The sequence below is a fragment of the Rhipicephalus microplus genome, chromosome 2, assembly GCF_043290135.1.
Source record: "Rhipicephalus microplus isolate Deutch F79 chromosome 2, USDA_Rmic, whole genome shotgun sequence".
Taxonomy (NCBI): Eukaryota; Metazoa; Arthropoda; class Arachnida; order Ixodida; family Ixodidae; genus Rhipicephalus; species Rhipicephalus microplus.
The window spans coordinates 194,529,419-194,673,597 of record NC_134701.1 but is presented as its reverse complement, the minus strand read 5'-3'; the positions used below and the strand labels follow the sequence as shown (position 1 = coordinate 194,673,597).

The window sequence follows — 144,179 nt, the reverse complement described above, 5'->3', positions numbered from 1 at the left end:
GTAGCTACATAGTTTCAATTAAGTACTTCTATGTTAATTTCTTCCCAGCTTTCTAACATTGTACAAATGCAGAGAGTGTGCAGCGAATTGCCCTGACTATTTCACTGTATAGTTTGCTGTCCTCTACACTTATTTTACTGGCGTTAACAACTGCCCTTCAAAGCTATGTTACATAACTTCCAGTCATCGTTCTTTCTATTTCTTGCTAGAGAGAAAGATAATCTGAAAGGACACTTGAAACAACCTTAGTGTTCATACTGCAGAGAAAGGAAGACTGTGTTCTATACGTACAAGGCATCACCCCCTTAAGCACCGTATCTCGCTCAAGTTTCAGCGATGCACGCATTTGTGTACTCTACGAGGCACAGTTGTCAAGAGTCGGATAAAGGTGCTTCCTGGTAAAAACAATGGAAGAATCAAGTGACCTCGACTGTCCCTCCGACTGCAACATTGCGGGTTCATTTGGCTGTCCAGTATCGTTGCAGGAGCGTTATGATAAAGAAAAAAGTACCACAAGTTGGCGCGGTCGTGTTCACCCGTCCGAGCATCCGCACGGCAAGGCCGGTCGTATAGTCAGTGTGACCTCGAGTCCACTATCGTACTTTTCATAAAATGCATGTGATCCCCGCTATAGTTCTTCTTTAATAAAATAGCTGATTAAACATGAAGTTAGTACTGAAGATCATGGCAATTGGGTATCCATGCATTTCCTGCCGCTCATGTTTATTGTGGCTTGGTTTGTTCACCTATTTTCACTGATATTAGTTTTTCGTTTTTGTTTGCTTAATTTGTTATCGTTACTCGTTTTGTCTTTTCTCGGTGTCCACGTTTGCTTAAAATTCCGACATCACCCATAATTACGGTCTATTACAGAAAGGTGTCTAGAAGGCGTTGAAAAACACTGCTCCCAAAAAGTAATCGGTTAAATACCAAGCAGTAAAAAAATAACTTCAATACATTTGGTTAAGTTTAAGCGAAAACCGACCGCCTGTGGTTTCCCGCGATTCCTACAATTTCGCGTCATATCTATAAGCTCGCTCACTTGGATGAAAAACAGCATGAGCACCCAAGAACCTCGCAACAGTTAAATACATTCGTTCGGGCGTTGAACGTGCATCGTCGGCTTTGTCGCAGCTGTGGCTGCGAATCGAAGTAGAACTCGTGATCTGCTCTTATTGCTTTGTTTGTTCACAGCCCTGCGGCTGCCCGTAAAACGTATACACGTGCATTGCTCGTGTCATAGAGGGTTTTCGGATGCACGATACGCGAAGGAGAAGCTTTTTTACCACTGGCGCCGGATAAGCAGCTGGCTCGTAATTAACCTTTACTAGCTGAGTAACAGACATCTGGCTCTCTTTTTCTCTCTTCTCCCTCTCTCTCACACATCTCCACTCTATCTCTGCTACTCTATATACCTCTCGCCTTTACCAATTCTTTCATATATCTCTCCCGTCGTCTTTACATCTTTGTTCTCTTTCATCATCTTACTCCTATATTTCACTCTCACTGCGTGATAACAATAGAGTGCTTTAAACGCCCAACGTTGAAACACGCGCTCAGACTAGTACGAGCTGATCGCCGGAGGTGGTTCGCACGTCGTCAGCGAAGACTGTACGATTCCAGATCCCACGTACGGAAACTTTGGGAAGTTCTTTCGAGGACTATTCGGCCCTTGACAGCCACGATTCTTCAACGGGCCTACAGCAAAACAAAACAGTCACGCTACGGTGAGTTTTCTTCCAGCGTATCTGTTACTGGAATAATGCATTCAAGTGCACCTCAACGGGCATCCTATTGCAGACAACATATTGTCCGTAAAAGTGTAATACTTTTTTTTAAAGCGACACGTCTTTCATTCAGAGCGTGGACAGGCGAAGGGGGTACGAAAAGCCGCGTGGTTAAACAACGGGTAACTCTACCTTGGCATCCATCATTGGTGGAGCCAAAGTGTGTGTTGGGATGTACACCCTCACTGTCCCCTAAATTCTTACAAATAGAATGCGTGCATATATACCCGATAATACTCAAACATACCACGCACCTTAAAAGTGGTATAAGACTATATAAAAGCAAGTCATACACACTGCCCCTCCCCCCGCCACCCGCCCCCAGCCGAAGAAAGTTTTTGTAGACTCCAACATTGCATCCAGCTCTTGGTTTTGGTAAGAAAAAAATAGTAGACCTTCCTCGATAGGAAGGTGTATAAGAACTGCATATTACTGGTACTTGCGTGTACGGAGCAGAGACCATGAAGCTTACAAAGAGCTCGGTTTAATTTAAATTGAAAACCACGCAGCGAGCAATGTAAAGTAAGGCGATAGGTGTAACCATACGGAACAATTAAAGCACATACGTTCAGTGAACAAACGGGTGTTAGGAGCATCTTAATCGAAATAAAAAAGAAATTCGCATGGGTAGAGCATGTCGCCCATAGGCAGGATAACCTCTGGTCATTAGGAGTAACAGGATGAACTTCAAGAGAGTTCATTAGCGCAAGGGGGAGAAAGAATAACGAGTGGGCAGATGAGATAACAAGTTTGCAGGTATGACGTGGCCGCACAAAGCACTGGACCGGGTTGATTGGCTGAACATGATAGAAGTCTTGGTTATGCAGTGGGTGCAGTCAGAATGATCATGATGATGACAATGACTACGATGATGATGATGATGATGGTGGTGGTGGTGGTGGTGGTTTATCATGACGATGATGAAATAAGTAGAGCGAGAAAGCAGAAAGAGAGGCAAGACATGCACGCTACCGCGGTCAGCGCATCTGTGAAAGCTGTTTATGTAGCATGCTGTTTATGCAACATTGGACAATACACTTCCAAAAGGGAATCTATATAGCACAAGCCCCCTCTCCGCCTTGCTACATATATATATATATATATATATATATATATATATATATATGAAAAAAAAAGGAGACACATGTCGAAAAACGGAAAGGTTTCTTTACGTTTCGGCCGTGGGACCGGCCTTCGTCAGAATAACGGTTAGAATAACCGGCCTTCGTCAGAATAATGGTTATTCTGACGAAGGCCGGTCCCACGGCCGAAACGTAAAGAAACCTTTCCGTTTTTCGACGTGTGTCTCCTTTTTTTTTTCATACTATTTACCGGCGTCCAAGAATTTATTCCCTGCAATTATATATATATATATATATATATATATATATATATATATATATATTACTATATATATATTATATATATATTATATATACTATATATATACTATATATACTATATATATATTATATATATTATATATATATATATATTACTTTTTACTCATTTCACTGAGTCAGTACTGATATTCTCTGGCTTCAAACTTTTTGTACGACAACGGCACCACGTACAGCGTACAACACAGTACTTTAGTTGTTCTCCATATCGGTTCTATTTCTTGTCTGACCCGCTAACGAACGGTTTACCCTGCACAGATGACGCACTGCGTGTTCGTCTACGGAACTCTCAAAAGTGGAGAGACGAACCACAGGATCTTGACCGACCCAGCCAACGGCCACTCCACGTTCCTCGGTGAGGCGAAGACACTCAAGAAGTGGCCGCTGGTTCTCGTGTCCCCTTACGAGATACCGTGTCTACTGCCCTGCGAGGGCTTGGGCCACGTAAGTGTCAAGTGCAACATAAACGCTCCTTCAAAGAAAAAGAAAAAAAAAGGACAGCGCTGAGATGCTTGAAAAAAAAAACGAAAAAGATCAACGATTACGATATATAATCCCCAATGTGAATTCTCTGCGCAGCTTCATATTGCGAAATGCTAGTTGTGTTTGCAGATTCGGCTATACCCAGTCGTAGATCTGCAACGTTCGGTACATTGCCACAGAAACTACCAGCGCTCGAGTGCTACGCACACTGCTCTGTGCATTTTAGGCGTCGCGAACCAAGCAAAATGTCGACAGCCCCCGTTGAAGCAAGCAAATCCAGGCGCATTGCGCGAGGCTCACATTGTTTCCAGGTTGCTTTTGGGTCGTTGCTAGGCTTTACCTTTCCACATTGATTCTCAGCACATGTCCTAAATCCAGAGACAGGAAGCTCGCGCTGAAGCCAAGTGTTCACACCAATCATAAATGTGCGCGCACGTAAACCTATACGGCGTAAATCAATACCTTTGCATGGGGGTCTTCTCGCAACGGCCGTTGTGTTCCTCGTTTCCTGCACCATCGTGTATACTCTATGGGTCTTTGGCTCGCCGCCGTTACTTCGCAGCCATTTCTTGGGCTAAACCTTGCCTTCTTAATTTTCAAGGGGCCCTGCAACACTTTTTGAGCGTGGTCAGAAAACGTTGCTGATTGGTAGTATATGGCTCCCGACAACACGCGAGCCAAATAATATAGCGAAACACGTGACCTGGAATTCACAAGAAATTATCAAAGTCAGCTGAAAATTGCTTTCTCTTCTCTGGGCAAACGACAGAAGACGCTCAAAAAAGCCCATCTACCAGTCATTGGCTGATTTGAATATGGCGCGCTCGGTCGTTACAGAAATCGCCGCGGGAGGCCGCAACTTGCTCACGCGTGCCTGCGTGATTTTACACTGAAAAGCCGCACATTCGAAACAAAAAAGAAAAAAGCGCTCAAAGTCACGAGGCATGGGTGACGTAATTTCTATGCCCCTTCCATTCCTCCCTGCTTAGCCTCTAGCACTTTCGTCGGGACGAGAGAAGAGAGAATGCGATTGCACCATGCGGCAAATCTTTGTAACTCCACTCGCACTGGACGGATTCCTAAAAATTTTGCGACGTTGAATTCGTAAGGCAATAAGCTCTTCCACTTAATTCATTCCATTGTTACTTGAAAAAGTGTTTCAGGGCCCCTTCAAGTAGAGCAGGGCGGGGGGGGGGGGGGTGGAATTACCCGATATATGTGGCACGAACACCCGTTTGTGGGGATGATAGTTCTATGACGGGCCGCACGCACCTATTACGGCAAGCCTAAACAACTTCGCTGCAAAAGAAGGCAAACTTGAGCCACGCGACTGTACAAAGTATTTAACGCACATTCTCGCACTGTAGCGTGCACTTAACGGAGATAACACTGACGTCTCTGTTCTGACGTGGGTGTCGACGTTATGCCCATAAGCTACCCATTAGTCATTACACGACAGTGTAGCCGTCGTGCCGAGCAAGCCAACGATTTGCGCCCAATTTACACAAGGGCATTGATCCAACTCGTAGCGCTTGGCTCTAAACAATGAAATGAATGAAGGCAATTCCCGAAATGCGTAGGAACTGATTTTAGGTGCGAAACACTTTAAGAACCAGGGCTTTTATCCATCCAGTCCAATCATGCAGCGTGACCACGATCCCCGCAAACGCTCGATACAGGCCATAAAGCAGCTGTCAACCCTGAAAAAAGGTGTCAAAATGACCAAATAAGGAAATCGCAGCGCCGCGCCTTCCCCTGGTGGATCGGCGCTGGGGCATTATGGGAGAGCGGAGTGCCGGCAGTCAGAGCAGACGACGCTTTCCCTCTTTCGCCTGCTTCCATCGCGCGCCGTGAGTAGTTTTGGCTGGTGTAAGGAGCTGCTATTATGAAAACACGCGTCTTCTGATCACTCTGACTTTCATTCGCGCATACTAGACTGTGTTGTTCGTCGCAAATAACCGTAATCATCTCTGAAGATGCGGAATAAAGAAAGCGGCGGACACACTTGCTCGGTTCTGGAATGTGATAATACGCGAAAGTCACTGGACGATTCATTCATTGCTTACCCGCCACGGTGGTCTAATGGCTAAGGCACTCGGCTGCTGGCCCGCAGGTCGCGGGGTTGAATCCCTGCCGCGGTGGCCGCAATTTCGATTGCGCCAAAAATGCTTTAGGCCCGTGTGCTTAAATTTCTGGAGCCATTCACTACGGCGTCTCTCATAATCGCATGTGGTTTTGGGACGTTAAACCCCAACACTTATTCGTTCATTGCTTGGTGCTACTTTTTCATGGCTTCGATATTTGTGGTGCTGCAGACAAGTTGGACCTTTGTTATCTATGCCCTCACTGTGACTACGGGGCTGAGATTTTACACTTGTGGTTTACCCTGTAATTAACTACGCATATTTATTAAGACAAGAGGCTTAGATACCTCATTATAAACTCACAGGGCCCCCTATTCATCCGCCTAAGATGATTTGATGGAGAAGACCATCTTCTTTTATCTTTTCAGTCGATGTACTGATCTTTCCCCGCCAGTCTTCGACTGTCAGCAGGGTACGTTTTGCTTTGGGTGTGAACCCATGTTGCGTCGCAGCCGGGGGAGAGCACTGGTGTAGCTTGGGCATAGGCAGGTGCCGCTGTGGCTTGAAGGAGGCCAGTGCCCCTATCGCACCCCCGGCCGACGCCCCAGCCTGCCACCATTCACACCACCCTTTGAAAACTTCCAGTATACCTAACAAAGTTTGCACCGCCTCCAAAGTCGGAGGCACTGCAAAACTGATTTTGCATTGCCTCCATGATCAGACCACACTGCACCAAGCTCGGATGTCATGCGATGACGTGATCACGTGAAGTCACGTGATGTTTTGATGACATCACAATTTCAGCGATGCCTGACGTCATATATGTTGTCATCACGTGGTGTTCTTTTTTTCGTTCATTCGACATCGCCGACGCGGGACGCAAACGGTCGAGTTTCACGTTTGATGAGGCATCCAAGGTTTTCGCCTAAATTGACTATTGGTGGCTTTGGCGTCCCGCGGCGTCGACGTTAACAGGAGTGGTGCAAAAATCATTGCGTGATGGCGTCACCACACGTAGTCATCATGGCATCACGGATCACCAGAATATGTAAGCTCGTCATGAGGGTTCCATGATCACGTCATGAGACGACATCGTCGCTTTGCACTGCTTTGTTATCGTATGATCGACCCACCAATCACGGAGGCCGAGCAGAACCACGTGAGGTGCTGAAAGTTTGGAATGCCTCCAGTCATAAATCAGTGCAAAGCCACTTTAGGTGCAGAAAACATTCGCGAGGGGGGGGGGGGGGGGTAACCAATAAATTGACTGAGCAAAGAAAAACAAACGGCTGTCGCCTTCAGGTCGCCTTGGCTGAATGCATAATAAACCATGCTAGTTTTTTTTTTTCGCTGTTACGTAGTGTTTATTTTGCTGTTTACTGCATGGTTATGATGAATCACATTCGATTTTTATTAACCATAAACCTAGAGGCTTCACCTATTTTCGCTTCGCGCATCTTTTCTCTTTCTTTTTTCCTGTGCCATGACAACGAGCGCTAGTTGTAGTTTCATGATTATCGATACAAAAGCTACACTCACCATCAGTTTCTTTCCCATTGTCAGCTTGTGTAGGCGCTGTTGTGGCCGTCTATACCTTTCCCACACAGAATGAGGCTTTCACCATTGCTTTTAAAGTCATTCTCACCATTAACAGCCTTCCACAGCAACGTTTTCTGGCTTAAACCATCTGTGTCCAGATATTGAGTGCATATTATCACCGTAAGAATGTTCATGCTGCGTAATTTTTTTCTTCTGAATACGGCTGAGGCGAGTTCTTCAAATGTTTTGTCCTTGCCGTTTTGGCAAAGGTGACAGAAACGGTTGTATGTTTTGGGCAGCTTGGAGAGGCAGATTTATACAAATGACAAATTACCAAATTAACATAATCATAAACTGTAATGAAACAAGAGATCATGGGAGCTGAAACAGTAAATTAGAATAATGTGTGAATTATGCACACTGACATTCATTCCGTTGTATATTTTTTTCCAATTGTTAACTAGTCATGACCTTTTGCGCAGTCAGGTCCAAAATTCATAATTAGCTTAAGTTCCAACTCACAGTCATGGAAACGGGAACTCCTAAGAGACAGCGGGTTTTACGCTATTAGAAATCGAATATTGCATGCGAAGTATCCGCTCTATGGACGTGCTGTTAGCTGGTTTTTACTACTCTCAGCGTCCAAAGTGCAAACTTTCTCACACGCAGCATTTGAAACAGGCAATTAGTCTTCAAATATGCACAGCATAGTGGGTCTCGAACTCATTGATAAGGGTGGAATTTCGACATTATCATTCGCGAAGTGCATGGTCTTGTATTGCGTATCGCGTATCACGAGTGACAGTCCCCGACATAATTAATGAAACAGTATGGTCATACTGACAATAAAACAAATAACAAAAGCTTCCGCTACGCGGAAATACGATCAACGAAGCACAAGCGACTCGCCGCGAAAGTCGAGAAAAAATTGCAATTGAATGGGCCTTTCCACGGGTACGTGAGCAATTTCCCAACTTGTTAATAAGTCAAGGATACTAGTGTTTCCTGAATGCATGTTCCTCTGGGTGGTGCCTCTTCCGTGAGCGCAGATTCAAGAAGGGTTATGACGCGCGAAATTCCCGCAACGATGCCTTCGTACGCCCACTCGCTGTGGGAAACGGGGTGAGCCAATGCTTCCGCGAGCAGACGACACTCCGCCGGCGCTCCGCTTTCCCGTGATGCTTTGCAGCCACCGTAGGAGGGCGCGCGTCAATTTCCGGAAAGGTCCATTGCTTTCGCGACGGGTGAGAAAAGAAAGTGCGTGCAGGCGCAGTGCCCCTGCTGCCACCTGTTAGCCGCTCCGGCCATGACGAACACGCCTCGACTTTCTACACGTATACAAACCTATATCACCCTATATCCTCTTTCCCCTTCCCCTACAAGGCACTGCGCCGTGTCGCCCAAGAGGCAGACAGAGATTGGGTGTGTTTTTCCCTCCTTTCTAGAATCACTCAATAAATCAATCAAAGCTCTATGGTATGATAGGGGAAACAATTGGCGCAGTACGTTGTTCCATACTGCGAAATAAAACAGCCGTTATCAAAGAGAGACCAACGAGTTAAAATACAAATACTGTGTTCTTTTCAGGCTTCCTCGCGTCTCCGTTATTTATTTATTTATTTATTTATTTATTTATTTATTTATTTATTTATTTATTTATTTATTTATTTATTTATTTATTCCTTTGCGCGATCGAGTAGACATGTTCAGTGCGGTGTGTCCGATATCATCTCTATCTTACGCGATGCAGGAGGTGCGTGGCGAGGTTTACCAAGTGGACGACCGAATGTTGGAGGTCCTCGACCGGCTCGAGTCGCACCCCGACTACTACGTCCGGTCGCAGGAAGACATCCTCATGCTGTCGCAGCCGAAGTCCCCGACGGAGGCGTGCGTGGAAGGTACAGCACCAACACCACCGACGGAGGCCGGAGACAGGCGAAGAGCGTGGATCTACTTCGTGCGCAAGTTCGAGCGGCAACTGCTGTCGCTTCCGACCGTGGCACAGTACACCGGAAAGCCGGAAATCAAATGGCCGGAGCTCAAGGGCGATGAGACCGCACGAACATTTCTGGACAACGAGTTTCAACACATAGCAGCAAGAGCGCTAGGCGGGTGTGGGAATTAGCGTTTGCCAAACAAGAATGAGAAAGGAAAATTAAATGGGTGTTTTATGAAATGTCTGCGGGTAGCTTCCTCACTATATTAGATGCCCTGCGAGGCGAATCTTATGAGAATTAGAGCTAAACGAAACATGTTTTTGTTGTTATTGTTTTATGGATCACCATTCATGTTCTGTGCTGCTCAATTCAACGATGTTCAGTTAGAAAGCTTTTCGCAAAGCCTTCAATATTGCTGTACCGTTGTTATTATTGTGATATCGATTATAAATGAACAGTATCCACATGTTTTCGCCGTCACCATCCCCGTAATGTTTTCTATATAAAGGTCAAACTGATAAAATCCCGCCACACAACATATGTCCTAGCTTTTAACCACCAGTATAATCTCGTGAGCGGGGGCGACGGACGCGGCTGCAGCAAAGGTCAAACGAGAGGCTACTCAAGCAGAGAGGAAACTATAGCATAAAAAACAGCAGAGGGGTAAATCAGCTGAGCAGCAAGTGTGAAATTTGATTGTAAGGGCACGGCCATGATCGCTGACGCGCGCGTTATCTCGACGTAGGCATCATCATCATCAGCAGGAGCTACAGCTAGCCTGACTACACCCATGCACTGCAGGATAAATGCCTCTCCCATGAACACTGTGAAGACATTATTCTCTGTAAAAGCACCCAGAAATGATATTGTGTTATAGCAGCACCACTTAGTTTCTAAATCATCTCAGGGCGAAGCGACGATGAAAAGGGGGAGGTGGAGGGAGAGGGGGGTTGAACCCCCCTTCGGCTACGCCACTGCCTATATGATGCGTCAATCAACGACCTGGTATTGTGCTTTCTGCTGCCACGTTATACCTGCGAACTCTTTAATTTCATCGGCCCCCCTAACTTTCTGTCTCCCCCTCGTGCGTTTGCCTTCTCTGGGAATCCAGTCAGGTAGCCTTAATTGCCAGCACTTATCATGCCTACGTGCTGCGTCCCCGGCCCATGTCCATTTATTCTTCTTGATTTCAACTATGAGATCCTTAACTCCGGTTTGTTCCCTGACTCATTTTTCTCTCTTCCTGTCTTTTGAGGTTACACCTAACATTTTCCTTTCCATCGCTCGCTGCATCATCCCCAATACAAGCTGAAGTCTCCTTGTAAGCCTCCAGGCTTCTGCTCCGTAGAGGGTTAGTGGCAGATTACCATTCATGATTTGAGAATGCTTGTCAAATGTGATCCACGCCATCCTCATTCTTCTAGTCCTTTCACTCTCATGGTTCAGCTCCACGGTTACGACCAGTCCTGACCTGTCCTAAGTAGACATATTCCTTTACAAGTTCCAACGTCTTTCCACCTATCGCAACGTGCTGTTTTTTGCGGACACTGTTGCGCATTACTTTATTTTGGTGCATAGTAATTTTCAGACCCACTTTTCTGCTTTCCGTGTCCAGTTCCATAATCATTAGCTGTAATTGGTTCCTTGAGTTACTCATCAAGGCAATGTGATCAGCAAATCGCAGCTTACCAAGATACTGTCTATTACCTCTTACCCCTAACTCTTCCCAATCTAGAGCCCTGAAAACCCCCTGTACACACGCGGTGAACAGCATTGCAGAGATAATGTGTCCCTACCTTACACATTTCTTTATTGGTATTCTGTCTATTTCTTTACGGAAAACTATGGTGGCTGTGGATACGCTGTAGATTTCTTCCCGAATGTTTACGTAGGGCTCTTCAATGCCCTGATTCTGTAGTGCCTGCATCACAGCAAACGCCTTCTCGTATATGAAGGCTACGTAAAGGGGTTGGTTGTACTCCACGCATTTCACTATCCCCTGATTGATAGTATGAATATGATATATTGTGGAGTAGCCTGTATGAAATCCTGCTTGGTCCTTTAGTTCATTGAACTCTGATGTCGCTCTAGTTCTATAGGCTAATATTTTTGTAAATAGCTTGGAGAGAACGTACAGTACACTGATCGACGAGTAATTTTGACCTTGATTTCTTCTTTCTTATAGATTAAGATCATGTTGGCATTCTTCCAAGATTCTGGTACTTTTCCCGACAAGAGACTTTGCGTATTAAGGTGGCCAGTTTTTCTAACACAATTTCTCCGCCATCTTTCAGCAGGTGCGTTGTTGCCTTATTCTCACCAATGGCTTTACCTCTTCGCATACCTTCTAGGGCGTTCATTATTCCTCCTATCGCTACTGGTATGATGTAGAGTCCTTCTGGGCTATTATTTCTTCTCACTATATCACTTCCCACTATATCACTCTGGTTGTGTCGGCTTCTGTCCTCCTATCCCATTTACATATTGGTTATGACATCACCTTCCTTGTCCCTGCAACACCTTTTTAACATAGTGAGAAAATGCTGCCGATCGGTTGTGGAGCCTCCCGAGAACACGCGAGCCAAATAATATAGCGCAGCACGTTGCCTGGAATTCACGATAAATTATCAAAGTCAGCTAACAATTGCTTTTTTTTTCTCTCGACAAATGACGGACGAAGCTCAACGATCACTTGTTGAAGGCCATCTATCAGCCATTGGCTGATTTGAATATGGCGCGCTCGGTAGTTACAGAGATCGCCGCGGGAGGCCGCGGCTTATCCACGCGTCGAACTATCGGTTAAGAAGAAAGTGAAGGAAACGGAGACTGACATGTGGAAAATGGGCATGATTAAGAAGTCCGCACTAGAGATCTATCGAACTTTTAAGCAGGAAATTGCCAAGGAAAGGATCTATGATAATACTCGGGGTAGTTCTCTACTGTTTGAGGCCAGGACGGGAGTACTGCGAACCAAGACATATCGGGCCAAATACGAAGCGGTAGACACAGTATGCAGTGCGTGTGGAGAGGAAGAAGAAACTGCCGAACACTTGATAATGTTCTGTAAAGGGCTTCACCCTATAGTTCAGGATGATGGCGCAGAGTTTTTCAAAGCACTGGGGTTTAGGGACCGGGAGGACAAAATAGACTTTAAGCAAGTAGACTTAACTAGAAGGAGGTTATCTGATTGGTGGCTAAAGTCAAGGCACGAGTGAAAATTAAACTCTTCACTGCAAAATACGAATCCTCAAACTCACTTTTTAAGGAAAAAATGAATAAATATAGTTTTGAGTTCATTAAGTCTTACGGCTTGGTGGCGCTAGCCACCGCCCGATCTAAAGGGTACAGCCATATCCATCCATCCATCCATCCATGCACGCGGGATTACACTGAGAAGCCGCGCATTCGAAAAAAAAAAACAAATAAAGTGCTCAAGGTCACGAGGCGCAGGTGACGTAGTTTCTTTGCCCCTGCCATTCCTCCCTGCTTAGCTTCTAGCGCTATCATCGGGACGAGAGAAGAGAAAATGCAATTTCAGCGTGCGAAAAATATTTGTAGCTGCACTCGCACCACACCAATTCTTAAAATTTTTGCAGCGTCGAGTTCGTAAGGCAATAAGCTCTTCCAGTGAATTCATTTCATGGTTACTTAAAAAAGTGTTTAGGGCGCCTCTGATGATGATGATTATGACATGGTGTTTATTGGCGCAAGGGCCAAAAAGCGCCATGAACTACGATGACTGAAAAGCAATGGTACGCTAATGAAGTGATATGAACAGGATACGAACAATGATAGCGTTGCGCGGCTGTAAAGGGGCCTGAAATTGCGCGCCCGAGGGCGGGTTGATACTCAAAAACATTAAAATCATGGCGGTGACGTGAAACGTGTGGCGCTGGAATAAATGGTGGGGTTGGTTGTGAGGGGCGCCGCAGCCGCGACTTCTGTACAAAGGACGAGCTACGGATCATCTCGTTGTATGGGGGTGAAAACTATGCACATCTTTTAAAAACGTAAAAAGTGACTGAAGTTTAGAAAGCGGATCCCTACCGATGAGCATGACAGGATGTCTACTGGTATAGCTGCTGTCGGTAGGGCAATCAAAGTGTGTTTTTTTTTACCTTAAATAATCTTAACCACTACACTGAACCAGGATGCGGAGTACCGTAAGCGGATCTCCACACCTCTCACAGATGAGTTGGTCACCGCCAGACAAAAGCTATGAATGTGTAGAATGTGTGGGTCCTCTCTGCAGCCTCGTAAGTGTAACTTGTGGGTAGCGTGATCTCGACACTGATGGCCAATTTCCAAGTATCGGTTTAATAACATGTAATTTGTTGTTAACATGTTCGGGTTAACTGGCGGAACATGGGAAAGGCCTTGGTCCTGCAGTGGACGTAGTCAGGCTGATGATGATGATGATGATGATGATGACGACGATGAACTTATTGTCTGTTTGCCTATCCCATAGGCACTGCCAGCACGCCCTGAGATCTAGTCGTAAGAAAGGTTTCATGTCAAGTGAAGGGACGGCCATGGGTGTATTGGCGGGTGCGTGGTCATGCGCAGACGCAGACAGCTGGTCTTCTGCCACGTTTCAAGCGATCTCACTGTGCCCTGGCACCCAGCACACAAAAACATGTCGTTTGAGTGCGTAGATACAGCATAAAAGATAGAAACACACGTAATGGACTTTTATGCTTTTTTTGTGTGTGTTTTCAAAGCTCTCACGACGCTCAGCAAATTCGTGTATACAATCATTTCAGGGCCCCTTTAAGAAGTAAGTGACGCATTCTGGTTCTCACTTGTATTGGCAGCTGGAGGTTCCCGAGTATGTACAGACATATCCAGGCTTCAAAGCAGCTGTAATGAAGCCCATCCTGAGAAAGACCGAGCAAGAGTTCAAGGACAAGTGTGTATGTGTGTGTGTTTGTGTGTATATGTATGACGTGCTTCTTGCCATTCGCCACCGTCGAGCCCTGCACTGTATGATGTTCTACGATAAGACGTTCTCAAAATGATAAAAGCGTGGCGGTCACATTGACGCACTTGAAGCAACTACTAATGTGGAATAAAAACGAATTTTCGTACCCAGGGGCGACCGTTGTTTTATTTGGAGAAAACGACAAACAAATAATCATGCACATGTAAAATCTAGTTAATTAGAGGTCACTGGGATTGTGAAAGATCAATAAAACATACAAAAAGCTGGATGTAGGGAACTTGGAATTACTGAAAGTAATGAAAGGTAGTCGTTTGCTGTACCTGCTACAGTTAGATGCTCTAAGGGGTACTTAGCCAGAAATAACCGTTCCCAACTCTGCCGTGAACCCCGGAAAGCGGTGGGTCTCCCTGCTTTTGGCGAAAAAAAAAAAAAAATCCGGCATCGTGGTCAATTAGGGTTGTGCTTCACTGCAGCACAGTGGTGACATGCGGGCAGCGAGTCTCTTGCTTCTCGCAGCGTGCCGTGGTCCCATCGTTCGCTCATTCTTTATGGTAAAACAAAGAATTTATTTACCAATAAGAGGCCAGTGCGACGGAATTCTCGCAGTATTCTAGCCCGAAAAACATGATCATTGAAGTTTTCGAAGTAGGCGTTGAAGGCAAGAACTCCGCCAGCAATACAAACCTGCGGTTTGCCGGAGCAACTGCCTGTCACAGGTTCGCATTCTTCGCGAATTCCTTCAGAGCGTCTTTTATTATACTTTTCTTTTTCCAGAAATAATGGGCAAATTATGACGCGCTGACGGTGCGAGAAGCATGCGACATGCTGCCCACGTGTCACTGCTGTATTGCAGTGAAGCACGTTTTTTTTTTTTTGATCACGCACAACATGGTAGCTTTTACTTTTTCTTTCTTTTTTTTCTCTATATCTGCCAGCAGCGAGGCTGGGGTGCTTCAAGTGTCACTCATTAGTATGGCTAAACTGCATTGTCTTGCAGCTCTTAAATTCTATATTTTCCATGGATTTGTGGTGAAACAAATTGGGATCGGGAATCGCCACATTACTCCCGATGTTTTAAATTCGAAGCATTTCTCAGCGTACTTCGGCGACTTTGAGCGTATCTATCTATCTCTCTATCTATCTAGCCTCTTACATTTGGGTGCTCTCGTGGTCACCCCCTAACTTGGCGTGAACCAAAATTAGCATGGGAGGGTAAGATGGTTTGGCGAATATGACGCGTTGGCCCAGACCTGAATAATGTCACAATCCCGTCGTGTACGTCGTCAAACACTTCCCGCCAGACAGTAACTTATACCCACGGGCGGGTAAGGGCCACTGGTATGCGGGTATGTGCCACAGGTGATTGTCACTTAATATCGACTCAGAAACGACAACAACACACATGGCCAATTTTAACGCGTGAGCGTTAAGCAATACCCGACATCGGTAGCGTCGACCCAACGAAGGCATAGAATAAATGTCAGTGTTAAGAGAAACCTGACACAGGCAGCGTTGACCCCCCGGCGAATGCAAATAATAAATTTCAGGGTCCCAGCAGGAATCGAACTCAAGCATCCTGCGTGGCAGTCAAGCATTTTACCAGAGAGCTATGCCAGGTCTCGGAACTACTTTTCAAATAGATGCTAATCTTCGTTAAACGTCAATAGTGGTTGCAGTGCTGCCTATAGCCAATTTTATAAACGTTACATGTGCACTCCCTTGACACAGCCGTTACATTGCGTTAATCTTAATTGTGGTTAGGTGTCATGCGTCGTAGCAGTGATTTATGTAGCAGCGTTAGGGCCAGCATGTTCGCAAGCATCAGCACTTCATATCGGCTTCTGGTGTTGCTAATACGCATGTTCCAGTTGACATCGTTGCGCAAGTGCGCACAACTGGTTATATAAACATCTGAAACTCTTCAACATATGTTTGTGCATGCAACATTTGTATATATGTAGCGTCATTTCATGACGTGTCGCTCAGTTAAAAAAAATGCAAAACGATCCCCTTCCCTCCGCATGCTTCGAATAACGTCGATTCCCAGGTACGCGGGATCTGCCGAATTTTTTAACTAGGGTACATCCTCGAACAACTAGGCATAGGTTATCAAACGCAACACGGAGAAAAGGCAGACGTGCCTGCGAGGGCGAGGGACAGAATAGCGGTCCCTCCGTTACCGAGAAATATGCACCCCGTGTATCACGCTGGTAGGAGAAAACAGACGGGCGCGGGATTTGCAGAGGAAATTCGGCAAGTGCAAAGAAGCGGTCTTCGTTGACGCGGCTCGCTACGCGCGCAAGCGCGGCTTCGTGGCTGCGGTGGTCGATCACGAAGGCGAATGCAAGACGTGCGTTACGGTTCAAGCCCAGCACGCAGAGACGGCCGAGGAGGTGGTAATCGCCCCTGCGGTGGCCATCACTGAGGCCGAAGTAGTGATCAGCGACCCGCAGGTGGCGATACAAAACTATGCTAACGGCCGGGTGTCCCGGGAGGCGCTGCGAATATTGACGATCAACGCGGAAAGAATACGAAACGAAAATGATACATTTGTGATATGGACACCTGCCCACACGCACTGCCCTCTGGCCGGCAACGAGGCTGCAGACGCGGCGGCTCGAGAGCTCACGAACCGAGCAGCTGCGCATGCCGACGCCGCCTCTACCGAGGCCACACGCGGAAAAGTGTGAAAGTGGGAGGAATGTATGACCAGCTAAAGTGCGATTACGCAGCACTACAAGCTCGGTAGGCGTAAATTCCCACCACCACATAGCAAATTAACTAAGAAGCAGTCAGTTGAATGGGGAAAACTCCAAACAAACACTTTTTCCAAATCCAGTGATCTTCCGCCTCTGTTACCCTGACCTGTATTCGACAGATAAATGCAAAGCATACGAATCCCGGGCAACGCTGGGGCATATGTTATGGGAGTGCTCGAGTCTCAATGACGCAGTCAGCAGTACAAACCAGGAGGCAGTCTCGAACCGCAGGGCGCGCTGGGAGGCGGCTCTGCTCAGCTCCGCATTAGAACAACTATGGGCCGTCCAGCGAGCCGAGGAAGCCGCCCGAGCCCAAGGGCTCGCAGCCGATGCCTACGCCGGGGTTTAAGTCCGCCCCGATTTATCATCACCGGACTCTTAATAAATGTTGTTTCTCTTTCTCTCATCACATGAAAATCATGACATGTATGTCATGAATGTCATGATTTACATGTCATGGCCCTGCCACTCTCGCGGTGGTTTCGTTCACATGGCATGTTGCAAAACTGGTATGGTATGACATGATTGCATGGCGAACACAAGTGACAGACGCTAACATAAAAATCATGACATGCGTGTCATGTAACAACATGACTACATGCCATGCTCATGATGCGCTCGAGGCCGTTTCGCTAGCGTCACGTATACCATATTTGGTATTACGGTACGTGAATGGTTGAGGAAGGTATGTGGCTGGTGCAAACATGATAATCATTAAATGCGTGTCATGTAACAACATGACTACATGCCACTCTTATGATACGCTGGTGGCCGTTTCACTAGCTTCACTTATAACGAATTTAGTATTAAGGGACGTGAATGGATGACGAAGGTATGATACTAGTGCGAACATGATAAACATGAGATGCGTGTGTTGTAACAATATGATTACATGCTACGCTCATGAAGCGCTCGCGGCCGTTTTGCTATAGCTTCACATGTACCAAACTCGGTATTACGCGACGCGAACGAACGACATACTTAATTGGCACATCGAAACATGATAATCACGACATGCGTGTAAGGTAACAACATGACTACATACCACACTCACGATGCGCTCGCGGCCATTTTGCTAGCTTCACATTTGCCAAATTTGGTATGACGTGACGTCAATGGATGCCGAAAGTATGTGACTGGTGCAAACATGATAATCATGAGGTGCGTGTCATGTGAGAACATGACACAGTCAAGGCGCCAATACATTTCGACGTGACGTGGTGTGCGTGCTCGCCGGCGTTGCCACGCCATGCGCCGGTCCTTCCATATACTCGCAGGCACGCGCCGCGCTGCGTTGCTTTGACGCCTGCGTGTTTCAGCGCGTCCGACGTCCCTCCGTCACAAAAAGAGGGAGACGCAGTGTTGTCTGGGTAACACTTCAGCGCGAATTTCGCGCCGGTTGCCGTCGGGCCGCGCAGACGCACGCTGGTCGCGCTTAGCGTCAGACTATAGAGTGCTCGCGTTTTGCTAATGTAGCGTCGCTGTGCCCAGCGTGCGCGTGCGTCAACCCTACATTGGAGTATTTATTCGGGCCCTTCATGATGCGCTCGCGGCCGTTTTGCTAGCTGCACATATATCAAAATTGGTGTTACGTTACGCCAATTGATGGTGAAATATATGACTGGTGCAAACATGATAATCCTGACACGCGTGTCATGTAAGAACAAGACAACATACGACGCTAATAGCGTGCTCACGGCCGTTTCGCTAGCTCCACATATACTAAATTTGGTATCAGGTGACGTGAATAGTTGACGAAGGTAAGCGACACATCCAAACATGATAATCATGACACGGAAGTCATGTACGGCATCATTTAGCTCCACCTCGTAACTTTGTGACGATTTTAAAGTGACATATCGACCTTTCATATTCGTGCTTCGCATATAATCGGTTCCCACTGTACGTGGGACCTGCCAATTTTTTTTGAACTAATTAACCAGGCCGGGGCTGACCACCGATTCAAATACGGTATCGCAGAAAATTTTCGAATGAATCTTTTCTGGTAAACTGGCGGCTTTCGGCTTCGTGTGTTGTCCGCCACACGCAGATAGTAAATATCAGAAACCTGCACTTGCATCTTTTTTTTTTTCAGGGGTGTTGCAACTTTGTCACACCAGATGTCGCTTGGTTCACACCTGTCCTTACAATGGTTCACACCTGTCGTTACAATGTAATGGTTAGTTCACTAAGTATTACGGCTAGGTGGCGTTAGCCGCCGCCCGATCTAAAGGGTACAGCCACATCCATCCATCGTTACAGGGAATGCAGTGTACTAGAATGAGGCAGTGTGCTCACAGAAGGGCGGAGAGTGACGCACTTCATGTCGTCGCCGACAGGCAGCGCGGCTCTCAGCGTCACCTGACGCTTTCCGGCGGGCTGAAAAGCGCGGCTCTTGCGCGTTGCTGTTTTGCGCGTAATAAAAGTCAAAGTTACGACGTGTGTGCTGATTTTCTGTGTGTTGTGAAATGAATTACTGTCATTATGACTGATTTACGGAGGGTGGGTGATGTTTTAAGCGGCTATTGTAACAGGGCGTGCACTTGAAAGCATTCAAGCTTTTTTTTTATTTACCTGCTTATCGATACGATTTTATATGCTATTTCACCACTGTAGCGATAACAGTGGCTTCACTCTCGTCATTCAAGCCCAACTGTGCATATACAAACAACACCTCATAATGCAATTCTTTTTTCTTTTTGCATATGAGCGGGTCTAATTGTAACTTTCCTGCTTAATGCGCTTTTTTTTTTTGCGAATCATGGATGGTTGGGATAACTTGGATTTATGATAAATGTACACGCATCGTAATCTTAACATACTTTTTAATTACAGACGTAGATAATACAAAGTCATCAAGGCCGGTTGGCTCTTAGGCGAATGTGGTACTAACGAACTTAATGAAAGAAGTATCTATGCATGGTTACTTCATTGATTGATATGTATAGGGTTTAATGGCCCAAAACTACCACGTGACTATGAGAGACGTCGTAGTGGAAGGCTCCGAAAATTTCGACCACTTGGGGTTCTTTACCGTGCACCCAAATCTGAGCACACGGGCCTACACTATTTCCACCTCCATCGGAAATGCAGCCGCCGCAGCCTAGATTCGATCCCGCGACCTGCGAGTTAGCAGCCGAGTACCTTAGCCACTAGACCACCACGGCGAGGCTATGCAAGGTTACAATGAGTGCATAAGAAACAATATGCATCACTTGCGCAGACATATATTTACTACACCAGAATTGAATTTCACCAGTTCTTCCACAGCGTGAATAAAACAGGACTCGACAGCATCACGTGCTGACAAATTTATTTTATTTGCACAACACCGTGTCTGTCATGCGGGACTATGCGAAAACGATTGCTATATATCAATATATAGATTAAAAAAATGCAGAAATTTCCTGTCGTGGTCAAAGAATAAACAGATAGAACAAGCCCGAATAAAATCAGCTAATCAACCACAAAAATAAAAAAAGAAATATGGAAGGAATATTGAATGCAATTCCAAAGCCTATCAGTAGGCATCTAAAGGCCGAATACAGAAACACTGTTACTATGCAACTCCGATGCAAAGAACTATCAATGCGCGCGCAATAAAAGAATCTACGCATATAAGGTTAAAGGCTAGCGATAAATGTAAAAACAAATAATGAAAAGATAAAAATAGGGCTAAACAATGAAATAAACCACACAAAACCATCCAGAAAAGCAAATTATACGTCATTATATAGGTGACTGGTTGGCGTAGTTGTCCTCAGCTAGAAGTTGAAATTTGATAAGGCTGATCTCGTAATGTTTCACTGATTGATTTCTCCGGCTTCACCAAAGCACGATTATGGGTTTGAGGTGTTTTCTTGTTTTTTTTTAATTTTTTTAATCGCGCTTGGCGTTGCTGTCACTTCTAAATGAGTCCAGCTCTTCCTGTCGTCAAGCACTGCCCCGAAATTTTCTGTGCACGTACGCAACATGCTTTGTGTACGTGACCACCGGAGGTTGGAAAAAGTGTGTCCTTCCCGTCCAGATGCAGCGTGTTACGAGCCGCGTCGGTGGCCGCAGCGGACCCAGTAGGTAGCGTGGAGCTGGGCGGTAGTCGTCATTCCGCAGGCAACGGGTACGATCAGAACTCCAGAGAGCTGAGGCAGAGGGACCGGCGTAGAGGAAAACTGAACAAGACGTTTATTCGCAACATGTCGAACAGTAACGTCCTAACGACGACACTTCTCACGACACTCTCCTGTTTCTTTCTGCCGGGCTGCTCCCGCTGCCTCGCCGGGCAGTTCCGAAGATAGGGGTGGAAAAATCACTTCGGGGAACCAACCACTCATAGAGAGCACAACACAAGTATCCCTTCACACACGTGGCAGATGAAACGTGGCACACACGCGGGGACTAGGAAGCGACCACGCAGGAGAAATTCGTGGCAGTCGCTCCTGTAGCATACAACCGGCCTTCCGCACATTCCAGAGGGGCCCGCCCGTAGCCACTGCCCCGCAGGCGAAGCGCTGCCGAGACAAATACAGCCGGTGCAGGTGACAACTTGTACCCCACAAAAGAATGTCCGAGATGATGGGAAGGCACGCTTGGGGGCAGCCGGCCCAAGGACTTCTTTACCGCTTTGTAACAAGCGACAGGCCGTTTTCGAGACAGCTGTCATTGACGGATACACACAGGTGCCGATCCTTCAGAAAAACCAGCATTCACAAGTGCAGCAAGGCGGCACGTGTGATACCAACAAAGGTCCTTCAAATGAATCAATGGTGTGAACAAGAAGCTTCAAATACTTGGGCAAGCTAAAAACTACAAAAAAATAACGTACAAGATATCTGGCCCACTCTATATATGTGTACATTATTTATTTATCTGTTGCGTCAATGTGAAGGGCTTCTCCGTGCATCCATCCCTGTGTTTAATATCCCCCAAACTGCAGCGCAACCAACGAAACGCCAGGAACACGAGTACGCGCTTCACACACAGCAAGAGAAGTTTTCAGGATGGATGGATGGATTGATATGGCTGTATCCTTTAGATCGGGCTGTGGCTAACGTCACCAAGCCGTAATACTTCGTGAACCAAAAACTAGATTTATTTATTTTTTCCTTTAAATAGTGAGGTTGAGGACCTGTACTTTGCAGTGAAGGGTTTAATTTTCACCCGTGCCTTGACTTCAGCCACCAGTCAAATAACCTCCTTCTAGTTAGTTCTACCCGCTTAGTCTATTTTGCCCTCCCTGTCCCTAAACCCCACTGCTTTGAGAAACTCTGCGCCATCATCCTGAACTACCGGGTGAAGCCCTTTACAGAACATTACCAAGTGTTCGGCAGTTTCTTCCTCTCCACAACGCTGCATACCGTGTCTACCCCTTGTTGGGACTCCGGGTCCCGCGGTTCTCAGTTTGGGAGCGGGCCCCCGTCCAAGAGCCCATCGTCGAACAAGTGAGATGAGGCGCTCGTAAAAATGACAATTTATTTACATGGTTAGTAACTGAGAATTAGAAAGGAGGTGATCAAGTGATCAGGACTGTACATGAGAGCTGTTGAACTGTAGAACTTCAAATATACGAAAATCTTCGCCTTATATAGCGCCTCGTTGCCAACCCTGGGCGCATTGTCCGCGGCTCCCGCCATAGGGCGCTCCATGGTCTAGGTGCTCCACCCACGAAAGAGAGGAAAGGCACCACACAATGCATGAGGAGAGGGCACAGTCTACACGCTGCCCAAATATGGTCGCAAATGCACTGCACCGACGTTTTCGCACCCGTCACCAAGTTTCGCGCACGTCCGATGATATTGGCTTCGAAGATTCTTCTGGCAGCTGGGTGAGGTTCGAAAAACCAGCTGCAAGTACACGTGTCAAACTTGCCTGACTGCTTGGGTAGGACAATGTAGTGGTGGGCCAGCATATCTTCAAAATATGCCACCCCATTCAGCCGATCCTATGGAGAAAGGGGAAAAGGAATAGTCAACTAATCCCTCGTCACTGAGGCGGGCTCCCGCAAGGGCTGCAGCACATAGTACATTATCCTTTTCTTCACCCCCACATTCCACTCCTGGTTGTTTGCTAGAAGCTGTGGCGTAGCAGCACATATCCCGGGGCACTGCGCTGTGCTCCCGACCGGGTTGCAGAAATTAGGTGCCTTTTCTCATCTTCTAACCACTACCACCATATCCCGGGGCTCTGCTTGTCCTCGCAAGATGCAGCCACAACCAATTTGGCTTTAGCTTGCAGCCTTACCTGCAAATACCATGCTGGTTCCGAGATTTCCAAATCCTCGGTGACCTTGAAAATGGCCCAGCTGCCTCCTTGTCTGCCTCGAAAGCTTTGCTTGCAGCAAACACAATGGCCTTTCTTGAGTCGAGCTCACAATGGCCTCTCTTGGCTGGTGCCTTTTCTCTGTGCGAACCAGTCCCGAACCCCTCCTTCAGGTTTTGCCGAGAGGAAATTAATCCGTCTTGACGGCACACCCTCGCTTGGAATGCGTCGAAATATTTTCGCTCCTTTTCACAAAGGCCGAAAAACGTCAATATTGATGACGGTCGTAACACCCTTCGTATTAGGCCCGATATGTCTTGGTTCGCAATACTCCTGTCCTGGCCTCAAACAATAGAGAACTACCCCGAGTATTATCATATATCCTTTCCTTGGCAATTTCCTGCTTAAAAGTCCGATAGATCTCTAGCGCGGACTTCTTAATCATGCCAATTCTCCGCATATCGGTCAGGATGGATGGATGGATGGATATGGCTGTACCCTGTAGATCGGGCGGTGGCTAGCGCCACCAAGCCGTAATACTTAATGAACCAAAAACTAGATTTTTTTCTTTAAAAGGTGAGTTTGAGGATTCGTACTTTGCAGTGAAGGGTTTAATTTTCACTCGTGCCTTGACTTTAGCCACCAATCAGATAACCTCCTTCTAGTTAAGTCTACCCGCTTAAAGTCTATTTTGCCCTCCCTGTCCCTAAACCCCAGTGCTTTGAAAAACTCTGCGCCATCATCCTGAACTATAGGGTGAAGCCCTTTACAGAACATTATCAAGTGTTCGGCAATTTCTTATTCCTCTCCACACGCACTGGATACTGGGTCTACCCCTTCGTATTTGGCCCGATATGTCTTGGTTCGCAGTAGTCCCGTCCTGGCCTCAAACAGTAGAGAACTACCCCGAGTATTATCATAGATCCTTTCCTTGGCAATTTCCTGGTTAAAAGTTCGATAGATCTCTAGTGCGGACTTCTTAATCATGTCCATTCTCCACATGTCAGTCTCCGTTTCCTTCACTTTCTTCTTAACCGATAGTTCTTTTTGGTTTGGCCACCTGCTGTTTTCTAAGTATTTACCAGTCAATTTCCTGGTTCGCTTCATCCATTTTGTATCGACATTCTTCATGTACAAGTAGCTGAAAACCTTCCTAGCCCAACGCTCCTCCCCCATTTCTCTCAATCGCTTCTCAAATTTTATCTTGCTGCTAGCTTCCCTGCCCTCAAATGATGTCCATCCCATATCACCTTGTACTCCCTGATTTGGTGTATTCCCGTGGAATAGCTAGGTAAGCAAGCCTACCTATTCCACGTTGCTTAATTTCTAATCTTGCTTGAACTTCTGATCTCATGCACAAGACCGCATTGCCGAACGTCAGCCCAGGAACCATGACCCATTTCCATATTCCTCTCACAACATCATACCTATTGTAATTCCACAGTGCCCTATTTTTCATGACTGCTGCATTCCTGTTACCTTTAGTCGTCACGTATATTTCGTGTTCCCTCAGATACTCGGTCCCATTGCTTATGCATACGCCCAGATATTTGTATTTATCTGTTATCTCTAGCGTGACCTCCTGTATTCTAAGCTCACTACCTTCGTTATCATTGAAAATCATGACTGCTGATTTTTCCTTACTGAATCTGAAATCTAACCTATCTCCCTCATTGCCGCAGATGTCCATCATTCTGTGCAAATCTTCCTTGTTGTTGGCCATTAGCACTATATCATCTGCGTACATTAATGCACTATATCATATGCGTACAGGAGAAACTTGTGGCAGCGCCCCTGGCGGGTGCCCAATCTGTCGACGCGGGGAGGGCCATGGCGGCGCAGCGCAGGGATAGGGCAGTGAGTACACTGCCCCCTTGTATTACACTGTATGTGGAAGCACTGGGGTTTAGGAACAGGGACATAGGCATATCAGCCGGGAGGAGGGCAAGGGGGGCGCGAGCCCCCCACTGAGAAAAGTTGGGGGGGGGGAGTTGAGCCCCCCAACTCTCGACAGTGGTCACTCTTGGCTGCACGCTGGGGAAACCAACGAGTAATGCGTAGTTTTCCATTACAACACTGTTTTCCATCTCTTCACTCAATTATGTTCTTATGGAAGAATGAAATTGTTACGAAGATAAATGACAACATATAGCAAAAATTTGCCAACAATACCACTGTGATAATTTTTCTTGTAGGATCTTACACACACACAAACACACACATAGGCAGGCTTGTCCCCCCCCCCCCCTCTCTCTCGAAAAGTTGGTACGCCACTGGCCAGGGAAAGCAAAATAAGACCTTAAGCGAGTAGAAATAATTAGGAGGTTATCTGACTAGGGACTACAATCAAGGCACGAGTAATAATTAAATCTTTCACTGCAAAGTACCAGTACCTAACTTCACTTCTCAAAGGGAAAAAAAAAAACAAGAGATATATCTAGTTTTGGGTTCACTAAGTATTACGGCTAGGAGGCGCTAGCCGCCGCGCGATCTAAAGGGTACAGCCATATCAATCCATCCATTCATCCATCGTAGAGTAACTGTGTATGCTCCCAACTAAAGGTAGCATTACTCTAACCTATCGTCGCGTTTTCGTCTCCGAAAAGCACGGCGCATGTCTCGTCGACCCCGGTGCGTATGTGCAGACGACCTACCCAAGAAAGAGTCCCATTAGGCAGGATTTCGAAATAACCTAGCTTTTCTAAATAACCGAGTTTGAATTCATTGCATGTTTGACCCCCCCCCCCCCCCATCTGCGGCAGAGGAAGAGTGGGAAGTTTTTTTTAAGACGATCTGTTGACAAATTAAAGCATGTATTCGATACTTCTGGGCCTACATAGTACACGGTTGTTGAGAATTGCCATACGTCACGCGGATGAAGACACAAAGTCGATATGGAGAAATGTCCGCGAATCTCTATTAGCCGAATGATTGGAGAAAACCGGAATCTGACTGACCCGAGTTCTGATTGCTTCTCTTGGCAACATACAATTGGTTAGTGCGCTGGTGTCTTATGTATTTGTTTGAATTGAATCAAGACTGTAACAAATAAAAAATATGTGTCGCTGGGGCCAAACAGGTGACTGCCACGCGAACTACCTTGGTGCGACTTTAACTCAAACCCCGTCTTCTAGTGGTATACGTTTAATTATGACGTCCTCCATGAAAAAAAATATAAAAATAATATGTATGTGCTGCATTAGTAAACATTCATTGCATTTTATAAGTATATCATTTATCTCCCTTTCCGTATTCCTTAAAGGGGCCCTGCGACACTTTTTGAACAGCCCTATTTAGCACCGGCACACGTGTAGCGATGATTACTGAGACGAATTCAGCAAGAATGATAGAAACTGGTGCACGAACAGTGAAGTTATGAGTCCTCAAATTTCAAAACTCGAGCAGACGACGAGGAGAAACGTTCTCTTTCGTATTTCGCTCGCCTGCTGACGTCAACGACCACTTCCAATCACAGCACGCGTCCCATAAAGACATTCCGGCATTGTCACCTCATGGTGGTCTTCACACAGTTCACTACCGCTCTTTTTAACAGCGTCGTTAGCATGGTTACTATGAACCACGTGCGTCGAGTAGAACCTTAGAAGACGCTCCCACGGTCACACTGTGTAAAATGCACACATACACTTTGGGCAGGGTTACTTCTCAGCTTGCATGCAAGACTAGTTATACGTCAACGCCGGCGCCCACCGCCCGTCGCATATTGTTAGCTCGCTAAAAACGCGGCATGCCTTTCCATGTTTAGTTGCTTGCTGGCGTATACATATCCTCGTTCGCAGGCTGTGTTGTGTTCGTTCTTTTCAAAATGCATTTTCGTACCACACGTTTAGAGTTACTGTAAAGGTAGCATATCAAGTAACTCTACACATGTTGGTACTGTGGCGCCATCTAGAGCGTGTAATCCGATTCATTTTCTAATCTCGGTGATGCTTATTCTGCAGCCCCCCAAGACTGGATTCGCACTAACGGTGGCGTTTGTGCACGCCAACCTAGCCTAACAATCGTTATTTTGTTTTATAGAGCCTACAATAAAGTATCCACTACTAGTACCCAACGTTGTGAAAGGATGCGGCGCGACGAGTGGTTACTACACAACAGAACGCTCGTGCCACCAGGAGGCAGCCCTCGAATAAACATAAATTTATTTTTATTTTTGTTCGCGTTTTCATTCTTCTACTCACATGCGGTGGCTCTCTTGTCGAAAGTATTTTGCCAACGGTTTCGCCTGGTAACAAAAAAAAAAAATCATGCTTTCTATGAAAAATCTACTGTTGATTTAGCTCCATAACCTGACTTCCTGGAAAGTTCAGTTTTGTTGTATGTGCGGCAGTACTTTTTAAGAACGATCAGGGGGACATCACGTGACGCCAATACAATCCCCAAACCTCTCCTAACCATTATCTATCCGCTAATGTCAATCTACTGCTGTGATGACATGGAAAATTGAACACACCACTCAAACCTTTTCTGTCAGCACAGCTCATAAACCTTCCGAAATGATTTGAGGCCCAGCTAAATCAAAACAGAAGATTATGGAAAGATACAAAAAAGTATACGGGCATAATCACCGATTTGTTGCAAACTGAATGTGCAAATCACAACGCAGTTTTGCAAAGCGGAGTTCATACAACTATAAAAATGCGTGCAGTTGAAAATACTGCTACTCTTGAAAACACATTTTTGCTTGCTCTTTAAATAAATATTCTTGTCAATTAAACTTGCACTGCCCGGAGGTCGCTTAAACTTGCTTAGCTAAATAGCATCCTCTAAAAATTTAATGTATATAGGGTGCAGATAGAAAATGCTTATGACACAATATTTTAGTACTGTCTTTGTAGTAACCAGCGCTTTATGCTCACTAAACCTTTTCCTCATGCAACTGTAGTTCGCCAGTCTACATTGCAAGTATATGTGTTAGCATTAGGACTTTAATCTGACTGCAGCTCCTTGCAATGCCATTTATTCTGGGCTTGCATCTGTCTTGATCATATGGCCGTTGTGGGACATAATACTTATTATTATGTTCGACTTCATAATGACTCACTCAATTATTTTACTTCATGCATGCTTGCATCAAAATTCATGAAAAGGTGTTATTCAACTATAATACAACAGATTAGAAACTCAACAATCACGTTTTACAAATTTTTTGCTAACCATTTTTTTGAATATGTTATCACATTGAAAATAAAAAATTATGCATGCTCAAAAATAAGCAACATGGGCCTGCACATGCATACATTTCACACTACTATGTAAAAGACTTGGTTATAGTGAACTAGAATATGATATTCTAGTTCACTATAACCTTGGTATTGTAGACCTGTCCATGTTCTAAAAATAAAAAAAAATACAAGTGCTAAAAGAAATGTCTTTCTAACATTAGAAAATGTCTGGAAACTCGCCAATCTTTCACTCGGGCAAAAGGAGCAGGAAAGAGACGTTGCCACTCGCTCAAGAAATGTACATTGAAGGTTTCATGAAAGAAAATCTATCACTTGCAATAGGAGCATCTGTTGAGCTGGTGGGTGTAGCAACATGTTTAATGCAGCACAAAATGACGAGTAAGGAAACCATAAGCACAAGGATAAGTGCTGACTCAAAACTAAAAATATTGTTGCAGAAATTAGGCGTGTGAAAGTAAAAGAAGTGATGAACATGAAAAGAGAGCAGAACTGATAAAAGTAAATAGCTAACATTGCATATCGCTTCAGTGGCACACATGTTGAGCAGATAAGCAGTTTTGCTCCTTGTTCTAGACGACACTTGACAAATGCACGTGTCTCCTATGCAGCCCCCTGATAGGGAAAGCTTCAATAACTTTTCTAGTTGTTTGGCATGAACGTCTTGATTGATTTGTGAAGTTTAACGTCCCAAAACCACTATATAATTATGAGACGCCGTAGTGGAGGGCTCCGGAAATTTTGACCACCTGGGGTTCTTTAACGTGCACCCAAATCTGAGTACACGGGCCTACAACATTTTCACCTCCATCGGAAATGCAGCCGCCACAGCCGGGATTTGATCCCGCGACCTGCGGGTCCGCAGCCGAGTACCTCAGCCACAAGACCACCGTGGCAGGGCATCAACGTCTTGACGGAATATTGAATGAACAAAAATGGCTGAGCAACCACACGTTACAATGCGACACAAGATGCAACGAACTAGGTTTCTTGAGTGATTAATCAAACTCCCTTAAACACACATTAATGCAGCTGCCAGAAAATCCCACATATAACTTAACACATTTATGTAGAGTACGCTACACAGTACAGCATTTGCAAGGTATGAAAATTGACATCTATGCTTATTTCCTCGGACACGAGCTCTTTCATTGTCATGTCACTATTTTTTCCTCCTAATGAGTGGGTGAATTCTGTAAAGCTTTCGGTGGAGCAGACAATACTTGTTTAACATCGTATCTTAACAAAATTGCTCACGTCATGTGAAAGTTCACACACATTTGGTAGTACTGTGAATAATTTGTACATGTCTTTAATGCTTTTTTTTTTCTCAAATAATCCAGATTTCTCACTCATTTCTTTAGCTTCTCAGTCTACAAGTAGACTGAGAAGCTACAAGTAGACTTGTGCGGGGTAACCGCCATTTTCAAGCGCATCTAAGCAGAGAAGCTGTTCTCTGTACTATGGGCCCAAAAGTTTGTCGCAGTTGGTCCAAGGGCTGAATCACCAATGCCTCTTTTAACAACCTTTGAGTGTTTCAAAAGGCATGGCCCGAGTTCAATAGTTTTTAGATGATCCGACACCTTCCTTCGAAGCTAATCATGTCTGCTGGCACTGTGTGTCAAGATTTTAAAAACCATCCCTTCCTTTCTTTTTCCAAAACAACCTATTTCAGGGAACACTTACTCCCCTTTACGACAACCACATAAGTCTTAATACTTACCTCTTAGTGTATTTTACAGATCCTAGTCTGGCCAGCTCATAAAGGTAAAGTTACAGTAGAGCCAAGCCATATGCTTTATCTCAGATATAGCACCCACAGATAGTCTTTAATTTGTAAACATGCAAATTGTTCATTTGGCTGGCCACAAATGAAATACACTTTCCATAAATGATGCCCTCACTAACAACACATGATCTCTCAACTCCTTTTAAGTTGATGTTATTCATTTTATTTACCAAGAGTATGATACTAACATAAATTCTTATATTACTCGCACCAAATTTTTGTCCTTCTCTTGCTTAAAGACAGCTATAGTCCTTCTTAGCCTGCTTGAAAAATGTCTTGCAGTGAATGCGCGACCACACTCCAACTTTCCAGGCCCTTTTGCACATCAGTTATAATCACTGTAGCTTCAAACACTGTTCAAACACATTTTTACATTTACCATGTTCGAGACAGTGGTAAAAAATTTCATTTCAGAACAGCCATGTAAAGCTTGATCCAGACCTAATAACCCTAATAATGCTTAGTGCTTGTTTTATGTTATTTCTTCTAGCATACAGTGCCTTTACAGAATTATTAGAGGGGTGCTTACAAGTGCCCGACTTTACCCCTTTCCAAATAAAATGCGAAAATGAGTGTCAGCGCATGTCAGAGTGAAATACCTCACCATGTCCTAGAGCAAAGAATAAATGTTTGCAGCTGTTAGCCAATTTTTTTTTTCATATAAAACTGTGATGGTAGGCAAACAAATTTTGTGTCATTGCAGCTATGGGCCATAACAAATATTTCGTTTCTGTGTAGAAAAAGCACATTCAAGCTAATATGTCACAAACACAAAGAACCCGTAAAAACCAAACAGCCCCACAACAAACCTGGACATTTCATTCGAGGGCATTTCACCACTGTATATCATGTGTCCTGCAGGCACCACCCAACCTGCAATGCTCCTCGTGAGCTGATGAATGAGCACGAACAAAATATGCCAAAAAAATATAGTCCATATGCCAAACATCCGACAGAAGTGTGTAGGGTTTGTTATCTTCACTGTTAAAAAAGTGCGCGAGCTTTCCGCAAAGTGATTGCCGAAACTTTCGAACAGTGGTCGAAAAAAAAAACAACTAGATGCAGTCAAATCTTGTTTCGTCGATGTTAGAGACTGACGGTGAAAACTTGTTTCATGTACATTGTTCTAAAATCAAAGAATTATAAACAGTCAGGGAATTCACTATGGCAATCCCCATGACAGTAGATGCAGTCAAATCTCATTTCGTGTATCTTAGAGACTGACGGTGAAAACTTGCTTCATGTACATTGTTCTAAAATCAAAGGATTATAAACAGTCAGGGAATTCACTATGGCAATCCCCATGACAGTATGTTATTCAACAAGAAATCGACCAGAAAAGAATGAATGAATTTCGCGTCACATGTCAGGCCTCTAGTACCACCACCCAATGCAGAAAGTAAACCAAATTAGTTTTTTTTAATCACAATGAATAGGTTCGCTAATCCAACAATGCGGCTTTCAAATTAAATACCCCGAGTTTCTAGTTATTCCCCCACTTCTCATGTGGCCTGTCCCTTCAGCCTATCAACTGCCCCGATCTTGAAGAAACACTTGAAGTATTCTCAGTACACTTCTGTTGTCAAGACAGGCTACTGAGAAATTATAGGTTGGCCAGCAAAACAACTATTTAAATAAATTACCTAGAAAAGCAGCATACTGTGCTTTTCTAGCCACACGCATCTAGATGGTGCATTGAATAACTGTAATAGTATAATTTCATAACTCTGTCTTTCAACTGCCTATTAACAGCAAAGCTGTTAAAGCTGGAGGTAAAACGTATGAAGGGGAAAACTATCATCATTATGAACAAGTACCTGCCACAGAAATTGGTGAAATCCCACAACTCAACACAGGTTCCCTAAAAATGAACAAGGTAACAGTTAGCCCAAGAAATGGCTGCAAAGCAACATGGGAAAGTCAAATACCATAAGTACATACGAGGGAATACTAGCGAATGGAAAGGGCAATGGCAGCAGCGAAAAAAAACCTTAAACAGATGGAAGCTATAGGTCAACGACGACGTGCCCATAGATCTATGAGCGGTGCGAATGCTTGATTTCAACACACAAGTCTCCGGAGTTTGGATATCTGTGTCATGTCTGCGACTGTTTGTGCTTTTACTCCAACATCTCTGCACCAAGTATCAACCTAGAAACAGCATAGCATGCCCTAGCAAAGGACTAGCAAATACCTACAAGCAACCAGATTAGTCGTTCGAATCGTCCGGTTTAGCTGTTCTAAAGGTGGCGTGACTTTGTGCAGGCTCCGTCATTTTGTGGTGAAATGTTTGAATTTATGGCACTTTATCACAGAGCCTTTCACGTCAACAAGAAGTCTGCAAATGTTTACCATACAACAATTTTATGGAGGACCTGTGATTATTTTCTACTGTTCTTGTAACAAGAAAAAAAAAAGAATGCCCAACAATATTGAGGAATATTTGTGAAACCACTAGTTTTCAGCGATTAAACACTGGTTTACTCCATTGTACTTTGACTATTTAAGGAAAGTGTTACCACTGTTTACTTGAAATAAATTCAGGCCTGCAGTTAATGCATGCCAAATTAAATATTAACTATATTTAAGTACAAAATACGAATTGAGGTCATTCAGTAATTATCACAACACATACTTTATACTGAATATCTTTTTTTAACACTGTGCGCTCTACTGCCCAGAACAACACCAACAGGAAAATAGATCATGAACGAAAGCGCCAGAGAACATTTAAGATCACCACGCCTGCGCAGAACACGCAGCACAGTCACAGAGAAAGTAGTAAGTGCGGCCTTTCTGGAGTCCGCTGTATACTCTCTTGGGACACCAAAGTATAGTGCACCCGCAAGGTGCCCACTACACCATAATTTCTTTTTTATTTGGGAGCCACCTACTATACCATAATTGATTATTCTGCAGAGAAGCATGGTACCTGCTACACACATATAAGGCATTATGTGAGCACTTTGTACTGAAGCTGATTACAATTAATTATGGTTGAGCCCTTTTAATGCTTTGGAAGCATTTCCCAACCCACTAATTGCCCAATTTGCATTGTATAACACCTGATTGTTATTTTACTCTTCCACCATGCACTATTACCCATGTTTATGCAATCCTTTGCCAGATGTGATGTCTGTATAGGGTATTTTTGCAAAGGAGTATCAAGCACTGGTCTGGCTCTGTGGTGGAATACTCGAATGCCACACAGATGCCCCATGTTCGAATCCCATTCAATCCTAGATAATTTTTCTTTTATCCCTTTATTTCTTTCTGTTTCATGTGATAGCGGCTACGGAAACTGTCGGCAGCTGTGGTCAATTACAGCATCAAAACTGGCTGTTCTTGTGATCTCATACCAGCTTTCGCTGTAAAACAAGCTGCCAAAGTATTCATTTATGCTGAGGGCCAACAGCAGACAAGTTACGTGTGTCAAACAGTAATACTATATTTTAATGGTGCCCATAACAGATCTCTGTGTAAAATACATAGCGACTTTTTATTGCATATGCATCAGTGTTACAGTACCTCCACATATAGTCCTAGTGGGGACATAGGCACCAATATGTCCAAGTACTTCATAATCATATGGCTGCTCTCTGCTAATCTTTGCACAGATGGCATGTGGTGGAAGAACCTATTATTTTTGACCATTTGTGTTTTTTTCTTTTTAAAGCAAAGCCTTCTTTTCAAACCTTCCTATGTTTTCCTGACCATGGCTACTGCTAATTGCTTGCCGAATAGTTCCAGGATACAATTTCGACTTTACTGAGGTACGAGCAACAATAGCTAATGTTGCAGAACTGTCTTCGTGAACACCTTTTGTTACCAACAAAAGAAAGTCGACTGGTGAAGCTGGCTCATACCATGGTGCTTAATATGAGATGCGACAAAGCGGCCATGGTTGAAGGTACCCCAAGCCTATAGCAGTATTGACATGAGAGAGAAATGCTTGAAGGAAGAGTGGACGTCATGGACCGATGAGAGGGCGTTGCCCCTCTGGACCCTCTTGCACAATCGGACGCAAATATGCGACGTGGTAGCCATGTGACTTGCAATGCCTGCTTCTCTCCAAAGGATTATTCCCTGCCTGAACAGTCCTTATACTGCAGCAATGACACATTGGAAGTTAGTTTTGGAGATGCCAGCAGTTTCAACAGAGTTTACGTCGACGACCCTTTTCTCAGTTAGTGCCACTTTGATTATGAGAAGCACTTTGCCACTCATATTTGGCACGACTGTACAGGTGCAGCCGGGCCTGTTTTGCTAGTGAAGAGAGGGAGGACCATGACTGAGGGGAGATGTGCTTACGTGGGAGAAAGGTGGCTTTACAGTGCACATGCATTAATCTGCATTGTCACCTAATGGCAGAGAGAAATTAGATGTCTTGTCTTCCTTTCTTCAAGAACCACTACCACCACTGTCTGGGCATGAGCCGCCATTTGGGCTTCCATGGGAAAGCCAAGCAATTGAAAGAAATAGCACAGAAAGCTAATGTACCTATTTAAACCCCTATAATAATGGCCTCATCTGATAGTGCGTTACAGCCTCCAGAAACACAAGGACTAAACTAAATCGGACAAAGTTGAGCAAAATAAGCATTGCGTAAAGCAAGAACAATTTCGATATAATCGAAAGCAAGAGCAAATGACACTTAGCTTTATACAAATACTAAAGGTACACGTATCTGCAGCGAGATCTTTATTTGCACAAACGACAATGAACGCAAGTAACCGAGTCTATAGGCTCAACTTGCATACACCACATAAGGCAAGAGTATCAAACTGGCAACCCACCCCAGGGCACGATGACGAAAGTTACCAAAATGAAATCATTTAAAAGTTTTAGACATACCCAAATCATGGGTATGTCTAAATCAGGCTATTTCGTATTTCTTAGCAGAAGATTAAAGGATTACAGAGCTGCCCCTTGGCCTTGTCAAAGCAGCACATTCTACAAACAGCGAGTGCGGCCAAATTTTGTACTCATAAATGACGCGTAGAGCTTGACAAGTAGACGTGCAAAAGGACAAGCAGAGTGTACAGTTCCCACATCAACCACAAGGTGTCTTCATACAAAGGCCTGAGCCTCGCCGCGGTGGTCTAGTGGCTAAGGTACTCGGCTGCTGACCCACAGATCGCGGGATCGAATCCCGGCTGCGGCGGCTGCATTTCCGATGGAGGCGGAAATGTTGTAGGCCCGTGTGCTCAGATTTGGGTGCACGTTAATGAACACCAGGTGGTCGAAATTTCCGGAGCCCTCCACTACGGCGTCTCTCATAATCAAATGGTGGTTTTGGGACGTTAAACCCCTTATATCAATCAATCTACAAAGGCCTGTGCTCCGTCTGTTTAATGCTACCAGTGACATTAGTGCCATTGGCTGACAGTTGGCAAAAATGAGAAGTTTTGTTGGGATCAGATATGCTTCTTGTCAGTGGGTGCCACTATGCTCTACAGTCTGCTAAAATCACACGGTAGCATCTCCAATTCACATTTGTAGTGTGCAAAGGTCACAACGCTCTGACATAGCGTTTTGCCCCTTTGATGTTGTAATAATAAAAGCAGCCACCACAAAGATACAACTGCGAGAAATTAGAAGAAAAAAAAACTGCCTTGATCAAATGAACTTCCCATTTGTAAAAGCAGAGTTTTTAAAAAAAAGGGGGGGGGGGGGGCAGCGCGACATGTTGAACGGGCTAGCACATACCTGGCACACGCAGCGTCGGTTTGCATAAATTTAATGGGAAAAGAAACACCTATGTAGGTGGGCCGTGGATTGGAATCAATGAAATGTGAAGCTCCGAAAGTGGAATAGCAAACAACTGAGACCAAGTACTGCTGAGGGCTTCGCAACGCAGGAATTAAATCTCTGAACAGATCCAAAAGCGTGCTTTCACACACATAAACAGAATAGAAGAGCAGACAAAAAAAAAAAAAAAAGATTACCCTGCCCTGCTCGCTTTGGTGGTCTGTGCGCTGGTACGCTTCTCGATCTGCCCGGATATGAATATAAATCAAGTAGACCAGCTCGCCACCTCGTTGAGTAACTGCCTACCAGATGACACGGTCAAATGCGGACACCTCCATCACGTGAACGGCGCACCGGCAAGAATGGCCCAATCGTGAAGTTAGCACTGGGAATGTAGGCATATAGACCGTGCTTGTGACGCACGCTTTTGCAATATGCTATTTAGGCATGAAGGATATATGATACTGATATACGTCTCCGTACACAAGGCCACGGTCGGTGCTGTCCTGCGCGTCAGCACAGGTTGGATCGTCGCAAGATATGTCAAAAACTGTTTTCTTTAGAGCGTGTCACGACGCTCCGGCGTGTCTAAGTTTTTAACCACGCTTATCGCACTCGAAGGACAACTGATATCAAGGTTAGCTTCAACTGTGATTCTACACATATCCCGTTCCGCCGGTGTTAGGGCGCCGATTACACCGACATGCCACCCGTTCGTTAACCATCGCTACCACCACGGAGGAAGGCTACCACTTTTTCACTCAAATTTACTGTGCTGTCATAGCACATTGTTGCCGGGCACTAAATTATTCTTTCACTGGAATAAGATAGCTTTGTGTAGATCAAACGCAGCTTTATTATTTTTTTCAGGTGCAATAAAGCAGCTGTTTTATTAAAATTTTGCTCAAAAAACACTAAAAAACTAATTTTGAGCTTGTTGAAGGTATAAAAAAAGATACAACTATTTATCAGTGATTACCTGTTGCTTGTCTGATGGAACAAACCGTACTGTGCACAAAACAAAGTACAGCAAAAAATTTTATTATATCAGAGCTTTAGGTAATTGTAAGCACTGTTACTGGGCTTGCAAGGTTAGTATGATAACAGTTCATCAACATTTTTTGGCTGCAGTAAACACTGTAATGTTTTTTTAGATATGTCTGTCTGTCTACAAGAGCAGACGACGTAACTTTTTGAGGTTGCCAGACCGAAAACGTGTTCAGCTTGCCCTCAAGAGCGCATGCGCACTTCATTCGACGTCCACCAGTCGGGAAGCGGCGGTTTGTCAAGAGGAAGTTTTGTTTTCCCAAGCAGACGCCGCTTGCCAGCAGGAGGGCTTTGAGCGGGTGAAATCGTGCTGCCACTGGGCTGTCGATTCACGTGTATTTTTTCCCGCGGTGTTTTTGTGGGCGCCACGGGCCCGTGCCGGCCAGCGCGGACGCGCAGTCCGGTCTCTCCGGCGTGCTCGAGCGCTGCACCGTGACCCCGATTTGCGTTCGCCGAGAAAATGGCGATGGCGGCGGCGCAGGCGACGGCAACGACGATCAACCCTCCCCGGCGCAAGAGCGGCCCGAAGCGTCCTGCAGCCACGACAGCCCCCGAAGACTCGGACAGCGACGAAGCCACGGCACCGAAGCGAACCAAGAACGGAGATGGCGGGGCCCCAGAACACAGCGATGGTAAGCGCTCTCGCCTACACGCAGACGCGTGCTCGCGAGGCTTTTGTCTCCACGGCGCCGATCGGACATGGAGACGTACCGTGCCGAGCGCCGGGTTGGTGGAGGCCGCGTTCGCCGGCGCGTCCGATTTTCGCCTGTTGGCATTAGATCTGCAGGAAAAATTCTGGTTAACGACCTTTATGCGATGTAGTGGCTGAGACTTTCCGCCTTTACGGAGTGCGTAAAGAAGACGCGGATAGCTGAAACAGGCGCAAACGCGGCTGTGGGACCGGCTACCCGGTGTTACGTTCCTAAGGGCAAGAGTACGGTAGCTGGTCGCGTTTTGTTGCGAGCTGACACTCCGAGCTTTAAAAGCATGCAAGTAATTCCGTGACAAATGCCGCTGCCTCTTGGACTGAAATTTGGACGAGCCATAATACGAGTTAATCATTCCTTTAAAAAGCAGCTTGTGTAGTTGGCACGTCACGTAATAGCGCGGTTTTTCGCGCGCGCCCGCGTACGATTTCCTCTGACGCGAGCCGTTTTTTGATGCTTGCATGGCGGAGCCTGCACGGCGAGCGACGCCACAATGTCCGCCGCCGAGATCCTCGTCGGGGCGGGCGGACAAAGCGGCGATGTGGCGGGCGAGGCAGGCGGTGAGCCGTGCGAGCCGCAGGCGGGGGGCAAGGAGACCGGCGGTGGCGACGGGCGGGGGCCCGCCGCGTGTACGCCGATGCCCGATTGGCCTTCCCCGGCGGCGCCGCTCGGCGCGTGCATGCTACCTCGTTGCCGGGGTTGCGAGCGAGGGCGAGCGAACGATCTCGGGGTGGTGGCGCGCAGCAGCCGGCGCAGCCGTGGCAGCCTTCCAGGCACACGGGGAAGCAACCGGTTTCCTGCTCCCCTACTCGCCGGCCGTATCCGGCGTGCGTGCGTCCGTACTCGTGCGACTCCGCCGTGCTTGCTCTCCCCTGATCGCCGTCTGCTTCGCTCGCTCGCTGGGCGCCGCTCGCCGGCTGCTGCGCTTCGACGATGACAGGCTTTCCGGAGGGGGGGAGTCGTTATTAATGCTCGCCCCGCGGGGAGCGCGCCGTGCTCGAGGGCTGGCGGGGACAGGCCGGGCGTTCGCCGCCGCCGTGTCCCTTCGACCGCTACCGCCGCTTTCGGCTCGGCTGAGCGCGGGGAGGGTGGCTGCGTGCCGCCAGCTTTTTTCCCCGTTCGTTGGCCGCTCTCGCGTGGGCTCTCTTTGAGCGCCGCTTGGCGATGAGTGTACGGTGTCGGGATCGTGTCGCGCCACTTCGACGCACGGCGGGGCCGCTCCGATTTTCAGTAGTGCCTTCGGTATGGCAGACATTTACCGCGGCGTTCGATAACTTTGTTCGCTTTGCGTGATAATGTCACGCAAAGTAATTGGATCTGTTTGGCGCGTTTTTCTAAACTGCGAGTCTCCGTATTTGTCTGGTCGTGCAAGGCACGTGTGTTTGTTTACGTTTTATTTGCGCAACACGCGCTCCGGGAAGCAGACGACAGGTTAGACTAGAAATTGCAGCAGTGCTGCCACCTTCAAACGCCGCTCTTTTTGCCCCCGTTTTGTCGTCTGCTACAGGCAACGGCGCATCGTTTTGCGTTCCGGGTTCGTCTTATCAGACAACGTGGCATATCGTAACTACCCCTTGTCTAAGCTGTCTGCATACGCGTGGTCACTGACGTTGCCGGATTAGAATGAATCGAGTCATGTCGCACGAACGCAGTACTCTGCAGCCGTGGCGTTCGTGTTGCAAACCGCGCCTACCATTGTCTCCAAGCCGAATCGGCTGTCTGCGGCGCCCTTTGGCGTGTTGAGCACGACGACCTGTTCATCAATGCTGCTGACGCCGGTGCTCGAGACCACCTGCCGTACGAGGGACCGTTGCGTAGTACCTGGTGGCGCCGCAACTGCCGTTTCGCGGGGGCTTTCGTGTCGACATGCGGAAGCTCTATGCGCGCCACTTTTGTCTCTCTCTCTCTCTGACGTTCTCTGCTGCTTGTTTATTTGTTACGCCTCGTTGACGGCGGCATATTTAAGATCAGTACAGCGTCCTAGCAGTATTTGGCGTGCCCGGCTAGGTATTTAGTAAATGTAAGTGCAGAATTTGACAAATATGGGTAGTAGAGGAAATTTAGACGAACAATATATATATGGATGGATGGAAAACCTTTTTTGCGAGATCGGGAGGCGCAGATCCTATGTCGCGATTGGCGGTACTTTGCCAGACTACGATAATCGTTCACAGCGTCTTGGGTTTTCCGCTTATTTACGTGCCAGTCACTTGTTCTGTGGGGGTGTGCAGTCAGCACTGTGGTTTATCAGTCCCCCATAAACCACCAACATCAGGCTGCTCTGACTTGCATAGCGTACATTTGCAAGCAGGATTTCACGATAATTTGCGTGGTTCAAATCTGGAACGGCAATTCGCCTGTTATTGAATGTACAACTCTCTCATGGTAAACGGTGAAGAGTTGCCCGGTACAGCAGCCACTGTGTGTGCAATTTACTGTTGCAATCTAGCGTTGTCGCTAATTTCGCTAGAGGGTAGCCAGGTAATTGTTATGCAAGCGTGCTTACGCTAGGATGAGAAGTTTCTTGCACACAGTTGTTTTACCTTGTTAAGTGAGCAACTAACCCTCAGGTCAATTGCTTTGGCTAGCTTTGGATGCCGGTGTCACTGCCACTAATAATGGTAGTGTGCCGAGTCTTGACATTCACACCAATATAACCATATCCAGCCTATTTGCATTACTTTTCACATCGAAATTTGGAGCTAGTTGAGTTAAATTATCCCCAGTAGTCGTAAAAGGCCTTTACCATTTCCTACATACCCGAATACATGCTAAAGCGACGGTAAAAAGGCCTGCTGATGACCATTTCTGCTGATTTCCAAGCTGCATTTTTCAATGACAGTATATAAAGTAAGGCTCCGCTGTAAATAGTTCACTGAAGTTTGGTTAGTATTAGATAAATATGCTTAATCTGAAGTCCCGTTATGGTACGTTTGTCTGCAAATCTTGCTGAGGTACAGAAAATTAGTAATTTGACAAAGTTGGCATCAGTTTTCTGTTTGATATTGGCACTTACAGGAGCTGATAGCAGGCCTAAAAAGCTTTTGGCAGTGTCCTAGCTGAAACTTTCATAATGGCACAGTTTGGAGCCCTTAAGATAAGAGGCTTTGCTGTCAATTAAACTTGGGTACTTCCACAATTGTTAATGTATTTACTGCAGTTAGTTTCAAAATCACGCTGAATTTAGTATGCCGAGCTTTCTTTGCGCTTGATTTTGCCGAGAAGCGTTGCCTGTTGGCCTAACTTGCCAAGCAGTGGCAGGATCGACTGGCCTGTTTCTCAGAAGAAAGCTTGCATTGTTAAGCTTGTATCATTGCCTGAAAAATTAATCCAGCTCTCTTTATTGTTCTTTCTATTAGTCTGTTGTAGCTGGCATAGCCCAAAGAAGCCTTATATTATTTGAGGTTTTTTTTTTTTTTTTTCCTGATTGCTTTCTGTAGTGCTGGAGCGTGTGTAGTACTAAATACCCAAATGAGCTGAGTATGTCAAAAATTATTATAATTGGTGCACCGTAACTGGAGCTATTAATCTATAAATTTCAAGACTTGAGCAGACTACGATAAAAAATGTTTCCTTTCATTCATATTGCAGTATGCTGTCACATTGCTGGTTGTTTCCAATCATCCCACACCTCTTATAGACGTGCCGCAAGTCTTGCTGCACAGTGGCCTCTAAAAAATGCTCTTCAATGCATTCTGCACTGCGTTCTAGCTTTTTTCAGCATATGGTGCTTAACACAATTTTTTTAATCTGGTAAATTGAGTGGTATTATAGTTTTAGTGCTAATTGTGTAGCCTAGCTGGGGCTGTTTGATTGTTACGTTGCGAGACGTGGCCTCTCAAGCAAACCGGAGCGCACAACTACTGCGATCACTTCCCGTTGCAAAACTTGGCACTGCTTTTAGGTCTGAGTGTTACAGGGTGCGTACTGGTCCTTGAAATTCTTGAAAGCCTTTGAATTAGAAAAACTGGTTTTCAAGGCCCTTAAAAGTCCTGGAATTTTTCCTCGTCCTTGAAAATCCTTGAATTTCCTGAGCAGTGCACTCCCAGATTGGCATTTCAACCTCCTTAATGTGGTAGATTGCTGTCGATCTAACAAACTCCCCAGTTCATAAACAGTAATTTACCATGAGCGCCAGTGGCGTACCAACTCTTTCGCGAGTGGGGGGGGGGGGGGGCAAACAACCTACTTCACTCGTAAGGTGGGATATATATATATGTGTATATATATATATATATATATATATATATCTTTTCAATAGAGATGAAAATGCTGTAGGCCCATGTGCTCAGATTTGGGTGCACGTTAAAGAAAAGGAACCCCAAGTGGTCGAAATTTCCAGAACCTTTCACCACGGGGTCTCTCGTAATAATGTGGTGGTTTTGGGACGTTAAACCCCACATATCAATCAATCAACTCACGACCACTCAGTCAGCATGCCCGTACACTAACCACTACACCACGCCATGCTACAGAACCATCTGATATGAAACAGGCCTGTGTAGGCATCGATGAGTCCTTTGCACACGACGCGAACATTCCTGCAGCTAGCCCAAAGAATGGGCGCCTTTCTCCACAAGGAGGAAATCAGTACTGTGTACAATCTTTTGCGCACATTTTGTCTTTTGGAGGTAGCTGCGCAGTTACTCCAGAAACATTTTTATAGTGTATGTGCACGTGTACATCTCTGTGAGCTCATCCTTGCTGAGAGAGAGAGAGAGAACTAAGCATCAGCTGCGCGTGTGTGCTTCTTTTCTCTCACAGTTGCATTTTGAGCTGTAAAAGACAATTAGAGTTGAATGAAAACTGACTAGCCCGGCTCCCAATTAGGCCTCCATCGTACAAAAAGCCATGGTCTTTCCCCTTCTCCCTGGTCCGGTGGGTCAGGCTGTCGGGTACGCTTAGAAGCTGAGCATCCCACTGTACTCCAGTCTACTGCTTTATTCTACGCCACTTTGTAAGCTGCTGCCATTGCTCTTGGTTACCTAAGCAAGGCTGATCAGATTTATTAGAGACTAAAGCGAAAACTTTTTTGAGGCGCTTCTAGTACGGCAGAACTAAAGTGTTTAAAAAGATTCGTCACAATCATCGGCTCACAGCAGCTTCGATAAAGCAAGGATGACGCTATTAATTTTTTTTAAGGAAACAATTTTCTTTAAACAGCAAATTCTCTGTTGGATCTATAAAACGATTGCTCGTTGCCATCCATAACAAAGCAAGTACAAGATGCTTTCGCACCTTGTGCCGCTTTACAATGCTATAGTACAAGGCGCAAAAGAGTCGCAAAGCCGGCCCACACTGCAAGGAGCATTCAAAGATAATCGTCACAGCAGAAATATAGAAAAAGTTTTACTATATTAAAACAATCCCTTGTAACATTTTCATTTCCTCGTAGCAATATAATTGAGCGATTACTGTGGTGAAGGAAAACTTCGCCTTAGTTGTTGGTTTCCCCAGCGTGTAGCCGACAGTGACCACTGTAAAAAGTGGGGGGGGCTAAGCCACCCTTACCCCCCCTTCCGGCTGTACGCCTGTGATGAGCGCACATGATTGTGTTGGGAAAAAAATTTAGTTTGTCTTGTCAGTGTGGCATAGCAATAAATGCTATCTCAATCATTCTTATAAACTCAACCACTCTTGTAAGCACTCACTGCATATTGTTGTGTTTTTGAGAACATATGAAAGACTACCAGATGTTTTTTTTTCATAATTGTGATGCCCATTTAATTAATGATGTCCATTTACATAAGTATAATAAAGCTAGCCATACTTAGAAGATTTTAGGCAACAAAATTTCAAGTTTGCATGCCGCTTTCAGACCTGGAAAAACCTGCAACAGGTCCTGGAAAGTCCTTGAATATCCTTATCTTTCTCTTTGAAAACCTGTACGAATCCTGTGTTAGCTGTTGCAATTGCCTGTGCAGCTAGCACAGTGCAAAGATAACCAAATAAATGTCAGATATTTTTTTCCAATAGATATAAATGGGCTAATCAAGCTTTATTTGCAAATTTTATGACAAATATAGTAATTAATTGCAAAATTGAAACTGATGAAAAATGAAGTTGCGTTTGCTCTATAACATCAGTACTACCTAAAACTCGAGACACGTAACTCCAGGTGGGAATACAAAACCTACAAGTGTTCAAGCTAACAGTTTTCCACAGGTGTGCTGCTGATAGTTCAGAATAATGCTAACTGGAACGCGGGAATTTTCAGGGGCAGCAGATATTTTCAAAGTAGTAGTGCTGTTCATAGCTTCACTGGTCAATGCTGAAATCACGTGTACAAAAAAATCTCTGAAATATAGCATTCTAAATTTAAAAATTTCATTTTTATTGCTGCTAATATCATCCGAGCCACGCAGCCTACCTGCAAAAGTGGCAAGGTCTTAGATATAATAGCTTCAAAAATAAATTACTCCACATTATAAGGGATGCTTTATATTAATGGTGCAGTGATAGTTTAAGTTCTGTGTCAACTGTGCTTGACTTTACACCATTCCCATTATATTGTCACTACCGGAAGTCGGTATTGCATGTGAGCGAACTAGCCCATTCCGAAACTGTCATTGTGGTTATATATTTTACTAGAAACTGAAGTACGCAACATTCAATTTCCTAATCTACAGTTCTGCCACCTTGCTGTGGTACCCGTGCAAGTTAAAATGCGACGAATGATTCAGGCTGGAAATTTCGCCGCACGTCCAAAGAAAAAAAGAGAAAAAAGTTCTCAAGGTCATGTGACGAATCTTCTTCTTCCGTGCCATCTCTCCCTGCTTAGCTTCCAAAACTTTCGCCAGAGCGAGAGAAGAGAGAAAGCAATCGCAACATGTGCCGAATTTTCGCAACCCTGCTTCTACTGGACGGATTCTAAAAAAAATTCTGCAGCGGTCAATTCGTGAGGCAATCGGCTCACTTTTAACTGAATTCATTCCATGGCTACCTGGAAGATGCAGGGCCCCTTTAGTTTGGTTATTTTTTATTGATTTACAAATACCCCACAGGCTCCAAGCAGGAGCATTACTCTGGGGGGGGGGGGGGGAGGGGTGGAAGGATAATCCCACATATGAGATTTCAGTGATGAGTGCTTTTCCATACTATGCTCTTCGTGCTGGTATGTTTGGCAGTGCAGGTACACTTTGCATCCAGTTAGGTACCTTATTTGCATTCATGAACCTTATTGAGGTGCCCCACATCTAGCTGCTCATCCAGCTTACTCTGCAGTTTTATTGAATTATTGTCGACGCCCGAACATAGAAGGCTGTTCAGAAATCCAGAAGGTATGTTTCCACTGGAGGGTGACTTTGCCAAAATGTAAAAACTGAGGCAATTCACAGAGATCAAAAACTGTGTCAGCTTAGGGTGATCATTAGAGCCAGACATTTGCCTCAGAAACCCAAAAAATTTTCAAGCTCGTCCTGGCAGAGGTGGGACGTCATCAACTATTTATAGCCCAAGGCTTTCGTGTCGTAGTGCAGTATGGAAAGGGTGCTGGTTAGAGTGACGCAGAGTCCTTCGTCAGTTGATTCACTCAGGAACCCACCTTTTTTAGGGCAAGCTTTTTTCCAAGTTGCCGAGAACCCAAAAAAACATTTGATGTGAGATGAACCCAGTATGTTGGCACAAAGAAAATGGTTCTGAAGGTAAAGTTGGCTCTGATCGATGTGTCAGGGTAGAAATTATGCTGATATTACACTGATGAATGTGGAAATGAAAGTATGCATGTTACTCAGCCCTAAATTGTCTTGTTTCAGTCAGTGATTACTGTACATTCACTCATAAAATGCCTTTCGGGGCCTGTAAGGCACTGGTAAATGAATAGGTAAATAAACTGAGTGTGTTGGACAAATTCCAAGTGGTTTTTAAGGAGTGTAGCTGGGCATAGCAATACGACATTATAATGCACCGAATTGCCCAATCTACAGTACCTGTTGCTTCAGCCATACCGCATAATGGCTGGCCCGGGCTGTTGGCTTGGAACCTGGAAATGGCAGTGGAATTAACTGTTCCTGCCCGCCTTCTTGCAGTGGCATCCCTGACCTGGAGTGTGGACGAGTTGGGGCAGCTGGTTAGTAACCTGGCCCAGTGTCTGCCCGCCAATGACCTGGTCAAGTATACCACCATGGTTGAGAAGGTCGATTGGGAGAAGGTGCGCTTTGGCTCCTACACAGCTGCACAATGCAAGGAGAAGTGGGCGCAGTTGATGCAGAAGGTGAGGTTATCCTTCATTATGTCTTAGGGGGGGATTGAGGAAAGGGGGCTGTTTGTGCAGTTACCCCAGTAGACACTTAACTGCCCTTTTTCTTTTTTCTTTTTTTTGAAAGGTTCCGGCCAAAAAGTGCCCATTTTTTTATTGTTCATTTTGAATCTGATTGTACTAAAGCAGCGAGTCGATGTTGAAAAAACATTTTCCTCTCATGCTAAGAATCAGTGGAATAAAGTTTATTTCTGAATAATACATAGGAAACCAGCTACCCGCTGCTAATAAAATTTAAAAACCTTATAAACCAAACAGTTGCAGGCGCCACATCTTTCTTCACTTGTGGAGGCTGTGCACTCTTGGGATATTTTACTTGGGAAGCTTCGGGGCTGCGTAGAAACTTTCAAAACTCGGAATAATGCAATGTGGTTTCATTGGCGAGCACTCACAAGGTTCGTGTACGAGCTGTCTTCATCATCACCAGAGCAGCTACTCAATTCACCGTCATTGCTGTCTCCACTTACGGGCAATTGATAAATATCTGTACTCAAATAATTATCACTCAAAGAAGATGACGAAAACGAATAGCCTTTTTTTTTTCTTCGTGTTTGGGGGTCAGTTATGGAATAATTGCTGTTACCACACGCCGTCTTTCCATACAAAAACCGCACTCATGCAACAGGAGAAAACTAAATCCTCGAGCAAATACTGCCATTTAGTGGATGACACACAATGTAAGCCGTAAATGCATGCTTCTCTGCCTGAACGCTAGAGGGGAGTACCTATTTCGTTGGGATGAGTTTTCCTCGTTCAAAGCAGTTTGGTGACGGTTTGGGCAGGACTAGCTTTGTTCGTCCAAAGCAGTTGAGGGGCGAAGCACGTCCTGTCTATTGCAGTTTCGAGCAGAACCTCAGCATCTATATGTTTATTTTGGCAGGCATGCCACCTAGTTCCTAGGCAGTTGCAAGAATAAGGAAGGGAGTTACAGACATTGAATAGTGAAAATATTGCACTAATGGCTTTCTTAGAAAGATTAATGAAAGGCCTCATGAATGGCAGTCTTGAAACTTTTGATACCAGTGATGCTAATGGAGTTAGGCAAAATCTTGCAGCTTATTTTAAGTTACGGTCAGTGTTCAGTGACACATTTATGTGGGGGTGGGATCAAAAAACTGTGACTGAGTCAAAGAAGGGAAGTTGTTTGAAGGGCTTGTTTCTTTGTTAGGCACAACCAAATGAATTAACTGACAATTCGAGGAAAGCATATGGAACGTCGTTTAACTGTCGTGTAGTGGCACAAATGAAAATGAAATAAACTGGACGAAAAAATACCTTGCCATTGGCGGGGCCTGAACTCGCAACCTTCACATACGAGTCCGATGCTCTACCAATAAAGCAACAAGAGCATGCATTGCCCTGTAAATTTCGTTTGGTTATTTCCGTGCTCGTAGTCTCTGGGAGAGCTAGCCATTGTTTCTTGTAGGCTAGGTGGCCAATGTGTAGCATTATTTTTGCCAGGCAATGCCACATATCTTGTGATGGCGGCATGAAGTCGCAGCTGACACTCACATTTTACATAGAGGCATTAAGTCTGTGAGTATAAGACCTTTGCTATGAAAGAACGGAAGAAGGAAAGTTGTTCAAGAGGCTTGCTTCTTTGCTACACTAAATCTAATAACGCAACATTGGTTATGTTGGTGGAACTGGATTATACGATAGTATGAGATGTGTGATCAACTTCTCTAGCCTGGCTGAGTTCACCTTGGTTTCTCCAAATTACCTAATGTCATCACCAACTGCCATTCCTTACTATGCGCCTGAAATACATATACGTAACCTAACTAAATTTTGAATGTGTGTGGTTTCAGCTTCGGCGTTACCGCACGCTAACAGACCTGGTGGGTGATGCGAGGGAGTGGCTGAAGCGCCCCTGGCTGCCGGGCAATGGTACGGCGCGCCGTCAGAGGCACCCTGGCCTGCCCAAGAAACCGCTGACACCTTATTTCCGATTCTTCCTGGAAAAACGCGAGAAGTACTCCCGCGAAAACCCGGAGCTGTCCATGACGGAGTTGGCCAAGCTCATCTCCAATAAGTTCCAGGAGCTTCCCGAGAAGAAGAAGGTGAGTGGCTGTGTCAGCTATGTACATTGTTTGGTTGCCAGGTGTGTAGTGTTTGTATTGTCAGTTTGCTCTGCACAAGCTTGGTATTCGAGAACGATGTACCAGCTAGCCTGCAAACTAATTGTGGTTTCCGGGACATTCAAATGCCCGTGCAGTTTTTCGTATTGCGAAAGGGATTTCTGTTGAAGTTGTTTGGGGTTAAGTAGGAGGACTTGTGTTTAAACTTTCTGCATACAGTACATATGAAGTTTTCATCGCTGTAACAGTTAAAACAGTGAGATGAGTAAGCTAAAGTTGTTAGCTGACCTGCATCTGCATACGCTGCCGGCACCTTCTGTTGTGTTAAGCTTCTTGCCTGAAAGCTCAATTTATGCTGCATTGCCATATCTTTTAAGTGTATCTATATTCACCACATTGCTCATTGTACTTTACATTAATTTTTATTGACTATTGAAATGCCACATTTACTTCCCCAGGGAATGTGTTGAGTGTGCCCACAGGAGCCCTCGCTTTATCTTGCTCGGCTGTTTAGCGGCACACTCATTTGTGATGCCACTGCGAGCAAGCACAGCCTAATGTGGGGTGGTTTCCCTTTGCAGCAAAAATACAAAGAGAGCTTCGAACGAGACAACGACATTTACAAGGTGGAGCTGAAGAAATTCAAGTGAGCGCTTTATCATTTGCCTGTGCATTTTTCTTTGGTCACAATTTTTGTGAGCTCTTGCATGCAGTAGACATCAAACTTCGAGCAGTAGCTTCACTGTAACTTGTTCTTCCTTGCAAGGTTTTACTGAACGCAAGTTTCGAAAGAGTGCCAAAGCTTTGTAATCAAAGTTCCTCCATCTAGTGCTACCAGTGAGCTCTGATGTTGCTTACAAACTAGTCAAACAGTAGCCTGATATATGGAGAGAGATGCTGATGGTAAAATGAACAAAAAGCTTTCTGTATTTTCAATATATAACCTGCTTCGTACATATAACTTGCACCTCACGCCACCTGCCCTCCCAACTTAAACCCGTGGAAAAATTATCCCTGCATATTACCTGCTGATTTCAATCATGCAAATAACTAGTCTCAGACCTTAATAAACACGACCCCACTATCTAGGCTTGCGAAATGCAAAAGCTTTATTTTATCTTGCTTCAATCACCACTGCCTTGTCCCACATTCTCACCTACCGTCAAAATCCGCAGTTGCTTTCACAGCTACTTTTGGTTTCCTCGAAGCCAAATTGTGCACCAAGTTCCTGTATAACTCGCACCCAAACTGTAGCTCTGAATTTTCTGCATATTTGGTGCGGGCTACACGAAAAAAGATATGGTGCTATCTTCTATATACTATGCCAGGAAAAGCATTCTTTAAACTCCCGAATTGCAATTTCGTTGTTGGCTAGGAAAGAGAATCCGGATGTATTTCCGGAGCCAGCCGGTAAGCAGCCCCCACCTGGTGCTCCCGCTGTACCACCTTGTGCGCCCGAGAAGCCGCAGACGCCCATCCAGCTGTTCACTCTCGACCGCCTCAAGAAGCCAGAGTTTGCCAAGGTGAGCAGTAGGAAGACGGCAGGGGTCGAGGCACTTCCACGGCATGTAGCGACTGTTGAAATTGAGTGACGTTGAAGCCCCGTAAAGCACATGTTCTACATGACAGTGGTAGTTGGGTTTGGTTGTAACACTCTACGTTCATCCTCATCATCTTTTCTCTCCTTTCTTTTCCACCCTCTCCTCATTTCTAATGCTTAGTAGCTGGTCAAGAAACTGATTCGGGCCATCCTCTCAGCTTTACTGCCCCAATAAATGTCACTCTTTTTTTCAATAGAAATGGGAAGACGTGCGTTGTCAGCAGCTGCTGTGGTAGCCTAACAGCTATGACATTGTTCTTCTAAGCACAAGGATGCAGGTCTGTTCCTGGCAACAATAGCAGCATTTGGACAAGGCAAAAGTACAAGAATGCCGTTGTAATAATAATAGCCGGCATTTTACATCCCGAGGCTGCGATACATTATGAGAGACGCTGTAATGAAGGGCACCTAAATTTAAGCAAATGTGCCCCTATCATTCTTGCTCCATTGAAACAGAAATGCTGCAGCTGGGATGCAGTCTTGCAACATTCAAGTCGGCATTCAAGCTCCATAACCATTACAGCACCGCGGCGGGTAAAATGCTCTTGTGAACGTTGGCGCACATTGAGCACCTAATTATGGTCAAACCCTAGTTGGTCAAAATTACTAATCCAGAGTCCCCATTACAGCATGGCTCACCTGGTTCGATTTTGTCTTGTACAAGCCCTGCAAAATCATCTTTTTTGTCTTGTAAGCATTTTGCTCTTGCACGTCTAGCTTTTTATTTACTTATTACATATTTTATCATTCTATCTTTTTATGCTCTCGTTAATATAGAAGCCCATGTAGTGAGCTTTATGCACATGCATGACTTCTCAAGCAACCGGGGCAATGTGTTATAGCTTCATTTAATGCTCCAACTAAGAAATTTCTGGGAAGGCAAACTATATTTATATTTTTTTTATCTTCCTTGTTCCTCAGCTGGACAAGAAAGAGGCACATGAGGAGATCCGCAAGCAGTGGGCAGAGCTGTCTGACGGCAAACGCATCAAGTGGATTCGCCGGGCTCTCCAAGACCAGCACCGATACGAGGTGAGTGTTCAGACTGCTGTTTCAGTTCGCACATAGAAGTATGGGTTGGTCAAAAGCATTTGGCATTGGACTTTAGGCTGGTTTGTGTATAAGTTTGCTTACCAAGAACATATTGTGTGTGTCGGAGAACCTTGAAAATGTCCTCCATGAGCTGTGGCGCATCTGTTTGGTTTATTTGCATCTTGAATGTATAAATCTGAAGCGCATTCCACGAGCACAATGGTACTTAATAACATAAAATACTATAAGCATTATGTACTAATGTAAATGCATTTACTGATAATATAATGCACAGTAATGTTTTTTAGTGTATTGTGCAAAAGACATGATATGACAAGATACTGCCGCATGTAGAGTGAAACAGTTTCAAAAAGATAAGTGACACATTCTGGTTCTCACTTGTATTGGTAGCTGGAGGTCGCCGAGTACAGCCAGGCATATCCTGGCTTCAAAGCAGCCGTAGTGAAGCCGATATTGAGCAAGGCCGAGCAGGAGTTCAAGGACAAGTGCGACGGAAAGCCTGAGCGTCCTCCCAAGTAAGTCTTGCAGGTTGGGTGCTTGAACAACGTTTGCTTTTTGCACGAGTGGTACAGCTATTCATGCAAAGGTGGTTGATTTGAGTGTGGTTGTTGGTTCACCTTCAGTGAACCTTTGTTGTTACATGCTATTCATGCAAAGATGGTTGATTGGAGTGTGGTTGTTGGTTCAGCTTTAGTGAACCTTTGTTGTGACATGCCTCCACATCAACTGTGCAATGTTGTATGTGTTACAGTTAAACCCCCTTTAAGAGGCATGCCCCGGGCAGAAATTCTTGTCTTTTATACGAGATGTCTCTTATAAGCTGGGTACCTCATAGGCATTTTCCTTATCCCCGTATTTTACTGATGGCATACTGGTGGCTCTTATACAGTAGTTGTAGGCAATGCTATGTTGTTTTTTGACACAAAGAAATAAAGGTTTCTAAATTTGTTTCTTTGCTTGATGAGCTGTTGAACAACTTGCACGCTACTGTTCAACAACTACATCTAAACTTGTCTCGCTTGCAGCTCCGGCTACAGCCTGTTCTCTCGCATCATGCTGCGGCAGCTGAAGAATGTACCGGCCAAGGAGAAGATGGCGGAGATCTCGCAGTTGTGGAAGAACCTCAGCCAGACAGAGCGAGACTCGTACAACAAGCAGGCCACCAAGGTCAGATGTCCGCTGTATTTTTGCGAGATGTAAGCTGCTATTCGTTCTAAAGAGCAAGCAGATTCACTGTGTCTGTAGCTGTCTCCGATTTCCTTTGTTGTGTGAAAATGCAGCGTATGCATACTGGGCCTTATGCCACCCACTTTCTAGTCACCAGTACTGGTCTCTCTATGCCGCACTTCATAGCCCCAAGAAAGGGTTCGCATCTGGTTAATGTCCCAGACTTTCTTTTCTCCCTCTCTAACTGGCCTTGCTTCTTTATTCTCCCATCGGTGCTCGGTGGCACAGGCTAATGCCAAGTACAAGGAGAAGTACGCTGCCTACCTTAGCAACCTTCCCGAGGAGGAGCGACAGAAGGTCGAGGCTGAGTCGGGGACGCACAAGTCGGCCGCGTCTGCCGGTGGGGGCGCAGCTGCCAAAGCAAACTCCAAGGGCGGCTGCGTGACTGTGTCCGGCAAGGGCAACCGTCTTGCACCCGGCGACGAGAACCAACCACCAGCAGGGGAGCGGCCCAAACCCAAGAAGCCCCTGTCGGCCATGTTCTTCTTTCAACAGGAGAAGCTGGCCGCCATGAAGGAGCGCTGTCCACAGATGTCCCACCAGGAGGTGATGCGCGCGCTCGCGCGAGAGTTCTCCGAGCTGCCTGAGCGCAAGAAGGTGAGCTGGTTCACGCATGCAAACACCTATGGGTGGCACATTTGTGCATAAGGTAGCAGGTTCACTTCCTGCCTTCCTTGACAGTATTGTGACAGGTTTAGCATGCCCTAATGCCTGTGTACTTAAGTTTGGAGGTGCGTTAAAAGAACTCTGCACAGTTAAAGTTGATAGAGGCCTCTATTGACATAGTTTTTGTAACTAGCGTTTTGCTTTGTGGCATCTAGCATCATAACTTGATTTGGGTTTATTTATGTGTGAGGTTTCTCAACTATAGTCGGACACGATAAAAATGTAGAAGTCTGCGGCAATTTTCTCTCAAAGGTGGATGCACACAAGCTTGCACCACTGGGTGCATGTGGCTCATCATGTCCTGACTGACATGATGAGCCACATGGCCGGTGACCCTGCTTTTGGGGAACAATGCCGAGTGCATGAGCGAGACTATTTCTTTAGTCGTGCAAGTGATCAGCTGCCACCTTTGGGTAACCTGGGCAGGACCTTTTCTGACTTCTTAGCAGAGAGGGAGAGAAATCGCAAGAGAGTAGCCCTTTCCCGAGCGAGACACGTACTGCATTAAGTCGTCGATGTGGTCAAATTTTGAAGCTTGCGTATGGAAAGCTTGTTCCACGTGTGTGCTACCCGTGTAGAATAAATCCATCTCATTTAGCATTTTCGGTGGAGAGAGGGGGGGGGGTAGGGGGCGAAGCAAGTGTACCTGTGCCCTCCCCGTAGCTGATGTCTGGCTGCTAGCCCATTTTGAACGTACATAAATGCTTCTCAACCGCTTTCATAGGACAAATACAAGAAGATGGCCACAGAAGCAAAGGAGAAGGCTATTGAAGAAACGAATGGCCACAAAGTGTGAGTGTGCCTTTACTTGCTGTACAAAATATGTTCTTCCTAATTGCGGGACTTTTTAGCAGCTGCTCTGTGGCATGTGCACCAACCTGCCATCTTTTTTTCTTTATTGCCGACAGCAAAGAGGAGAAGGTGCATCAGGTTTCTGCTGCGCCTAATCTCAACAGGAGGAACCGCCTCTTCAAGGGAGAACCAAAAAAGCCCCCTCAGTAAGTTGAGTGACAGCCACATCATACTTGATTTCTCTCAAATTTGTGGAGTTGACAAAGTTGGGCTCGTCGATATGTCTAGCATACCCCTTCACACACAAATATTCGGATCATTTGGATATTTCACACACAATTATTCGGAGCAATTTAAATGACTGAAAATTTTGAAATATTCGAAACAAATGAATGTGTGTGTCTTAATTAGCATGTAACACCTTTTAATTAAAGGTGATTTCGCTGCGGTGGAGGAATGCTAAGCTATGAAAGCATCTATCCAGGTGTATAGTAAGAGTAGTTTGCATGTAACCTTTTGTAAATATGGTTTCACTGCAGTGAAGTGGTGCTAAACCGTGAAAAAACATATTCAGGAGAAATACCGTATTTTTTCGCCTGATGAACGCACTTGCATAATAAAAGCACCCCCAACTTCAGTCATCGAAATTTGTATTTTTTTTCCTCGTGTAATAAATGCACCCCCTACATTCATCCGCTGCAGTCCCACTAATAGACATCTGGCGCCTCCTGACCCGTTGGATCCCTTTTCCGTTTTTTATTAATTTGCCAACCCCGCTCGGCCGCAGCGGCTCGCCCGTTGCCGCATGCCGTATTGTTTTTCTTTCTATCTGTGTGCGACATGTCCCCTATTTTATCTGTGCACCACAGGGGCATTCAGAGACATCGCAGCTGATGAGCACACGATCCCTTGATCCCTTCGCTCGATCCCTTAATCCCTTCGCTCGCTGTGTGCTTATCAGCTGCGATGTCTCTACACTCCCACCATTTTTGAACCCCACTGTAGCGCACAGATAAGATGGGGAACCTGCCGCGCACAGAGCACAGGTAGAAAGAAAAACAATACAGCACGCGGCAAGGGGCGAACGAGCGGGCGGCGTGACCTTCGCTCGCTATGTGCTTAAAATTGCTCGCGCGAACCGATTGACGGTCGCTTCCTACCAATATGAAAAAGAACAACCGCGTGCACACGATTTTCGATCGATGATGGCAGGAATCACTGTCGCAAAGGGTCATTCGTCGCTATCGCGTCGCAGGTTTCTGGAAAACCAGAAAAAGTTGCTTGTAGTCCAGAAAACATTGTGAGGATTTCCGCAACATGGTAGCACCCCCTCGTTTTGCTTGTTATCCACGCGTATAGGAACTTAACATGCAGAAGCGAGGAGGCGGCCCTATGTTGCCATTAATCTTGTAATCTACGGTTTGTTTTGATGCTTCGGGAGTAACTTTGCTGCAGTGGTGGTTACTCGCTGCAATGTGAACAGCCTCATCGCGGTCATCATGCGAGGTTGCCAATAAGTTGGCAAAGTGCATAGTAGCGCATGCTTTTCGGCACCCCTAGAGATCGCAGCATATACCGCTGTTGCGGTTAAACGATTGCGAGGAAAGATAGTTGCAAAACACTTTTGTGGGGTGGGTTATAGAGTGCGCGAGCAGCCTGGGGACAGCTTGCAAAAGATGCGCCATCATGCAACCACCGAAGATGAGTAAAGTCCAACAAAGAAGCTGTTTTCACAAGTGTACGTGTATGTCGATTGTGAAAGTGTAGGCGACCTAACTTTTTTACATTAACGCATTTTTTCTCCTCCCGAAAAAGTTTTCATAAAGTGTACCCCGCGTAATATACGCACCCTCCAACTTTGCTCGCATCTTTCGAGAAAAAAAGTGCATTCATTACGCGAGTAAATATGTTACCCAATGCAGCAAAGCCCCACTTCTAAGTTGAAAACGATATTACTCTCTTATCTATTCATTTTTTTCAGTTTGCAAGCAAATTTTGAAACGCGACATATTTCACAAGCTATCGCCTGCATTCTACCGAAAATCAAATCCTGCTACTACTGTTAAACCTGCTTATAAAAACCGGCTAACTAAAAGTGCCACACTTTTAGTTAGCCCCATATATGTGGGGCCTTGCTGCATATGGAGGGCGCTTTACCTAATAGTTTTCCGCGATGTCCGTGGAACTGTGCATATGTCACACAAAGGCCGCACCACTTATTGCGTACTACTAACGCAAGCTTATACATATACTTTTTAAAATATTATCTTTTGTTATAAAGAATCAAACAATATTTCAGTACTAATCAATAAATTGTTCACCGTGTACATTAACGCATGGTCACGTGACAGGTCATTCATGATAGTTTGTTTTTGCCACCAGAAATGCCACAGGTCGTTTTTGCAATTTTCAATGAAGAAATAAAAAAAAATTCACTTCTCACGAGAAAAACAGGGTTGGTTTTAGTCGCTATAAGAGACAATCTTTTCATTCGTGCAATCATCCATTCATGTTGTGGGCAGTTGTCGGTCCCTTTAAGTTTCGTAACTAAATGTGCCAGTGTATATGTGTGGCTTCAGGCTAAATTTCTGGCTCATTTATTACTATATAAACATTCAGCCATGCCCCTTGATTGTTGAGTCAACTTGTTGACGCTGGACACGTGCAGGAGCGGCTACGGGGTATTTTCAACGGAAATGCTCAGCCAACTTGTCGACGTAGACCCCAAGAACCGCATGGCCGAGATCGCCAAGCGCTGGAATGCTATGCCGGAATCTGACAAGGAGCGCTACAAGCGGGCCGTCCAGGACTTGCAGTGCCAGTACAACAAAGAACTGGCATGGTTCCTTGAGGTGCATATTCCTTACTGTCTGATTTCCTAATTTATTCCTCTTGTTACCGTATTTATTTGAACCTAGGCTGATAGTTCTTTTTTTTAACTGCATCAAACTCCAGGGTCAGCCTAGATTCGAGGATGTTTAAAAGGGTGCCATTGTTCATTGAGAAAAGTGACACACAGCTAGCGCCACCTGGATGGTATTAGTATAGCCGTTAGTAGCCAAGCCAACACCTGGCTTAAGTACATACGTGAGGCTGCCATTCTGATCTGTGTTGCGAGTGTTGAGGCAAGCCGTTTGTCATTTCAAGCCGCGCTTCAAGTGGTTTGTTTGTGATGTAGCTAAATGGCACCAAACAGGCGGTGTCATAGTGCCGTTTATAAAAGGAAAGTTGTCCTAGCCGCGGGCTTGTTGCCCAACGTTCAAGCTAGGTCGGCTTTTGGAGTGGACGCAAAAAAATATGCGTCGCTGGGGGGGCTGCAGCGTGGGGCGATCACCCGGGAACTTTGATTATACGATCTTTTAAGAATTGCGGCATATCCAATCATCTTGATGGCACTCAGGATTGCGCACTGTTTAAAAACAGCGACGAAGGAAACATCGAGGACGACTTGGAATGAGCGCAGAATTGGCAAGCGTGACGTGTTTATAGTGCAAATAACTAGAGGCAGCGCAAAAAAAATGATGAAAAAGAAACACTTACAACGGGACTTTATTGATTGATATGTGGGGTCTAACATCATAAAACCACCATATGATTATGAGAGACGTCGTGGAGGGCTCCCGAAATTTAGACCACCTGGGGTTGTTTAACGTGCACCCAAGTCTGAGCACATGGGCTTACAGCGTTTATGCCTCCATTGAAAATGCAACCCCGGCAGCCGAGATTCGATCCCGCAACCTGCAGGTCAGCAACCGATTATCCTAGCCACTAGACCACCGCGGTGGGGCCACACAACAGGACTAGCGGCTGTATGTTTCTCGAGTTATTTGCATCATGAACTTTGTGGGGTCTCGAAATGGAGCGCACCACACTCTTGCAGCAAATGGACACAGTTGACGTGGTTGGGCAAAACCAAGCCAAACAACTTACATTTACTTAACTACTTTTAGAAACGACGATATTGCCGGCCGAATTATTATAGCATCAATTGTAATCCACTTGCTAAACAACCTTACACATACCGTATTTACACGATTGTAAGACGACTCGAATGTAAGACGACCCCCCCAAAATCGCATCTCAAAAAAAAAAAAAAAAAAGAATGCGCGCATTTTACACAAGGGAAATTTATTCACGTGGTTGCGGAGGATTATTCATCGTCGCTGGAGTCGTCCTCACTGGTGCTGCTGCCGTCATTGCTGCTGCAGTCCCACAGCACGTCGTCGTCAAGTGTGAGTCCACACTTCGCGAACGACCGCACCACGGCATCGCGTGGGACGGCCGCCCATGCGGAGAGGACCCACCCGCACACAGTAGCAAGGGAGGCTCTCCTCACACACCCGCTTGGCGTAAGTTCGCGGCTTTCTGACGAAATCCACTCGTTGTATTCGCGACGCAGGAGGTCTTTAAAAGGCTTGTTGACCCCCACGTCGAGAGGCTGAAGCTACCCCGTCAAGCTGCCCCGACAAGGAGGAGCTCTTCCGTCAACTACCAATCCCCCCTACGGCGGCTCTTCCATCGATTACCGGTGCTCCCTCAAGAGCCGTGCGCTCGCCATAAAGGCACTCGTAATGCGCGCAGTAGATGCTAAAAAAAGAAAAGCTTTTGTATAAGCACGCGGAAAACTATGCGCTTTGGGTTGAGCGGGAAACTATTCGAGATGACAATACATGGTTCGATTTCGATTCTAAGGTACATGGTTCGATTTCGATTCTAAGACGACCCCCCAACATTGGATTGTCAAATTTGAAAAAAAGGGTCGTCTTACAATCGTGTAAATACAGTAATTACCATACACTCAACAACATAACATACACAAGGCGGCGAACGCTTGGCTCGCCATAAGGGCCCTCAAAAGACGGCCCATGGTGCCGTGCACCGGGGGCACACCGCAGGCGACAGCCGTTCTTGTCAAACGCCACCAGCTGAAGAGGCTGGCTCAATTCTTTCGTGCCGCCACCAAGGCCTGCCGCCAGGGGTGACCGCCAGCACTAAGGATCTAACCATGATGATGATGATAGTGGTGACCAACGCTCCCGAACACAACGCCACCTACTGATCAATAATTGTGACCCCCGAAATATGGCTTCTGCGCGAGACACATGCGCCATGCGGCACAAACAACTTTACAGGGGGTGTCAGCACTTTCAAAACTTTCTGCGCTTTTTCATGTTCATGTTTAACAAATGTTTTCTCTTTGTGAATGCTGTTTCGTTCGGCCTACATTTGAGGTAAGTTTTTTTTTTCCAAATTTGAGACTTGGGGGCCGGCTTAGAATTGGGGTCGGCCTAGATTCGAGTAAATACGGTATGTTTAATGCCCAGTTGCAGCAAGTCTGAAGAGAGAGTGGCAGAACAGGGCAAGGCACCTTTAAGATCAGAGGGGCATATGCAGTTGGTCTAGTAGGCCGCTATCGTATTACTTTGATTCTCTCTCCCATTTATCTTTTACCCGATGTAAGGCAGCAAACCAGCTGCAACCTCGTTAACTTCCCTGCCTTTTCTTCGCTTTTCTCTCCATCTCTCTTCACGAGCAGGCCTTTCTTTGCGGTTAATAAAGTTGTGAATGGTTCAAAGAGGCACGGAAGAGCAAAAATGATTTCTTGTGTTTCGGAAAATTGCTTTTCCACAATCGCAAAAAGCTACATTCTTAGTATGAGAAAGCTAAAATGGGTCAGGAAAGACTGAGAAATGCCCATGGGTTTCTTGCCTTGCATTTAGCGACATCGTGTTAGTGAATGCATTCATACTGCATACAGAGGTCGAAACGCTGTTGTTAGCAACTTCATGGCATTTTAATGCCGGTCTTCCGGTCGTCACACACCTATTGGTTGTGAATGTCATGGTGCCATTGTGGTTTAATTTTAATGCACAGTGGAGAATGCCCACAGCTGCAGTGCTTCTGACTGAAAGCACATGTGCAGCTGTGGAAATGGTGCATTGACAATAACTTGCATTGCTCCTCTTCGTGGGCGGTGCGCAGGGTTTGAGTGCGGAGGATCGGCAGGAATACGAGGCACGACGAGCCAGGATGAAGGCCAAGCGCAAAGGTGGAGCAATCAAGGCAGCTGCCACTCGCAAGGAGAAGCGGCGCAAAGCTGCCGCCGCCGCTGATGACGCCAAAGTCAAGGTAGGTGTGGCGTACAAATGCAGTAGGCTCTCGATTAACAGAAATTAAAGAGGCTCTGCAACAATTTTGCAAGTAATCTTCGAATGGCTTCATTAAAAGAGCTGATTGCCTGACGAATCAACTGCCACAAGATTTAGTATCCGTCAGGTACAACAGAAGTGTCTTTCGTCAGAGACATTCAGCATTCTGCGCATCAACATAACCATGAAAGTTCATATCAGGAGCCTGCAAAGAACACTTGAGTAACCTGAGGTAGCTCTACAATGGATCGATTTACTAATCCTGGCTGTCCTTGATTCGTAGTTTCTCACTGTCCAAGAACTGCTCAAGGCATGTTTGCTAAGCTCATTGGATAAAGGCACAATACCTTGGGCATGTCTCGGAAGTCTGGGACTACGAATAGAATTCCCACTGCTCACACCAACCCCAGTCTGCTGCATCATTTTGTGCATTCTCTTTGTCATCCATTTTCTAGGAAGAGGACGCATCATCGGATGAGAGCAGCTCGGATGAGTCCTCCGATGAAGACGAAGATGACGACGAGGAGGAAGAGGAAGAAGAGGGGACCGAGGAGAAGGTTAAGTCCGACGACGAAGACTCAGATTCGAGCTCGGACGAGGAGGAAGAAGAGGAAGAGTCTGAATCAGGCTCCTCGGACTCCTCCAGCAGCGACGAGTCGGACGAGCCGACTGCCCCGACGTTGCCAGCAGCGGTTCCAAAGCAGCAAGTCCCCCCCTCCAAAAAGCTGCAGACACCTGTCGTCAAGAAGGAAGAAGCACCGAGTTTGGCTGCGACACCGGCAGCGACGAAGGTAAGCCCGGCCCCTACTGCCAAGCAGGCACTTTCCTTTGAGGTAATACATTACAACTGTGGAGTTCAGAATCTAAGGGCCACATCGTGGGTTCATACCTCGAGCAGCATACGTATGGTTCCTTGAAAGTGCAACTGAAATTACGTGTAGTGGCTGATGTCTCCAAATAGACTTAATGTTTACTGTAGTTCCGGTGATTTGACTATTTTGACAGCAGCACTACTGTAACTTCCACGATCATCTGTAGTGGGTGTTCCTGTAGTCTAAGCTTGATATAACGAAGTCTTACTTGTGGCCAGAAATTTCGTTAACTTGCAAGTCAAAAATGTGCGTGTGTTTCAGTTATGCAAATAAAGGTGACAACACTCCAGACAAATGGCACTTCGCAGGCCACATAATCAAGAAAATAACAATTAAACTTTGGATGTAATGGCATCTTCGAGAGCACTGGTTGTTCTTTTGTCTGTTAAAAGCATAATGCCCGATAGCAAATATGCACGAATGCATTTATCTTCAAAGTAAACTTAAAATCATGTTAACTCGATGTAACAGATTATGTATCACTGGAGTGCTCAACGTTCACAGACATGAGTGATACCGTGCTCAGACTAATGTGGCTGCCCATGAAAGCAATGATTATCCTAGAAGGGTTATTTTACCCTAATGCATAAAAATTTCATCCTATTCAGGTACAGTGAAGAATGTCGGCTTCATCTGTCGCTTGTAAATAAGCGTCCGGGTTATGAGGCGCCCGTACGTTGAGAATGCTGCCCATGCCTCCTCACGCGAACATGCACCTGAATTTGTGTATGGAAGATCTAGCATATCCGTGACTCCGTTCGGTGTAGCAATACTGCTTGCCACCTGGAGTTCCTGGTCAAGAGTTGTCCTCCAAGCATGTGTCTGCAACACTCTGGATTGCTGTTCCAACAGCGCAGTCATCACCGAAGACGGGAGTCCTCAAGTGTCGTGTGACTGAAGGCAGCACTACCCTCATCGCAGAGCAGTTGCCACTAGTCAATAACATCCTTGGTGGATATCACACTTTCATCATCAAGATTTGAGCACCTTGCTTCATTCAAATAAATGTGACTCCTTGAGTCTTGCCTTCCATGAATAGGTTGGCCAAGGTGTCTCCATTTGTTGACTCCCACAACTGCGAAAGAGCCTCCAGGCCCATGGATGCATTGATTTTTGTTTTCTCTGTAGGCCTTTCGGTGGCCCTCCTGCAGTACACACACTTGACACTGCTTATTGTTCCTCATGGCTTTCAGCAAAAGCTGCCTTTTTTTAAGCTGGTCATAATTGTGGGGATAATTCTGCCCCTTACATTGAGGCACAAAACTGTTTTCGTAAGTTTAGTATAAATGACCCTATTAAATTATACAGTCGACTCTCGTTAATACCAAGTTCACGGAAACCGCAAAAAACTTTGAATTAAGCGGAATTCCAATTAACCACAATGAACGAAAAATACCTTTATTTCAAAGCAGTTTCATGAGGAAAAATCTGTGATTGCCATTTGCTTCTGTTTGCTGAATCTTGCAGCAGAAAGCAAGTCCTGCAGGCTGTATATGTATGTGCCCGAGTGCTTCCTCGGCGTTGCTCTCAGCAGTGAAAAACCGCTGCGCGAGGGCAAGGCCTGCGGCTACATCAGCAGCCCGCGGTAGTGGCTCACTTGCGGCGGCGTCGTCGCCAACCTCAGTTTCGCGACTAGGCTCGCTGGGCTGAATCGTCTCCACAATCTCAGTGCACGCACTTTCTAGCGAACTGTCAGTGGCAATGTACACGGCGAAAGGGACGTCGCCGAGAGCTGGCAGGAAACCATCAACGTCAAGCTCACTTGTGTCTTCTGCCACCAAGTCAAGCATCTGATAAGGCCCGCAAGTTGCCATGGTAAATGCACCTGGAGCTTCGTCGCACGTGCAAACGCTGAGTCCTCGCACGACCGTAATGAGATCAACAATGAGGCCCGGAACCGCCGGAGCAGCTGCTTCGTGCTCTGGGGCGCTGCACGCAACTGCGATGCCATCAGCTGACGCTTTGAGCTGCGGCGCTGTGGTCAACTGCGATGCCCTTGAGTGCCGGTCGGACACGCATTGTTGTTTAGCACTTCGAAAATAGGAAATTTAACAAACATTACGATTTCCTTCGGGAATTCGATTGAAAATAAATTTTAATTAACCGAAACTTCAGACCTGTAGCTTCCAATTACCGAGAATTTCTTCCTGTTGAACTGCATGCAAAACTGACGGGACCCCCACTCCACTTCCAATTAACCGATAATTCCAATAAAGCAACTTCGAATTATCGGGAGTCGACTGTACAAGAAATAGAAGGTTTTACGAGTCATCAATTGCAAAATTGGAGGATGGGGGCATGGTTGATTGGAATCGATATAACATGAAAGTAAAATGTGTCCTTACCAAAATAGTTTAATGCTTACTGTACAATGATATAAGAGAGCTTGGACCATGTCTGCTGGTATTTTAATGTGGATTCACCACATTAACGCTTGGTGGTACATCTCTATTCCTACGGCTAATGTCCATGATCAGTGATTAAACAAATACTTAGCTGTAGTAGTAAGCGGTGAAAACATAATCTGAGAAAGCATAGTGCAGCCACGAAAGCGTCGCTTACTGGACGCAGAGCTTGGGTTAAGGTTGGTATCCCGCAACGTTTCACCGAGTTTAATACCACCGAAGAACTAAAGGGAAACTCAACGTGCATCTTGTCTCCCCTGTAGCCCAGCAGCGATTTTCTTGGGGCAAGCGTAAGCGTGGAATGTGGAGCTACAGCCAGGAAAGGCAGGCACGCCTCGCAGATATTTTTGGTTCGGATGGGTGCTATGAGCGAGGCCAACGCTTGGGCTACAGTCGCCACCTTGCCGTGTGTTGGCAAATTGTACTTGCCTTTTATAAACGTGCTAGGTTAGACAGACACGTTGCAGGAACTAATTGCGGTGGTCACGGTTATCATTGATGACGTCACTGCTGACCAAAAGCATTGCAGAGGAAAGTGTGAGATGTAAAAAGTGTGTTTGTACAGCCTCCCGAGTGTGTGACCATGGAATAGTGGATAGCATGTGCTGTCGCGGACCGAGAGGTCACGAGTTCTACTCCCGGTGACGGAGCATCATTTGAGATCATGTGCATTTTTTTAAACGTGATTTCTGTGACGGGAAAGCATCACTGCAGTCTTGGTGGATTCGTGTAAAAAATGCTGTACTTTGAGAACTTTGTTAAAATGAGGTTCATTATGTTAAAGCTCAGCTGTATCCCTGCCACCAACAACTACGCTGCTGCATGTCATATACAAAGTAAACCTATGGTGTTACTTCTGTGAAGCCAGAAATACGTATAGACCAGCCCCTGAACTTTTTAAAGTCCTCAAATCATCTTGCTGTACGACACAAAATGCAAACAAGCGGAGTTCCACACTCGCCATCATGGCTTCAGGCGGCGCTGACTAACGCTTCCACGTTTGATTCACATACAGTCGAACCCCGCTACAACGAACTCCGCCTCAACGAAATATCTGCCACAACCTAAAATTCACGGTTCCCCATCAGCAGTCCATACGCGTCAATGCATAAATATTGTCGCCACAACGAACACTTTTTCTTCTGCTGTCCCGCTTCAACGAAATTTCACGATGCACTTTCAAACTCGGATATTTATTGCTGTACAGGAAACCCAATCTTTAACACTTTGATGCATTTTGAGAAGCTGAAAAATCATTGACGAAGTCTAAAACATGCGTTGGCACCACCAGAAAGTGCCGCTGTTTAGCAAGCATGGGCGCTGCCATTGCTCTATAGGAATGGCCCTGCTTTTGCCACTGGCCTGCTTTCGAGCTGCAGACGATCCGAAGCTGAAGCTCAGTTCATGGTTTTGTTCACGCATGCGTGCAACTGCGAAGTGATGCCTTTTCCGATTCGAATGCTTATCATTTTATTAGCGCTTGGCCAGTGTGGTACCTAATCAAAGCGGCTGTTCATCGGCATTATCAACGAAATCGGCTAGCCGCGAGTGATGGATGATAAGAATGGCATAGAATAAGGCAAAAGTCGCCACTCCACAATACCCTGCCTCTATCTTGGCGTTGTCGGATACACTTCGACGGTGGATGACTGCTGGTGTTAACGTGTTAATGCAACTGTTTCACGAAAGCGGTTGTAGGCATTGTTTCAGCATGGTTTTTACCATGGCCTCGCTATGCATGACTGTGAATCGTGTCGTGACGCTGCTGGGAAAGAATAGGAAGCAGCGAACACTTCTTTAATTTTAAGAATAAACATTCTTTTGTTTTACTAGCTCAGCTCAGCTATATTTTTTCGATTTGACTATAACGAAATTCTTGCTTCAACAAAATATTTTTCCCGCCCTGTGAGTTTCGTTGTAGCGGGGTTCGACTGTATGTATCCTATAAAATGGGTGGAAGGATAGCCGCCGTGGTAGCTCAGTTGGTAGAGCATCGGACGCGTTATTCGAAGGTCGCAGGTTCGATCCCTGCCTAGGGCAAGTTATCTTTTCAATCTACTTCTCTTCACATTTGCATTACTATTACCTCATTAAAAACATCCCCTGTACTTTTTTTGACATGATTGTTTATTAGATCTCGTTACCAGCACACAGTAGGTAGCATAGCTGTTGTTTTATGTGAAAAACACACGAACCAGGAGCTGGAAGAGAAGCTATCAAAGTTAAACTATTTTGCTGGTGTGATAAGGGGATAATTTTCTATAGGACACGTAATGAAAGGCCACTGCTTTGTAACCAAAAAAAGAAAAAAAACAAAGAATGTCAATTACATATTAACGTTCGAAAGAAATTCTGCAAAGAATAAGGGCGCGCTGGAGCACATATGGCGAGCATTCCCAAGTAATGAATGATTAGAAATATGCCGCTTTTCTCTGGGCAAAATGTATGCAATCATTGCAAACAGCCGGTTCTAATATATGGGAATGAAACATTGATAACAAGATAACCTGAGAAAACGTTTAGGACTGCACTGCATGCAATAGTGGGAAATGACAAGCAGAATGTCAAGAAATCGGAAGACAGTGGAAAGCCTCGGACAACAAAACGGGTAGCACATATTCTGGTTGACAATAAGTCAAAGAAATGGACCTGCACTAGCCGTGTGATCTGCAGGACAGGTAATAAGGACATTTAGCATGATTGAATGGACACTAAGGGATTGGAAATACAGCCAAGGATGATAGCAAGTTGGATAGGCTGACAACGTCAATGTCGCAGGTCTAAAATGGAATCTGCTAGCACAAAGCACAAGACTTGGTGAACGGAAGATCATCATGAGACCCTCATGCTGCAGTGAACGTAAAAAAGGCTGATAGTGATGAACAATAAAAATGTTCAAGGAAAAGTTATTTAGGATTTAATTTGGAAAAATAAATGCTCATTGCACTCATGCTGCGAGTACATCCCCACCCATCCAGCCAAAGAAAAAAAAAAGCTACGAGTAGAGGCCTGGAACTGCTTCACTGCATGATGTATTATGCAATGGGGTATGTTCAGGTGCTTGCGAGGCACAGGTGCAAAATGTGTAATCCTTGCTAGAGCTCACGATCCTTGCAGCACATTTTTGCATCTTTACACGCATCATCAGAGGATAGTGGTATACTATTGGCATTGGGTTTACTAAGCGAGCATTTTATTGTCGAGCTCGAGCAGTTGTAGACCAGCTCCGATTCGTGTGAAGGTTTATCTAAGTTGGCATTGAATGATGGTGCCAGAGGTACTCTTAAAAATGTATAAAAACCTTTGACAGCATGGAGCTGCTGCATAGTGCTGGGCCTAGACGTTCTCCTTGAGACGTTCTTGATGTGACCTGAAGTTCTTGTATTTGCGGTGTCACTCTCACATGTGTCATTTACAAGCTCCGCAGCTTGGCCACTTTCTATTAGTGAACTGTTTGTTGAATGTGCCAGACACTGTAATTGTTCACATTGCTTTGTTTAATTGTCATTCTACTTTCAGAAGACGCATCCAGTACACAAAACGTTTTCAGCACACATTTGTTTCTCCTACTTATGCACATTCTGCTAGCTTGATGTTCAGACGTTTTCTTGATCTCTCTCTTCAGGCTGAGCCCAACGCGAACCACGAAGAAGACGACGATGACGACGACAGTAGCGAGAGTGATAGTGACAGCAGCTCGGACAGCAGCGACGATGACGATGACTCCGAGTCGGAGTCCGACAGCAAGGACTGAGTTCACCACAGCTCACAGTCGTAGTGAATGAGACAAACTTGCCGTGTGGTGCCGTGAAACGAAACAGTCAGGCGAGGGAGTGCGAAACAACGCTGTTGACCGGCAGACGTTTTCGCGCAGTGTTGCCGTCTCGTCCGTCTCACTCGTGCTGTGGACAGTTGTTAGCCATGCAGATGCGAAACGCCAGTGCTGCTGGAGTGCCGGCACATCTCCACGCTCCATCTAAAAAGTGCCTGCGAGACTATCTGTAGTGACGTTGCAGTGGACGCTACAACTGTGGTGTGTTGGTTTGACTCGTGTCGTCGGCCTCCTGTTGCTATCGGCAAAGAAAAAAAAACGCATGTACTGGGGAAAACGCCAGTGCTGTGTCATAGGCTCGGCAGAAAAGCTTGCTTCGCATGTCTCGCAGAGAAATACTATGGAGAGATACCATCGTACGTGCGGTGCTGGCATGCCTTCGGCAATTCGAAGCACAGTGTTCCCAGAGTGGCCATTTTCTTAAGGAAATGAAACAGTGATGAAAATTAGCCCTGTGACAACGATATAACTGACCAGCGCATGTACTTGTACTGTCACACTGAGTGCATGCTCTTGAAACATTTTCTCGGAAAGATTCTGAGCTGCTAAAACTATTCTTGCCCACACATGAGGTAAGTTGCAAATGTTACGGTGCGCTGTTCGTCTACTGGAATGTTGCTAGCCGTTGTCACTTGCTAATTTTCTGCACTTTTTCGTGACCACTCAAAGCCAGTTCTCATACCCTTCACTCTGTATTTTGTGCCTTTTACTCTCCCTGCATACATCTTATGGACATGTTTTACACAGTACACGCGTCTAACCCGTGAACGATAAGCAGTGGGCCACTGTGTATGTATTCTGTTCAGACCAGTAAAGACTGAATAATTTTTTTTTAGATTTACCCATTTCCTTGAAAATACTGAAATGAGCTGTACTCGTCGTCAGCCGACTGAAAAGCCCTTGCTATCATTGCAGAAATCTCTATCTGTTCTCTTAATTGTTTTTTTTTTTTAATTCCATTTACTTCCATGTAGTCTCTCGCAGCTAAAACCACTCAGTAGCGGCTTCACGAACTCAAAGCGTATGATTATGCATCGGTTGTCCTAGGCGTATACCTCGCAACATGAAGACTTTACAATTCAGCGTACTGTCAATAGCAGCTGCTATTCTAGATAGAGTATTTCAGCTTTAGTTCCCGTTTCTGAGTGACATTGTTTCTTTTTTTTGTGCTGTACACTCATCAATCTTATTTATTGGGCCACTGGCTGTCGTGCAGTGCCCTTCGGCTTCAACAACTTCAACACTGAATACTCACTGCAGATAAATTTCGCAGAAATGATGTCACTTTTTTCCTTGTGCTGACATTGGCTGCTTACTGCAACCGCTCATATGTGCTCTAGCGGAATTTATTGGCTTTAGGTCAGTGTCATCGACCTTGCCTGCCAAGCAGTCTTGGTCTCGTTTATGCTCACAGTAGGTTAATCCATATACAAAGCAAGCAAAAGCATTTGCTTTTGATTTTAGCTCTGAAATCGCACTTGCATCACAAAGCAAGATCGTGTAATTAGCATTTGTTTTGAAGACACCAGCATGTCATCTAATGTGATACCAACTTCTCGAGTGGTGTGTGTAAATTGTTGGGTTGCTTCCAAGGCAGTTACGAATGCGGCTGCACGTGTGATGAGAAGCAAGTCTTTTTTTCACTGCAGATACAGTGCCATGATACTTACAAAACATTTATTTGTATATTTAATGACATTTGATATTCAGTGCAGGCAAGTACTTTAAGGCTACTAAGAAGAGTGCCAGTTCTCCTTGCATTTTTGTGTGAGGGTTTTCATTGTTTTTAAGGGGTCTGATTGTATAGCATATAAATTGCCCCTGTTGTGCTGAAAGAACTACATCATGGCATTTAATTCATAGATTTATTGATTATGAGTGCAAAGTGATGGTTTGTATTATCAATTGCTAACTTTGTAATACTGATGAAAGTGAGATCCCTAAATATTTTGTTTCTACTAGCAGAGTTGTGAGCTTGTGTACACATAATATGCCCAAGCTGCACTGCGAGGATAAATTCAACAACAGCGGTTTAATTCAACAGCGGTTTAATTTTTTTCCCTTTTGTAAACTGTTCCCTTTTGTCCCGTGGGCAATTGTGCGAACAATGTGTATGGCTTCCTTCCAAAGACTCGTAATAATATTCAAACTGTCTCGGTGAGAAGACATAGAACTTTGCTCAAAAGTTCACGACAGGGTGGCCAGAGTCTAGTACTTATTCAAAATTTGTGGTGGCCTACTGGACAAAGTGTTGCAAAAGTGTTCAAAGCAACATAATTTAAGGATATGAATTGATAAGGAAACAAGGCATGAACCTCTTTTTCGGCTGAATCGCTGCTACATGCACACGAGTGCTTTTGTCAAAGACAAGGCGCTCTGTGGTGCATTTTGTTCAACACCATGGCTAGATGCAGTAGTTGACTGTTTCGTCCCCAAGTTATCCAGATATGCGTAGCTTAATATCACAGTATGCAGTCTCACACGAAAATATGTGGTGAGAGGAACGGTAGTGTTGTAAGTTGCCTGGAGTGCAAGCCGGTTTTGTTGTACGTTAAATTTCTATGGCAGGCATGCGTTCTTTAAACATTGTGCTTTCTTCTCTCTCGGTCAGAAATTTTCATTCTGCGGTGCGGCATTTCTGCGGAAGCTTACAGTCGGTGTCAAAATGTTCACGGAGCACAGGATACATAAATGTCTATCATGCATAGAAGCATGTATTGAACAATGGTCTGAATTTGAGCAAATTTATGAGGTAACATCTGCAGGTATTTAACTCTAGACTTGGGACTGCCGGAAAGAGAACATGTAAGTAGAGCGACGTCAATGTTTTCGTTGGTCTAGTGTTTTGAGCTTTACACCTAAAGGTGCCAAGATATTGCTGGCACACTTGAAGCAAGCTGAAAAACCAGGCTGCAGAAACAAGACTTCTCGTGTATCTTGCTGCCTGTAAACTTCCCGTGCCAACAGTATATTGCGGATAAAGCAGTTATGCATCCAAGCACGATATTAAAGTGCACCACAACGTTGCTGACTTCACACTAAGTGCTCATTCAGTGGAGCTGCGGTTCAGCCCATTAGGATCTTCATGCCAGGCCCACATGGCAACACACGGGACATTGCTGTTGCAGATTTGTTGAAAATTTTTCACTTGCCCAAAAATGAAAGGCGAGCTGCACAGCTTTTGCGAGAATTGTGGCCTTTCCTTGTTACTAAGGTAAGCTGGCATACCTCCAGATCGGTGCACAGGAACACTGTATGTTCTAAGCAGAGGCTTGTAGGTTCCTTATAATACTATACAGGCCACCTAGTGCAGAGACAACTTGTGTGCCTTTCCTTGTGCCCTAGAGAAACAACTGATGCTATACAATGTGCCATCTCTGTATGAGGTGTATGCTTGCATGTATGCGTGTGCCATGTAACTGTATAATTGTGCATATCTCTCTGCTCCCAGTTTCTCATTAGGCTTAAGCACTGTAGCCCTTACCGGCAGCACCACCAGCCCTTGTGGTGTGCTGCCGAGTTTTATTGTTTCGTTTCGTTCTTCCTTGAGAGTTTGTACAGAAGTACAACTTGTGTTGTGTAGGCACCTGTAACACAAACTGCCACCGCCATTATTCCATCGTCACCAACTAGTCTGTTTTCTGCCTTAACAGGGACGCAGAAGGGCGTTTTTTTTTAAATAAATAAAAGTGTCTCAACACAGTCCCATGTGTTCTATGCTAAGTACTGCTGCTTTGGCGTAGGGTTGCAACATTCCTGGTACATAAACTATGAAGAACTTAACAACAGCACGAAACAGTCGCAATGCTAGCTTAAAGAAATAGCCTGCTTGGCACTTAAAGTGGCATGTGCTCAGTGTCACATTGTGGGGCTGAGGCTTGTGCTGCTCGCCACTTATCGCTCTGAGTGTCCTAAGTTTCGTTCTTGGCGCAGCAGCAACAGTGAACTGTGTCTGCATATAAGGCTTAGAAGTAGGAAAATCCAGTGATGCCGTGCATCTACCAATAGAAAAAAAAAAGGAGCGATGCACTATGTACGTGTTTCTGTGCTGCCTTCGTGTCTCTTTTCAGGTGCACTGCACCAATCGCATGTCGTACGAAAGCAGCAGATTTTTCACTCACTCCTTAGGCTGGGAATGCAGAGACACCTCGAAGTCCAACTGAATACACTCAAGAGCTCATTACAGCAAGACTACAGAGTCATCTATGCCAGTACCATCTATCTGAAAGGAGGACAAGCACAGCAGGCGCCAACATAGGTAACAGCAGCTGCTGACGACAGATACTCTCCATTCGAAGTTTTTCTCTTGCTGTAACACTGGTGGAATGAGCAAGAGCTAAAGGTCATTAGTATGCAGCAACATGCGAGTCTGAACTACAAATCATCAAAGGCAGTCCTGGCATTTTTACATTTTGAAACATCTCAAACAGCTTTTTGACTTTTGACGTTCCTGAGTCACTAGAAGACACAACCAGAGGAATGGCCCACAACTATCATTGCTGCAAGTCAACAGAAATGTGAGCTATGTAGAGCTTTGAAATTATTTGTGGTTGTAAGATAAACTTGAAATACTGGAATACGCTATATCACATTTCTTTCTGTTACTTCTGAAGAAATTTTCTTGGAATGCACTAGTTCTCAAACAGCACCACTTTTTTGTCTTCACTTTTAATGAGCAGTGCTTGACACCTATGCTGTGCTCTTTCATTGCTTCTGTGTGAGGAAGGCCCTTTCAGATTCATGGACCTCCAATGTTCGCTATTCGGCAAATGCAGGTTTTATGCGAACTCTCAGTTCAATCGAACTTTATGCGCTGCGAGTTTATTCATTTTCTCAAGCATACACGCCCGTTACTTTGTTTCGAACAGTTGCTCCAGCTGGAATTACGTGGCGCATAACTTTAAGAAAAGTGTGCCATAGGCGGCTAGTTGCACAATGAAAGTGAGATTCACTGCTTCTTTTTGTGAAGAGAGCATTGAATACCTGCAGCACATAGTTCGTTCATTGCTTGGTCGGTTTAATGAATCCCACGGCGTGCAGACGTACATCTGTGCGTGAGAGATATAAATTTGCATGCCACCACTCGCAGAACTCGGAAGGACTGCTTTAGAAAAGACCTAAAGAGAAAGTTCAAGAATTTCAGAAGCAGTGCTTTCTTTACTCATGACTTACGCCCATATTCAGAAATGCTACTTGACTTGAACTTGAAACTGCCTTCAATGCAGCACGTTTGAAACTCGTCTGTGCGTTTGTGCTGCCTTGGCATGGCCTAAAGACAAAGTTTTTAAAACACGTTTGTGCTGCATTGCAGTTGGTGGCAAGTTAAGATCAAGTCAAGCAGCGTTTCTGAATATGGGGGTAAGTGTTGCTAACTGCAACATGGGGATTTTGCATGACCTTTCTCGAACATGTCCAGCTTAAAAGAATTCAGTGGCAACTACCTCGGAGCTAACAGTTCCTTCAGTTGAAGCTACAGAACCCATTATATGTTGTGCAGTTGGGTAACACTTCACAAGGCAGGAGAGGCCCTTCCCAGATGAACAAACTATGGCCGTTGGCTGCCTTTGTGACTAACGAAATAATCCAGCACATGTACGAGGCAATATTCATTGACGGCATAGTCAGTGACTATGTGGCACTCTAGGTCAAGGGTTCTCAGGCATGTTGGTGCCAGGGAACTCTGCTAAGCTACACTAAGTGCCAAGAACAACCCTTCCGACAAGGTTTCTCATTTTTAGTTTCAATAAATTTAATTTTAACATCCATACTGCAAAAAAACATATAAAGTAAGCTCTATGTGTTGCCTTTTTGCTTGTGTTGAATGACATACAATTGTGTCTAGAGGGCAAAGCGTAGCGCGCAGCCCGTGCGGCGCCAACGGTTGTGGTGTAAAAACGAGCGTAGCAAAGGCACAGAGCATAGGTGTAGCAGCACCGACCTTCACAATAGCCAAAATGCGCATGGTGGTAATATCAGGCCCCTGAGATTCAAGCCACCGTGCATCCCATTTTCGGAGTCTGGCTGGCTACAAACTGCTGGCGAGATTCATTTCTGTTACACACTGAGGTGCATTATTGATGCTCAGGCATGAATAATGGAGGTTCTCTAGATTAATCACACCTTGGGATCGCCATCTAAGTGAGTTGAGCGGGCTAGTGCGGAACCAAGGAAAGTTTATCAGTGGCTTGCGGAACCCCTGAAGAGAGGTCTGCGGAGCGAACCCATGCTCTAAATGTCTGTTTAGAGTTCAGGCTTGCGTACATCCACCTTTGAGGTGGAAGCGCTGCAGACTTCTTAACTTGTACCCAACCATGACACTGCACCATGTACGTATTCTTGATACCCTACAAACCGGATGTATCACACAGATTAGCTCTGGGAGTTAAGAACGGGATAAGTTTCTTGCATATAGTACCAACATCATGACGATAGATAACATGCGATAAATGCAAGTGCCAACTTGAACAAATCGTTTATTGGAACATTGTGGGGTTGACAAACCAGTTCTGCAGAAATACACAGACAGCGAGTTAATCAACTCGGCCTCACTCGGTGGACTGCTTGTCTACAGATTAGGTCAGACACAAGCGCGACAGCCCCGAACAGACTTTTGTTCTTGGTTCGGCTCTCGAAGCAGGACAACAAATTTTTCTTTCGCCTGCATAGTTTTTATTGTGAAAATCTGATATCAATTTCCTACGTAACCCTGTGCTACGTAAAGATGGACAAAACTTTTTTTTTATTTCATCACTCTTCTTGCTTTTGTGCTACAAGTATGTCAAATCCTCGCACCGACAACGCTAAAGTTCTTATAAAGAAAACACCCAGGAAAAAGATTTGCCATAGTTAGCACTCTTGAGACAAAAAACATGGCACTGGGATAAGAGAGAGCAGTGGTTCAACAAGTGAAGTGCTGCAGTCACACTTTCTATAAATTACATACCCTTGCTCAACAGCCTTAGCCAAGGGTCATTACTAATGGTACAATTGTTAATGAGCGATTGCTCCAGTGCCTGTTATGTTCTTTATCAACCTCTTTCTTTTTCTCATTAAGCATACTTAGTCTATTCTCACTGGAAACAAGTTACCAAAATTAGCATTTATTAAAGGGACCCTGAACCAGTTTTGGTAATTTTGTGCAAACACAAAGGGCCGGTAGACCAAGTCTTATGGGTCATTTACAGACCGATTTTAGCTCCCTGAAACTGTGTAATTTATTACGACGCTTTAAAGCTGTAAATCGCTGCAGATCGATCACTGCTACTTGGCCAACCGGGTTTTCGACCGCCCATTCACAGGGCAACATGCTCTGTTCACTTGATGTCATCGTGGCTGCTGGTCTGATTGGTTGTCGTGGGCTGTAGAAAGCGCTAACGTAAGATCAGCTGGTAGGGTGGCGGCACTTGTCGGAGCAGATATAAACCACTTCGCGATCTTCGTCTCTGTTCTCAGACCGCATGTGTGATGGCTTTGGAGACTGCGTAGAATTTGTCGGTGTGTGATCTCAGAGGTCTAAACTGGTAGGAGCTCAAATCGTTGAGTGCGCTCATGAGGTGGTGGTGAAAACGTATTTATTTATTTATTTACATGAAATTTTCTGCGGAGAAGCTCCGAGTAGTCGGAGATGCTTGGCTTGCGGTGGGGGGGCCCTTAGTCCAGGCCTCCGCTTGCAGCAGCCGCTCTGCGGGCCCGGTTGATCAGACTCAACTGATCTTCCAGGTTCTCGCTGGCCAGCAGCTCCTCCCATCGCTTGCTGTTGGATTTTGTACTGGTTGTAAGGCTGTAATGGCCTGACACTCCCACGTGACGTGGTACAGAGTGGCCTTAGCTGAACACCATGGGCAGAAAGGAGAGTATGCCGAGGGGTGCATTTTACTCAGGATGTGCAAATTTGGAAACATGCCGGTTTGAATTTGCCTCCAGCTGACCGATTCCTCTTTATTTAGTGTTCGGTGTGGTAGCGAATAAGCTTTCCTAAGTCCTCTGTAATGGTTTAGGATGGCCGAATAGTCGCAAGAGACCGGAACGAGTTCCTCAGGGGCGGAGTTGGAAGGTGCTCGGCTCGCATACCCTCGAGCTACTCTATCCGCTGCTTGATTCCCCTCCAGTCCCATGTGGCCCGGAGTCCATATAATCCGATGCCAAATTCTGAGTGGATGTGTAATGGAATGCTTGCCAGTGTCTGTAACGCTCAGGATTACGTTGAGAGCGAGTTGGCTGATGCGCCCCTGTAGGTAGTTGCGGCAAGCTGCTTGAGAGTCCGTGAGAACTGTCAGTGACCTTCGTTGTCTGTAGCCGAGGGCGAGCGCGATGGCAGTTTCTTCAGCATCGGCGATGTTGTGGCACCGCACGGAAGCGCTGGTACGTTCTGTGAGTGTGTGGTCCACGACTGTCGCTACAGCCTTATTGTTTGCATGGTCCTAGTTGGCGGCGTCAACATAGTACGTAGTGTTCTTGTGTGCATAAGTTCGCTCGAGGGCTTCCACTCTGGCTTCCCTCCGGCCCTGATGTAGTCGGGGATCCATATTGCGGGGGATGGGAGCGACCTTATAAGTGGCACGAAGTTGGTCCGGAATGGGCTTGCGACGAGCTGCGTCGTGAAACTGGCTGATGTAGCCAAGGCGTAGGAGGAGGTCACGGCCTGTAGGTGTTTGCTTGAGCCATTGCAGTTGTGTGGCAAGTTGCGCTTCACAAAGTTCTTCAAAGGTGTTGTGTAGGCCCAATGCGAAGAGCTTGCTAGAAGGAGTACCCGGTGGTAGCTTGAGTGCCGCTTTGTAGGCCTTGCGGAGCATTGCGTTTACTTGGCCCTGTTCGCTTTTGGTGAGGCGTTGGTAGGGCAAACTGTATGTCACCCTACTGATTACGAGGCTACGTATGAGTTTCAGGGTGTCCTCCTCGTGCATGCCATGGCGACGAGTGGCTACCCGAGATATCATTCGGGCCACTTGCAGTGTAGTAGTGTGGAGAAGGGAAAGTGTGTGATTCACATGGCGGTTCTACTGTACCCACATGCCTAATATTCGAATGGTGGATTTCTCTGGGACTTGTTTGCCAGCAAGGACGACCTGGAGGCGGGAGCCTTGGTTGTTCTGCGCCGATGGTGGGAGCTTGCGTCGATAAATTCGTAGAAGCTCAGATTTTTCTGTTGCACAGGCCAGGCCTCGTGCCTGTGCGTATTGTTCGACGCATGTGGCTGCCTGCTGCAGGTTATATTCTTTTTCTCCAAGGGACCCCCACGTTGCCCAGACAGTGATATCGTCCGCATACATTGCGTGATGGATGCCATCGATGCGGTGGAGTTCATGTGCCAGGCCAACCATAGTTACATTAAGGAGTAGAGGGGAAATCACTGAGCCCTGCGGGGTGCCCTTGTTCGAAACCCTGATAACATGTGATCGGATGGAGCCGAGACCAACTGTGGCAGTGCGGTCCGACCAGAAGGCGTGAACATAACTGTGGACGGGCTGCCCACAATGAAGGGCCTCGAGGCCCTCAAGTATGGCCTGGTGGCTAACGTTATCAAATGCGCCCTTAATGTCTAAAGTCAAGATAATGTTTTCTCCTTGCTGGGGGGCGTTATCAGTGACTTCTTTTAATTGTAGCAGTACATCCTGCGTTGAAAGATGTGCCCGGAACCCGTACATTGAGTGCGAGAAAAGGTCAATGTCCTAGAGGTAATCTTGCACGCGATTAGTGATGATGCGCTGGAAGAGTTTACCAAGGCAGGAAGTGAGGGATATTGGTCGGAGGTTTTCGATCTGAAGTTTTTTGCCCGGCTTCGGTATCATTATGACCTCCGCGTGCTTCCATTCAGGAGGAAGCGTGCCACGTTGCCAATGATCATTGAAAAACGCCGTGATTTCTTGTACGGCGCTGTCGTTGAGGTTCCTGATAAGGGAGTACGTGATTCCGTCTGCCCCAGCAGCTGTGTTGCGATTGCTGCTGCGAATGGCTGCGTAAACTTCGTCCACCGTTATTGGTCGGTCGAGAGTGTCATTGGCACGTCCACGATACGCAGCCTGAGATGCGGGTGGGTAGAAGTCGCCAAAGCATTTTCGCCGGAGTTGATCCAGCAGCTCATCGTCAGTACCCTCAAAGGCGTGTATGAGGCGCATGACTGACTTATTCGTCTCATTTTTTGTTCGAGTGGGGTCCATCAAAGCCCGCAAAATGTGCCACGTGCGGGCCGTGCCCAATGAGCCTCAAAGAGAGTCGCTAAACTGGGCCCAATTGAGTCGCGCCAGTTCTGTAGCGTACTGCTCTGCCTGAGTGGTGAGTGTTGCGATCCTTAGCTTGAGCCGTCGGTTATGTTTTTGCGACCTCCATCTGCGGATGAGGCTCCTTCGGGCTTCCCACAGATGTAGCAGATGGCCGTCCACTTCCGGCAGTGCAGGTGTTCTGTTAATGGTGGTGGTCCAACGCTCTCAAATTTCTTTAAGTTGGGTGCACCATTCGTGAGGCTTGTGAGGCTGTCGAGTGAATGTTCGCTCTCACGATGAAAGGCGTCCCAGTTTGTGATGCGTGCTTCTCCAATAGACCGACGCGCTGTGCTCTCTGTAACTTTTGTGCGGAGAATGAAGTGGTCGCTGCCCAAGGATTCCTGCAGGTTGTCCCAGTTATTGTTTGCACGGCCACGGGCGAAGGTGAGATCAGGGCAAGTGTCCCTGCACACACTGTTGCCGATCCGGGTAGGGAACGCGGGATCCGTGAGCAGTTCAAGCTGAAATTTTTCAGTGGCAGCCGAAAGCTGTTTGCCTTTGACATCCGAATGGTTGTAACCCCAGCGTTCGTCGAGAGCGTTGAAGTCGCCGAGCAGTAAGAGTTCTTTTCACTGGGCCAATCTCCAGGCACCTTGGACGAGGGCATGGAAATCGGTGGTTTTTTGCTTTGGGGCGCTATATACGTTGACAATGATGATAGCTCGCTTTTCTCCTTTCTTTTTTTGCCTGAGAACTAGCTCCACAATCACATGTTCTATGTTGGTGTCTGGGATGTTGTCTAAGCCAACTGCGGTTAGCGCTTTGTCAATCAGGATGGCCGCTTTGCCCTTTGTTTGACTGTTATAGGACTCATAACCTGAATATATGGGTGACGTTCCGGGCTCCTGAAGCGCTATGACATCTGGCCGAGCAAGGTGTGTGTTAATGTACTGTTGGAGGAGGCTCCGCTTTCTGCGGAAGCCGCGGCAGTTCCATTGCCAGACTTCTAAATGTTCGCCAATGAGTGGGGCTGTGCTGCCCATGGTTAATTCCTTGAGTGGAAAGGCGTGGGTATCGGAATCTCAGCTTGCGACGCCGATGTAGGAGTGAGGGTGAGGGCGCTGGGTGTCAATGCGGGGGTAGCGAGGATTTCGAATGCATGTGATTCGAATCCTAGTCTATGGTAACCTTGATCTGTCGTGGAGTGCGAGCTACGAGTGGCCCTCTTCCTGTGTATGTTTTCGCCTGTTTCAGCAATTTGCGCCTCGAAGTGTGTCTCGAGAGAGTCGAGGCGTTCTCCGAACTGCGTAAATACGGCACTGAATTGTTGCGTTAGCTGCTGCGCGAGCGTTGAGAGCATTTCGCGTAACTCTTCGCGTGTGACTGTGGTGCCCGACGCAGCAGGGATCGATAGCGCCGTTTTAGGGATTTTCTGTCTCTTGAGAGAGGTTGGGGGTTTTTTTTCGGGGGAGTCGGGCGGCGATCCAAGACGTGCCATTAGGGCATGAAGTTGAGAACTGTTCTTTGCTTGACGTGCCCTGACGACCGCCAGCTCCTGTTTGAGTTTTATGTTTTCCGCGAGAAGGTGTTCGTATTCGGTGGACAGGGTATTGAGTGGAGCGATGGGAGGATCTACATTTGCTGACCAGCTCACCTTATTGTCGGCACCGGCTGATGGAGTGGAATTGGGCTTCTCATTATGTTTGCTGGAGGCGTACTGAGACTGTTGACAGCCGGGTTGCTGCTGCTGCTGCTGCCCCTTGGTCATCTGGTTCTTTGGATGCTGTCGCTGCTGCTTCTGTCGCTGCTGTGGCTGCTGCTGTTGGCCAGGTTCCACAGAAGGGAGGGGCGGGAAGGACTGTGACCTCGAGCGTGAGCGGGAGTGGCTGCATGAGGTCTCGTTTTCCTTGCTGAACCACCTACGTTTGGGAGTGGGTGGGTTACGATGGGGGTTGCGGCCCCTGGCTGGTGCTGCTGGTTGAGGAGGTGGCCGTGTGCGCGGGGCCTTCAATCTCTGAGAGCACTCTTTGGCGCCCGTTAAGTGGGCATCTCCACACAAGTGACATTTGGGAGCACGAGGTGACTGTCAACGGGGTCGAGGATACCACACTGCCGACACACAGGAGTGTTTGGCGTGGGGCATACGTCTGAACGGTGCCTCGGTTGTAAGCAGACTTGGCAGGCTTGTCGCGTCAACTTGTACGGGTGGCAGGCCACCTCTCCACCGTAATACAGTACACATCGGGGCAGAACGGGGCCCTCAAAAGTGATCACGGCAGATTTGGTAGCACCAGGCATTCGTGCACTGTGCACTGTCACTCCCTGCGTGCGCACGCGGAGGTTGGCGGTGAGTTCTTCCGGAGTTGTGCCAGGGTCTATCTCATGAATAACTCCCCGCAAGGTGCCCTCAGGGGCCGCCACATAGGTATTGAATTCGTAGGTTTTCCTCTCAAGCGTGAGGGTGGTGATCCGACGAAGAATTTCGGCCGTCTCAAGATGTGGCGTGATGGCAATAATGATGTTCGACCCGGGGCGAGTACGTATAATGAAATGATCACCAGTACAATGTTGTCGAGAATTGCCCGCCACTGCTATGGCTCGGGAGATTTGATGCGTAGTGAAGTTCCGAATGGCCAGGCCCTTTTTCGGGCACATGATGATCTTTATGTCCCTGCGTGGAAGCGGCGGCGGCTTCTGTCGTAGCTGGCGCGGCTTCGTTACGGGTGGTGGTGTTCGCGCCGGTGCGACGCCGGCCACGTATGCCTGCGCAGCAGGAGCGCTCGCAGCCGCAGCTGCCCCGGCATTGATGTGGCTAGGTAGAGTGCTTGCAGGACCGGCCGGCTGCATCAATTCCGCTCGAGCTTTGTTGAATTTTTTCTGGCGTTGACGCTGGCGACGGGAAATCGCCAGTTTCCAGTTGGCGTCGGTGTCGCTCGCCGGTCCCAGCGATGCAGACGATGTGGGATGGTGCACGGCAACTTCATCTTCGCTTGCCGAAGTGAGCTCGTCGAGGTCGAGAGATTCCGTGTTAACATGGGTGTCGTTGGGGCTGAATGCAGGTTGAACGCATCCGGTAGTAGTCACGTTAGCAGTTGGCGTAGTGCTAGCGTCCATATTGTTGTGGAAGGGGTCCCGCCGTTAGGCCAAGTCACCCGTACTCGCACTGGCGAGCTGGGTCGACGCTTAGGCCCAGCGGCCCAGCGCTCACATGGGTTCTTCTGAAGGCGATAGAGAAAAATGGAGATGCTCTACAGCCTCGGGAAGGGTGTGCGGTTCCCCGGACAGTTAAAACTTGATGATCCGACACAGTGCTGGCGACGATATCGAAGTAATCCGGTCAACGAGAGCACACGTTCGGTGGAGCGCATGCGACGCGCGTCCGCTCGCTCCGGCGTCCAAGCGTGTCTCCTGCGCTCATGAGAACCTGCGATCAGCAGCATGCCTCATGAGTTGAGGAGGCCAGGCAGAGGTGAGGAGAAGGGTATGATATAATTGTTCCTTAGTACACGGCGTGTCACTAAATTTGTGGTGCGAATGGTTTGATGATGCTCTAGCCTAAACACTGACAGAACTTCAAAAAACTGTGTCAGGGTCCCTTTAAGTTTGAAAACTGGAATGTTCATTTTGACGACCTGAGACGGTCAAAGTTAATTAAACACATCTAATTGTGCAGTTTCATGAGTCAAAACCATAGTATAATTATGAGCCATGACACAGCAAGGGACTCCGGATTAGTTTTGACCACCTGAAGTTCTTTGAACATGCACCTAAATCAAAGTGCAGTGGTATTTTTTTTTTTTTGCATTCTACCGCCTCCATCGAAACGTGGCTGCCTTAGCTGGTAACTGAATCAGCATTTCTGAGCTCAGCAGCACAACACCTCACCTACTAAGCCACCGCAGTCGTTGCAGTCAAAATAGGTCAGCTACTTGATCTACTATACCACTGTCTGGTCAAATTTTACCCCCCAAGGTGCTCAAACAATGAACCGGATAACTGCTGCAACTGCAGCCTCAGTTTTGAGAACAACCTTCGAGTTACTCAGTCTTTTCTCTTTCTCTCTGCAAGTTAAGAAACACTCAATTGGTTCAACTGAATCTAAGCTTAATCTTTTGCAGCCTAATTGACGCTTGGGCAACTGACTGCGAGATATCTTTTCCGAGAGGACACCTTCGCTCAACCCTATATGAATCGAGGTCCTCAACAACCGTTGCTGGTGAAGCTGCGTACACCTCCAGCCCATTCCAAGCAATCATGAGGCCATTGTCAGAGCACAGCCCAGCAGGTGTGGCCACGAATGTGGCGCCTAGGTGGTCGCACATCTGTGCCAGAGCATCTCTGAGTACACCGTTGCATGCCACACCGCCTGCAACCACAACAGTTGGGGGCGCCGTTGCCTCTTGCCCTTCTTCGTCAGAAGGCAGGGGAGGCAGCAGGCCTCGCCGTGAACAGAACTCCAGCGCCCTCTGGGTGCGTCGAACCAAGTGTTGTACCGTTACGCGCTGCACCGATGCGCATATGTCGCCTAGCTCAGGAACCAGCGCGTCCGCTTCAATACCTGCCCATTGCAAGGGGTAAAAATAATGCAACGCTTACAGTTACATAGAATGCAGCATCATTTCATTTTTGTCTGTGCGTCTTACGGCCCTGCAACACTTTTCAGCATGGCCAGAAAATGCTGCCAATCGGTAGTCGAGGCTCCCGAGAACAAGAGAGCCTAACATAATGGCGTACCATATTTTTGCATGTATAACCCGCCCCTGCATTTAATTCGCACTCCCACTTTCAGCTCATCGAGAAAGAAAAAGAAAATCCTCGCGTATTGCCCGTACATTTGATATACAGGAAAGGCTGTACAACAGTGAGATTTTACACTGAACAATCGAATTGTCTCTCCCCAAATGTTTTTCTAAACGCTTCAACGATGCAAGCAAGCAAAAACCAAAATTGGCCGCAAGCTGCCGTGCTACTTGCAGAGCAACACGAATTTGCGGAAACCGCCTCCGTAGCCTTCGCTACACTGTTAAGGGGCTTCACAGCACAACACGCATTGCTGTGAAGCAGCACTATAGAAAAAACCTCGCGTATTATCCGTACCTCCACTTTGTCACTGAAATTTTTGGGTTTTTGGTGCGGGTTATATGCGCGAAAATAGGGTATGTAGCACACAGTCTGTAATTTAAAATTTATTCTTAAAGTCGGCTGGAAACTGCTCCTTCTGCTCTCTACAAATGATGCCATATCACCAAATTACTGCGCCATACACTGAAATTACATGGCCATTGGCTCATTTGGACATCGTGTTGCATAATTACCGTGGCTGCCGTAAGATGCTGCCACATGCCTGCTCAGGCAATTGCAGTGAGAGTAAGTTGCTCATTCGTAGAAAAAAATGAAAAGAATGTGCTCAAGGTCATGACACGAGCTCTTGAACACATTTTCTTTCTTTTTGCCGTGCCCCTACCTGTGTAGATTTCGGAGTGCTTGCTGGTACGGAAGGAGAGATAAAGCTCTTTAAAGCGTGCGGCAAATCCTTGTTACTCCACTTGTACTGGATGGATTCAAAAAACCTTTGCGGTAGCACAGTAGACTCACTAAATGGAACCTGAAGGGACCAGGAAAATATGTTCTATTTACCAGGAGTTCTGTTAACTGAGAGATGACCAGGGGTGCAGAATGCGAGAACGAAACCAACCTTGTCGGATGCAGTTGTCCCATTTAAGCAGCAGTTCCGTTCAACAAAATTCCATTTATTGATGGTTTACTCGTTTGGCAGATGCGGAGTGGCCAATGAACTTTGTGCCGGAGCACTCCACTCTGGCGGAGGGCAACAGAAGAAATCTACCAATGAAACACACACGCTCCCTCTGGAACAAATGGCAGGGTCAGAATGGAACGCGATACGAGCGGCTCTCTTCTTGCTTGAGTGGGCACGCTGCGCATAGCGACGCTACGCTAACAAAATGTGAGCTCTGCCGCGATGCGCAACCGACGCAGGTGGCGCCTGTTGGTGTGGCCAATGTTGGCACCATTTCAAGGCACAGGGCGCATGCAACTTCCGGTTGAATCTGCCGATTTTCACGGAGCAGAAAAAGTTGCTCCGTGGAGTGGATCTTATGACGGAGCTGCTCCAGATCTGCCAATGGAATATGCAGGGAGCACTCTCAATCTGCCAATGGAATAGGCTTGCTCCGTATGGAGCAGAAAAAGTATTACCGGAAGTGCTCCGAATCTGCCAATGGATGACACTATGAGAGTGTAGTGTATATCTATGAGGCAATAAGCTCTTTCGTTAAAGCCACTATGCAATTACTGGGAGAAGTGTTGCAGGGCCCCTTTAAAATTCAAGTGTAATTTGCATAACGTCTACTGCAAAAGCATAATACCTTGTAATTTATGTGCAGGTAATGTCCCAAGTTAATCGGCTGTGTGAGACACGTCCTGTGCGAGTAGGTAGTACAAGTCGAGAAATATGGAGGCAATGGGACCCAACCTTGAGGTTGTTGTGAAAATGTGAATGGCTTTCTTAGATATAGCCTTTCTTATATTAAGCTTGAACAACTAATAAATGAATAGTGAGCAAATGAAATGCACGCTAACACTGCAGAACCTTTTTAGTCATATTAGAAATTTTCGTGAATAAATGAACCTTTCATTATAGGATGAATGAATGAATAGCTCACTGGAGGAGTGGAAGTGGGACACTGAGAGCAAAATCTGCAGAAAACCAACAGTGCCAGCTAAGGAATCAGATTACAAGCTCTTCTGTATTTGCCTTAACGGAGCTAAGGTTTCAGAGTTCCATTACAGAAACGGAATACTAGGCTAAGCTCAGTAAACTAAGCCACAAGAGTAGTCCTAGATAATCCCCATAAGGTTATAATGCCTCGAATGCGCGTACAAATGACAATTTCCGCAGTCTTTCTAGCCGAAGATTTTTTTTCTATCAGCCTGTCACTAACCATAGGTGCATTTTACCATTTCTACATTTGGAGGGAGAAGGAGCTGCAAGTAAACCAACCACACGTGTTCAAGCCTATGAAAGCATGTAAAAACACTGTGCTTTACAAAGAATACTTTACTCACCGTGTCGCTTTTCCAGGCGGGTGATTTCCCTGAAAACAGAATTCTTGAGGCCTGAGAATGAGAAGTCGCAGCTGCGGTAGTCCATCATGGGCTCCGGGAATGGAAAGGCATGGGGGTTGGCTCCACGGGCGAGTAGCTCAATCGCTGCGCCTCCGCTGATGAGGCGACACTCTGGCAGCTTGTGCAGCTTCAGTCGGCGGGCCACCTGTGGTGTTCAATGTCACGGCGAATAAATAAATCGCATCATCATTGTAACAGCCTGTTACCAGCAAATGACAAAGGTCTCAAACAAATATATAAAGTAACACGTGTCCTGTGTTCACCAAACCTGTCTTACAGTATCTACCTACAGAAAGAGAGACGGTGTGAAGTAAATACAGGGAGGTTAACTAGAAGAGAAGCTTCTGAATCGCTACCCTACATTAAGGGATAGAAAAGGGGGAAAGAAAGGTAGATTGAATATTGAAGATGTAAACGAAATGTGAAAAAAAAAGAAATAGAAGAGGCGTCAAATTGGAGAGTTGTTGTCTTGAGTACAGTACTTGCAATTTAGCTAATCTAGCCACTTTACCTGAGTGTTTGTAGCGCTGACTGCGTGTTACACCTTTTTGCAACAATCCTGTAGCTTCAGATTACTTTTTGTTTGAACTAATTGACTGATACTATATTGAAAAGTCAAGTGAACATGAATAAGAATGAGGTCAAAGGAAGACATAAGCAAACAGGGTCAGAGCAGTGTATATTTTCCGTTGATTTTTCTTTTCACTCGTGCTACTCTAATAGACCAACCAATAGCTACTGTACACTCGAAATGGAACTCGCATGTTGGAGGTAAACAGGGGAACAGTTTATTTGGTGGAGAACTGTGTCGGATTAATCGAACACTAATTATTCTACAAATATCTTGATTAGTAGCCTAATTGATGTCCCCTACTGGATGATGGCATCGCCCAGTGATTGATAATTATTGTTGCTTTTAATTGGCTGGCTTTGTCTTATACCTACAAGTTAATCAATCGCATTACACCACTCAACTGTCGGCTGTTCTGAATGGCATATATACCACCCTTTGATACTTTGCATTGAAAACGGATTAGTAGTTATCTGCCTTGCACAATTTGCTGAAAAATAGCTACTCTAAATGAAATCGCAAATACGACTGCTACTATACAATTCATACTTCAGCATCATGAAACTACTGTTGTTGCCTTCGCAATTAATTAAAGCTCATCAAGGACCTAAAAGCGAGTGTGAGTGAGCAGTGCAGAGGAGCTTCCTTTGACACAACAAACACGCCAACAGCATGTGCCAAACATACTTTGTCCAAAGCCTCTCCTGGAGCATCGTCAATGGTTTGCCCCAACAAGACAAAATCGTCGATGGCACGCACGACTGCTAGCTGACAGTGGCCACCAGATGCCAGCAGCACCAGGTAGGGAAATTCCACCCTGCGCAGTAGAGACGAAAGCCTGGACTGAGTAATTATTTGCAAACCACAGAAACACAGATTTACAAAGAAGAAGGAACACAAGTGAAAGATAGGGGGGAGGAACGTCGGTAGAAAGGAAGAGAGATTAACCTGACTACCGCTGTCTATCTAGCCGCTCTGCGCTGTAGGAAGGAGAAGAGGAACATTGTGACGACAATGAAAACGTAGAGAGCAGCAAACTACGTAGTGAACAGCACGATTTGTAGCCTAGAATCGAGACCCATGTCTTTTAAAAAGCCTAGAATAACACAGATCGCTTTTAAAAATATATCTGCACTCACGTTAAAGGTGTAAACATTCACTGACACTGACTGTCAGTCAAGACGGACTGACACTTGAATACTGCCGTACCTCTATGCACTTCCATACACAGAATACGAACATAGTCATAGTGCTTGTGCTGATGCCTAAAAGCCTGAAACGAAGGAGATCCAAGCCACATCAATGTGACTTGCCTCAAGACAAAGTGTACACGCAGCTAGGACTGCTTGGTGCTAAACACTGAACAATGTTCTTCTCTACATAAATAAAGCTTTTTCATACGAGTTCCTACAGCAAGCACAAAAATGAAATAAAAATGAGCTTACTGAAATACAAAAAAAAAGTGCAACCACCACAGAAAGGGCATGAAAAAGGGGTGGTTGGCACCTGCTTGCATTCCAATCAGTAAGCATGTGGCAACTAACCCAACAAATACTACTTTGCTAGGAATCTTTGTTATCTTTGTTAAGAATGATTACTCAAAATCAACGCTAAAAAAACGCAGTCTGCTCTGGCACAGCGCAAAGGCCGAGATAGAACAAGGGAAAAGAATCAACCTGATACACGATAAACTAAAGATCGATAAGGATATGTATTTTTGGGATGAGGTGCAAAATAGGCGGGTAAAAATGACCGGCTACAAGAACACCGCACCCCAACAGTCTAAAACCTGACGTAATGTGCATGTGCACAAGCAACTTCGTCTACTTAATTTGAATGCCCGCAGTGTTATGAATAAAACCGAGCCCCTCAAAATCCTATTACTGCAGTACGATCCTCACATTACTGTTATAACTGAGACGTGGTTACATGAACAGGTGAATGATGGCGACATTTTTCCACCTTCCTATATGGCTTTTTGTAAGGACAGGCAATCAAGGGGAGGTGGTGTGGCCGTCCTGATCCAACAAAAATTTGACGCTGTCTTGTTGGATGATGTACCGGAGCTTGAATGTATCTGTATTAAAGTAACTTTGTGGGGCCACTCATTCATCGTATGTGCATTATATAGACCGCCGGACTCAACTCTTGAATACCTATTAAAACTAAAGGAACACATGTCTAAGTACCATGGCAACAATGTTCTTTTGATTGGCGATTTCAATCTCCCCGGAGTAGATTGGGAGCGTTTTGTAACCTTTACAGCCAATATCAGCAATGCAAATGCAGTGTTTGACATCATGCTCGCACATAATTTGATACAATTGGTTTATGAACCAATGCATTATCAGGGTACTGCTAGGTTTATCTTAGATCTGGTATTTATTCCCCGTGATTTCAGTACACATACCGTAGTAATTGAGCAAGGGCTGTCTGATCACTACCTTGTCTCAGTTTCTATCTCTCTGGTACCGCTTTCGGAAACTGCCAACTCGTCCTTTCATTGTGTGAAAGACTATACACATGCCAATGATGCTTGCATTATCAAGCACCTAGAAACCTGTCTGATAGATTTTGTAGCTACCGATGTTTGCAGATTGTGGGACCAATTTAAACACATATGCTTCTACTGTATCGAAAAATTTATACCGTCTAAATGTAAAAAGGTGCATAAACATACGCCCTGGATGACGAGAAGCATCATTCATCTCAAGCGTAAAGTTGAAAGATTAAAGAAAAAGCATGCTGACCCCAAAGTTATAGCTAACGCTCTAGATAAGCTTGCACATTCCGTACACACCTCAAAGGAATACTACTTCAATACGTCACTCGCAAACTTCATAAAGAATGATTTAAAGAAGTTCTGGAACTATATTAGCGAAAAAAAGAAACCCATATCACAGGTTTTTGTCAATGGTTCAGTGGTATCTTATCAGGCTGCCATTGCTCAACACCTCAATGAGTATTTTCATAGTGTATTTTCTACTCCTAGTGCTTCCCCATCTGTAATAAATGCGGACAATGCTGCAAATGTAAACTTTATTTCTTATTCTGGTGTCGTTGCTATGTTGTTGAACTCAAAGACTAAGACTTCTTGCTGTCCCGACAATATTCCCAACATATTTCTGCGTCGCTTTACAGAGTCTGTTGCAAAATACTTACTCATCATTTTTCGAGTCTCTCTGTAGTCAGTGGAATTGCCAGATGACTGGAAGTCGGCACGATTAGTTCTTATATTCAAGAACGGTGACCGTCTTGTACTACAAAATTATCGACCGATCTCCTTAACATTATCATGCTGTAAGCTTATCGAACACATAATAGCTCATAAATTAAATGAATTGAATTCTTAGAAGAACGCTCAGTTTTAACAAAGCATCAACATGGGTTTCAAAAAAAATTTTCTACTACGACACAATTGGCTACTATTGTTCATACCTTTGCAGCTTGTCTTGATGCCAACGGCCAAATTGATGTAATATTCTTAGACTACAGTAAAGCATTCGACACAGTTCCACACGATAAACTAATTATAAAGCTTCGGTTAGTTGGCATACCAGAATTAATTATCTCCTGAATTTCAGCTTATCTGCTCAATCGCAACCAATATGTTCAGGTGGGAGAAAAACAATCGGGCTGCCTTCCGGTGACTTCTGGCGTTCCGCAGGGGAGCGTACTAGGCCCCCTGGTCTACATTAATGACATTGTCAACGAAATTAGCACCCCGGTACAAATTCGTCTATTTGCTGACGATTGTGTTTTGTTTAGAGATGTAACCTGCATTAGTGACCAATGTGATCTTAATACTAACTTAGGCAATGTATCAAAATGGTGTGAACAATGGGGAATGCTTCTTAATGCAAACAAATGTGTGTATCTCCCCATAACGCGCAAAAATGTCCCATTAGACTACACATACAATTTAGCTGAAGCACCTTTACTTAAAGTAGCCTCCTATAAATACTTAGGCTTAACGTTAACAAGTACCTTATCCTGGAATTTGTACATAAATAACATCTGCTCTGACGCTTTCCATAAATTATGCCTTCACCGCCACAAGCTCAAGACTGCTCCGCCTAGTGTTAAACTCCTCTCCTACTTTTCCTTAATTTGGCCTAAACTTGAGTACGCCTCCATAGTTTGGGATACCCACACAAAAACCAACGTTCAAAACCTAAAAAGAATTCAAAGAAAAGCAGTACGATTCATATATAGTAAATTTATGTCAACCGACTCCCCCACTGCATTACTAATGGCAAATGGTATAGAACTATTGCAAATTCGAAGAAAAAAAAGTCGGCTACAGTTTCTTTTGGACAGAGTAAACCACAGGCTACCCTTAGACACCGCAGCATACATATCCCCCTTGTTAAGCAGACCCACTCGATACCACTATCCTCATTCCCTAACGCCAATCTTCGCAAGGACTGATACTTTTCGGTACTCCTTCTTCCCACAAACAATAGATGATTGGAATAAACTAACCGAAGCATTTCCTCAACGCCCTTGACCATTTGTGTAAATACTCTTCTTCCATGACTTCCTTGAATTGTATTATCATTTTCTTGTTCAATTGTTACTTTTTTTTTTAAAGTCATAACCCCTCTGTCTTATATGCAAAGAAATTGTTTAAAAAACGCTTTGCAACCTTGTTTCATTCTGTTATTTAGTGTGTTTCATGTATGCTCACCCTGCTTGGACTTTTTCTCCGCAGTATTCTATAAATAAATAAATAAATATTTCAAAGGTAATCTTGAAAAGCATCGAGGCTGCCGTATATCCACACCGTCACGTCATCTTCATGCCTAGTATAAAATTTCCTGATAGGTAGTCTTTAGAGTCCATAAATTAATCACCAATTATCAGATCTCTACATGGATATAACCATAAATTACTGGCTGTAGTACCCTGGCGGCTAGGCCACGACACTGTTGATCATGAGGGCATGGATTCTGTTCCGGGCCACAGCAGCCACTTTTCAACTGGAGTAACGTTCAAAAATGTTTGTTTGCTTCTATTTATAAACATGTCAGAGAACCACATGTAGCCAAAATCAATCGGATGTCCTGCATCGGGACATACTTCATAATCATATCATGGGTTTGGCTTGTAAAACCTCAAAATTTATATGAATTTAGGTATGTAGCCATAACTACGAAATGAACGAGACAGCTAAAAAAACCTGATGTGGAGGCTCAATTATTAAGGCTCTGTGTGGCCCAGCACAAGATCCCGGGTTTGATTGTAGCCACAGCAGCGATTAAATTCATATTTATTTACAAGTTTTTAAAAGCTAGTTCCGTTCCATGCAGTACTTTGACATCATGAGATGGTATGAGCTTCTTCTCACGTGCTGTCAATATATTGTAACATTTCAATGGCAGCTCCGGTCCGTTTGTGACGAAAGAGCAATCATTTGGTATGTTTTAGTACTTGACATCATCACTAGAGGCTGGATTTTTAGGCACTAAAAAAGTGCACCTAAGATGCCGTAAATAGACAGGTAAAACATCGTTCCAGGCCTCCAAAATCGTAAATATAGGCACAATAAACTTTTACCTAAATTCAGGTGATTTCGTGCGAAGACGTGCGCAACCTGTACTCACGACAGAAAGCAAAAAAGGTTATTGTTTACGATGGCACGAAGACGCCAATGGTTGAACAGAGTCATGCATTTTCCACATGGTTATCAGAACACGGTCTTTTCTTTATTGTCTAGCGTGGCGAGTATAGTGTCCTCCGTTGAACCAACGCACTCTTGGGTTTATTTCTTTCTGTTGTGACTGAGATGGACAGCACAGGAGCAGACAGCCAGATAGCTAAAGGACCAGAGGGTAGTAATGCCTCATATTGGCTAGATCTAAACACGTGGGGTAAACTCATTTCCTGTGAGTGAGCATCTTAAAGGGCTCCTCACTAGGTTTGATCATTTCGAGCTAACAAGTGTACTGTATGCACTGTGTGCTCACGATCACGTCTGCCAAGATTCGCTATGCTGTGCATCGCGGAAAGACATGAAGTTTCAAACTAAATGTCACTCGCACTTCTCTCGAGCTCAACCCCCAAGATGGAAGTGGTGACGTACAACAGCGAATGGTCCTGCTCTTACGTCGCTCCTTTATGTAGACCCCAGTGCTCTGATGTCGTTCACCATATGCTATTAATGAGGTCTTGGTCAATTTCTGGCTACATAAACGAGCAAAAAATATCCTGTGTCCTGGTTATATCCCGCACTACAATAGGGACTTGATTGAGAGCACATATCAGGTAGCATATGCAATTCGCATAATGCATTGTTGAGTAGATGAATGAAAATTTGGGAAAAAAATAATATACACAAATAAAATGTGACCAAGATTTCATTTGTATTTTTTGCTTGTATTGCAGCAAGCTGCTGTGCACTAATTGACATCTGCTTTGCATGTGTTAATCTTCTCACCATTCCCGCAAGGCGTCGGCGTAAGCCCTGACAACGCTTGGTGCGTTTCTCACGCATTTTCATTGACAGCAGTTCTAGCGGTGAGACATGGTGTATAGCGGTAAGGACCCGTTATCCTTGCCAGCCTCTATAAACGAACACGCACTGAGGGATCCATCCCACAGAAACAGGCTACACACTATGGAGAACGCCGAAAAGACACAACATTGACGGCGTATGGGCATGAGCAGGTTAGCACACAAATTCCCCAATCGGGGCAAATATAGCGGTCTAATGTGGGCTAATATAGTGGTGTTCCCACCGGCTGCGGGCAGACCGCTATATTAGCCCGCATTCTTTGGGAGCGCGGGTCGCTTTGCCCGACTAGCAGCTGGGCTGAGTGGGATGCGCTTCTGCACAGCCCAAACATTCAGGACCAAATCTTAGTCATCGAGTGCGTCCGCATTAGGGCCATGAGGGACAAGTCGGTACTTATGTGGGAGTAGTCGCGTGGCGTGGGCCAATTGTAGAGTCTGTACTGGACCATATTAAAGTTGCACTCACTCATGTGACTTTGCGTGTGCATGACGTGTTTAGGCTTGTACGTATAAGTCATGCGATTATCCTGCTCCTATACAGAAGAGGGCAGCGAAAGAATTTGGCTTGCCATGGCTACACGATGCAAGTGGTAAGGGTTTAAAGCTTGTCTCTTCACGTCATGGTTTCGTGGCTCATAATAAACCATTTTGAAAAATTATCCTGGTACAGCACACTTCATTGGGCACGCAACAACTTCTAGTGTCTAACTAAGATTTCTTGTGTGACCTGGCAAGGAGCATTTCGTACGATAAATTACAAACAAAACTTAAGCCACACGCACATTACATTGTTTCTTTCGTTTGGTCTATGCTGTACTTTCCCCTAACAACTCTCCGCAGCTTTGTATTCGTTCTCCACATTCCTGAGGCTACACAAAGTGAACTCCTGTTCCCTTTCCATTGCCACACCCAGGTCTTCAGTGCCGTTCTGCAAATATTTCGGCACATTGGTCTGTTGAAGCCACTTGCAGCAGAGTCCTCAGCCATGTACGCCGGTCTCCTTTCATTATTCAGTCTTTACTTCCCTGCCCCTATTCCTCTGCAGACGCTCAGACATGCTCTCATTTAGGGCTACAGAAATAGCGTGTTTTCCTCTCATCAACCTCTCCTCTTCCTTTAACCACTCCTGCTATGTCAGCGCCATGGCGTACGATGGCCGCCATGTTTCATTTCACTGGTGCTAGCCCTCATTTTTAATAAGTTGGTTGAGCTACGAGACATGGTTGAGCATCATAGAGTTCAAAAGGTCAGTGTTCTTTAATGATGTGAATAACAGTCTCAAAGTGCACTTGAAAATGAAGTTTGAGCTTAGTGTTTATATAGGTGCCAATTTTGAAAATAGCCATGTATAGGCACATATAGTCACTTATAGGCATGTAGGCACAAATGGCAAAAGTAGACATTTATACGCGCTATAAAAACACTTTGAAAGCCTTTCATAACCTCAAATTCGTGCTCACATATCGCAATGGCACGATAGGAACAAAGTAGGCATTTACCTAAAATACATTCTGTAGCCATCATAACTGGTGCATGAAGTTTCCAGAATTTATACTGTAGCCTAACATCGTGCTAGTGATGATGTCAGTAGGATCACTGGGCGAAAATTGACTTTAATGAAAAAATAAGATATAAGCATTTAGTGCACTTTACACTTGCTCAGAGCAGTCTTCGAATTCAGAAGATGTGCATGTGTAAAATCAGCTTCGAAAATTGTTGTCAGTACTCCTTTAACATTATATTATGCCACGCAGCGACAGCACTTGCCTGTGCTTCAGCCGAACAGCTGTTGCGTGAGCTTGCATATGGTGCACTGGAATGAGTGGCTTGCGGTGCTTGCGGGCCAGGTCACGGGCAAACTCGAAACCCACACGCAACGAAAGAGCCATGCCAGGGCGTGTTGTTACAGCAATGGCCGTCATCTCCTGCAGAAGGGGTTGCACAGGTAAGCAATACCACGGCAACATATGACCTTTATACAAGCTACAATGGGAGTCTGCGACTTTCAGACGTGTCGAGCCAGTAAAATATAAAGTCGTCATACTGAAGTCGCATAAGAACAAAGAGTACCTCTGCCACGCAGACTGTGTTACTTATAAACATGAATTATTTATGTGCTGTTATTGGCATGAAAAATTTGATCCATTAGTTTGTATTTGTGTTCTTCATAATGAGATTCCATTGAGTATCCACCAGCTAGGTGATGAGTGTTAGCCAAATGTTTGATATCCCAGACAAATGAAATGCAAACAAGTTAGAGTTGAGGACCATAAAGTGCCAAGCAAGCGCCCCCCTTCCTTTTTCAGGAGATCTGGAATAAGTGCCAATGACCGGTTTGGAACTGAGCAAAAGCTCCCCTCCCAAATCTGGTCAGATTATCCTTCCCCGTACGGGGGGCACCAGCTCGACATTTTTTGGTAGAATATTTTATTTTGCTGCACCGCATCATCTTTGCTTATCTTTGGCTTACACATAAATTTTGGCCACATATCATTTTCTACAACTAGATATACAACACCCTGGTTTCATACCCTCGAGTTATCATTGGCAAAATCTTTGTACTTTTGAGTTCAGACATCTTTCGCAAAATACAGGAATACTGTGATGATAACGTTTGCCTAATGTTGTTGAGAGTGTTTAATAAAATTTTTGCTAACTGATGTACACCAAGAATATGCTATAAAGTAATTGCTCTTAAGGTGGCAGCAGATTAGTATAATTAGTTCATTCACAGGATGCATCAGAAGTGCGTTTTAGGTTGCTGGTATAATAGGTTGTAGGCAGTTACTCCAGTAATTCTTTTACCTTCATAAAAATCCTAACAAATTCTTCAGTAGAGGACAGCACGCAACCAATTGCTTCAAACTAAAGGTGAATAATAATGAAACAATGCATTACTGGCGCCATGCAATGCAGTGAAACAGTTTAAAAGTTCACCACTGAAGCCAATTCCATTCTCCCGTGTCAGACATGTGTGCTAAGTACATGGGGCGGGATTTGCAGTGGGAGTAGTGCTACTAGTGATTTCTACGTCAAGGAAAGTTAATTTGCAGATTTATAATGGCAGAACTTTTGTAAATCTTACCTCCAGTGGAACAGGACACTGCTTAAGAGCATCTTGAGCAACTTGGGCAATGTTTTCGGCGTGCATGTCTCGTGCAATGGGAGGAATGATGCCGCCGACCCTTCGAGAATGTAAATGAAGACAGTAATTAGTGTGCGATTTTCGCACATGTATTAAGAATGAAACCAGTGAAAAAAAAATTGCGCATGCGTGAACAAGATAACGGCCCTTTTATTTACAGCATATGAAAGTGAACGAGCATATATGTTCCTAGGTTGAAATGCACGAGGCTGCACTATCTGTTTCAAACGTTGTTACGCTTAAAAGTGCGAACCAGATATCTACTTGGCGTGTCATAGCTAAGTCGATTCAGTGTTATCTTCAACATCTCTCCCAGTTCTTGCTAAAGTTAGATGGATGGAACGTATGAGTTGCACTATGCGCGTCTATTCACCAAACGTTAATGACGCGCCATTTTAAAACAACCTATCATTATGCATCTTACTTCACATACGTGTCGACAAAGACACCACATATCAACAGTACACCCGGTGGACTCGCAAGGTTCACGCAAAGGTGAACACACTCACTCAATGTGCCTAGCCAGCTGAGAGTGGGCAGCTTCGCCGAGGATGTTTCTTTCGTTGTCGACGATACCAATCGCTGTGTCGTCGCAGCTCGTCTCAATTCCAAAGACGATCAATCTGCTGGTCGTACTGTAGACGCGGAGATGTCCTGTTTGCTCCGAGCATTGCGCACGTTGGTGTGGCGAACCGCGGCCGAGCGTCACCCAACACCGATGACGGAGAACTTGGCGGATCATTTCCCGTCAGCATGAAACGTATGACACTACTACATGAACGCTGTAGGTGTTAACTGTTTATATTTGTAAGAGTTAGGCGCTCAGGGCAGCACATATAGTACCACGCGCGACTCCGGCGGCTCCACGCCACATGCACAAGCGCACTCGCTGCTACACATACGCCACGGCCGTAATAGAGCGTTCGTGGCAACGGTCGTCAAGCGAGAACCACGAAGCATGGAGGAATGTTCTCACTACGCCATTCAGAGAGTTTCGAGAAGCACTTGTTGGTAATCGTTCTATGTAGTACCTGCTGCGGTGCGAATGTTGTCGAAAGATCCGTTCGATCCACCTGTACCGGTCGGAACCGGTTCACGGCTGTGCACGCGAAGTTCAGAATTTGTGCAGCGTGAGTTCAGCGGTGCAGGCACAGCACGACACCCGAAACAAATTACGATGTGCCGACAAGGTGTTGGCCTTATTTCTTTTCGGTTAATTTACACCATTCAGCAAACACCGACCTATGGCGAAACGCACATGCGCACAGTTTATGAGGCGCAAACATCTTGGCAAAACACACCGCATTTCTAGAGGATACGGCGCCTAAGCCACCTACGTCTAAGTGCTGCGTCGTCTGCTCAGCTGCACGCGCGCTTGCACCAAGCCGGCACCGTCAGCGACGGAGGTGCAGGAAAACTGTGAACCGGTGCTGCGCCTTTTCTGCACCTTTCGAAACGAATGGCAGGGTTCAGCGGTCGTCAATTGCACCACTGGAACGAATGGTAAGGTGCAGCACCTCGTGAACTGGTTCACGTGGTGCAGGCGAATCGAACGGACCTGAAGTTACTCGAACGTTGGTCGAAGCCGTGACGTCGAGTTGTAATGGTTGCGAACGATGGAGGGAAGCTCTTTACAGCGACAAGCACGGTCGAAGCGAAGGGGCTGATAACAAGAGGTGATATTGGTCAGCGCTGTCGCACTGTCGATGAATGCTGCAGAGGGTGGGTCTAGTTCCGTACCTTCTAATAGTGCACCGATACGAACTGCACAAATACCGTTTGGAGCAGCGGAACTAAAAAAAAAAAAAAAAAGAAAAGAATGTGCAAGGTGAGTGCACGAGCGTCGCCGCAGTCAGTGTAGCGACGTCCTTTCCATTTTTTCTGTGTCCATCATTTTTTCCAGTTCTGCTGCTCGAACCAGTATTTACCATGAACCAATTAGAACTTGAAAAATAGCCCAGGTTCATAAACACGTGCACAAAGGGGTAGGGGGAGATGAAGTGAGGGGCAAAGTCTGCCTCTTACTTTGCCTTACAGGGGCCCTGCAACACTTTTGAGCATGGTCAGAAAACGCTGCCGATCGGTAGTAGAAGCTCCCGACAACACGCGAGCCAAATATTATAGCACAGCACGCGGCCTGGAATTAAGGATAAATTAGCAAAGTCAGCTACAAATTGCTTTCTCTTCTCTCGACAAATGACGGAATATGCCCGAAAATCACACGTGAATTACACATCTATCAGCCATTGGCTGATTTGAACAAGGCGCGCGCACTCGTTACAGAGACCGCTGTGGGAGGCCGCTACTTGTCAACGCGTGCGCGCATGATTACACCGAGAAGAGGCGCATTTGAAGAAAAAAGAAAAAAAAAGTTTTCATGGCCACGAGGCACGTGTAACGTTGTTCTGTAGCCCTGCCATCCCTCCCTGCTTAGCTTCCAGCGCTTTCGTCGGGACGAGAGAAGAGAGAATGCAATTGCAGCATGCGACAAACCTTTGTAACTCCACTCGCACAGGACGGATTCTTAAAATTTTTGTGGCGTTGAATTCGTGAGGCAATAAGCTTTTCCAGTGAATTGATTCCATGGTTACTTGAAAAAGCGTTTCAGGGCCTCTTTAGCCCTGCAACACTTTTTGTGCGTAGTCAGAAAACATTGCCGATCAGTAGTTGAGGCTCCCGAGAACGCGGGAGGCAAATTTATAGTCAACACGTCACCTAGAATTCACAATAAATTATTAAATCAGCTAAAAATTGCTTTCTCTTCTTTCGATAAATGACGGAAGAGGCTCAAAAATTACACTCAGATTGCCCTTCTATCAGCCATTGGCTGATTAAAACATGGCGCGCTCGGTTGTTACAGAGATCGATCAGCGCAAAAAACGGCACTTGTCCACACGCGCGCGCGCGCGATCGCACGTTGCAAAAGCCACGTATTCGAAGAAAAAGTGCTCAAGGTCACGAGGTGTGCGGACATTTTTTGTTTGCCTCTCCCATCTCTCTCTGCTTAGCTTCCAGCACTTTTGTCAGTACGAGAGAAGAGAGAATGCGATTGCAGGGTGTGACATATCTTTGTAACTGTGCTTGTACTAGACGACTTATAAAATTTTTGCGGTGTTGAATTTGTGAGGCAATACACTTTTCGAGTGAATTAATTCTATGGTTACTGAAGAAAGTGTTTCAGGGCCATTAATTAGAGAAGGGGGGCTGCAAAAAACCACCACCCACATCCTTTTATGGGAAATTTGCACATTGTCTATGCTTAGGTGAATACCGTTTCTATACAATTACATTTATCAGCTAACAGCAACAACTAACAGAATGGAAGCAAGGATAAACAGGGCTTTGAGCAGTCTAAGGACACGAAGGAATTGGAGGCGTCCCTATATTAACTTACAAAATGTGGTTTGAGCACATATGAACATAAACATAAAGCAATAAAAATTTGAACATCTCGTGTTTGCCCAAGAGTAGTTTTGCATAATAAGTTGCAACATTTGCATGCTGGGCCACACTGGCTGTGGGGCGACTAATTATGGTGGTCAGCATTTATCACTGCGTAATAAATGCTGACCACCATAATTAGTCTAATAAATGATCTTCCGAGGCCACTGAGCGCCTCGGAAGATCTTCCTCAAATGGTGTATTCCTGGCGGCCTACACCTAGGCTCAGTAAGAACCATTGGGCAAAGTGAGTTCATTCAACTAAACTTTAAATCATCAGGAGCACTGTAATTTCGGGCTGGCTCAAATATTTAAGGTCTTGTCTGGCACACCTTGTAGTCCCAACCTTCCCATATCATGTATCACATGCCTTGCCTTCTTGTACAGCGGTTTTCGCTACATATGCGGTCGCACCTTTTACATATTATGTACAGCATGTCATGTCTTTTTCATACCTACCTGATCGGCGTCTTGCATACTCAGAAGCTTGAATTATTATCACGAATCAGCTTATGGAGTTATCTTTCGTAACCAGCTCAAGGCAGGCATAATGCGTGTGTAAATAAACACATTTAAATATGCAAAAATTACCACACAGAACATTGGAGGTTCACAGATTTGCCTTTTATTCACTCTATCATTAGCACTGGCATCAGCACCTTCCTGCAAGCATAGTCCTATATCAGAAGACACCGGCTCCATCACTTCATTTCCTCGAAGTGTTGTGATGTTTTCCTTTGCGGCTGCATTTCAACAAAATTTTCTTTAAGTCTCTGCAACATAATCTCTGCGATTCCAGGCACCTGGGCGCAGTGCCTCAGCTGGGTAGGATGGTGATTAGGGTAGGATGGTAGAGGAGAGATGGGCAGGTTGCAAGATGTCGACGGTTCTACCTAAATGGCATAAATTACACAGAGGACACATCACATTTTAATTAAGGGAGCTCAGAGCAACATCAAGTGTGGCCTCTCGAGTAGACGCTTGAAGTGCTGGAGCCACTGCGCACCAACGGCACCATCGACGACGCGGTGGTCACAGCTCAGAGTCACTGACATCACTTTAGCTGTCCTGTACCTAGAGGAGACAAACAGAGAGAGAACACGTCACACACACATATTCACTTTTACACAGCTTCAATACATCGCAGTCAACATAGCAAACAACAGAGAATAACAATGCTTATAATGCTATAATGCTTCCATAATATAAGCAATCAACTTAGTTCTAATGCCCATACTTTCATATTCATAACATCCAGTTCAAGTGAGATAGGCATGATTGTGGTTTGTACACAGGAATAAGAGTTCACGTCATCTGTAACATTTAGATTCACAGGGGCATACTCAAGTAACAGTAGCGTGCATGAGGTGTTTTTACTAAAAAGTTTCCCAAATGTGTTTCATTCTATCAGCAAGGCACACTTTCACTATTTTCATGCAAGTACCGTCTAATTGGCCTTTTCGTCGTTCCAATCTGTTCTGCCTGCAACATTATTACTATACACAGCTTCGTAAAGTACCGTGAAATCCCGAGCAAGCACCTCTACTAGACCAAGCACACCCCTCTGTCTTTCGGGAGGCTTGAAATGTGCGCCAATGACAAAGCAAACACCACCCTTCTGTCCGGCCATTTTCACTGTTTCATTCTGTGTTTTCATGCACCCGACAAGGACACATATAAACAGTGAATGTGTACGTATTTAATAAAGCATTTCATAAGGAGCACTAGAGGGCATTCTTTATTCTTAGCGGCTCTTCTACTGCCACCTTGAATTTTGATCCGCAACCGAGAAAAGCCACCTCCCCCCCCCCCCCCTCCCTAAATCTTAGATTTTATTTAACCGTAGGGGAGGAAATGGGGGGGGGGGGGATGCACTTGCTTGAAATTTCGCAGTAGGTCCTTGTGTGTTTGAAGAGACCACTGTTCCTTCAAAGACTTGAGGTGCAGCGATACAGCTGGTCAGGTTGAGCTATAGGCATATTTACCCACAAGTGCGTTTTGACACTATTTACTTAGGGATTCTCAATAGTACATCAAATTAACAATGGTTGAAGTGCTCATAGAATATACCTTCTGTGACTGCCACAATGTTGACCAAGTGTTTCACCACCAACATCCTCATTTCAGACAACCATTCTCAAGTTGAGTGCAGCAGGCAGGCATGCTGCATTTTTCACAACTATGACCTGTATTACAAACACACACAGTATGGGATACCGCTAGAGGCTTACATCTTCCACTATTTACATTGAAAACATGGAAATATGACAGCGGAAACACTGCTTGTAGTTGAAAAACCGTGTACTTTCAGTTGTAGTTGCACCGTGTTCTGCTATGACTACTATGAAAAGTGGCCACTGCTTCCGCAATGATGAGGTATGGGTTATAATTCTAGCAGTGCAAAGAGGGAAATTTTGGGTGCAAAGAGAATTAGAATATTGAAGTGTAGGTGCAACTTAATGGAGTATTTCTTGAATATTTTTCAAATACTTAGAAGAGAAGTTGTGTAAAATATGTTGGAGAGAATTCCTCAGCATATTTTTATGAGATAGCAACATGAAAGTGTTCTTTTTTTTGGATAGGTTGAAGTGCAGGTGAGGTGGTGTTTTATAAGTTTTTTTTACTAAGAATAGGGCAATGCAGTGCCTGAATTGTATTTATGTATATGATTTGGTGCAACTAACATGTTGCTGGCAACCCTTAACATGCGAAGACAAAGATATTATTTCCTCAGCCTCAACTCCTCCTCTTTAAGCTTCTGTGGAAGCCACACTGATGTGGTGGAGAAGGGTGTGCTCCCTTCAAGTGTGGAGTTCCAAATCTGCCTCGTAAACTTCAATATATAAGAACATCTAAAAATTTTGGATGTTAAAAATCTTCAGCGTCCAACTTTTCAGACTTCCTGCCCAAATTTCAGGTCCAAAACAGCATTAATTGAGCCCCACCTTTCACGCATCTGTCATCTCCATGTCAGAATCAACCTTTTGTGTTTCTTCAGTGAATACTTTTACGACGGCAGCAGAATTTGAAAGGCAGCTTTGCTGCAATACGAGATTGTAAAAAAAGTGAAGCTTTGCCTCAGAGTGTGATGGAGTGAAGCACATTAAAAATTCTGAAGGGGCCACTGCCAATCTGACATTGGCTACATTTGTCTTCGGGAAGTTTCAATGGTTCAAATTGTAAAACTACACTGCTAATCGAATTGAACAATGTTTACTATTTGAAAAATATTCTAAACTTCATATCTTTGCACACTTTTAGTTGTAATGCTTACTTCAACAACCCAGGAGCACATATCTCACATAGGGATAGAAAACAAGTGAACATACCCTGTACTGCTTTCTTCGTCTGGTATTAGTGTGTCTTCGGTACAGCCAACTGCTAATATGCAAGCCTGCATGTAGAAAACATGTGACATGGTATTAAACGATGTGAACTGCCCACAAGGTGCAATTTCTCACTCAAGGGGCCCTGCAACACTTTTCGAGCATGGTCAGAAAACGCTGCCGATCGGTTGCAGAGTGACCCCGGCCACACTCAAGCCAAATATTGTAGCGTAGCACGCGGCCTGGAAATCACAATAAATTATCGAAGTCAGCTGAAAATCGCTTTCTCTTCTTTCGACAAATCACAGAATAAACCCAAAAATCACACGTAGCAAGCCCATCTATCAGCCATTGGCTGATTTCAGCACGGCGCGCTTGCTCGTTACAGAAATCGCCGCGGGAGGCCGCTACTTGTCTATGCGCACGCGATCACACTGAAAAAGCCGCACATTCGAAGAAAAAAAAAAAAGACCAAAAGTGCTCACGGTCACGAGGCACACGTGACGTTTTTTTGTGGCCCTGCCATCTCTCCCTGCATAGCTTCCAGCACTTTCGTCGGGGTGAGAGAAGAGAGAATGCAATTGCAGCATTGCAAAAAAATTGCAAAAAAAAGGAAGAGCGAAAATAGTGACATTAAAAGTGTGCAAATATACAGTCGAACTTCACAGTAATGAAGTCACACCAGACTCAAAATTCCATTCATTAGAATTAATATTCACGAAGCATACAGAGCATAAGCACATCGGCTCTGGGTGAGGGACATGCAATGTAAATGTCTCCACTGGCCAGCGAAGGGCCTCCCGTGGATTCCTGATGGCATCCTGCCACGCAGATTTGAGGCGCGAGAACAATGGTGAATTATGTACGGGCTTTCTTCAGTGCTATGAATACACAGCTGTGCAACCACCGTCACACAGTACAAGCAACATACATACTATGTTGTTGCCTTGCTATCTATGGAATAACTGAGGCAGGCTGCAATGAAGATCACAACAGAATCTGTATTTTACTACCCAGGTCATTTGTATCGCCCATGCATCTAAACAGAATAAGCTTTTCCAAGGTAAAGATTTTTTCTTTAACATGATAAATGTAATTTAAGAATTGATTCTCTTCATCCAATAATTTGTTATATCTACATTCATGATATGTTGAGCTTCACCTGTATACTGTACTGCAGTTTTACTACCCTGATGATGATAGCATGAGATGTTTCACGTGATTATTATAATGTAAAAAAGTGCTGTTGTTTCAGTCAAAATGCAGAACATTACAAACCTGCGGTGGGTTGATGATGGCCGAGAAGTTCTTAACGCCAAACATTCCCAGGTTTGACACTGTAATGGTGCCACCCTGCAAGAGACCGAACGACAAACTTAACACCAACAAGGCTTGGCAGTTGATTGGTAACAGCAAGTGACACTAAAGTGAGAGTTATGAATTTGATGTCATCTTTTGTCAGCGTTCTACACTTTAAACAGCCATCTCTAACTAAGACAGACTTTGGTGTTATGACAATATACTTGGAATTATTCTAACTTTAGTGCTTAAGTATAAACTTATCTGAGTTGATCCGTGATTACACAGTCAAACATAGAAAAGAAAGAAAAATGGACGGAAAAGCAGCATTTGCTTTTGAATAGAATGCAACATTACCTACAAGTCGGTGCATGCTGTGAACAGAATAAACCACATTAAGTGGAAACACCTACTTAACAATTCAAGATTTCATACTAGCTGGTCTTTACTATAAATTGCACAGGACTATTTTTTCATTTATCAACATGATCATTAGGCATTGAATAAGGCACACTTCCCAAGTGAGTAAAAGAAATCGAGAAGTTGTATCAAAATGCGCACTAACTTAGTGCTTCACATGAAACATGGACAGAACTGCATGTGTACAGTCAGCTTCGAACGTTTAAAGAACACGAGGCCCGGGACAACGTACAATTTTTCAGCAACTAGTGAATAAACAGTCGAACCCCGTTATATCAATACTCAAGTGTTACGAAAATTTCGTTACTATAAACGGTAACTGCTATAAGTGGTAATTGCTATAAAGCTAACTAGGGGGACGGCAGGCTGTTGAGAAAATTATAATATCGATATAATATGTTAAGGATGACAAAGCTGCTGATTTTTCGGACATGCTTAAAATTTTGGACGCTTTCACGACACCGCCTCAAGACCCATAGTTCCAATTTATGATGTCTGAAGTTCAAGCGCCACAAATCTCAAAAGTCTCAACTTTTTACTCAAATTGCACGTCAGAAAGTACATTAACACATGCCACCGCCACTCCTGCAGAGTAATGGATTTCAAAAGTCAGCTTTGTCAATAGGCCAGAATGCTTTGCGGCAAAGCAGAGCGTGAATCCAAAGGGGCGTTGGGGGTTGTGGGCAGGGGTTGAGGAGCTTGAATTTCCCGTTTTCTTTTTTCGTCACAAGGCTTTTACATTCCATTACTTTAGGGAACGGACACCCAACAGAAAGAACTGTTATAACTGATGATGCGGCACACGGGCATTGCAGTAAGCAGGTCATTTCGGCATGAAAAACATACAGATCGATGCAGCAGCCTCTCACTGTTCTGGCTGATGTATTGTTAAAACGGGTATCATTATAATCCAGTTTGGCTTATGACATTGAACTTCACAGTACATGTTATGTAATATGTTTCATAACGGCCGGAAGTCTATATTCAAGGCTGCTTCTTGAAGCAACAGGAATATTCAGCTTTTTCTCGTGCCTTGTGGTCTCCAAAATTTTCGGCACTGACAGTACATAAGCAAATCTAGTTCTTATCAGTCAAGTAGGCTTTTGCTCACCCCTTTCTGTGTACCCTTATTTTTAAGCTTTCCAGAACTAGAAGTGTCACAATACAGCAGAAAGTCAAGTTCATTGGATTTTGTTGCTACTGCCATAGAGTTTCTCATAAACTTACCTAGAAGGAAATGTGTGCTAGTGAGCTGCTGGGTGCAAGAGAATGACGAGATGTGTGAGCTTCGAACTTGGCTCGGATTTGTATAACTCGAAGACTCATTTGGCCTCAATGGCCGATTTCTTACTAAAAGAGCACGTAATATGCAATTTGTTTTTGTCATTGCACAGAAACGTGTTTTATTTAACATTGGAACCTTCTGCGTCGGTGTAAAATTTCACGAAGCGTAAGAATTAGCCAACGGCTGGTAAACTTGGGAGGCAGACGACAAAGCGAGCATTTCCCCGTCGCTTTTATGTCGTCTTTTTCTTTCTTTCGCCGTTTAGTTGTGCTGTCAAAGTAAGTGGACTTTCGTTTCAGAATATAATACGCCTGAATGAGATCCACTTATAGACATGTTGTTTTACAGAAGTTTTATTTGCACAGTCGTACTCACTTGCCAGCCGAAGCCTTGCTCAACACCAGCTAACACAAGCTTTGCAGACGCATATACCGTCATCCCCAGCACTCCAATGGGGCGGGGCCCCTTAAGAAATTCACATAGACGATGGCACCACACTTCCCTCAACGTATTATTGTGAGAAACTCTGTGGCTACAGCGCTTTGCATGTCCATAGTAAATGCATGTGCCAACTGTGTTTCGAACATTATAGAAACCTCCAACCACATTTGTTACGCTGGTGCTGGCACGTAACTGTGACAACAAAATTAAAATTGACCGCAAGAATTTTAATTATATGAAGACAGACCTTTGTTTACTTTCTTGATTACCGTCTGTGTATTTCCTGCTAGACTGTGATGACACATTAGCTGTGCATAAGCAGCAGCATCCCGCTAGAACTTTCTTACAAATTGTTATCCACCGTCACGTAGCACTACTACCAAAGGCGAATGGTTTAAATTGGCGGAAAAAGCTTGAAACGAATCAGACACAAATATTGGGTAAATTTAGAAAAGCAACGTTCAGCCTGCCCAAAATATAATATGGGGCAACTGCACCATCAATATTACCTGAAATTCATGAGGCTGCAATGTCTTCTCCCTTGCCTTCGCAGCCAATGCCTTCGTTTCTTGGCAAATTTCCGCAAGCCCCTGCAAAACAATTCACCGTCAAAGAACAAGCTGAGAAAACTATTTGCCAAGGAGGGCTTGACACTTCGTAGTCTTGTGTCAGATCTTTCCTCATGTGACTGTGGAGTGATTTTTCATATGTCTCAATGCACAAATTGGTGTGCTTTGGTTTGCTACAGTGAACTGCATACTACTCTTACTCTCAGGGCCATATGTCAGCGAACTAACTCAGACTTAGATCGAGCCATGAGTCTGACTCTGGATGAGTAACATTTGGTCAGCTTGAGTTCGAGTTAGTCCGGCCGAATGAAATGTTTGCGAGTGTGAGTCCAAGTGAGTACAAACACAAGAGACAGTGTAAGTCCGTTTATATGACTTTCAGTGGACCACGCAAGACCATCTATAATCCAGGCATAGTAAAATAAATAATCTAAGATTATAGGCAGTGACACTCAGCCTTGACCAAAAAAACGGGTACAGACCACCTGACTAAGCCCACAGCACTACCTTGTGTCTTTGCATGGGAAGAGATTAAATTAGTGATTAAATTATTCTTGCCAGGGGTAGCTAGGCAGGAATATTTAGTTGGAGGAGGTGCGAGCAAATTTTTATGCTCAATTAAAAAAAATCTAAACCAATGTGCATCTTTCTACCAATAAACAGAGCCCGAAAATTGCCTATGCGTGAAAACGAAACTGAAACCGCATGGCCAACAGCCTCCCATAAGAAGGACCAGACACAGTGTCATTGCTATCACATAATGACGACAGACCATGAGTTTGCATAGAATGCCTCCGTGCGCGACGAAGCTGTGCATATTGTAATTTGTTTGCTTGTAAAGTGCAACTAGTGATGTCTTGCTGTTATTATGAACGCTGACATCAAGTGAAAGTGATTTTGTACGGTGAAAACAGCTGCATTGCACCTTTATGCGTGCGCAAGCCTGTGACTACGAGTGCGACAAAAGCAGATCAGCTCTACGCTGATCAGAAAAAGTTGTCATGGATCGAAAACTTGAAAATACCACCTTTTCGGCTGCCAGAAGCTACTCTTTGTGGATTGAGCTTGACTAGATAACGAACCGAATACGTACGCTTGCGATTAAGGCATACGTAGAAAACCATGAACTTACAGGAAAAGAAATTTTCTATTCTAAGAAGACATCCTGTCTCTCTACTTTTCTAATCGTCAACCTAGGGGAGCGCAAGTTCATATTTTGCACTCAGAAATATTTGGACGTCGTTTGATTTGAGCAAGAGTGTTTTTTTTCTTCTTAAGGACGGAATCTGAAAGTTGTCGTAAGATGCTGGGTCGGCATAAAACTGCATCGAATAAACAAGGTTTTTCATATGTTCTTTCTATGGGGATGTTGCTGGGACCTAACTGATTTGTCGTAAAATGGGGGTCGTCGCGAAACCGGGGTATGTATAAACGAAGTTCCTCTGTCTATTTCTTGAGTGATTCTGAGTCCCACATATTTTTACCGACCTATGCTGAGGACTATGCTCACGACACGCGAAGCTCTGGGAGATACTGAGAGAATGCAGTCAGTGTAAGCATTACTGCTCCTTGAGTGAAGCCACAGGCATTGCCAACACAAAGACCTTGATACTATGACACTCCATGGCTAATCTCTGTTTGTCACTGCAACAATGAGACACTGAAAGTACTGTGAGGTAGCGGTTGTAACTATGAGCACAAAATATTTTAGGCTCTACACCAGGAATCTCAAACATGCGGCCGACGAGGCTCTTGGATGCAGCTCGTAGCCCGCACATGACTGTCTTTGCCTCACATTGTTTTTTATATTTATTTAATATGTTTGTGAGATACACAGACATGACTGCTTTAACTAAGGCATTGTCTTTGTGAAACGTCCCATGTGTTCACATTGTTCTGAAACATAACCATAAAACCAAAGGCGACTTTCAGAATCCGCCTCCGGATTTGAGTCAATTCAGATGTCGGTATTAAATAATTGTTAGAATCCTCACTCCCAATTTTAAATCTCCTTCAGAAATGCAGTCTATCAGAGAGATGAGAAAGTTGTCTTTCAAACAGCAACGTTTGCTGGCATATTGTGCACCCCACACACACACACACACACACACACACCTGCTCCTACCTTCTTCACTATCCCTGCCTCGCGAGACTAAATTTTGTGACTGAGATCCACTGGCTCAAGTGAGTTTGAGATCCGTCCTCTACATAGACGACACAATGCCATGTCACTTTCAACTTGACCAGTAACCTCATTCCAAATCATTGATTTAATTTATACGCGGGGTTTAACGTCCCAAAACCATCATAAGATTATGAGAAATGCCGTAGTGGAAGGCTCTGGAAATTTCGACCACCTAGAGTTCTTTGATGTGCACCCAAATCTGAGCACACGGTCCTACAGCATTTTCACCTCCATCAAAAATGCAGCTGCCATAGCCGGGATTCGATCCGCGACCTGCGGGTCAGCAGCCAAGTACCTTAGTCACTGGACCTCTGCAGCAGGGCCCTTTCCAAATCATAATTATCACTAGTATTGTAGAAGTGCAGAAGTGAAAGTACTAAAGAGATTATAAAGAGAGAGAGAGAGAGCAGAATTGAGACAGCGAAATAAATGTGCTATACCTTCTTCTCAGCACTGAAAACGATGGGCGTGATGAGTCCTTCTGGAGTGCTCACTGCCATGCTCACATCTACAGACTTGTACCTAAAAGCAAACACAAGGGGTACAGCATTTGTTATTACCAAGTGCACCTGTACTTCATTACATGGGATTACTTAATATTACTAATATAATATGGAGAAATATGCTAGTTGAGTGACTTGCAATAGGTAAACATTACATTTAAGATCTAACAATTTTAAACAAGACCAGCACTTCATCAAGAAAATCTGGTGGGATGTATTTCTGAACATGACCTGTGCTTTCTATCGAGGAGCATCAATGAACAATTACAGTAAAGCTTCAGTAATTCTAACTCGGTTATTTTGAAATCCTGCTTAATTTGAAGTATTTCCACAGTCCCGTGTTTTTAAATGTAAGTTTGAGCAGATTTTGAAGCGGCGGTTAGCACCAGTCCGGTTGATTAGAAAACTTTGGGTGCAACGCTTGTGCTAAGTCCCTATTTCGCCAAAAAATTGTGGGAACGACAGCCCTTAAGAGCCACTAGGCAATGTATAGCACGATACTAATGAGCGGAAGCTAAAACATGCTAAAACTAATACTTCCAGCTTGAAAAATAAAATCGTAAAAACAAAAGGTAGCATGATCAGCTAAAATGTGTGGCCCCGGAAAACAAGAATTGCTTCACTGCAGCACAGCAGGGACGCATAGGCAGCATGTCGCATGCTTCTCGCAACGTGAGCGCAACATGATTTACCAATTCTTTCGGGGAATATAAAGAAAAATAATAAAAGACAGTCTGGCGGAATTTGCGATGTATGCAAACCTCCGAGTGCCGGTTTCTCCCGCAATTTTCGCACTAGCACTGCTGGCGGAGTTCTTGCCTGCAACGCCTACTTTGAAAACTCGGTTCGAAAACTTCGGTGATCGTGTTTTGTGATGATCAAACACATCGCAAATTTTGTCACACTGTGTATTATTAAACTCTTTATTTTACTAGAAAGAATGAACGAATGGTCGCATCATCACGTGCTAACGCAGCGAGGGGCAGGCGACATGATGTCTTCTTTTTCGCAGATGCGCATTTCAGTTGGATCATGACGGTTTTCCTTTTTTTTCTTGCGGTGGCAGCAGCGAGGCCCAATGCTTTCCCTTGTTCGGGGCAAAATTGTAACCTGGTAATGCAGGAAAACATAACCTTCGGAGCAGCAAACGACCAGCCCTGATTACCTTGAATAATTAAGTTCTGTTAATTTGAAAAACCACTTGATTTGAAGATTTCTCATGGTCCCAGTGAGTTTGAATTAACGAGGTTTTAGCATACATAAGAATTATTAAGAGGATGAAAAATAAAAAAATGAATGCTTAACAGCAGACTTGAATGCTTTGAAGCTGCACATTGGGCTTATTATAAGGGCTGTAGCACATAGCTTCAAATTAATCTTCACAACCTGGAATTCACTGATATGTAGCCGAAACATGGTGTAAATTGTAGAAGCATGGAAGCTTTGGCTAGTTTGTAAGACATTAAAAAACAACTTTGAAGTGCCAAAAAAAAAAAAAGAAGGATGAAAGAAAAAGAGAGCGGACACAAAGAGCGCTAACTTGAAACTGGAAATTTATTACAAGAAAGAATTTAAAAAGATACACCCCATTAGCTGGCGCATGTGCGAGCGCCCTTGTGCAGACGATAGTGCTGCTACGTTACTGCTCCTGCCAGAAATTAAATCTGTCACCTCACTCAGCAATGAGTACAATATGGCACTGTATAGCATTGTATGATGGAACTGTATAAAGGCAAAACACTATAATCAAGCCAAAGAAAGCAAAAATAAACAAGGCATACATATTTGTAGTTTCTGGGCATACTTGTAGCTTTTAATTAAAGGCTATAAATATGTACTAAGTATATGGCAAATCAAATGCAGGTGGACGAAGAAACAACTTGGTGGGAAGAGGACCCACAAACTTCCCAGAAAAGTTTGCGAACAATATATCCCACGTTTTTCTTGGCTGCATTATCTGTTGACCTTGCGTGACAAATTTGTCCAACAAAATTTAGTCCTTCGATCAATTTCCTTTCTTATTCGGCATGACACTGTATGTGTATATTTGAAGATGTTGCAAACAGAAGAATACGAGCTAGGTGTGTTTGAGGGGGCCCGCAACACTTTTTGAGCGTGGCCAGCAGACGCTGCCGATAAGTAGTCAGGACGCCTCAGAATATGCGAGGCAAACATTATAGCTCAGCAGGTGGCCTAAAAATTACGATAAATTCTTCTCAAGTACAGCTAGAAATCAGTCTCTCTTCCCTTGACAAATGATGCCATAAGCCCAAGTGACCACTGCATAAACCCAAAGTCTGCGGCCATTGGCTGATTTGAGCATGATGAGCTGTGTAATCGCAGCAGCTGCCATGCAATGCTGCTGCATGACAATGCGTTAACTCGCGAGCACAGCGGGGTCGCACGTTCGAAGAGAAAAAAAAAATCAAGTGCTCGAGGTCATCACACATGCTTGCCTATTGACGTGTATCCCTGCAAAGCTTTCAGCAAATTCACTAATACGCAAGGAGAGAGGAAGTGCTTAAAGCTTGTGGCAAATCTCTAAAACATCACTCCTGCTGAACATATTGTGAAACTTTTTGTGGCAGTCAATCCGTCAGTGAAGTCCTTTAACAAAGCCATCCCATGACTACTTTGAAAAGCGTTGCAGGTCCTTTTTAAAAGTAACAAAGCCACAGAAAGCTATGCACATTGCTGCTGCAATGTAAACAAGGATCGTGCAAAGAGGAAACTGCAGCTGTAAGCTTGGAAACCAAATGAAAAGAAATTTTTACGGAGATGGGGACAAGAAGTGACATTTCAAAAGGTGATGCCATCAACTCACTCTCGGATGAAGGTGTCTTGCCAAGACGAGTTGGCAGCTGGCACTTTCTTGGACGCCAGCGCAGTTGCCTTGATCACAAAGTCGTTCACGGATACCTTGACACCATCCTTCTCCATCATCTTGTTAAACTCGGCACGAAGCCTGGAACAAACGAGCAAAAAGATGCATCTTGCACAAAAAGCTTTGCATTTCTAGACGCGTGAGCTAAATGTGCTTGTTACTCCCTTTTTTTATTAATCACGCTTTTCACATCTTTAGAGACTATGCTAAACCAAGGAGGAAGAGGAGTGCGTGTTCATAACAATCACAAGGTCTTGACAACTTGCGATCCTTCTGTCTCCTTACCTGTGATTCCCCCTCGCTATTTATTTACAAACAATTTACTTGGTACTAATAATGAAAGGCAAGGTTCGAGACCAGGCCATGCAAATGGCATTTCCCTCTTTTATTACAGGTGCCATATGTTGAACACAAATTTGCAATCATGCCACCTAGTCTGACGCTTATATAAACACCTGCGATAAATGCACAGCTAGATGAACGTAGGCTTTTGGCTGAAGCAAAACAAAAGTGGTACAACATTGCACTGGCACTATGAGTGCCCTTGTTTTACAGCAAAAGCTGTTATGAGATCAGAACACGGGTCACGTGTGGCGCCATAGTTTTCCGCCGCCGGTGTCTGTAACCAGTATCGCAAGAAATAAGAAAAAAAAACATAAATAAGAAGACACCACGTACACAATGGGATTTGAACTCGGGTTCGCTGCGTGCCAGCCCAGTATTCTTCCACGGAGTCATGCCAGTGCTTGAAACTCGCTACGAAACTGGCCTTAGGCAGGCATGATGTCGGGAAAGGAATTGCATAAATATGAGTAATAAAGTGTTTTAAAACGTCAAAGGAACAACCAGGCATTACACAATGCTAATTGCATAATGAGTGGGTCGTCCAATGCTTCCACCCATTAGAAAACCTGGTGTTGATCACCTATTAACTGCGGCGCATACCCACTACACGCGTGATTCTTCGTCGTAAGCCACTGCATAAAAAAATTGCACAATATTCCTAACAAGTGTGCAGTGCATACCACGCTTCTCTGTAGAGTGACGGAGGATAGCATTGTGAATGGTCGCCTACTACAAAAAAAAAATATGATTATTTATGGCATAGCAGGTACCCAGCAAGCGTGCTCATAGCAGGTACCCGACAAGTTTTTAGAAAAGGCTCTGAAAGGCTGCTCTTCCAGCTTTGGCTATGACTGTGCTGCGCGTGCCGCGCAGGCCTAGTGTGTTTTTTTCTCTGCATCACTTGCTTCTACGGTAACGGTAATAGACTGTAGCTGGCAGTACAGCTTTTTGCATTTCCGTATCCTGATAATTCTGTTCCTGCAGCGGCCACTTACTTGAGTAAGGCATCCATCTTGATATCAACGCTGAGGTAGTAGTGTGGTATCGTCTGTTTTGACTGAAGTAATCGCTTTGCGATTGTCTGAAAGCATGTCAAAAAGGACGTAGCTTTACAATCCGAAAAGTCTGAACAGTCTGTACACAAACGACTAACTTCAAAACATGCACAGAGCCAATGGTAACATTATTTCTGATTGATATTTTTCTTTTTATTTTGCAGCAAAAGCGATGTCTTTAAAGCACAATGTCTTTAAAAATTGTGGAGCTTGGTTCTCAAACAGTCAGGCTTTTGTAAAGAAATGTTCAATGCGAAGCAAGGAGCTACACGAATAAAAAAACTAAGCAAAGCAGAAACTAATAAGCTTTTGAGCAGAAACTTTCAACCCTCTTCGACAATAGCGTTTTACGTGTTGCTGAACATTTGTAGTTTGTAACCAAACAGAGAGTTCAAGGAGTTTTCTTGTCATGCAGTTTCAGCACAATGCGAAACATTAATGCAACGTGTGAGTGTTTGATACCGTCATTTTCTAATATGAATCAAGTACCCTAAGATATAGCATGACAGCACATTCATAAGTTGATTAGCAGTTGAAGTAAAATCCTGCTTATTTTACTCCCAATTATTTTTTAAAATTGCATGACGCAAACCATTTATCTGGCTCAATCAAAAGTATATTAGCTTCAGAAAGAACCAATGCCTATAAACTAGGAGGTACTTGATCACACACCAAAAGCCACGCGTATAGCAAAAAATTTAATATCTTAGTATCACGCATAGCGCTGTGAAAGTACTTTATAGGAGTGATTCCACCAACAGCATGAAATTGTCACAAATTGCAGCACGGCAAATATTCAAGGATAGGAATGCATGCAAAGAACCATGTCTGCTTCTGCAGAGCCAGCAATATTCTTATTTTTGGGCATGTGTATCATGCTCAGTATTTAATAAGTGACTTTTGAAAGGGGAAAAGAAAGAAATAAGCACAGTTTCGTTACTGCTTTTCTCTCAATGAGGGGCACCTCCACAGTTCTGTTCAGGGGATGGGGGTAAGGAGGGATTAAAAAGTATAGGGAGGAATTAACGGTATAGAGATAGAGAGAGGAGCAGGAAGAAAGAGAGGTGCAGGGACAGCCACATAAGGAAGTAAAGAGAAGATAGGAAAGATGAACACAGTCGCAGAAGTCTGAGGACGGGGTGCCACTCAGCGAGAGCTCTTGTCAGTGCCAGGAGATGGCGCGGGGCAAGCCAGTCAGCCAGAGCTACGCTGTCATCGGAGATCGCGGGGGCACAATCGGTAGGCAAGAAATCCAGCGAGCTTAGTTTCTTTCTAATATTTGAAAGAACTGATGGTATTTAAAATGTTCGAATATTCCCACACCTTATGCCAACTCTTTCAAATACAAATGTTGCACACAAAGAGAACAGCTCAATGGCAACATATAGCGCAGGCTACATGATAGACAGACTTGGAGATAGTGGGGAAACTCAGGCAAAGAAAGAATGAAAGAAATAGACAGACAGATATTGGCATTTGAGATGATACACTAGTTTGCTAGGACATTCGCAACTTACCTGACGCATACTGGTGAGCGATATGTCCTCGTATTTTGATACAACACCTCCTGCCGCTGCTGCCCTTGGCATGGCTGCGGCAGAAGCCAAATCTTGAGCTACAATTCTTCCTCCCGGCCCACTTCCAGAAGGTATTTGCTGTAATAAGCATTTAAGCTATGTTTACACGTCACAACATTCTACAAGCAATGGTAAATGTTGTGTTCAAATCGCACGTCAAACAGTTTTCAAAGTTATTTAAGCAATTAAACCATAATCAGAGTGAATAATAGCTCCAAAAGCAAACCTCCATGTATCAAGAGATCTACAACTGATTCAAGGTTACCGTCGACCCATCCTATGCAACAGCTTCCTTCTTGAACTTCTTCACTGACAAAAGAGTTGGCTGGGTATAGCTATCAAATTGCCTTCTTTCCACTCTCAATATGCTTCACGGTGTAAGATTTCTGTATTACAGTTAAAGAGACTTGAAGAAAGAGTTGGAAGCTATGCACATGCAATTAGGACAGCAAGATTTTTTTCTAATGCCTTGCAGTGTACAGACAAGCTTCCAGCACTATGGCTCTTGCCGAAACATGAAAGCGACTGGGTCGGGAATGACAGTGCCAACAGCAAAGCTTACAGCCAGGTTGATGCCTTGCTCTGAAGCAAGTCGCTTCGCCAGGGGGCTAGCAAAAAGGCGACCACCCAGGCCCGTTGTTGGGGCGGCTGCTGGAGCAGCAGGCACTGACGGTGCAGGTGGCGGAGGTGCTGCCGCTGGGGTCGGAGCTGCAGCAGGTGGGGGTGCAGCGGCTGCCTTTGGTGGGGGCGGGGCGGCGGCACCGTCATCAACGAAGCTTTTGAAAGCAGCAACATCCTCCTCGTTGTAAACCAGAATGCATAGGAGCTGCAAGGGGATGCACGGAAGTGTATCTACATACTGTGATAGCCTGAAAAGATGCAATCTGCAATTACCTGAACTCATGCAAGGAGTAAATGTAAAATTGCTTTCTCGGAAAGCATAATGGACCTGCCAAAGTAGTTCAATAACGCATGTTGCTGGGCGAATCGGTCATACATGATTAAACAAGGTTCTGCACAAAGGAAACATGAACAAGGAAGTGAACGAGGTCAGGTGCAGGATTGTTCACTTCTTCGTACGTGTTTCCTCTGCTCAGAACTTTGTTTAATCTGGCATGGTAGATAAGCAGTTATAGTAGGGCAGTTAAGCACGATGGTGCAGGTTTAGTATCTGGCCATGGAGATCACATTTACTAGAGGTTGAAACGTAAGACCGCCTATTTACTTAGATTTAGGTGCATGTGAAAGAGGTAAGGGGGTGTAACGGTCGGTCAACCCTTTACACACAATATGTAAGAGTATTGACAGCAAAGTTCAGTCCCACCAACCGTGAACCCTTAGCTAAATTTTTCAACTTCTACAAAAGACAGCATGAATCATGTGACCATGTGAAACCACGGAATCCTAACCTTCCCGAGTGGCACGTCCTTAGTGCCAGCGGGAATGAGGATCTTGGCCAGGTATCCCTCCTCTGGCGTCTCGAAGCCCATCGTGGCCTTGTCTGTCTCAATTTCGCACAGCAGGTCTCCCTCACCCAGCTTGTCACCCTCCTTCTTTTCCCAGCTCACTATGGTGCCCATCTCCATGGTCGGCGACAGCGCTGGCAGCTGTACTCGTAAATGCCGGGGCAAATCTGCATGGAGACAAAGTGCAGAGCTGAAACAACACTTTCAACCTGGGCAGAAAGAGGTAGAATGAAAGAACAAGGGAATGTGTAGGATACGGTGCCAAATCAAAGCCGAACTCGTCCACGTGTCAAAGTTACTTTAGCTGGCACCTTAAAAATGTAAGCGGCCCCTAATTGGATTCGACCTGCAATGCTGGTGTGTCTGCGTACAATAAACAGAGCTTTATAACTTGACCGTGCTCACTTCCATATGACTCCACCCTACTCACTTCCATATGATAGCTGTAAGCTAGCAATAACTGTCCCAGCTCAGATACCAACCACTTAGTGCATAAAATGCCGTCACCTGTTTTTACATTAAAGAAAGTATGGTGCAGCTTTTTGATGAAGGTCAGTAGGCCAACGCATACAAATGGAGCCAGCAACAGAAGTCAGAAGGTCAACAAACGTTATTTTTAGGGAGCAATAATACGAAAGTGGACCGGCACTGAGTCTGGCCATTCGTTCACATTACCTGCACTGTACATACGTCGCGTGACGCCATCCTTGAACTTCGGTTTCAGGAGGATCCTAGGGCTCTGTACGATCAGCCTGCGGAAGACGAGGAAAGAAGTACACTGGTATTCAGGTATCTACCAATCGCGTAAAAACCCAGAGCGCTTAGCTTGCAGGCCACGGAGTCGCACGATGCGGTGTTGTGCTCGATCTTCACGATTGAAATATTTGGCAGGTTAGAGACCATAGTTTATTGACCAAGCTTCGATTTGTGAATCAAAGACGTATCGGAGCCGAGATCAACCGTGCAGCGATCGTGAAGGCGTGGTAGCGAAACCAACTAATGCATTTACCTGGAATAGCTGTTACTGACTGAATACTTCCATAATACTAGCGAAAACGCACAAAGACTGCACAGAAATACACAGGATAACCACTACTACTGCGTAGTACTGAGCGAAACTCACGCACGACCGTGTTTTCGTTTTCACTACTATAGCAAAGAAACAAAATAATATCCCTCCAATGTGCTCGATAAAGATCGTAATGCCACCTAATAAGGAGTTCTTGCAAGATCGCGGTTTCTACATCGAAGTGATGACCTTTTCGTCACTATTTTTTCCTCTCACCGGCTGGTGGGATTTACGTCCCTCCTTTCCAGGCAGAGCACGCTGGCGGCTCGGGCGAAACGCTTGCAGCGACTAGGGGCACGGCCCAGTTCGTTTCGCGCTACCAGCACAGTCCGAAGCATTGCGTCGTTTCCACTGCTGGCTGCGCGAAGGCGTGAATTCGCTCCGACGCCCGCGCCGATCTTCACGAGTGACGGTAGAGGACACGGCCGCAGGAGCTTGCTGCTCGTCTCAGCCGATGACCGCAATTGTTTCTCTAGGACAGCAAGAGATGGCGCAAGCGGTACCGTAAAGTTTAGCTATCATCATCATAACAACAACATAGCGTTTGTTGAGAAACAATATGTAATTACTTGCGACGGCTAGCGTCAGTAAAAACTTTTGGTTGCTATTTTTCTTGGCACTTTCGTTGGTTTTTTTTTTGACAAAAATCTTTACAATTGAAAAAAAAATTATGAAAAAGAGTGTTGATTGCCGCATAATGTGGTTTTGGTGAAGCTGGCTGCGCATTTAGAGCGAATAGAATGCGCACTGCACAGGGACAATTTTAGTTCTGCTCTACGTTACTCAGGCGCATCATTTGCCTTTCAGCTCTAAGAGATCTGGTCATATGTTCTTGCAAAACAAGCAAGTAACAAATAAGAAACAGCAAAAAAAAAAAAATCTGGGAGGCAGCTGGCTTTCTTACAGATGTTCGCTAAACGCCATTGATGACAAATCCAAAGTTGGGGCTGATTACATGCCACATGACTTGTTGAAATTGAAATACAAAAGCTTGATGCTAAAGTGAAAGAAAAATGTTATTGACAACTCATCACCTATCAACCAAATGAACTCTATATGAAAGCCAATAGTAATTTTGGTGAGAGACTAACAAGGACCAGTCAAGTGAACCATCAGAATTCTAAGTTGGTCCGACAATAGTTTGAGACGAAATTCATAAAGATTATTCTCATACACACAATGGTTATTCATTTCAATCACTCAACAGCGACTGTCTGTCACCTCTTTTTCTCGTTCTCTTTAGAGTCAAGTATTCATTTATGAACCTGCATTATTTTACCAACACGGGGCAATTCTTCTCACTTATGGGAAAGCTAGTGCTTCTCCCCTTAAAGTGCACACAAAATGTTTTGCTCTTTCTTGCATAAAGGTATCTGTTCTAAAGATACACGGCAGATCTGTTTCTACTTTTGAATAAAAGTCAGTGTACTCTCAGTTCCCAAGCTGTCAACACGTTTATTTCTTGCCTCAGATCTCTTACTTGCAACAATAATATGCAAGCAAAACTGCAGTTACCAAGCACCGCCAGTAGCTCGAGACGAAAAGGCTTTTATGGCAAATTTTTTGAAGGTTAATTAAAATATAAGTGCTACCCTTCGTATCATGAACAAACTTGTTGATACACTTCGGGACCAACCAGCGTGCCGAGCATTGTGAAAATCAACTGGCATCCCAATAGGAATATGCATGAACATGGTTTGAGACTAGGACATAGGTAAAGCGATATCTTTAACAATTCTACCTGTACATTATGCTGTATGATGCAATATAGTCTGTCAGCATCCACCATCATAGGCACCAATACAAACTGTCTAGACATAAATATATGTACCCAGTCGCATAGAGCTTCCTAAAATTAGCTAGAGGGGACTCTGGCGCTGCAATTGTTCAGTGATCATAGTAATGATGGGTAGTACACGAATTTGCCTAGTTTTCGTACTAGCGGGCAGCGAATCGCACTTGTGACTTCGTTTATTGCTTTGTTTCGGTTTTGTTTCTAAGAAAAAAGCGAATTCTCTTTTGAACACCGTGACCCGATTTGAAATAGTAAGCCTAAAAGATTTAGGTGGTGAGGCGCAACTGCTAACATTCACCAATCGTTGCTTCACGACAAAGCAGCTTCAAGCCCCGCAAAGCCAAAAGGAACGTAAAGTACAAAGACTAGGCAAATCCGTGTACTACCCACAATTCCCATACTCACTGAAGCGCTATGCGTTGTAGCTCCCATGTACACTAGCGCCAGAGCTCCCTCTAGTGTATATACACAAAACTCTATGCCCAGTCGAAATTCCTGGACATGCGGCTGGTAGCTAATAAAAAGCATGCTAGACCAATAGAAACTTATATCAGACTAATTAGCATCTCGAAGATTGCATAAAACTTTCCCTGAAGAAAATGAGAAGCACTCAGCTCAATCAATCTCACTGGAATGAATTGTAATATGGAGATTAAAGTGCCTTCTCTATATGCTTAGACACCCATTCAGATACACACAAAATAAATTAAGAAGGAGCATACATAGGTGTAAGACATCATAATACAATCACTTCAATTGGAGCTCTCTGTTCTCATTGATCAAATGGTAACATAAATAACATCCTCCAAAAGCATGCAAATGATTTGCGACATCATATAGTGATTTGGTGGAGCTGGTAGCTGATGCTTGTAATATGCTCTTCGCTACATGCCATGGGGTCAGAGGCGCAATTTGTCTGTGAGGTACAAGATGGGCCTGCCTTTTGCACAACAGAAAATCAACAAAGAAAAGGTGCTGTAGTCCCACATTTATCAGCAAAGTGATTATGCATGTGTGCTGGCACTAAGCTGCAAGATTGTTCTTTCGATCAACATGTTAATCACTTAACTCTATGGTACAAGAAGCATGCTCGACAGTCCTAAGGGGCCCTGAAATGATTTTGGCTCTATTGCACAAAAACAATGGGCCGGTAGACCATTTAGAGACATATTTGAGCTCTCTGCATAAACTGTGTAATTTATTACAACGACTTAAAGCTGCTAATCACTGCAGATCGCTGCAACTCTGCCAAACACATTTTCAGCCGCCCATTCACAGATTGACATGCTCTGGCCATTTGACATCACCATGACTGCTGATCTGATTGGCTGTTATAGGCTGTAGAACGCGCGGAAGTAAGGTGGGCTGCGAGGGTGGCGGCACCTGTCAGAGCAGATATAAACCAGTTTGCGATCTTCGTCTCTGTTGCCAGACTGCGTGCGAGCTGCCGGGCGCACTGTGTGATGGCCTCTAAGACTGCGTGCAACCTGTCGGCGTGCGATATCGGAGGTCTAGACTGGTAAAAGCTCAAATCGTCGAGCGCATTCATGAGAGCACTGCGATCGCCAGCGATGCCAGCGTGCCTCACGAGTTGAGGAGGCAAGGAAGAGGCGAGAAGTAGGGTATGATATAATTGTCCATAGCGGCCTTGGTACACGGTGTGTTACTAAATTTGTGATGCAAATGGTTTAATTATACTCTAACCTAAACGCTGACAAAACATTAAAAATCTGTTTCAGGGCCACTCTTATTCACAAGGCTGCATGTAAATCTAGCTTAATGAATAATAAATGCAGACAAATGCCTCAACGGTTGATTTGTATGCACCTGAAAAAAGAAAAGAATGAGCGATGCACCATGCAGGAGCTGTTTTAAAAAACAGTGTATTGTCAAAAATTAAAATAAAGTACAAAGACTAGGCACACATAAGCAACAGCACACAATTTCTACTGTTTTTAGACATCAAAAACAAAGTTACAAAGTACCACACAAAACTTAAGCATTAAAATACTACTGGCATAGTATTCTCAACATCACAACAAAGAGCAAGAAATGTAAAATTGGCTAATAATAATACTATTTCTGGCAGACTAGACAATGCATAAACAATAGACATCAATATCACAATTAGTCACTTGCGTTGCTACATGACGTGTAGACAGGAGAAACAAATGTTGCACTGTACCTAAGGGCTAATGGCAACAGGTATCCAGCAAGCAAAAAAAAAAAAACAGATATATAAATTTCCCATTTGTCTCACAAGAGTCTGAGCATAACTAGCTGCACCACGTGCAGTGTGTAATCGTCAACTTGTAGCACCATGTAAACATGCATAATTATAGCACGAGCCAGTGACATTTCTGGCCAATAATGCCAAAAGAACGCACAGAAGCAAATGTACACTTGTTTCTGCAAGTCCACGGAATTATACAAAAGTACACAGACAAACAAAACTTCTTGTTACACAGGGAAAATTTTATAGCAGCAATTCACAGGCCACAATAAACAAAACAAGCAATTGAGAAACACTATATTTCTCAAAAATATCACATGATTGTTCTTCCTCTAGTTTAATACTTAAAAGGATGGCGTACATCATGTTTTGAACTGTGATATATGTGTGTTACAAGTGTTTGTACATAATTATTATGAGATTATTATGCAGTACAATCATCACCATGCACACAGGTTATGAGAAAAAGCTAACAAAATGCATACATCAACCAATATCCTGCAAGCATGCTTTCCCACTCGGTTTGCATGCACTTATTATATAGGTCAATGGAGTGATGTAACAAATCAAGGCCCCAGAAAGGATAGTGCATTGAATAAGCCAACATGTACCAGATGTTTCACAGGTACCTATAAGTTGTTTCAGACATTTTACGGCTTCTTACGTATACCACAATGTGTCCCTTGAAAACTTATTGCCTTTGGCTGTGGTTCTTGCACACACTATACGTATAGCTGCACATTCCATCGTGACATCAATACCTCAATACTCCCAAAAGTGAGCCCTGGCATTAGTCTTACTGGTCAGATTGTACATTAAAAAAAATATGGCAATAGCACAACATTGTAAATTTATCGGCTTTTTTTACCCTGGGGGTAGCAGTACTTGAAATCATATACGTGAAATTACTCATATATCGGTAACACTTGTTAGCTTCTAAAAATAGCCACCCTGCTTATGAAAGCACCGCATTACCTTAAAAACACATGTACTCAGCATAGCAGAGTGCAGTGATGAAATGTTGGTCCATAGGTAAGATCAAAAGTGCAGATAAAGCTCTGGTTTATATAAAAATGCTGCAACCATCGAAAAAATAGACTATCACGTTCAAATGCAACTGAGAAACTAAATCTGCATGCCACATGCGATGCGCAGATTCTGTGTAAAGGTGGCAAGAAACAGATGATTTGTACTGTACACCAACATTAAGAAAGATAATATTTGCAAGAGCACAAATAAATGTATAGTTTAGAATGCCATTTGAGCATTGTGTCTTTTTAAATACACAAACAAAATACCACCAAAAGCGCACAATCAAAATGACGGGCTTTCAGAAAACAACACAGCACAATAACTATGGCACGAATAAATTGACATCACAAGCTGTCCTTTATCCTGTTCGAGATGAAGGCAGCGATTTCCGCTGTACGGTCAAGCACGAATGCATGCTTTATGTTGAGGCTACATAGAGTGATGTCACCATTCGGGAAGGTCTCTTTCATGTTCCAATAGAAGCGCACAGGGCACCAGCCATCGCTGCAACCATAGTAGAACACCAGCCGCTCCATGCATGCCCCAAGGAACTCATCGTCCCTCTCTACCAGCTGCGTGCAAGATAAACAAGATTTACAGCAAGATAAACAGCATAGCAAACCGATGTTAGACATTTTTACCTAAAACAGCCCTTAAATGAAATTCGAACCCTTGACTATGTATTGAAAATACAGTTCTACCAACGTACTTCAGCTGAAACAAAAAGCATATTTGATGATAAAGTTCCGTGAGCGATACTTGAGCTACAGAAACAAACTGCCAACTCACACATTGCTTGTAGCTATGATGTACGCTGTTTCACTTCAGGTGCAATGTTACTTCCTTTTCTCGTGTTTCTACGGTGACTTTAGGACATAACAGAGTGCTCAGATGGGACGTGCTTCATAATCACATGTTTTCTTTCCCTGTGTCACTGTTATGCTACTTCAGTCATGCATCATAAACAGTGTGAGAGATAGAAAACAATGCACATATTTTTAGGATGGCAGACCATCAGTGATATCAGCTTTGAGTGTCATCATCATCATCATCAGCCTGACTACATCCACTGCAAGACAAAGGCCTCTCCCATGTTCCGCCAGTTAACCCGGTCCTGTGCTTGCTGCTGCCAATTTATACCCGCAAACTTCTTAATCTCATCTGCCCACCTTACCTTCTGCCTCCCCCTAACCCTCTTGCCTTCTCTGGGAATCCAGTTAGTTACCCTTATTGACCAGCGGTTATCCTGTCTACGTGCTACATGCCCGGCCCATGTCCATTTTCGCTTCTTGATTCCAACTATGATATCCTTAACTCCGGTTTGTTCCCTAATCCACTCTGCTCTCTTCTTGTCTCTTAAGATTACACCTACCATTTTTCTTTCCATTGCTCGCTGCATCGTCTTCAATTTAAGCTGAACCCTCTTTGTAAGCCTCCAGGTCTCTGCTCCGTAGCTAAGTACCGGCAAGATACAGCTGTTATATACGTTCCTCTTGACAGATAGTGGCAATCTACCTGTCATAATTTGAGAGTGCTTGCCAAATGTGCTCCACCCACATTCTTATTCTTCTAGTTACTTCAATCTCGTGGTTCGGCTCCGCGGTTATTACCTGCCCTAAGTAGACATAGTCTTTTACAACTTGAAGTGCACTATTACCTATATCGAAGTGCTGCTCTTTTCCGAGGTTGTTGTACATTACTTTCATTTTCTGCAGATTCACTTTAATACCCACTTTTTTGCTCTCCTTGTCTAACTCCGTAATCATGAGTTGCAATTCGTCCCCTGAGTTACTCAGCAATGCAATGTCATCAGCGAAGCGCAGGTTACTAAGGTACTCTCCATTAACTCTTATCCCTAACTGTTCCCATTCTAGGCTTCTGAAAACCTCCTGTAAGCACGCGGTAAATAGCATTGGGGAGATCGTGTCCCCCTGCCTTACACCCTTCTTGATTGGTATTTTGTTGCTTTCTTTATGAAGCACTATGGTAGCAGTTGATCCCCTGTAGATTTCTTCCAGGATGTTTATATATACTTCATCGACGCCCTGATTCCGCAGTGTCTGCATGACGGCTGATATTTCTACTGAATCAAACGCCTTCTCGTAATCTATGAAGGCTATGTATAGTGGTTGATTATATTCTGAGCATTTCTCTATTACCTGATTGATAGTACGAATGTGGTCGATTGTTGAGTAGCCTGTTCGAAATCCTGCTTGTTCCTTTGGTTGATTGAATTCTAATGTTTTCTTTACTCTGTTAGCAATTATCTTTGTAAATAGCTTGTATACTACAGAGAGCAAGCTGATCGGCCTGTAATTATTCATGTCCTTGTCATCTCCTTTCTTATGTATTAAGATGATGTTAGCGTTCTTCCAAGACTCTGGTACTCTTCCCGTCAGGAGACACCTCGTAAACAGGGTGGCTAGTTTTTTTAACACAATCTGTCCTCCATCTGTCAGCAGATCTGATGTTACCTGATCCTCACCAGCAGCTTTGCCTCTTTGCATGCTCTCCAAAGCTTTTCTGACTTCTTCTATCATTACTAATAGAAGAAGTCTGGGTGTATGTAACTTTCAATGCTACAGAATAGTGTCTCTCGTTGTATTCTCTAGGACAGTGGTTCTCAGCCATGGATGTGTCGGGGACCCCTTGTGGACTGGCTGAAGTGATATGGGACCCCTTCGAGGGGGGGGAGGAGGGAAGGGGGGTGCATAGGTAAATTAACACAACTGGAGCATGAAACAGGTGCCTTTTATTGCTACCAAAAACGTGAAACAACCATGCCCCTTCATTTTGGACAGTTCATCAATACGTAGCACAGTCGCTCCTAAACAGAGTTGCATATTTAAAATAAATTTTAAAAAATAAAAAAAAGCAGGTGAGGGCGTCGCAGATCTTAGATATGGCTTCGCAAACCCCCATTTGAGAACCACTGCTCTAGGAGACAATGAAAATAAAATGAAGGTGGCATACAGTTATAACTACACCACACATGAAGCAAGAAGCTACTCTCATGTAAATATTACTTGATTTGGAGAATAGGCAAAGAAAAAAAAAGAATTAAATGATGTTAATAAAACTTTTTGCTGCTGCTTGCCAGTTAGGCTTGAATGTAAACTATGTTTTGGAGTAGTTGCCGCAATGCTTTGCACTAAGGGCACTCAAAACATGTGAACACCGACTCTTTTCGAATATACTTGGCCGTCTCTTTAGCAGTTTTTGTGCAGCTTCGTACTATTTCTAAATAGCCCCGAATAGGGGTCTATACAGTGCTAACGAGCGGCCTTTGTCATCACATCAAATCACATGATGTCATTTTCCATAACAAAATCAGCCGATGTGTGTCGCTGTAGTCCGAACTCAATGTAGTTTGTTTCATGAAATAAAATTATAGCAGCTCGGATTCCGCCGTTGCCACTTACACAATGATATCGGTGCGCTCCACAGCACTAGAAGCACCGATAAAAAACCCATGCTCAAAAATTGTTGCAGGGCCCCTTTAAAGGGACTGAAGAGCATAGGTCAACTAACTCACTCATGAGTTTGCCAACGCAACTCACTCGAACTCACGTAGACTCAGATCGAGCTGGGTGTCTCAGAGGGTTCGGGTGAGTAATATTTTGGCGAGTTTGAGTCCGAGTGAGTCTGGTGGAAGAAAATTTTTGTGAGCGTGAGTCTGAGTGAGTTTGGCTCAGTAAAATTTTGGTGAGTCCGAGTGAGTCCAAAGCTCAACATATATTTATAGAGTGTCACAAACCGAGCGCTCAAAAAAGGGCGCGCCGCCAAATTCTCGCGACGAAGCGCCGAGAGGTCAACGATAAAAAAAAGAAAACAAGCATCCAAAGACTCCCCGGGCGCGCATCTCTCTCCCCTCGGAAACGTGGGTTCGCCGACGAACCTCCTCTCATCGACGCCCGAGCAAGCCCTGGAATCTTCTAGATGGAAAGGGGTGTGGTGATGCCGGGTTGCGTCATCCGTCGCGGATGGTTTTCGAACCGTCTCGCTCTCTCCCCAGCCTTCGCTGCGTATCGCGCCGACGAAATGATGAGAACTTTCTGGAATCTCGCGCGGAAGGTATTTAACCGAGCAGCAGAGATAGGAGATCAGCAGAAGAAGGAAGTTAACGGCAGAGTGCGTAGGGTATCCCGCCGCGTCTGTCGGTGAAGGTTTTGTCCTTAGTGACAAAGCAGGAGAAGAAGAAAGTATGCGCCAGAGTGCGTAGGGTGTACCGCCTTGTGGGCGAAGCCTTTTGTCTGCCGTGACAAAGGAGGAGAAGAAGAGGATTTCCAACTGAGGGGTGACGACTCGAGCTACAGGCAAGAGTGTGTGTCTACCGCTATCGATGAAGACACGTGGCAACAGCTGCGAGTGTGAAGCCGACGTGTTTCCGGCGAAGAAGTTTGAAGCTTGGAGAGTGGCCAATTAAAGACGTGAGGTTTCCTGGAAGAGAAACTTCGGGGGCAGGGGAATGACAACAACGCTGGACTTTGAGTGAGTGGTTCTCGGAAGAGTATCATTCAGACTTTTGTTCCAAGAACTTTGGACTGAATAGGTTTTCTATCTCTTTAGTCTTTAAGTGTCTTGGTTGTTCAATGCATGCGACTGCACTGTAGTGCGTATTGTTGTCAGTGTCCGTTGTTTCGAGTGTGGCTGATTGTACTGTGTAGTACGTTGTTTGATTGGTGACATATTGTACTCAAGTATTGTGGAGTGTGCATACTTGTGTATTGTTTTGATCTGCCTTTATTGAGAATATAATTTTGTTTTGTTTATCATCTCTCGGCTCTGACTTGTTCTTTGGGCCACAGCCGGCGTTCGCTGGCGCGCTAAAAGGGACCACTTCTAAATTGTCCACGCTTTCGTGGTGCGGTTCGGGGGGCCGATACTTCGGCCCTTGGAATTAGCCCGGCGATCGCCTCCCAAATTAACGGGACCTGTGACATAGAGTAAGGCTCGTTGAGTTCCACTTTTGTTTGCCGACAAATGCTCAGGAGTGACTGACCAATTGCTATAAGACTACAGATGCTGAAGTAGCGATCAGCGATTCATTACTAGCAGGAGCAAGAAAAGCGAATGTCTTAATTTAAAACATTGCACTGAATTTTCAGCTTCTGAATGGCAGCAAGGCATCACTAATTCCTGGGCCATTTTTTGGGTTATGGCTTCTTTGGTTCAACAAAATCTCCCGAAACTTTCCACGTTAGGCCTCTGGTTCCCTTGGAGCACAGTAGCCAGCACAGAATCATGTGGGTTCATAAGAGATGCGATCTAATGTCTTGACTTTATGGTGAGCTGGTGCAGAAAATTCATGTTAACCTGTGTTTAATTTTTTCTGCATATTTTCTAATTTTATGGCTTACCAAACTCTTTCTTGCAGCAAGAATGGTGCTTTTGGTATCAAGGAATGGTAATTTATTATACCACAGAAATACACAAAAATCATTTTGCTCTTTAGGGTACCTTTAAACAAAATCTCTTCATGTCATCGAAACAAATGACAGCAGGTTCGTGGTGTTCACTGGACATGCACACTCACCGTTTGAATTTCTTCATGCGCCATGTCTATGACGAGGCGAAAAACAGTCGGATCAAAGAGCACGGATGTGGCTTTGGCCGAACGCTCTCGTATGGCTGGTGGCAAACTACGACAGTACAAAGAAACCAGAAGCGATTTGACTGCCTCTGGAAGCACCATGAGCAGCAACACGATGAGCCAGCTGAGAAGCCTCAATAGTCTGGCGTCCCACAACAGCGAACAGGCTTTGGGCGTCTCCGAGAGCCGCTCGATCACCGGGAAGAGAAGGAACGACCGTTTCACCTGGGCATGAGAGAAGACAAAGCAGTGAGGACCTAGTTACTGATAACGGGAGGTAAGCAGCATTGATGCAAACCTACAATTGAATTGACTGCTATTATTGACTATTATTGATCTGCAGTTACTGGTGCTATGGTGCGTTGCCGCGCATTCTTGCCTGTGGGGGCAAAGCTGGAAATTTATTACGGTCTATTTCTGTCATATGTCTACTACTGTTACTTTGTCTGGGCAACAACTTCAAAATGCAACATGCAAAAACTTTTAACAATTCAAAAGAAAATTGTCCGCTATATTGAAAATGTTGATTGACTTTCAGCCAAACATGGTATATTTCTTAAACACAAATTACACTGCGTTGACAGGCTGTATGAATGTAGATTATTAGAAAAATGTATTTCTCATCCCAAATTGTTAAAAATTACTTTATGTCACTCGCTAAGTTAGAACCGCACAACAACATGAAACACACACGCAACCCTGAAGTATGGAAGGTGCCTTGGTCCCGGAACAACTACAGCCTGCAATCACTAGCTCATAATATTCCAACCATACTCAACTAGTACAAGCACACAACCGCATTAAATAAAGAAACATCTGCACGACCACTTTTTTTATCTTTATAATAACACATTACCCTTCATTCTTGTACGAAAAAGTCATTGTTACATTTTATGTGTACGTGTGATGTATGCTGATCTGTATGTATAATGCTTTCGATGTGAATGTCATGTAAACGCACTTGCTGACATGTGTCATACATGTGCTCTTGCCATGTAAGGGACCCTGGGCCTTCATCAAGCTGCTGCGACAGCTTTTTCCCCAGGTGTCCCTTCAGATTGTTTTTTGGTAAATAAAATTAAATTGAATTGAACTCTTGGTGGCACAGAGAGTAATAGTGATACAGTCGACATTCCATTTCTCACACTCCTGAAATTCCGGACAAGCCTGATTTCCCAGACTCATCTGTGGCCGCGTCGAGTTCCCCATTCAATCAATGTATTAAATGCCCAAAATTTCGGATGCCAATAGTTTTCACAATCCGATTATCCTAACTTTTTACCCCTAGCTACAGACTCAAAATTACTATCAACGCCGCCATTTTGGTTGTTTTTGTACCCTCGAACCAACCATACTCGCATCGCAGATGTGACCAGCAGCACTGCGCCGCAGCTACTGTACCCTCGAAAATGCAATTGCCGCAACATAGCATGCGCCAATTTGTCGCAAGCTGTAGCTTAGTCAAACCTATGGTCAAACCTGACAGTGCTTGTTCACATGTTGTTTTGTCAGATTCGTGGTAGATTGTGTGCTGTTGCACGCTATCTTCAGTGTTCACGTTTCCCAATCTTCAGCATCCACACAGTGTTTAACTGTTTGGAACTGCGCTTTTCATCAAGCGAATTCGCCATTTCCAGCGATGGCACCGACTGCTCCTTTGTCCTTGTCCATGCCTTCGAAGCACACAAATACCCACATAGGCTTGCAATGGAAAAGAAAGCCACCATCATCAAACAAGTGCAAGCAGCCAGGCACATTCTTTATTGTGAGGCAAGGAAAAACAAATGCTCAACCTACATCATAAACACATAGCAGGCCAGTCACAGGGAGAGGGTGGAAGGGAGTTCAGAATTTTAAAGCAAACTGTTCAATACTTCATGAAAAACGAGGTGAAGATCTTGGAAGTGGCTGCTAAATCGACAAGGGCTGGAAAGAACAACGTGAGTCAAGGTGTTTACCCAAAGCTCGAGGAAGCGCTCTTTGTGTGATTCTATGCCATGATCACTAAAAAATCCCGGTGTCAGACCACATCCTAAAGCAGAAGGTGAAGATTTTTGCACTTCAGATGAACGTGAAGGACTCAGAAGTTCACAGAAGAAGATTGGGACTCTACCTTATGAAGTTCAGAGTTACTACCACAACTACAGGCTGTCCAGAGAGCCCACAATGTGGCGGTGAGGCAAGGCCTCCCCATTCCTACGTGGGAGCGGCCAGGGACGTTGCTCTGGAAGAGTAGCGTTTCTCAGGACCCAATAAAATTCTGTGTCTACCTTCAATGAATGGCTTCACAAGTGCGAAAGCCGCAATGACTTGAAATTCAAAAATATGTACAGGGAAAGCGGCGCAGTCGATGATTCCGTAGTCACCAAATATCAGAATGGGAGACTGCAGTCCTTGCTTCAGCAGTTTCTACCTGACGATATTATCAACTGCAACAAAACTGGGCTCTTTTACAAGCTGCTTCCAGAGAAAACGCTTGCATTTGCTGGTAACTCCTGCCATAACGGCAAGCACGGCAAAGAGCGGCTCACTGTCATCGTTGGCAGCAACACGTCAGGCAGCGAGATTCTTCCACTGCTTGATTGATTTGTAGGGTTTAACATCCCAAAACCACCATATGATTATGAGAGACGCCGTAGTGGAGGGCACGGAAATTTTGACCACCCGGGGTTCTTTAACGTGCACCCAAATCTCTTCCATTGCTTGTAATAGGGAAGTCAAAACATCTATTGTTTCAAGAGGGCAGGAACTCTGCCTGCCTGTTCTCTATGAAGCAAACAAGAAGGTGTGGGTAACACAGCAGCTATTCGAAGTGTATGTGTGTAAGCCAGATAGAAGGTTCGAGCAGCAAAATAGAAAAGTTCTGCTGTTTGTGGACAACTGTGCTGCGCATAGCCACATCAAGGATTGAAAGGCTGTACTGATTAAATATCTGCCGCTGAACGCCTCAGAAATCCAGCAGCCAATGAACCAAGGCGTTATTCATAACCCGATGCATCATTACGAATCAAGCGTGCTCAGCCGCATGGTGTTGTGCTCCGATAGTGGGAAAAGCTGCACTGTTGACCTCAGGTCTGCCGTCCGCATGCTTGCAGACTCGTCGAAGATGGTTACACAGGAGACTCTCCGGAACCGTTTTCGCCACCCGGGCTTCACACTCAAAGCCAAAACGGTCGTCTCGCCCGGAGTGGACAGCGTGTGTAACGAACTTCCACTGACGAATGTTGCCTTCGACGATCTGCGCACTACCAGTGTTTCGATTTCAGCCGGGATAACCTTTGAGGGCTTTGCCAACGCTGACAAAGACTTCAAGGCATGTGCAAAATTGACAGAAGAAGAAATCAATCGTCAAGTTGCGGAGGATTCCGACGACTCCGACACCGAAATCTAAGAGGCAGCGCCTACACAGCCAACGAGCTCGGAGTTGACGTGAGCACTGATGACACTGTCATCGGTGTACAGTGACAGCGTGACGTTAGCTAATTGAGGCAGACATCATCGCAAACAAGTGGAATGCCGTGCAAAAATAAAAAAGCAACTTTTTGGGGGCTAATGTGTTGACCAATGAGGTAGCGCCAGCCACATAAACGATGCATTTGCTAGATTGCAACAAGAATCTTGTACTCCTGCCATGACCCTCTCTGAGAGTGAAAAATACCCATAATAAAGGTGCGTTTTTATGTGCATTCGCTTTTACGGACTGTCCGATTGTCTGGACATTTTCGTGGTCCCTTGTAGGTCTGAGAAACCTAACATCGACTGTACATATGTCTGTTTTAATAGTTCAGGTTGGTCCATCAGGTTTCACAACCCATAGCAACTCGAAGCTGTGAGAGATGCTGCAATGGTGGGCTCCGGATAATTCTGACTGCCTTGCACAGCACATCGGCCTCTAGCATTTCGACTCCATTGAAAGGTGGCCACCCTGTTCAGTATTGAACCTGTGCATTTCGGGCCAGTGCCCGAGTACCATAATTACTGAGCTACCGTGATGGCTGTTCCAGTAGTCCACTATTGACATTTCTATCTACGTGGTTGCAAAACTTCAGGTAGGTAACATGCCGACGTCAAACTATTGTAATCTTATTGATAGTTCTGGTTTATACATACTCATAAACCCCTTAATACATGGCTCCAATGCAGCAATGTTTACACCGTGCATTGTGGGGTCTCCGAGTTTGTTTGAAATTCAGTAATTCAGCATACATGTGCATCGTGTAAGCCACGTATTGTTGTTTCAGCAAGTTTTTCTCTACATGACAACAGACACCATAATCGGGTTCGTTCTTTTTGGCGGTTGTGTTTGTTACAGCGATGCTAGAATATATCCTATCTTTTTTTTAGGACAAGCACTACATGATGCCCGTATTTGTTTTTGTATAGACATGCACACAGCTGCCTGCCAGTGTATGTATAGCCGCATGTGTTCTTTCCCGAACTTCCAATGCATGTGCACAGACACATGGTGCAGCAAAGATTCTGAACAGGAAACAGGTTTTTTGCTCCATACATTCCTAGCACAAGCTTTACATTTATATGCAGCTTTAGGTGTGTACCATGAGTGTTTTTTTTTTTATCTCAAGTTCTTGAACATTTATCGCCAATTTCTGGCACCAAGATATAAAACCAAGTTTATCAAATATTTGTTTAGCAACAGGAGCAAAGGTCAAACTAAAACCATGAAGGCAGAGTGACTCGCACCTGAATTACAAAGACCAACGAAATCCCTGGTCCAGCACAAGCACTTGTGGGTGAAAACTGTGAGGTGCATGTAACCAAAAGACTTTCTTTTATTTGCAACCCTTGCATGTCGCAGCTGGTTTTCTTTAGTTTTTTTGTTTTTTATTGGGAACACACACAGCACACACACAGCATTTTGAGATTAGAGCTGCAGATAACAGACATCAATATCAGGCATGTTTAAATTCTTATTTCTGCTGAGTACACTATTTAGGCTGTACTTTTATTCAAGTAAATAAAATGCCTATGTTGACAGTTAGTTCACATCTCGTTACTTCCATAGTGTGCTGAATTGCCATACTACAAAAACACAGAAAGTTTCAGTACATTCAGTACCATGTGCTCCGTTTCATAGATCACGAGTAACACTGTAGAAACTAGCAATATGTTTTTTAGTAGATGCATTGGTACCATGAATCAGCTCAGTGACTTCACCACTAGCAATGTGTATTTTGTTTTGTTCTTTTAGAGTGAAAAATGAATGAAAATTCTGTATCAGAAATAAATCAACGCCCTTCATTTATACAGTAGTCAACAGTCTGTTCTGGATCACTTGGCATGTTTTTGGTTTCGTATTAAGGCCTCTGTAATTAGTTCAGGTGGCACCCTCCCACAGAGAACTGCAGAGGCCACATTCAAAACGACAAAATCCACGTGCAAGATCAGCAGACTTGCACAATTTGCTGACCTAATTTCTTGCATAGATTCTATTGTTGCACGTGATGTATGAAACTTAAAATAGGAAATTGCACACATTTATTTTAGGCAACATATATCCAAGTAAGTTGTGTGACTCACATTGAGTCCCTTGTGCTCCTTGAGTACCTGAAGTATCATGTAGGCCCCGATTGAGTGGCCGGCCAGAAATATGGCTCGGTCGCCAGTCGCATGTCTTTCAACAAACTCCACTTTATGCCTGACCTGCCCGTACAGCCCATACAGATCCCAGTGCTCTGCATGACACAAAACGACGACAGAACAACGTAAGCTTGATCACTGAGCATAACCAAGACTAGACGCTAGTGCCCCTTGCGTGCGCAAAGGAGAGGCACAGGAAATAAGTACTCATCACTCAGTGACGCAGTGCACTGCAAAAGGGTTGACAGTCACATAAGGCACTGAATACAGCACACTATTTAGAAGTGCGACAAGGGGGTTTTCAGCCCAATAGATCCCTATCACAATTTTTATATTTCCATGCAGCTTTATTTGTGTATAATAACTTTTCTCACAGCACAAAAAAATGCGAGTGTATACTGATTTGAACAGCGTCTCATGTAGTTATACAGGCACATATGACTATGAATGGCTTTAGATTTTGAGGATACAAACGCCTTGTTTCATAGATATGTAATGCTTTCATTTGATATGATTTGAAACATATGAATCCAATAAAAGAAATTAAACAGTATATAACACTAGAGGGCATTGTGAGCATGTATCGCAGCTGTCTCATCTGAAATTCCAAGTGCCCCAATGGGAGCGACTGAAGAAAGTTATTTAAGAAAATTTACTGACAAATGGCAGTTGGATTGTACTACTATTGCATTCATACCAGAGTAGCAAGTTTTAATTGGTTTCCAAGTCGAATAAGCATGACGACATTCGTTATGTGAAATGCTGCTACATCTGATTTCATGCTTTGTGAACATTCAACGAAAAAAAAAAAAAAAACCATGATTTTGTGAATGACCTAGGTAACTGGTGCAAATCGTAGTTATGAAGGTCTGGACCATGGGAAAAATATCTGTAGCACATTTGGAAGAAACTTACAAACAATGCAGTGATCATATGCATGCTACACGAAAATGAGCAAAGAATGATGAACAAAAGCCAAAGATCTTGTTATCACTGATACAAGAGGAGCTATATAGAAGGGTCATGAGTGGAACTTGTATAAAATACTTCAAACTCATCATAAATGGAATTTGTGTAGATTACTTTATTACTGACGTTGAACTTAATGTAATAGTCTGGTAGGTCACGTGATGCACTCCAAGACATATGGAATGGGTAATGTAATGCACAAAGGCTAAATTCTTTAGACTTGGTGAAACAAAAGGGTACGGGAGGTCGCACTGATTGTAACGAGTAATAAAAAAATACGAGAGGAATTATTGCGAAGCAGTGTCTATTGATTGCTGCTTCAGCTCTCCCACCATCGATTCTCATGAAATACTTTCATTTTTGATACGAAATGCTTTCGTGTCCAAAATGAGTTACCTTTCGGTGACGGTGCGGAGTGTGTAGTGAAGATATTGTCGTGCCCTGCATGTGAAAGTCCGCAGACGTGTAATCTACCGTCAAAATGGTCATATACTTCAGCAAGAAAGTCTTCGTAGTACTCAATGATTCCTGGGTTCCCTGCGAACAGTAACCACATTGCTACCACAAAGGAAAGCCTGCATGGTGAGCAGGTAAAAAATGATAGTCAAAGGGCATGCGAATAGTGGCCTTCAGGAGCAAACCAAGCGCGGCCAGAAGTTAATAGGTTATTATTTGTTCTTAAATAATTTTCTATTACTATACAGCATTCTTAATGGTAATGAAAACAATTTTGATGCTCCCGTTTAAATAATTGAACTAGCCAGTATAAAAACTGCCATATTAGCATAGGAAATGGGGCATTAACAATACATTAGCAATTTATTTGCAAATTCTGAGCTCTTTGGGGGATAGGCAGTCATGATATGTTAGACAAAAATCTATGATTTGTTGACAAGACTTATTAGACTTGTTGAACCATAGTTATCTACTAGTACTGCTGTGACCAAATATAAAATGCGTGCTAAGAAAAGCATTTTTTCTCCAGTTCAAATGATCATGACATATAGTGGCAGAACGTAGATTTCGCATTTGCAAGCAATGTCGATTGCCAAAGACCACGTTTAAACAGCATTATAATTCTATTATGGCCCCAAAAGTCCAGCTGTATGGGCCACTACGAATGGTATGGAAGTTATCACACTTCTTGCTTCCATTCCCCACTTGATCTTGTCCAGTCAACATCGTTAGGCATTCGCGAATAGTTTTAAAATGTATGAATTTCTGACAGCTAATCCAAGGAGTGAATAGAACATTTGAGAATATGGACTGTGTGGGACAATACGTTTAATTAGCCATCGAAGGTTTAATACTCACACGCTATACTAATAAAAATTCGCTTCTGGATCTGAACAAATGCGTGCACACAGAAATGTTCAAGGAGTAACTCTGAACTTCTTTGTCAAATCTTTATGCAAGAGCTCACGCCACTGCCGACAGCCAAGGTAAAAGAATATCAAGTGGCGCTTAAGATAGCATGCAGATTATACGCATACGATTGCTGTACCAAATGTTGGAAACAAGGAACTGCCATGCAGTATGCGTTCACTGCATTATACCGACAGCATCACGCACGCTATTGCAGATATTCATTAAACATATCGTGGTTACAAACCTGGGATGAATATCAAGAGCGGCTCCTGACAGCTGGGGCCAAGGTCAGTCTTTCCCACTTGTACAACTTTAGTCGGAACGCCGTTCACCGTCATGTATTCGTAGTGAACCTTGGTGACTTCTCTCTTTGACATCCTCCGCGACTGCTGTGGCGCTGTGGTGGAAAGGAACCCGTAAACCGTGAATGGAAACCACGGTTCACCGTCGCAGGCGGCCGTGACTGGCCGTGACCAAGGCAACTACAACGGCAACAGCTGCCGGCTGACTCTACTCGTCTTGGCTTACTTCGCTTCTTTAAGTCCGAGATCGGCGACATAATGCAACGTTTAGCCGCACCTTTTCTTTTTACATTTTCTCAGTTTTGATGCAAAGCTTATAATAAAAAAATCGTTTTGTTTAATTCACCTAAAGCTACTCGAGAGGTTGTGTTTAAGTTGACGCCTCTAGATCTCAAAAGCCAGCTGGTCTCTGTCATGTTGTGCGTGGTAATTTCATGGGGAGCGTGGTGGTTGTGGTTCTAGTAACGTTAGTTGTGGTTTTGTGCTGTGTTATATTGAACTGTAGCTGTGTGGCACAGAACACCTATGCGTCGATGGAGACGAGGACAAGACAAGCTGGAAGGCGTAATCGAGATAGGAAACTCTACGGACACGAAGAGAAGTGGAGGAAGAAGTGGGTTAGAGAACGTGATGGCGAAGCAGTTACTCTAAAATGGAATAATGCTTTATAATACCACTCAATTATCGGCCGATCCCTTACAGTGGGTATGAGCCACAAGTGAAGGTCAACAAGAACATCAGTTGCAATCATGTCGCCGATACAAATTGCTCAGGAAAACATTCTTAGTCCTCCCATTCGCTAGCCTGGGGCTGAATTTCACTATAGAAAACATACTTTCCTTCGGTGCTTACGATCTGGGCTTCCGCCACAAGAACGTTTTCTACGCAGTTTGCAAGTACTTTAATGAAAGTAAAAGAATTAAGCTTTTAATTGCGTGATTATTATTCGTGCAAAAAAAAAATCCAACGAACACAAGAGTTCTGTTTAACTATGCTGATTCTTATTCAAGGTAATGAATAATTGTCTTGTCTGAACGAGTGACAAGCAACTATTGCACTCCTTTCATTCTGCCTAGGGTGTCTTTTCTTTTTTCTTTCTTTTTTTCTGGTGGGTGGTTTTGATATTAAAAAAAAGTCTTACTTAATTAAGTCATCGATTCTTGGGCGATCCCCCTGAGTGGGTACGAGCCACACCACCCAGATTTAGGTGGTGTTGGTACGGGCCATGCCTGTGGAATCATCATCATCATCATCATCATCAAGTCGAGGCGCTCGTCGGGTCCTGGTCCCGATGCAGACCGCTGCCTGCAGTCCGTCCGTTAGTCGTTCGCCTTCAAGACCCAGGACTACGAGTTCCTTCCACGACGTCGATTCTGCTGGGTTTCAGCCACGCTTGGCCTGTCCCTAGTGTCCCTGCACCACTCCACGCAGCGACTCATCGACCTAGCAGCCTTCGACACGCACATGGTGAAACCTTGCCAGCCTTGTTTATTGTAAGGGGGAACTGCGTTAGGTGACTTGAGAACGGTGCTCGTCATTGCAGTCCCTTTTGTATCGCTTCATTACTGCTAACTCCTACGTCATCTCTTGCATCATGAACATGTTTTCAACCTCGTGCAAATGTCTTCGTCCATCTCGGCAATGAGTATTTAAGTTGCCGTGTGATCACGGACCTATCCCTCACAATCTCAAAGGCCAGGCATTTGCTAATCATTTGTAAACAATTTTAGGGCCATAAAGACACCATAAACTTTATTCTTGCAACATGTCTCATTAAGCCATAGCGGTGAAAATTTTTTTAGTGTAAATATAGTAATAAATTTTTAATATTATAAACCCAGTCCACTTACAAACAAAAGGGACACTCGTGTCGGAAGTGATATTCCTGCCAGGGGTATTCCAGCCACTGAGCCGCGCCAGTGCTTGTGACTTGTTGGCAAACTTGCCTTAGGCAGGCTTAACGTCGGGAAAGCAATCATGTTAACACGACTTATAAAGAGTTTTAAAACAGCAAAAGAACAAGCAGTCATGGCTCAATGCAAACAGCATAACAAGTGGGTCGTCCAATGCTCTAACCCATTACAAAAGCTCGTTCTTGTTCACCTATTAACTGTGGTGCATACCCACTTCAGGCACAATTCCTCATCATCAGCAGCCACTGCATCAACAATTGGCATAAAATTCCTTTGCAAGTGTTTAGCGGATACCAAGCTTCTACGAAGAATAACAAAAATAGCATAGCGAATGCCAGCCTACTTCACAAAAATGTTCATTAATGCCATAGTGGTTATCAAACAAGCGTGCTTGCAGCAGTTATCCAATGAGTGTTTAGAAAAGGCTCTGAAAGACCGCTCTTCTAGCTTTCGCTTTGACTGTGCTGCGCCTTCCGCGCAGGCCTGGCGTTTTTCTTCTTTATCTTATTCTCTACACGTGGATGTCCAACTGATGTGCGGTAGAAAAGGGTGTGCTCCCTGTGAGGCAGAAGTTCCAAATCTGCCCCGTAGACGTCAGTATGCAGGGTGTCCCACGTAACTTGAGCCAGAGTTTAAAAATATGCCATAACACGTTATTACGACGCGACCAAATGCATGTTACTCACCGTTGCCTGGAGGTAGTCAGACTATTTTTTGTGTTCTCAAATATGTTTGATTAGATATGTTTAATTAACTAAGTTTTCAATAAACGAAAATAGATAAAAAAATTCAATGAGAAAGTTGTAGATCGGTTTGCAAAACGTCCTATTAGACAGTTTTGAACTTTACATCTGTTAGGTATTAGTGTTTTTCTGCTAATTACAAATGCCCACAAAATACAAAAAAATACCACGTGACAAACCCGCTTGTGCGTCAATGCGCACGATGACTCTAGTGCTCCCTAACGTTCCACGTACGAACGACACGCTTATTCCCTCGCACCGGTTCGTGACAGCGATGAGCAGTCACAGCAGTTATCGTTTCACAACAATTTCGATAAGTTTCGCTCTCTCTCACTGTCTATGTACACCATTTTCCAAACGCGCTCAAGCACCGTCATCTTGGACTGATAACGTTGCAGTTTAGTATTCGTATCAAATAAAGAAAGAGTGCTACGGTGAGCTAGCTCACACGCACAAAACCGCTTTGCCGGCACTATAAACATTTTATGACCACGATCATACCATATTGTGACATATAAATTCGACAAAACAAACGCTTATCAGTCCAAGATTGCGGCCCCATCAGTCTAAAAGAATATCGTGCATATATTTACGGTGTGTTTTAAGAAATGCGTCCACTATTATTGAAAATTTACAGAAAGGAGGTATTTGCAAGCTATACAGTGCAAGTCTTCCTCCTGTACACTTAATTGGGGTGGATGTGTGCACTTAAACTTGGGAGTGTTAGCCAGTGCTGCAGGCTCTAAGCTATTGCGATGAGTGTTGAACACCTTTTGTTTGCTGCCACCACGCAGCATATTGCTTTTGTACTAGCTGCAGTTTACCAATAATCCCTCACATACTTTCCGAAGGCATCAAGTCTGCCAGAACAAGGCTCTTGCTCTAAACGCAAGAAAAAGGTAGAAACATTAGGCCTCGGTTTTCTTCATATGACGCTGCTTCAATGAAAACCAGCTTACAGTAAAGATAAGAAAAACATGGGGACGTGATTTTGAGTACTTACTGTATAGTCATTTGAATGTTGTCTATTTCATGGTTGAGGACGTATATTTAGTGGGCAATGTTCTATTTGTATTTCGCAGAGAGATTGTTTGGGTGCCGCCAGAAACTATTTTAGAATATATGAACAATTATGTAGGTGAGGCTGCTTATCATGAAAGGCCTGACATTTTGTTTTAGAATGTTGCTCGCTGTTTATTCTATGCAGTTCTGCAATGACTTTACAAGATTGACAGATATAAAACCAGTCCAGAAGGTTTCAACAGCCATCGATAGATTAACCCAATTGGCAGTGAAGAAAATACCTTGTAGTGAAGACGCGAGGCAAATGTTGGACAGAGCATGCCAAATGGAACCCAAAAGGAAATGAGAACAAGACGTGAGTTCATGAGAATTTTATTTCAGTTTAGCTTGTACTTGATACTTGAAATACAATTGTGTAAAAACAGGGAAGAAAGCAGACAAGGATAACTGCGTACTTACTAGGTTTGTAAAACATTAGATTACGGTTTTTCAATAACCCCATAGTTAATTTTCCACAATGTAATATGCATGCACTCTCCTGTATACTATAATATTTATCAGCAAATAATTTTATTGTTTGCCCTATCGTGAATCCTAATAATTGCCTGTCTTTTATGAAACTAGCCCAAGCTGTTCAAGGAGCTTTTGCCACTTAAATCAGAGTTACTCTGGCTTTCTCCTAGTGCATTCAATCAGTTACATTGCTCAGGTCACATACTTTTTTAGCACTAAGTTCTTGTGTTGACCTACTTTTTTTGCGGTACTTAAAATAGCAATCTGCATTATCATAAATAGCTCATCACCATTCTAAATATATTATAAATTTGCAGAGGGAGTAAAACATGTTTGTGTACTTATGTATTACTTACCTTTTGTATACCTTTTACGATTTTTTTTTTCAGATTCAGTGCTTTTAAATTTATTGTTTGCTTTATTTATGTATCATTTCTTGCTTTCTTGTAAGGACACAGCTTCTAATAAATGTAGAAGCTGAAGAAAAATGGCCCTGAAAAGTCTGTTCACAGCACACACATGCAAGGGTACTTGAAATGTTAGCAGCCACACATCCTTGCTCTCGTGAAGAGAGACCTTATGCAGCTCCCCATAAAAAGGCCAGAAGAGTGGAATTGCATCCATATGTATCAGGAGGCTTAGTTATCACAGGAGGTCAAATCACAGGAGGCTGTATTAGGAGGCCATATGTATCACAACCTGTAAGAAAAGTCGTTTCAATGTGCCCTAAGTTTGCAGTTCAGAGCTCATTTGTGTGTGCTTTTTTTGTTTATGTTTTCTATCAAGTGCTACACATCTGATAAATGGATGAACCTGCACAGACTGCCACCTTTACACTTACTGTTTTGAACAGCGTAAACGATGAAAGACACATATGATAGCTGAACATCAGAAATGCCTGTGGAGTCCTTTTTTATGTTTTTTATTGTTGTTTAATCCATGAGCTCACATTATTTGGCCCAACTCACCCTTTTGTTACATTTCAATACACTTGCATCGTTGACGCTTTCCTAGATGTAACACCCTTTTTTAGGGCCACGAAGAATATTTTTCTCACGAGGGAATAATTAGAAGTATGCTGATGGCCCTCCTTTGTAGAAGTCACGGCTAGAATTAACCTATATTCAAAGGAAGTGTAATTAACAGATTCGTTCCTATGATAAATATGGTTTTTACGTGTTATGTGAAAGCTGGCTATCACATTTGTGTTTTATACAATTGTGATCGAAGTCAACACATTACCCTTCTAGCCAATTTATTCAGCATATGCCACTTGTTTACAAATTTTGCATGACAAGCTTGCATGTTCCCCTTCCTAGGCTTATTTAGAAAGCATTTATAGATGTTGAAATGCATGCTTCATTGCCTCTTATGACAGTTTGAAATTATTCATTACTGTCCAATAAAATAGCCTTGCATAATTTTATTTTTTACAGATATTATGGCACTTGTAGCTCTGAACATCGTCTGTGAGAATGTCAAGGAACGGTCAGCATGCTCAATTTTGTTTGTGCAAGAGACTGTGAGTATACGAAACACTGAGTAGCTAATGTCACTGCATGTTAGCAAACGAAAATTTAGACAAACTGCATCAAAGCGAACTCACTGTTGCTAGCAGAGGCCAATGGTCAAGTTATGACAAACCAATGCCAGTACAGCTAAACCCCTTCATAAGAGGGATGTTTCGAATGGCAATTCTCGTCTTTTATACGAGATGTCTCTTATGAGCAGGGTGCCTCGTATGCATTTTCTTATCAGCCCATATTTTAGTGTAGGCACACTGGTGTCTCTGAAACCTGTTTGTCTCTTATATCAGTGTCTCTTGTAAAGGGGTTTGACTGTAATACCAAATTTCGAGATAGCGATAGATAACGTGTAAAACATAATTTTGTGGCTGTAAGCTGTGACCAACGTAAATGAAGGAATTGTGAAGGTCAGTCATCCAGTATTTTTTTTTTTTCAAGTGCGTGACATTGATTTGCAATTCTGCATCCATATGCTCTAAATGATGCCTTGCAATACTCACTTTAGGTTGCATTTTACGTCAAGACGGTGTTTTTTCATTCTAAACGTTGTTTCACATGTCGCTTTGCAAAATAGCAGTAACTCCTGCTAGCATATACTTTCTCTCTCTATCTGATCAGTGTAATCATGAATTAGTTTTGTGACATGATTCCTTTAATATATGAATGCAAGGCCCCAGGCTAATTTTATGCTTTGTTTGCTTTGTGACATGTCTTGCTTTTGAGCAGTGTGCATTAAATAAATTTACACAAGCCTATCCTCCGCCACCATTATTGTGTCTGCAAAACAAGAGACATTTTCAAACTCTTGAGTGCTCCTTAACCTTATGCACTCCATACTCGGGTTTAAAAAATCTGAGTATCAGGTTAAATACACAGACATAGAATAGCAGTGTGATGAGCGTTATAGTTGCATTGTAATAGATTTGTAGAGCAAGTAAAAAATAAATTGCAAGATGAAACAAGGATAGAAATATATGGTACAATCTGCATCACCTTCTCCAGCTGTTGCTATTTTTTTGTGTGTGTTAAGGAGTGTTTTTATTTTTCCAGGAAGAAGAAATTTTTATTTTTAATTATAACACAGTTATTTTTGTTAGCTGATGTAGAATAACTAGATATGTCTGAAGAAATTCTTGAATGAGGCTTGCTTTCTTTCCCTATTCCCTAATGAGGCAAGTTTTGTACACGCTAAGGGGCAGTGAATATCAGCTTTTTGTGTGTGTATGTCGAATGGATGCATAAATTTTCATTGCTTTGCATTGTGATTGCCTAGAGAACTCGTCACACTACAATTTTGCTCCCTTCATTTTGTCAGATGCACTATATTGTTTCAATCTCCCAGTTAAACCATAGTTATGGTACACACATTGAAATTGTTCTTAATGATAGATATCACATCTGTAATGCTAAACACAAGTTGTGTCTTTTGAAGAGCACTAAACCTGTTTTTCAAACTGTACAGAATTTGAAGTAAGCCACTCAGTGAAGTCTTATACATTCTCACTTTGCCAATACAGGACGACATGCCAGCAACGCCATGCGTGTCTTCTAATAATGGGGTCGTCCTTGAAGATGCAGAGTTTTTCTGGCTGATGGTAGACCAGACAAAGTGTTTTCAAGTGACTAATGCAGAGGAAGGACTTGTCGCAATTATGTGTGCAAACTGGTTGTTCAATGTTCAATATGCTTGTAAAGCGTTCAACACCCTTGTCGTTCTCGAAAGATTTTTTCTTGAGCTCAAAAAGGCAACACCAAGGTCTGTTGTTGCAAAGTTCTTAAACATTGTTGTAAAATTCTCGTAGCCATATGATAACACTATATGGTAATGTTCTTTCACATTTGCCTTACTGCATATTTTTTATGTTTGTTTGTATTAGTGATTAAAAATTTATTGATTATTATTGCCGTTTCAGTGCTGCATTAATTTATTTTGCATTTGCTTCAGAAGTCGTGCATGTTTCTCCTTTTGCATAGCTGGGCACACATGCTGTCAAGTAACCCATGGTCATTGAACTTCTTAGTTATTACCATATTACATTCCTGCAAGACAGGACTATTGTGCAATAATTTTCGCTGCTTGTTTCTTAATCTAAATAAAATTGCACTGCCTTGGTTATGGTCAGATTATGTGGGCCATTGTGATATAATGCACATTGCAAGAAGCATGTGTAAAATTTTGCAATAGATGTAAATAATTTAGAGAAAAACTGCCTTGTGGTACTTGTTCTTGATATTTATTCTGCACAAATCCATATTTATTTCTAGAAGGCATAAAAAACAGATTTCTTTAAAAGTGAGGGTGATGTGCATCAACATAGCTCTGTTGTTTTTATATATGCACAATATCTTTAACTTGGTAAGGCTGAACCATGATTTAGCCATGCCAGGTTTAACTGCAAATTAAGTTGCTGAAATATGTGTATTCTCTGCATCCTGCAATAAACAGGCACACTGCTTTGAGTACCATATATCTTGAATTGGAAATGTGGGTATGTGTGTGTGCATGTGTAGAAATGCATACAGACACGTATACAAGGCACCCTCTGCATGCTGTGTTGGCTCACAGCCTTCAGCGGATATACTTGAGACGTGCAGTATTTGATAAGAGTCCAGATATTCAACTGTATAACATAATTAAAAGCATGCCTGTATATATATATCACACATGAGCAAGTTAAATGTTATGCATTTACATTATATTTATATTGCCACTTGGCCGCTAGTTACGGCGAGCGCAAGCCATGGCGTCCCGCGAGAATGGAAGACAATGTTTTGGGGCAGCGTGTGCTCTGGCTAGTTGTTTATTATTGAAGCAGCCATCTTGCCAGTTTTCGGTGCGTCTCCCCGCCGGCTTAGTTCTTCCTAGTTGAAGACCTTTTGTAGCACGTGACAACTGGTGGAGCTGCTGGATAACCCCCAGCCGATGTTCCAAACGCCTCCAGGTAGCCCTGTACCTGCAGTGACAACACCTGTCCACCACTCAAGCCGAAGACTCCAAGGACTACCTGCTGAGCGTGGACCTCTTCCCGAGATGACGTCTGTCACACCCCCGAACGCTCCGGAAGGCGCTGCAGCCTCCAACGTACAGGAAAGCGCTGCAGTCATGCATCATACGCTGAGGAAGCCACGTGTGCCGAAGGTGTTCCATGGTTCTGTCTTGGAGGATGTCGAAGACTAGCTGGCCCAGTTCGAACGGGTTTCGGATTACAATGGTTGAACCGACTTCGACAAAATGAGGAACGTGTATTTCAGCTTGGAGGACGGCGCTCGTACTTGGTACAAAACCCGTGAGCCTTTTCCCTCGTGGAGCATCTTTCGTCGATACCTGCTAGCAAGTTGGGCCAATCCCGATCGCCGCGAACGAGCCGAGCGAGCGATCCAGTAATGCCTCCAAATGCTGAATGAAAGCGTCATGATGTACGTTGAGGAAAGGACGAGCCTCTTTCGTCGAGCTGACCCGGCATGGCAGAAGAAAAGAAGGTCTGTCATTTAATGCGAGGAGTGAAGGAGCAGC

The 144,179-nt window shown here is 44.5% G+C and overlaps 5 protein-coding genes, 1 long non-coding RNA gene and 1 other non-coding gene across 9 annotated transcripts; 4 read left to right on the top strand and 3 right to left on the bottom strand.

The window, feature by feature from the left end:
• Positions 1 to 1,488: 1,488 nt before the first annotated feature.
• Positions 1,489 to 9,469, top strand: LOC119170514 (putative gamma-glutamylcyclotransferase CG2811). The gene is made up of 3 exons (XM_075887190.1): positions 1,489 to 1,727; positions 3,446 to 3,631; positions 9,044 to 9,469. The coding sequence occupies exons 2-3, from the start codon at positions 3,446 to 3,448 to the stop codon at positions 9,416 to 9,418; spliced, it is 561 nt and encodes a 186-aa protein (XP_075743305.1). The 5' UTR covers positions 1,489 to 1,727; the 3' UTR covers positions 9,419 to 9,469.
• Positions 9,470 to 37,181: 27,712 nt separating this feature from the next.
• LOC119170515 (nucleolar transcription factor 1-A-like) lies at positions 37,182 to 70,318 on the top strand. Of its 2 annotated transcripts, none has more exons than XM_037421707.2 (15): positions 37,182 to 37,606; positions 45,709 to 45,893; positions 47,750 to 48,001; positions 48,601 to 48,665; positions 49,395 to 49,542; positions 50,541 to 50,651; positions 51,063 to 51,187; positions 51,698 to 51,839; positions 52,128 to 52,496; positions 53,290 to 53,357; positions 53,474 to 53,563; positions 56,026 to 56,209; positions 59,340 to 59,486; positions 59,962 to 60,297; positions 66,409 to 70,318. In XM_037421707.2, the coding sequence occupies exons 1-15, from the start codon at positions 37,435 to 37,437 to the stop codon at positions 66,535 to 66,537; spliced, it is 2,523 nt and encodes an 840-aa protein (XP_037277604.2). In that variant the 5' UTR covers positions 37,182 to 37,434; the 3' UTR covers positions 66,538 to 70,318. The 2 variants fall into 2 exon arrangements, with proteins under 2 accessions (XP_037277604.2, XP_075743303.1); XM_075887188.1 differs by lacking the exon at positions 66,409 to 70,318 and adding an exon at positions 60,987 to 61,414.
• On the top strand, positions 64,751 to 64,823 carry TRNAT-CGU (transfer RNA threonine (anticodon CGU)). The gene has a single exon. It is a non-coding gene; the product is annotated as a tRNA-Thr (tRNA).
• Positions 70,319 to 73,068: 2,750 nt separating the features above from the next.
• On the bottom strand, positions 73,069 to 95,396 carry Tcs4 (Threonyl-carbamoyl synthesis 4). The gene is made up of 6 exons (XM_037421708.2): positions 94,702 to 95,396; positions 94,133 to 94,232; positions 92,815 to 92,972; positions 85,219 to 85,348; positions 83,901 to 84,105; positions 73,069 to 81,372 (listed from the first exon to the last, which is right to left on the bottom strand). Exons 1-6 carry the CDS (start codon positions 94,932 to 94,934, stop codon positions 80,903 to 80,905), a joined length of 1,296 nt encoding a protein of 431 aa, XP_037277605.2. The 5' UTR covers positions 94,935 to 95,396; the 3' UTR covers positions 73,069 to 80,902.
• A 2,839-nt stretch (positions 95,397 to 98,235) lies between these two features.
• Positions 98,236 to 116,530, bottom strand: muc (dihydrolipoamide S-acetyltransferase muc). Its single transcript, XM_037421709.2, has 12 exons — positions 116,274 to 116,530; positions 115,664 to 115,740; positions 114,932 to 115,155; positions 114,085 to 114,348; positions 113,463 to 113,600; positions 111,886 to 111,971; positions 110,486 to 110,626; positions 107,599 to 107,680; positions 104,914 to 104,994; positions 102,238 to 102,312; positions 100,963 to 101,027; positions 98,236 to 98,707 (listed from the first exon to the last, which is right to left on the bottom strand). The coding sequence occupies exons 1-12, from the start codon at positions 116,393 to 116,395 to the stop codon at positions 98,578 to 98,580; spliced, it is 1,485 nt and encodes a 494-aa protein (XP_037277606.2). The 5' UTR covers positions 116,396 to 116,530; the 3' UTR covers positions 98,236 to 98,577.
• Positions 116,531 to 121,413: 4,883 nt separating this feature from the next.
• Positions 121,414 to 135,150, bottom strand: LOC119170519 (lipid droplet-associated hydrolase). 2 transcript variants are annotated; one of them, XM_037421710.2, is made up of 5 exons: positions 134,890 to 135,150; positions 133,674 to 133,814; positions 132,249 to 132,403; positions 126,654 to 126,935; positions 121,414 to 121,689 (listed from the first exon to the last, which is right to left on the bottom strand). In XM_037421710.2, exons 1-5 carry the CDS (start codon positions 135,020 to 135,022, stop codon positions 121,462 to 121,464), a joined length of 939 nt encoding a protein of 312 aa, XP_037277607.2. In that variant the 5' UTR covers positions 135,023 to 135,150; the 3' UTR covers positions 121,414 to 121,461. The 2 variants fall into 2 exon arrangements, with proteins under 2 accessions (XP_037277607.2, XP_037277608.2); XM_037421711.2 differs by lacking the exon at positions 133,674 to 133,814.
• Positions 135,151 to 135,364: 214 nt separating this feature from the next.
• On the top strand, positions 135,365 to 143,142 carry LOC119170520 (uncharacterized). Its single transcript, XR_005109696.2, has 4 exons — positions 135,365 to 136,414; positions 138,811 to 138,981; positions 140,576 to 140,661; positions 142,183 to 143,142. It is a non-coding gene; the product is annotated as an uncharacterized LOC119170520 (long non-coding RNA).
• The last annotated feature ends 1,037 nt before the right edge of the window (positions 143,143 to 144,179 follow it).

Bases quoted from the DNA above. Each gene is read 5' to 3' on its own strand.
- LOC119170514 (XM_075887190.1), top strand. From the start codon at position 3,446: ATGACGCACTGCGTGTTCGTCTACGGAACTCTCAAAAGTGGAGAGACG. The intron at 3,632-9,043 runs GTAAGTGTCAAG...TACGCGATGCAG, and splicing joins CCTGCGAGGGCTTGGGCCAC to GAGGTGCGTGGCGAGGTTTA.
- LOC119170515 (XM_037421707.2), top strand. From the start codon at position 37,435: ATGGCGATGGCGGCGGCGCAGGCGACGGCAACGACGATCAACCCTCCC. The intron at 50,652-51,062 runs GTGAGTGTTCAG...TTGTATTGGTAG, and splicing joins AAGACCAGCACCGATACGAG to CTGGAGGTCGCCGAGTACAG. The intron at 51,840-52,127 runs GTCAGATGTCCG...TCGGTGGCACAG, and splicing joins ACAACAAGCAGGCCACCAAG to GCTAATGCCAAGTACAAGGA.
- Tcs4 (XM_037421708.2), bottom strand. From the start codon at position 94,934: ATGATCCGCCAAGTTCTCCGTCATCGGTGTTGGGTGACGCTCGGCCGC. The intron at 84,106-85,218 runs GTATGTTTGGCA...TGAACACCACAG, and splicing joins CAGGAGAGGCTTTGGACAAA to GTGGCCCGCCGACTGAAGCT. The intron at 81,373-83,900 runs GTGAGTAAAGTA...TGCAATGGGCAG, and splicing joins CCGCCTGGAAAAGCGACACG to GTATTGAAGCGGACGCGCTG.
- muc (XM_037421709.2), bottom strand. From the start codon at position 116,395: ATGCTTCGGACTGTGCTGGTAGCGCGAAACGAACTGGGCCGTGCCCCT. The intron at 110,627-111,885 runs GTAAGTGGCCGC...CGTTTGTTCCAG, and splicing joins AAGATGGATGCCTTACTCAA to GCTTCGTGCCGAGTTTAACA. The intron at 102,313-104,913 runs GTAATATTGATG...GGTCTCTTGCAG, and splicing joins TGCAGCCTCATGAATTTCAG to GGTGGCACCATTACAGTGTC.
- LOC119170519 (XM_037421710.2), bottom strand. From the start codon at position 135,022: ATGTCAAAGAGAGAAGTCACCAAGGTTCACTACGAATACATGACGGTG. The intron at 133,815-134,889 runs GTTTGTAACCAC...TACTGTTCGCAG, and splicing joins GCTCTTGATATTCATCCCAG to GGAACCCAGGAATCATTGAG. The intron at 132,404-133,673 runs GTAACTCATTTT...TGTGTCATGCAG, and splicing joins CTCCGCACCGTCACCGAAAG to AGCACTGGGATCTGTATGGG.